The sequence below is a fragment of the Sylvia atricapilla genome, chromosome 7 (assembly GCF_009819655.1).
Source record: "Sylvia atricapilla isolate bSylAtr1 chromosome 7, bSylAtr1.pri, whole genome shotgun sequence".
Classification (NCBI taxonomy): Eukaryota; Metazoa; Chordata; class Aves; order Passeriformes; family Sylviidae; genus Sylvia; species Sylvia atricapilla.
In genome coordinates this window covers 30,079,684-30,222,540 of record NC_089146.1, presented here as the reverse complement: position 1 = coordinate 30,222,540, position 142,857 = coordinate 30,079,684, and the positions used below count along the sequence as shown (strand labels likewise).

Sequence of the window (142,857 nt, the reverse complement as noted above, 5' to 3'; positions counted from 1 at the left end):
CTAAACCCTGAGGTCAGTATTCCTCCCAGCAGCACAAAAGGCAGGTAAGTGCTCCCTGGTGCACTCTGACCACTGTGATCTGTTACATGTAAACCCTGGCTGAGGTATTTTTAAAGCTATTGAAGATCTTCATATCCAACTAAGAATTTTGGCATTACAGATGCCAGCCCAACATTTCAGAAAAGGAAGATAATACATTAATAATACAGCACTGGATAAGAGTATTTTAAAGGGCTTTTTTAATCCCAGAAAGATCAGCTGAACTTGTTCACGCCTTCTAATAAGACCCCCCCTATGTATTCAAAGAATACAAATTGAACTAGAGGAAATATTATACAATTTTAATATAATTTATTAAAATAAATCATAATTAGTATAATATCATCTGTTGATTCTTGTTATCTGTTACAATGAGATGAAAGAACAAATAAAAAAGGTATTTTAATGAGATGTTTCTCCATGATAATATTCTTATCAGTAATCATTTCTTAACAAATGCAAGGCAACAAATGTCATTTTAGGAAGCAAGCCTGGGAAATAATTACATCCTTAAATAAAATTCAAAAACCCCTTATCCTTTTCTTGTTTCTAGAAGGTGAGAAAACACATAAAAAATGCACAAAGGTACAGCTGTTCCAGTGCAGCCCCAAAGACTCCTGCTTTTTGCAGGTCATTTTAATGACACATTTGTGTGTCAAATCTAAAATGTCAAGGCTTTGAAGTGCCAAGAGGGAAAAGTGAAGTAATATTGGAAGTAAAAAACAGGGCACATAGAGACATGAAAATGACTCATAGAGTCAATTTATTATTTACAAAGCAAATTTGGGGATTTCTTCTCTGGTAAGGACTTCAGCTATGAACTTTGGTGAGTCATTTTAAGACACATCTTAGAAAGGCTTTGGTTGCACAGTCCTGCCTTAATTTCCATTTGAGCAATGCAAATCCACGTTATAGTCCTGAGTATCATCATGCAGGGGACACTCCACAGACTCTTCACCTTTCTTTCCCTGTCCTGTGTGCTCTCTTCTCCACCTGTTGAACTCTGCTAGGAAGTGTCATGCCTTTGATGGGGGACAGTAGATGTCTGGTTGAGCTTAGGTCACAATGTCCTGGATGAAGTGATGAGCAGTAACTTTAAAGCCAGTCAACTCAGTGGCAAAGCTAAGCTAAACTCTTGGGCCAGCACTGTTGGGGCCCAGGCTTTATGAACAAAATTCCAGGTTGATGCAAACACAGCCCCATCATTACAGAAGGAAGAGCTCGAAACTGAACTACTACAGGAATGTGATATCTAGAAATTGATGGGCCCTGACAACATCCACTGAGGTTGTTAAGACAGTGATTGCTGTCATTGTGAGGCCATTCTCCATAATCTTTGAGAAGTAATGAATGGGTGAAGAACGAAATTGTTGTTTTATTGCCACACTCCATGCAGTCATTCGTGCAGAGACAAACACTGCCTTATTGACCTCAGAAGCCACAGGACAGCTTAAGACACTGAAGAAAACAGTTTTAGAAAGGCAGAAGCAATGGGTCCACAGGGAAAAAGGGTTGAAATACGATCCTGTTTTTGTTCAGCTACAGCTGCCCTTCCTTTTAGCTGGGCCACAAAGTGTATATGTGAAATATTGACAGACAGAAAGTGAGTGTGTGTGCAGAGGCAGCTAATGTGGAAGATCTTGGCCTATAAGATGGTGTTGATAGATAATTTTCAAGGGTTGGAAAATTTCCCACTAACACAATAGGAGCAGTTAATTAAGAACACAATAAATGGAAATAGCATAGGGAAAGAAGAAAAAAAAATCAGAAGAAAGAATACAGGATATTAATCCATGCCTGTAACAAACAGAAGGAACCCCATCAAAAAAAGTTTAACTTCAGTAGAAAAAACAACTCAAAACGAACCAACTTTAAATAAAAGTTTAAAAAGGAATAAGCAGAAAGAAATGGCAATTTCACCTTCAGATAAAAGCTACTAAGAGAAAAAGAGAGTACAGAATGTAAAAGAGTATTTTGTTTAAAAAAATATTTTACATATTTCAGTTCTTGTGTCCCCCTTGGGGTTTGCATATTTCAGTCACACAGTTATCCAATTAAAATGAAAACTCTGCATTATCCTTTAGGCGAGGACAGCTGCCAGCTGCTAAGTTTTATAAAGTCTTTAATCTTGTCCATAAATATTTAACAAGAATTGGTTGGTACACAAGCCAAAGCAAAGTAAAAAATCAAAGGCAAGAGCTCTGCAATAACCTCTGTATTGTCTGAATGGAGATGCACTACTTGAACAAAATTATGACTTTTCCCTTTTTATGTTTAAAATTATTATTATTATTAAAATGGATTCAGGCAACTTTTCTGATCATTTCCTCATTTTCTCCTCCTTGTGTAACTTAAAAAAGAAATGAAGAACTAAACATTTCAAAACCCAGATAAATGTCTCCTTTCCAAAGAGACTTTACAGCACAGCAAAAAAACAATCTCTGCTATTTTATCCCATATGCTTTAGGTGTTAATTAGTTGCTTCTCAAGCACAGCTTTCAATAAAGGATAGCATCTTCTCCTGATGCAGGTGCAATGTGTCTGCAGGTGTAGCCCACACCGGGTGTTTGCATCATCAGCACCAGCACCCCCTGGCATGCCCAGGTTCCAGTTAGGCTTTGAGCATGTCCACAAATGCAGACTCCACCACCAGTTCTGTCATTCAAAAGTGGCTGTGCTCAGCTTAATTATACAATTCCTGTGAACAAACATATCCATGTTTGAACTGATACATGGACATGTTTATCCTTAAAGACATAGCCTGGTCTCTGACTTCAGGGCTGCACACATAGCAAAGGTCTCTAGACCTCAGTGGAGTTGAAAGGAACCTAAAGGTCATAGGACCCCTTGGAAGCAAGGGAAATGTCATTGTGTTTTACCTGTAACTGTTCAGCAGTACCTACAAAAATACTAGAGGAAGCAACAGTACAAATGTTATTTTTTCCTGCAAAGTAAGCACCTAGAAGGTGAGTGTAAAGAAGATTTCATGAGTTTAAGACAGTGTTGCTGGCAGACCTGAGCTATGCCCTGTGCCTTCCACACACTGCTCATCACTGTGCACCAGTGTGACTTACCTTTGAGGTCCACCAATGCCTTGCATAAGCCAAATGTGCACTTCAGAGACTTTATCTGGATCCAGGTTAAAGACCTCAATACTTCCAAAAATGCTGTAAGAATGGAACATGAAACACTCCTCATTATCTCAGAAAGATGTAGAGAGTATGCTCCCCAAATACTAGTGCTTATTAGTGCTCCTATAATACTCAGAGAGAGAACATTATCCTGCCAATGGATTTTCAAAGACTATTTAATTGCCTTATGGTCAAATGTTGTCTCCCCATTCTTATTTCACTTTCAGAAGAGCTTTAGAAACTGCCTGCAGACAGAAACAAGCTGAAGTTTTGCCATCTTTAGTGGCTCTTCTCCTGTTCAATTTCCTGGCTATTGATTTGGTTTGGTGCCAGGGAAATTACCATGGCTGTTCCTCCAGAAAATATATTCTTCATCTTTTGATATTATTCATGACTGCACTTGCAGCCAGGTAGCCAAGTCTAGTATAGTAAAATCAAAGAAAGTGTAATAATCAAGTTACTTTGAGCAGTAAGAGCACAATGGACACCCCACCCGCTTACCCTCTGAAGGATTTCAGCTACAGGCTCTGCATAGAAGGAGTGAAAAGAATCACAACAGCCAGGGGTGAGTTTAACAAAATCCCTTCTGCACTGGGACTCACAGGCAGACAACCACATGCAGCCCCACAGAAACATGAATGGTTGTGTGTTTAGTGAGTACCTGCTGCTTCTGAAAGCTCCAGCTTCTACTGATCCATTGAGCATCACTTGAACCACACCACATGCTGCTTCTGCAGACTGAACCAAACCAATGCACATTACACTCTGACACTACACGCAGTGCCATGGCAGAGTTGGGCCTGGTAGAATTCATTGATGTCCTCAGAACTGCCTAATACAAGCAGAGTATATGGGCAATATTTTTGCAGAAGATTTCATTAAAAAAAAAATAAAAAAAGCCTCTGAAGGCTATGGCAAAATTGTGATAAAAGCCTCATTAGACAGCTATGAATTGGCAGTCTAAGTTTGCATGGGCTTGGTACAGCAGTTTCAGTTTTTATAGGGATTTCCAGAGTCCCTACAGCTGCAGCTGTCTCTAGTAACTCACAGTAATCCTCAAACTGCTTTAGTTCAGAGAGTAAAGACAAGCCAGAACAGAGGTATCACTAAGTTTAAGGACACACAGACTATCACACCTCTGTTTCCTTGTGACTCATGCTCTGTGTTCTTTTGTGGCTTTGGATTTTTTGTCTCGATGTTTTAGTAAAACTATCACTGAGTGTTGTTTGATCTGATTTTTAATATACTGGATCATGTAATAGCTGCTTTTTTATTCTTTAAAACTCATGTCCAAATATTTAAAGACTAGTCAGGTCTATAAAGTACGTACTCTAGATATATAATCCATTGATTGGTAAGACAAAGAATTTTAAAAATCTTAATGCAGATGACTCTACTTATTAAATCTTTCATGTCCTCTTAAACAATGTGGCTCAAACTCAGATTTTGAGAGCTGCAAAGTTTTGGGAAGTTCCATTATGTGTAACTCATGTAATAAAACATGAGTTATAGTGGATCTTGAATTTATATGGCAAGGAAGTCTGCAGCTGAGCAAACCTGAGTCTGTATGTGGTTTTATCTCTCACAGACTCTGCAACTGAGCCATTTTCACTCCTAGTTTACACACAAAACTTTTTTTTTTTTTTTAATGGTTAGTAGACTTCTTACATACATGAGAGCTGGACCATACAGGAATGTTTGTTTTCCACCTGGGCAGTCATCTACTAATAGTCATACCAAGGGTGAAATCTTGAGAGACGTGTAAAAGTAATACAGGACATCAGGTTTTTCTCTGGCACTTTGTTCTTGTAAAGTGCTGATTCAACAAAGCCAGGCTAATTGCTTAACTGGGACTAGCAGGACCTCATTCCTGTGATGGGAGTTGGCATGTGTCTAAGGGTGGGGACATCACAGGAACCTTGCCAGGTGCTGATGTGGGAGGATGTGCTCTTCAGGTTTGTGCCGAGAAGTGCAAGGGGATTCTCTGCCTCTTGGAAAACATCTGTGCCAATCTGGGTGCTGTTTTCCATATTACCATACTAAAATAGATTTTAGTGTAGCAATTTATGTTCTTTCATTTAATTAAGGTGATTGTTATAATTGTCAGTATTACTTACAGAGCTGCAGCTCTCTGCCAAAGGTTGTTCTAGACACTGACACTCAGCCTCTGACCACAAAAAAATGCCCGAACTACAAGGACATCAAATATTGTACATAAAATACGGGACCTTGGATCCCATATTTTATGTACAACACCCAGGAGGTGAGTGTATCCAAGATGTGACCCCTGAGGCTGTGCAAGAGAAGGTCTCGCAGTGCTGCGGTGCGCAGGGCAGAGCAGTCCTGGTGTGTGTCGTGTCACTTGTCTGCTATACACTCTGTGTCTTTTGGATGTGTCATGTGGTGTGTCTCTTGCCTTAGCCCTTCTGGGGGCCTCTTGGAGATGCTGGGCATTGTTCTTAACATCTCCCTGTTCCTTGGCCCGGCATTGATCCTTTGACTCGGGTGCTCAGACATGCACCAGAATCCATCTCTCTTCACAAGCATCCAGTCTGGTGCCTTTTCAGGCCTTGTTCTGAGCTGTGTCCACAGCTGTGCACTGCCACGATCCATTATGGAGGATTAGGTCTTCTAGAAATGCAGATAGGTAGAGGATTCTGACAGTAGGACTCCCGGGCATCCGTCTTTTTCGTTCTTGGGATAATCATCCCATTGGCATTACCTTCCTGCAGGGTTCTCTGAGCCTGGTCAGCTCACCCTCAGTCTTACCTCGGTCATCTCATCCCGAGTTCTCTCGGTCCTCAGGGTCGTTCTTCTTGCCAAGGGATTTCTGTCCCTGTTGTGTCCCCTCGTTTGTCCTGTCCTGTGTCACGGGTGTCTGTGTGTGTTTGGCCCGGAGCTGTGCTGCCTTGCTGCTTGGTCTGGGGTAAGAGGGCAAGGCCCAGGGACTTGAAATTTGTCACGTAGGGTGTAACTGGCCTGTCGAGGGTATTCCTAGGTTGCCACAAGATGTCTGGAGCTGTCAAGTTACCCTGCAGCACTCTGACTTTTGTCTGAACTTTCTTTCAGATGCAGAGGGATAAAATCCCTGGCAGAGCAGCCCAGGGACCAAACACCTGAGCCTGACACAGCTCCCCACTGAGGGTACTTGGGGAAATTGGTAGTTTTTTCCTGGAGTTTTAAAAAATTTTTAAATTTTTTAAACTTTCTAGTAGGTTTTAATCATTAACTTGGTAAAAATTAATAGTTATGGAAGAAGTCATATTGGTGGCATTTTCTTCATGAAAACATGAAGGGCTGGTAAGTTACAGGCTCCAAAGACAGCAGTTTTTTTAATAGCTCTGAGATTTATATCTTGATTTTGAGACTCCCTTTTGGCTAACTGTGTGGTTAAGTCTTATTTTGAAGTTAGCTGCTTCAATAATGAATTTATACTGCAAATACCCTCTAATGTCAGAAGGTTAAAGCACCAACACCAGCATGCCACCTCCTTAATTCTTAGCAGCAAAACTTATCTTTACTAAACTAAAAACTTCATTTTTAAGACATAACTTCATAGACAACAGGTCTCCCCAGGAGCTGTGTGGGGCGGGGCTGGGGGGAGAAAAACAGGGTCAGGAATGTGTGGGGCAGAGCTGGGGGGAAAAAAGGGGTTAGAAAATCTATGGGACTGGAATGGGGTCAGGATGTGGGACATGATTGTGATCTGTGGGGCTGGGAACATGTGGGAATGATGTTCCCTGCCCACACATTCTGGCCCCATAGATTTCTCTGACCCCATTTTTCTCCCCCCAGCTCTGCCCCACACATTCCTGACCCATAGATTTTCCTGCCCTGTAGATTTCCTGGCTCTGTTTCTCTCCCCCAGCTCTGCCCCACACGTTCCTTCCCCCATTCCTGCCCCACCGATCTCTGCCCCATAGATTTTTCTGACCCCTGATTTTCTCCCTGAGCTCTGCCCCATACATAATCCTGCCCTACACCTATCCTGCCCCACATCCTGACCTCGTTTCTCTGCCCCGCACATTCCTGCCCCACAGAGTTTCAGATGTGAAATACAAGTAAGTCTTGAGTTTCTTTGCATCTACTCCCACAAAATACAGGTGACTCTTGGATAGGAGCAAGTAGACCTGTTGAATTCCCACTTCCCTTTAAAATCAGAGCAGAGGAATCAGATTTTAAATCATCATTCCATGAACTTCCACTGACTTGATGACTGTTCCAGAAGTTTTCAGTGTTAGGAATTTGTGAGCTTCTTTTCCAGGCAAGCTGGGATTTTGGTATTATTCCTTCCTTTTATTTGATGTTTCTCCTCTCCCTGGTTTTAGGAAGGGAATGTTTCTTGCAAATGCTAGTTTTCCATCCTGATTGGGATTTTGGTAGGTCTTAGGGCACGTTTCCAAGGAAATTTACCACGTTAATGTTGGTAAATCAGGCATTGTTCAGCACCGTACCCACAGAATTCTGTGAATTCCCAGGAAAACTTGCCAAGTGTTTAATGGCCATGATTCATCTCTTATTTGTTAATATGTTAAACAGGAATTTTAAAAAAAAGTTAAAAAATAGAAAAATATAATTAACAAAAATAGAAAAATAAATACCAAAAAAATCAATAATAAAAATAAGTACAATCTATACTGCTACATGTTAAATATATTTGTAATGTATTATATGCAGTAGACATAGATATGAATAAAAAAGACGAATGGTAATGAGAAATAAAATATAAAAAAAAATAAATACAAAAAATATTGGAACATAGCTTAAACGAAAGGCTTTTGTGGTTTCAGTTTGGCTGATGGCTGGGTTCTTGCAGTTGTGGTTAGGGGTCTTTTGGGCCGTTTATTCGAGAGGATGTTCGGGAGGGCATTTTTGGCCACGTGCTTTTTTGCCTCCCGCTGTGCGCCGCTGCCCCGGGCCGGGTTGTGCGCAGTGCTGCCGCCGTGTGGGCACAGAGCGGTACTGCAGCCGGAGCCCCTGGCAGCCCCGGGCTGTGCGCAGTGCTGCCGCCGTGTGGGCACAGAGCGGTACTGCAGCCGGAGCCCCTGGCAGCCCCGGGCTGTGCGCAGTGCTGCCACCGTGTGGGCACAGAGCGGTACTGCAGCCGGAGCCCCTGGCAGCCCCGGGCTGTGCGCAGTGCTGCCGCCGTGTGGGCACAGAGCGGTACTGCAGCCGGAGCCCCTGGCAGCCCCGGGCTGTGCGCAGTGCTGCCACCGTGTGGGCACAGAGCGGTACTGCAGCCGGAGCCCCTGGCAGCCCCGGGCTGTGCGCAGTGCTGCCACCGTGTGGGCACAGAGCGGTACTGCAGCTGGAGCCCACGGCAGCCCCGGGCTGTGCGCAGTGCTGCCACCGTGTGGGCACAGAGCGGTACTGCAGCCGGAGCCCACGGCAGCCCCGGGCTGTGCGGCAGTGCTGCCGCCGTGTGGGCACAGAGCGGTACTGCAGCCGGAGCCCACGGCAGCCCCGGGCTGCGCTCAAGGCAGTGCTGCCACCGTGTGGACAGCAAGTGGTACTGCAGCTGGAGCCCGCGGCAGCCCCGGGCTGTGCTCAAGGCAGTGCTGCCACCGTGTGGGCAGAGAGCGGTACTGCAGCTGCTCCGCGTCCCCGTCGGCGAGCGGCATGTCAGCCCCGGGCTGTGAGCTCGAGGGCAGTGCCGCCCCCCACCGTCCAAAGATCAAGGCCAAAATGGCGGGAAAAATGCAGGGACCTCCGGGTGCATGGCAGCCGGCTGCCTGCGCGCGACACGGATCACGGCGCAGCCTGGGAACAGAACGCCGTGGCGTTTGCAGAGTGTGCGGACGTGGGCTGCGGGTTCAACCGCGCCGCGGCAAGGTTCAGGCGGTCGATTTAGTCAGGCGACTGAGTAAAGAGCCAAGGGGGACCTTAGTGGGGTGCCACAACCAAAATGGCACCGCGGCACGCGGCGCTCGACCTTTCCAACATGGCGGCGTAAAAGGCGGGAAAACTGCAAGGACCCCATGTTTGTCTATCCAACTGCCTGTGCCAAAAGCCAGCTACGGCGCCGCCTGGGAGCAATTTTCCGTGGCGTTCCTAGAGTGTGTGGACGAGGGCTGTGGGTTCAACCGCGCCGCGGCTGGGTTCAGTCGGTCGATTTAGTCAGGCGACAGCGTAATCAGCCAGTAGAGGACCTTAGGGGTGTCACAAAAAAGATGGCGACGCGACGGGAAGTGGCTTCACCCACAACCAAGATGGTGGCGAGGAAGGGGGGAAACAACCGAATTTGGCCGAACAGCCGAAAATAGCCGACGTCTGACGAAAATCGACGACTCTAAGCCGGCAGCCGAACCCAGCCGACTTTAGCCGACTTGAACTGCGTGCAGCCGAATGAAGCTGCGGTCAGCCGAGCCGAGCCGAGCCGAGGCGAAGGAGCTGCGCCGAGCCGAGGCGAAGGAGCTGCGCCGAACCGAGCGGAGGGCGGTTCCGGGGCGGCCCCGGGCCGGTGTCGGGCATCACCGCCGCTGCCTCGGCGGGCCATTCAAAGGCCATGTGGGGGGCTGCTGCCCGGGCGGGACACGCTGGCGCTGTGGCCGGAGCTGGAGCCCTCGCTGTCGCTGCTGGAGCCGGGCGACGGCCCGGGAGCGCCTGGAGCCGGGCGTTGGGTGGCGAGGAGAGTGGCTGCATATCCTGCCATGCGGTGAGTGAAGGCCTTGCCACCCCCCCGGGCCCGGAGAGTGCGGGTGGGGAGAGCCGGTCGTGGCTGGACACAGCCCCGGGGCAGTCGGGGCTTCCCGGGGAAGGCGCCGGCAAAGGGCGCGGGGCGCTGGCGTGCCCCCTGGAGCCCCCGGAGCATTGACTCGGGGGCGTCTGTCCAAGCCGCTTACGGCGTGAGGGAAGAGGGATTTCTCACAAGGACACGGAGTGAGCCGGACAAGGGGAACAGCCTCAGGATGAAGGGGGGCAGGTTTAGATTAAATATCAGGAAGAAATTGTTCCCTGTGGGGGCGGTGGGGCCCTGGCACAGGTTACCCAGAGAAGCTGTGGCTGCCCCTGGATCCCTGGCAGTGGCCAGGGCCAGGTTGGACAGGGCTTGGAGCAGCCTGGGCTAGTGGAAGGCGTCCCTGCCCTGGGCCGGGACAGGGGAGGGTGGAATGGGATGAGCTTTGAGGTCCCCTGCACAATTTAGTGGTTCTGATGGTCCTGCTGAGCTCAGTCAGCTGTTGCAAATTCAGGCTGAAAGATGAGTGCTCATAATTTACACTGTGTAAAGCAAGAAGGAATGCTTAAAAATATTCTAATGCATGGGGTATTTTTAGAAAAGGGATGGGGAGAGGTGCTTCCTTTTATTTTCTTTGGAATAAATGTTCTTTCTCACTTACAGCACGGTAGAACCCCTGTTCTGCTCTGGCTGCTAAAGGACACTTGCTAAGAGATTGCTGTCGCTATTGTGTCCCCTCATTTGTCCTGTCCTGCATCACGGGTGTCTGCATTTACAGCTTCAAACGAGTGAGTCCCTTGCTAACTCCCCCTGTGCAGCAGCTGGAGCCTGCTCCGGGCTGGGCTCAGGGAACAAACCCCATGGGGCTGACGCTGCTCCACACTGGGGGTACTTGGCAAAATGACCAGCTTTGTCCAAGATTTTTTTTTTTTTTTTTCACTTTCTACAAGGTTTTAATCATGAACTTGGTAAAAAATAAATGGTAAGGGCGGAAAACATGAGGGGCTGTCAAGTTATACAGACCAAGGACAGCTTTTTTGTTTTAAATAGCTGTGTCTTATATCTTGATTTTATTAGTATTAAAAAATGATTTTTATGTAGTTTGTTTAAGTTTTTTGGGTTTTATGTTTAAGGCTCGTTATTTTAAGTTTAGGCTTTGATAAGTATAACAGGATTAAAGTTTTTAAAGTTTAAGTGATAATAGATTTATAGTTATTTGTAAAGTTTTTGTGTTTTAAGATAAAAAGTAAGTTAAGATAAGTAAGATAAGTAAGTTAAATTAGGTTGGAGATGGTTATTTGAAAGACATGACTTGTTGATTAATTGACTATTTTCTTGTTGCTATTCTTAAGAGCTTTGTTTTAAAAATGTTTTAGGAGATATCACTCTAAGATAAAGCCAGAGTCCTGGCCACACTTTGACTTTAACTAGAGGAGATGTTTTCATCAGCAAATCCAGATGTCTTCTGCACAACAAAAACTAAATACAAGTCGCTTGGACTTGACAATTTGACCTTATAGATATGACAGCTGAACAGACTTTTGAGGTAAACTTGGAGAGGCTTACTCGAGGAGGCTACCTAAGCCCTGCCTGAAAAGGAGGTTTCAGGGAAGTTTTCAGTGTTAGGAATTTGTGAGCTTGTTTTCCAGGCAAGCTGGGATTTGGATATAATTCCTTCTTCTTTTTTTTTTTTTTTTTTTTTTAATGTTTCTCCTCTCCCTGGTTTTAGGAAGGGAACGTTTATTGCAAATGCTAGTTTTCCATCCTGATTGGGATTTTGGTACGTCTTAGGGCACGTTTCCAAGGAAATTTACCACGTTAATGTTGGTAAATCAGGCATTGTTCAGCACCGTACCCACAGAATTCTGTGAATTCCCAGGAAAACTTGCCAAGTGTTTAATGGCCATGATTCATCTCTTTGTAAAGTTCAATTTGCTGCATTTGTAATTCCATGAATCCCATTAAAACTTCAGTCCTGGCCTGGCTGCTGTTCCTAGGACACAGTGGGGTGGTTCTTTCCTGCCTTGGCACACGTGTGGATGTTCATCCAAAGTGAGCTTCCCGCTAAGACAGAATTTGTTTCCAAGCAAAACTGGGCATTGTCTAGAAAACCTTAGTTTGTGGGAGGCACTGGGTTTGTTTTTTTTCCATATTGCAGCATAATCCAGGAAACTCCTGGAGCTGTGTTAGGCAGGGGCATGAGGGCAGAGCTGCATTTATTTAATTTTGTGTTTTATTTTATGTTATGGTTTTATTTTTTATATTTTTTGTATTTTTTATGTGTGTTTTTTGTGGGTTTTGTGTTATTTTCATTAGTGTTGTGTTTTTAAAACGTTTTTTCTTTCTATTTTTTAATTTTAATTTTTTGTTTTCCATTATTCATTTTTTACTTCGTTTTTAATTACTTTTAGATATTTAAGTTTAGGTTTTTATTCAATTTTATTTTTTATTTTTCTTTTATTACTTTTACATTTTTATTTTCTTATTATGTTTAATTTTATTTCTTATTTTATATATTTTTGGTTTTTATTTTTTTCATGTTTTCTTTGTTCCTTTTTTTCCCCAGACTCTTTCTTTCCCCGAGGATGTGGAAGTTTGGCTGTTGGCGAGAAAGAGGTTGAGGAGCTGTTGCAAATTCCAGCTGAAAGATGAGTACTCATAATTTACACTGTGTAAAGCAAGGAGGAATGCTTAAAAAAATTCTAATGCTTTTTTTTTTTTTAAGGAAAGGCATGGGGAGAGGTGTTTCCTTTTATTTTCTTCTGAATAAATGTTCTTTCTTCCTTACAGCACAGTAGAACCCCTGTTCTGCTCTGGCTGCTGAAGGACCCTTGGCAGCATCTCTGGGTGCACCTCAAGGCATCTTGACTCCAAGAGAGATTTGCTCTCTTTCCGTATTGACTCTGTTGAAAGATAAATGCAGAATGCTGATGGGTCGCCCCGCCAACTCCACTTCACTCAGCAGGCATCGCACAGAGGGTGCTCCTGTCCTGTCTCTGGCAAGGCTGGAGGTGGCTTTTTCTGCTGCCCTGTCCCAGAGTGGTTTTCTGTATTGCTGCTGTTGGCATTGTAATGCTGAGCTGTGAGGAACATCACCTGTGTAAGGCAAATCCTAGGGAAAAAGCCCAAACAAAACAACCGTGTCTGCCTTTTGTATGGGAAACTGCACTCCAGCCAAGCAAATAGCACCAGGCGCAGGGCACAGGAGGGTTCCTTCCCGTTAGATGGGAAGAGCACACAAACCAAGCACCGAAGGGGCTCGGCTGGAGCCTGTTAGGGGTCAGCATTAGCAGTGGGAAGGGTGGCCAGAGGGGCTCAGGCAGGACTTGGGCTGGGTCTGACCTGCACTGGCCACATCTGCTCTGTCCTTGCAAAGGTGGGCAAAGGCAAATCTGACAGCTGAGTATGTGCTTGAGACTCTCACTCAGCTGTCTGAGAATCTGTCTAGAAAATGGAAGACTGCTTGGGTTTAGTTTGATGTATAGCACTTTAAAGTGGTCTTCAAATATTCTTCAGTGGCTGTATCCTGAATGAAGGCTCCATGCCAGAGTTGTTTTGTGCAAACATTGTTCTACTAGACAGTGGTTGTTCATCTGGACTGGTTTTAATGTCTCTGTTTTTTTCTGAAGTTCCCATTTATTCTGCTATGTTGCTGTGGATGTTCACCCTCGTACTCTGGACGGTGGTTTGGGGATTTTTTTCTTAATTCCACAGCTATTAGTTTGGGTTTTTTTTTTCCCCCCATGGCAGTAAAATTCTCTAGAGCACTAAGCTGGCTGCAGAATGGCATTTTCTTGGAGAGTAATGCGGCTTCTCCCAGCCAGCGCTGCAGTGTTCTTGGTGTCTTGATGCAATTTTTCAGTGTGTTCTGTAGCCCCAGAATCCATGGCTATCCCTCAGGGTTCTGAAGGAGTGCTGTTACTTGGATTTTTGGCCTCAGAGTGGGAAGTGCAGGATCGGAACTGTGGCATCTCAGCTCTATTCTAGGAACCCTGGAAAAGCATGCTCTTGTTCATGAGGGGACACTAACTCTTGAAAGTCGAGCTGTCTAGCAAGAGGCACTGCAGAGGGTGAGATTTAACCTTATATCATTCTTTGTTGAAATCACCTCTGTGAAACCTCAGTAGACTTCAGCAGTTTCTGCAGAACAGCTGGTTTCACCCAGAGCAATTCAGTGCATTGTTACATGCTTCGTGTGATTGGTATTTTGTGTTACGCAGGATCTTCAGCAGCTTTGCCTTCAGTTTTCGTGGCAATTAGCATTTTGTGCTTCTCGAGCACAGCATTAGGTTCCTATTTATGTCTCAATAATTTGATAAGTTGTTTCCAGTTAGTTCTGATTCAGTTTTCCAGATCTTGACTTAACTTTGAGTCACGTTTCTTCTGCCTTTTGTGCAAATGGACTTAATGCTTTTTCTGCAACTTTGTATTGAAATATCAATCATAAACTAATCCTGATAAATCAAGTTGATGTTTCGCTCTGGTAGAGTCTTGTGACTACCTTGGCAGGTAGGAGGAACTGGGAACAAATAGTATAAGAAAGTTGACTGTAGAAGCAGAAGGTTGTCCAGCAAAAGCTGAGTGTATGTCTCTGACACCTAGCAAGGCTGGAAAGGGTTCCTGTGTGGACAGTGAATGTTAGAGTGGGCTGAGCTTTCAAAGTATGAACAGAGCAAGGAAAGGATCAAGGGAAAAGAATTGGTGACGTGAGATCAGATTAGAGCCCTTTCTGACGTCCACGCATGCTCTTTGTGCTGTCAAATTCTGTGCGTAACCAAGTACAGGAGTTCCCTTGGTTATTTTGCAGGTAGACAGGATGCTCCAAGCTCTGGAGACAAGACTGACCACGCTTGAGTCGCAGGTGGCTGCTCTGCACGGGCAGGTCTGAGAGGAGCACCTGTGGAGCTGCAGGAGAAGGGCGAAGGTGAACCTTGGCCCCAGAACCCCCTGGGTTCTGTGAAAGAGCCGAAAGCCCTGGGTGGCCTGTGCCGCGGGGCAGAGGTGCTGGCTGAGGGTGGGCCCCAGCCGAGGAGCTCCTCTTGTGTCCATTAAGAGGATACCCCCAGGGGGTTTGTTCTCGATAAAGGCTTCTGAGCAGTCCATCTGTAGACTTCTGGTTTAATGAAAGAATTTATTTAAATTTTTGTCTCTGAAAGCAAAGCATATGCCTCCTGACTTCCCTGCTCTTCAGTATCTACTGAACTGGGTGTGCATTTCCCTGAGCTGATGAGAAACCTCCCTGTGATTCTGTAATCTGCAAAGGAACAGCATTAAGTCACTTCTTTTTTTTGTCTCCATAGCTTTAGCTTGACTTGTGCTCAAAGACAGGAACGACTCAACAGCTTTATGTGGTGACTTGTTAGTTTGGGGAGTTTTTGCAAGTTCAGCACTAGAATATGATAGAGGAAAAGGCTTTTTTTGCAGCATTAGATAAATGCTTTTGCACAAGGTGTTGAAGGTCAGTTGTTTTACAACTTCAAAGGTAGGCAAACCAAACCAAGCTGATGGCGACACTCCTTTAAGCAAGGCTTGGTATGTATTTGGGCAATTATTTCAGCAGTTTTTGTGGTGTTAATGCTGCTGTTTTGGTTGTGTTTGGTTTTCTGTGCATTTGACTAATTGTCAGTGTTTCTCATAGTGTTTTTCAATAAAAGCAAGCAGTTGTGGTACAAAGCAAGAAGAATCTCAAAAAGCGGTTTGGGTTTTGTTTGGTTTGTTGTTACCCAACACTACTTAGCTTTACTACTGTGAGTTTTGAAGTTTTCTCCAACAACTCTGCATGAATTTCCCCATTCTGCCTCACTGGTAGACACTGTATCTCTTAGAAAAGCTTCTCCCTTCCATCCTCACTGCCCTGTTTTGAAGCAGTGCTCCAGTTTCGCCTGTAGTGATGGGTCTTAGATGCTTTTCTGGTCAGGTAACTAAACCATTTTCTTATTGACATAGCTGTAAGCCAGAGGAGCTGACATTATTTCTTAAAAGAGTTTCTGAGTTTAGAAAGGTTTTTACATTCTGCAATATTTATATATAACTCAATTTAAAAGAACCTTGCTGTATCAATGTGGTGTTAATTACACTGTTTGAGTTGTTAATTAATTAAAACAAATTATTGGTTAGGGGTTTGAGCATCCCTTGGATGGCCCGCGGAGCAGGCAGCTCTTGTTTAATTTCTGTTAATTTCTTTAATGTCTTTTGATTATTTCTTAAGCAATTACTGCAAATAGGCTATAGAGTCAAGACAACAGCATTTCTTCTGCCTTGTTGGATAGGGAAGTCCAGGCCCAGTTCCTTGGAAAGACTGAGGGGAGGGAAAGCTGAGCCTCAGGCTGGGTTTTGGCAGTGGGAATTTGGTGAGGAAGAAAAGATCCCCCAAGGAGTAATTAAGGCCAGTTCTGCTGGCTTTGGGTGTTTCTACTGGCAAAAAATCATCCTGGTTCAACGGGACTTGAAGAAGCAGGGGCATGTGCCAGGGGGCCTGTGCTGGGACCCCCAAACCCTGGTCAGGAACGCTGAGAAGTGCCAGCTCCAGAGGAACAATAGAGAGAGGCTGTGCTGGGACCCCTCAAATTCCAGTCAGAGATGCTGGATACCTTTGGGACACTACTGAGAGGCTCCAAGGTCTTATGCGCCTCAGTCCAGCCTCGCTCCCCGGCTCGCCTGAGGCGTCGCTCCCGCCGCCGCCCATTTGGGAAGCAGCGGAGCCGCGGCCCCGCGGCCTCTGCGGCAGGCGCTGCTGGGGCCCGGGAAGGACGGCGGGAGCTCCCCGCTGAGGTCCCGGCCGGGAGTTCTCTCTCCCGGGGCACCGGGGAGACGGCGCGGGGCGTGAGGGGACTGCGGGGGGTCGCGGGGGGCGGGAACGGGCGGGCTGGGATTGGCGGGGCCGGCGCTGCCTCAGGTTGTGATTGGCTGGGCTGGGCCGGCCTGGGGCATAAATAGCGTGTCCTGAGGGGGTGCGGGCGTCAGTTCGGCGGCGGAGCGGGGAGCCGTGGCTGCAGGTGCGCGGTCGGAGGAGCGGCGCTGCGGCAGGGCGGGATCCCGGCGGCTGCCGATCCGAGGAGCTGCGGTGAGCACGGACGCGACTCCGGCGTCTGGGAGCCGGCAGTGTCCAGTTCTTTCCGCCGCGCCCTGGCTCGGGCAGCCGGAGGTGGGTGGGGGGCTGGTGCTGTACAGGAGGACCGGAATCGGCTACCAGGGGCGGGCGAGAAGCGCTTCTGTGGTTTCTGGATTTAAAGTACTGTTTAAAATATCAGAACTAAAGCTGTGCTTTTTGTGTTTTTTCTTGTTTTATTTTTATTAAAAGTAACTGTACTTTGCTTCATTTTTGCATCCTTTCATTATTTTGCTTCTTTTAATGTATTAGTTTGGTTTGGTTTTGCTAGATATTTCTTAATTCAGTAGAGGTTGTAGGGCTGGGGCTGAAACAGTGGCTGTGGGGCCAGTGGAGACATGAAGAGCCAGGGTGTGGAATAAGGACCTTGGCCCTAGAGGCAGGCCCAAAAACCATGTGGAGCCATGGAAGTGCTGGGACTGGATCAGTGCCACGGGAGAAGGGGAGGGGGCTGCAGTTCAGGGCCTGCAGGAGATGCCTGGGGGGGTTTACCAGCCCTTGCCCTGTAGCACCAAGCAGAGGCTGAGGCTGTGGGGGCTCGGAGGGCTCCAGGGCCCAAGAACCAACCCAAGGGCACCTTTTGGGATGGGGGAGCAGTGGCTCTTCCCAGGCCCTGGTGCTGCCTGGGGGAAGTGAAAGGGGCCTTGGGCAGGTGCTGAGACCCAGGGGGAGGGGGAAGATAGATGGTGGGCTTCAGGCTTCAAGGGTTCCCAAAGCTGGGAACCCAGGAGGGTGGGTGGTACACCTCCTAAAGACGTTGAAGTGATGACAATAACTGACTTGTGGCCTTACCAACAGCGCCGGGCTGCAGTGAGAAGCAGTAACAGCTTTTAGCAGCAGGCAGGGGAAGCTGAACAGCTGGAGCTGAGAAAGCAGAGCTGGAGGAGACAAAGACATGGTAGGGTTTGGGGTGAAACCTCTGTGGGGCTGGGATGGGAATTGCGTGCCTGGATCCGAAATGACTGTAAGAGCTGGGATAGGAACTGCAGAGTGCTTCCTGCAGTAAGAAGTAGCAAGTTGGGGCTGAAATATGGGTACAAGAGCGGTGCTGAAACAACACAGAGCTACACTTAAAAATCATAACCAAAGGAGAAAAAAAAGCAGTGTTCTATGCCACTACAGGAAAGATGTGGAGAGAGGTGAAACAGAAGCGCTGGCTGTGAAATAAAGCTTGTGGGTCAAGAGCTGAAGTCACTGGGGTCGGGAACGGGTCTCTCCAGGGCTGGAGCTCAACTCTTTTAGCGTGGCATAGAAACTCCAAGGCTGATGTACAGACTGTAGGATTTGTCTGCTGAAATGACTGTAGGCATGCGATACTGATGTTGGGACTGGCTCTTCAGCCTGAAAATGGGAGAGGTGCCATAGAGCTGAAAGGAGATTGCCCTAAGATATCTTGTGAAATGCTGGCGCTGGTGGGATATTGCCTGGGTCTGGGACAGCCACTGTAGGGCTGTGGCTGAAATCGCTTTGGGTCCATACTGCTGAGCCACAGGCTCATGCAGCTTGGCTCTAGTCTTTCTTGCAGCAAGATTTCTTCTGCTGGAGCCATAATCCACCCTGTCACACCCCACTTCAAACCTTTAAATTCCCAACATGAGGCATTTGTATTCAAAGTCACATAATGAGGTGGCTCTGTGGGAGCACTATGCCACAGAGCAGGTGACAAGTACACCTATGAGCCTGCCTAGTCACAGGGGACCAAGAAATCACACCATGTGATGATGAAAGGACTTCACAAAAGGTTTGCAGTGCTGCACTGAGGTTTTCTGAGATGCACTGACCAGGACACTCTGAGTGAGTGTGTCAGCCTGGATTCCTGTGCTGAATCTGTATTCTGTTTCAAGAGTTCTCATGCCTGACCTATATGAAATAGAAAAGCAAGAAATTCAGTCACCATAGGGTTAGCAGATGTCACAAAACCGTTGGGAGGCAGGTAGTGACACCCTTCAGCTACTAGCCCAGAGGCTTGAGTATGTGACAGCAAGTACAACACACTTGGCATTGTCTTGCTTTATTTTCCATCAAAACAGGTCCTCTTTTCAAGATGATGTGATGCTCTCAACCTCTCCTCTGTGCCTCCAAGCCAAGCCCACGGTTCCCACAGTTTCCTTCTTGTCCCACAACATTCTACCTGTTTCCCCAGTCTTCCTCTGCTCCACTATGTCCCCTATTGTCCTCCCGAAAAACACTGATGTCTGACATTCACTCTGTTCTTGTGCCACTCTGAGTACCACTGTAGTTTTTGACACAAATTTTGAATCATATAACATACGGAAAATCCTCCTTTTACTCAAGTGCATTTACAGCCAGAGGCTCCTTTTTTACTTTCCTGGCTCTGGGCTTTTGCCAGTGGGACAATTAACATTTCCACAGGTGTGGCATTGTCCCCTTGAGTCAGAGGGTATGAGGTGGCCTGTGCCCTTCTCCCCTGCCTGGCAGGTGAGCATTCACCTTTCTGCAGCTTAGCTCCTCCCTGAGCACCGTGTTTGAAATGGTTTCCCCAAATCACCAAAGACAATGGTAGAATCACTCTGTACACAGAAATAAATAATAATGCAGCCTGTGAAAAAGCCATTGCCATTTTTCTTTCCACTTCCACCCCCTGTGGGCAGCTAGCAAAGGAAGGACCTCCCAAATGTCCCTCTGCAAGCATTGAGCACTCCTTATCTTGTTACAGATCGTCCTCATATTAGAAGTTCTACAAGCACATTTATCTAAATTATGTGCTCACATTTGAAAAATCTAGGCACTCACAAGTTACATGTCTGTACTGAATTGCAGTGGAAGCATTACCATCACAAGAGGGGTTTTTCATCGTCTTAAAGGAGCTGATGACCTGGGCTAAGAATATATAAATTGATAGTTTCTATGGCAAGATGCTTTTTTATCCAAGATAAAGGTCAAGAACATCTGGAAGATATAATGGATGTGTTCTATAGAGACTACATCAACTATCTTGCTGCCAAAATCTACTATAAACAGGCACAAAGGGCCAATCTGCTGATTTTCCTAGCTGTCACTGGTTTATTTAAGGGGCTAAATCAGTTTTCAATTATTCTGTTAAGAAAAAAATGAAACCTACTGTTTAAGCTCTGTGCCATATTATCATTGCTGCATGCTATGATTCTTGCAGTTTTGAAAAACTCTACTTCTGTTCTACTTATCTGCTTGGACTTGTACATAATTATTAAATGGGACCTAAAATCTTTTGGCCATTTCACACAACAAATTAAACATCTTTATGAAATAATTATAGCAAGAAATTTGCTTAAAGTTGGACAACCATTCGCTGTCCCAATCCAAAACTCTCCAATGCACCATTTAAATGTACCAATATTCATTTTTACTTTATTTTCAAAGTGCTAAACAAACTCAGTTCAATCACATTTCTCAAAACTGGCATAACTATGGGTCAAAAATGCAAGAGCACAAGTATAAGCAGGTGTATGTATTGTGAACAAGAGAGGTGCAGGACCTGGTGAAAGGAGGCACGATGCAGCCAGGTGCATCTAAAGCCCTGCTTCTCTCTGCAGCTAGTAAGTCCAATTCAGGATGGTGATGAACACCCAGGAGAGTGCAGAGTCCACAGCCCCTCTCTGTGGGTAAGGCTGAGCTTTTATAACCATGCTGCCAGCAAGGAGGTGACTAATTCAGAGAAGGCGAGGACAGCAGCGAGCTCCCTTCTCTGCATGACCTGCACTTCCCTGGGATGTTCTCCTCCACTTGCTTCTGACTGGAGCAAGTTGAAACCAGCCCTGGATGCATCTCAAGGTGTCAGAAGCAAAGCTACAGCTCAGCAGTAGATGTTTGGTCTTGGTATGTGGCTCCCAGCTCCTTCTGTGCTCCACAAAGCCCCCAGCACAAAAACTTGTGTGATGTCCTTGGCCAAAGATGAGAAGGAGGAGTGTGAACTGAACAACTGCACCACAGCCACAGTGACCAGGGCCTCTCACCAGGGCCTCTCCAGTTACTGCACCTGACAGTGCTTTCAGTTTATATTCACCACACTGGATACTTTCTGTGTTTAAAAGGAAAATTAGTCTGATACTGGGTTGTCCATTTCATTATTCACCCTAATCACTGCTTGAGAGCTTAAATTGGCAAAGAGGTATTAAATGCAGAGAAGTATTACAATGGCTAGACTTGTAGCAGCTAGTTTGAATGGACAGGCAGGAGGCGAAGCATCAGAGGTTGTTTTTTGTCTTCACTCCTGGAATCAGAGGAAGTGAGAAATTGCCATTGCTGTTGCTCCTTTTGCACAAGCAATCTTATGCTTTAGAGAGCTTAAGGAAAGAAATAGACATAAAGAAGTAGAGAAATGAAGAGTCAAACAAACTTTTACTTGTAATTTACTCCACTAATATGAAGACGCAACATTTGGGGATAAAGCTGCACTACAGAGAATTTGTTAGGGATTTTTGCTAGGGATTCATACCACTTAGCTGTGCACTAGCTGCCTTCAAACTTACTTGCTCATGGTCTCAACTAAGTTTTAGAGTGCTCTCTCCCTAATTTGAGCCTTAATAGACTTTTCTTTATCCTCAAACTTAATTGCTTAATCAGCCTTGTAGATATAAAGAAAGCATGAACACACTGAGAAAAGATAGATAGATAGATAGATAGATAGATAGATAGATAGATAGATAGATAGATAGATAAGGAACAAGTTTTCTACCAATACTGGCCAACATCTCTCTAGTTCTTGGTTACACTTTGCTAAAGCAGGACAAATTGGACATGTACAGAATGTTTATAAAAATGTTTTTCTGCTCTTATCCTTTTTTATTGACTGGGTAAAGTTAAACACTGGTGAAAAGGATGATTCAACTCCTCTATTTACATGGAACTTCTGTAGCTCACCAGAGGTGGAGGACAATTAAATGCTTGTCTTATGAGGTCATTCATGAAGGATGATTTGTTTTCCTGGAAACCCTGTGCTATTAGAAGTGATAAGGCCTGAAGAAACTCCAGGACAAAGGGGGAGACTGCTCCAGCGTATAATGGGAGAGGCTCTGATGAGTCAGCACTTCTGAGACAACAGAAAACCCAGACCACAACCATGATGTTGACAGGGACCTGTTTGAGCAGCAGGTGCACGTTAGTCCGCATCTACCAGGAATATTCACAAATGCAGTCCACAGTGTACTTCTCGGGGCACAACCCCAGATCTTGAAAAACTTGAAAATGCTGATTCTGAGACTGGAAACACACAGGTCTTCCTCAAACACAAGTCAGGCAAGCTGTAAGGAAAACTTGGGCTGAGTCTGCAAGCTGGGCATTGGCCAAAGGGGTGGAGAGAGACCTGTTGGAGAAACAGAAGATTTGATCACAGATTTTTGCTCTGTAGATAGTATCTGTGTGAGAAAATCTGGGATACCATCTGTGATATTTCACCAAGTGATGAGCCAAGCAGCCCCCAACTAGACCTACATTCAGCCGGGGATTAATGTCTGAAACAGCTTCTCCTGGCCTTAGATATCTGTTGAAGGTGAAGCTGAGGTGATCATCTAGAATACCCTTATAATCACTGAACAGAAACAGAGTCTTGCAGTGTACAGTGCATAACAGCTGTTTCTGAGGTATATGGTGGGATGAGATGAACAACGTTTTCTGCAGACAATAAAAAGTTACTTGTTTCCTGACTGCAATATTTGTTAGGGCACATACCTGTAGGTCTATTTCACATCTCCCCAGATCTGCTGCACTTTCACCCAACCAGCTCTGGTGAGATCCAGAAACAAGCCTGTGAGTATCTACACACAGCATCTGCCATTTCCAGCCATCACAAGATGAAGAGAGAAAGAAGAGTACCCTACTGATGGAGTGATGGAGAAAGAAGAGTATCCCAATGATGGAGTAATGGTCTCTCTCCTCCTGAAGCACTGCTCCTGAGAAGTATGACCATGAATAAGAGAGCGAGAAAGAGGACAAGAACCATGACATTTTAGATGAGGTAATTTTTGTATCTCAAGAAATGAAACTTTAGCCAGCCACTAAGATTGCCTGATAACTCAAACAATTAGGAATGAATGTATTGGACAAAAATTACACTTGTACTAAAAGGGATTAATATGCTATTTAAGAAATGCCAAAATTCAGAGAAAAACTACTAACATGACTTATAGGTTTCAATTACTGTCTAGACCTGTCACAATAATGTTATCACTATTATCTTCTGAGTATTTTTTTTGTGACTTTCCACAATAACAGCTTGAAGAAAAACAAATGCTAAAAGAAGAAAGCTCAAAAGCACGTTTTGAAATTTCCAGAGAAGCACATTTGTTTGTCAACTCTAAGTAACATGTTTTACAAGATATTGAGAAGAAGCAATTTTGGAGCTCAAGATAATTTGCCACCTAAAAAAAAGTCTGTAATTTCTGAATTCTTATACAGGACGCCCTGACATCTGTGTACACAGATGCAAGACCACCTTTTTTTCTAGAAAGTTTTCCTTGTGTGCCATGCCAGCTGTAGCAAACAGACACAGGAGGTCAGTAGGATCTGACACAACTTTTCAAGACAGTTTATCAAAGTGGGCCTTGCGCCACACTAAAGAGATTTCACAAAGACTTGCCATGTTGGCTAGAACTCAGCATGGACACTGAGGTGAATTCTTTATAAAGGCTTTTACGTGACCAGTTTCCAGGTCCTAATTCTTGGCAAAGCTGGGGGTGTAATGACCTGGGTGAAAGCAAAAATAGTCATGATCCCACCACTATTGGTTAAGATGGGAATATGAAGACCATGCCATGCCCAGAGGACATAACTTTGTCCTCCCTCAGTGTGTTAGTGTCAGCTCCCTGCTGTCTGGATCTTTATACATTTTATCTGCACAATGACCATATTCCAGAGATGAGCCCTGCCTGGGTTAAATCTGGATCCAAACAGTAAACTAGTCACGTCCATATAAATCAGTACAGACTAGGAAGAGTAAACCCATGCCTACTTAAAAATACATTCTGCAAATGCAATATAAGGAAGCCAGGGAGAAAACACTCACAGAACCTAAATTACTCTGAGCTGCAGTAAGGAACTTTCACCTACCTAAAATTCAGCAAGTAAAACTGAGTTCCTTTGGAGTCTATACCAAAAGCCTTTCTGGCTGAGGATGGATCAGTTTAGTTTCAAATGCAGCTAATGGAAATAGCACTAATCCATTCAACTTATTAAAGCAGTGGCCAGACATATTAACAGTCTGTGAAAGTCCGGACAGGATGGCATAGTTCACAGTCTGAAGCTCTGGCAAGACAAATTTAATTTTCATCCTGATGATGCAAACGACCTGTGCAAGACAGTAATTACAGATGGTGAGAAATTACTTTGGTTACTTAATACAGAATTAGTTCCGCGGTTTTTTTCTGTGTTGCAGCAAGGTATCCAAGGACTGAACCTTACTCAGTTTGTACTCTTGGGTCCCTCCGAAGGCGCTGGTTTCTGGTTCCAGGCGGCAAAGCTGCGGCACATCCCTGAGCTGTCTGTGCCCTCTGCTGTCGGGAAGCAGCCGGTGGGCGCCGCGTGTCAGCCTTTGGGAATCTCGCTTCGGAAGGAGCAGGGAAATGCCCCTTCCCCTCTGTTCGGCACTGGTGATGGCACACCTCGAGTGCGGTGTGCAGTCCTGGGGCTCTCAGTTCACAGGGGCGGAGTGAGTACGGGGTAAGGCAGTGAGGCTGGGGAAGGGGCTGGAGCACCAGTCCGATGAGCAGCGCTGAGGGAGCTCGGGGTGTTGAGCTGGAAAAAAGGAAATTCAGGGGGCCCTTCTACCCTCCACAGCTCCCTGACAGGAGGGGACGTGTCGGGCTCTGCTCCCAGGCTACAGCGACAGGACAAGAGCACATGGCCTCAAGCTGCGCCAGGGGAGGTTTAGGTTGGATATTAGGAGGAATGTCTTCACAAATTGTGATTAAACATTGGAATGAACTGCCCGGGGAGGTGGTGGAGTCACCATCCCTGGAGGTGTATAAGGAAAGCCTGGACATGGCACCCAGCGCCACGGTGTTAATTGACACGGTGGTTTTGGTCGTAGGTTGGACTCGATGATCTCAGAGTTCTTTTCCAACCTAACTGATTCTTGAATTCTGTCTCTTTCTCCCGTTGAACACACGTAACCACGGGGGGAGGCAGCACCACCGGCCAGACGGGTGTTGTGAGGCTGGGGGGGTCTGTGTGGAACACGGCGAGCCCCCTCCTCAGGGAAACCCGGGGCGCGCTCCGCCGGGGCGGCTGAGCCGCGGGGCCGGGATCGGGGCAGGAATCGGGGCAGGAATCGGGGCCCGGATCGGGGTAGGAATCCGGACCGGGATCGGGGCCGGGATCGGGGCAGGAATCGGGGCCCGGATCGGGGCAGGAATCGCGGGAAGGATGCGGACCGGACCGCGGCCGTCCCCGCCCAGCGCTGCCTCCGCCGGGCCCGCAGGGGGCGCTGCCCGGTGCCCGTGAGGCCCCGCGGGCGGCGGTTCCGGCGGCTCGGGTCGCGGCCTCCCCACGTGTGCTGCTGGGAGCGCGGGGTTCGTGCCGCTGCCGCGATGTCGGTGCCGGCTGCTGCCAGCAACCTGCCCATGCGGCTGCTCCGCAGGAAGATCCACAAGCGCAACCTGAAGCTGCGGCAGCGCAACCTGAAGCTGCGGGCGGCCCAGGAGGAAGGTACGGGCGGGCGGCGCCGCGGAGCCTCTCCCCGGCTGAGCGCCGCGGAGCCGTAACTAACTTTGTGTTCCCTCCCCTCTCTCTCCTCCTTGTGGCTCTGTCTCCGCCGTGCAGTGCCCTCGGCGGGCGAGGCGGCTTCTCAGGGACCTCCGGAGGAGGAGGAGGAGGCGGTGGTGCCGGAGGTGGATGCAGCGGCCGAGGAGGGCGCGGAGCCTGCGGATGCAGCCGGACCCGGCAGCGGGGAAAAGAAGAAAAAGAAGAAGAAAAAGAGAAAAGCGGTTGCCAATGGAGGAGATGGTGCGTGTTACGAGTAAAGACAGCTTGTCTCCCAGGGCTTAGTTAATCTGGGAGACCTTACAAGCCCCTCTCAAGGGTTCCCGCCGTGTCGAGAAAAGTGAAGTGCCAGTGTGACGGTCAGGTGTGCGTTTTAAAGTCCCTGAGGTCTAAAACTTTACCCCTTTCATTCCAGCTGCGACATTTGAATTCTTAATTCATACTAGTAGCCAATTAATTTGTTTCATACAATTCTTCAATTCTTCTTTGTAACGTTGGTTGGATGATTTGCTTGTTTATTACTCGAACACATGCCCCGTGTTTCAGGGCTCTGGTAGATGGGTGCTCTCTGTACTTGGCTGTGCAGCCAAAACAGCTTTTCAGCAATATATCTAGCCTTTGGCAACATTTATAGATTATGAAACTGAAGTGTACTGGAAAAAAAACAAAAAACAAAAAACAAAACAAAACAAACCCCACAACAAACAAAAAAGCACCACATGTGCGCCACATACAAATATTGCTGAGTTTGCATATGTTTATATATGTATAGATTTATAGATACATATGTAGACGTACATGAGGAATTGAAGCTTCCAAAATGTATTTCATTTTTGGAACATGCATCATGGTTATGCCAATGAAGAGGTGCTTTCATCTCTGAAGATTCAGGTACCTAAAATGCAACTTTTCACATATCCTGAGCACAAACGGTGTGGGAAATTTGGTGTCTGCATTGCAGATGGGAAGGAATTTTGTAATCAGTTGCAGGACATTTTCACACAAAATGTCATATGACATATGTTAAGCTACATTGTTTCAGAGTGGGCTGTGTGGAAGGAACTGGGGGATTTTTTCACTCCTTGCCTCAGAAAAATTGCATAGAAACCTTGTCTCTCCTCCAGTGCCCTCCCACCCCATGGAAAATCGTGATCTTTGTACATAGTTTACTGACTAAAGGAAAATTCAGTCTGTGGAACAACTTTTCATGATAACCATGACCTCTGTGTTTTGGACTGACTTGTCTTCTGTAAAATAATATTCTAGATACAGAAACCAAAAAAGCGAAAACTGAAGAAGATGAATCTGCAGAGGTAGAAGATGGAGATAAGCAGGACTCGGGAGAGAAAGAAGTGGAAGAGGAGGAGGATGAAGTGCCCAGTTTGCCACTAGGTGTAACAGGTATCTTGTGTTCTCTTTTTCATGCCAGGGCAAAATCCCAGGGTCCAACACTTTCCTTCCAGAGTAAGTTGCAGCTTTGTGAGTCAGGTGTTTGAATACATGATGTGACAGTGGCAGCTGTACAGCTCTCACCCACCTTCTGTTCCTGGAAACATGCATTATATACACACCTGTAGGTCCTGCAATTACTGAAATTAGTAAATTTCAATTAGTGAAAGTTTTTTTAAACCTGTATGCACACATTATTATCTGTAAAGGAAGAACTCCATAAAGAGCAAGCTAGAGGTATAGATCTAGTAAATCTGACAGAAGCAGCAGTGCATTCATCTTCATTTTTATTAACTCTGCATAGTTTTCTCATGAACTCATTAATACAGAGTATTTTGCCAGTGTCTTTGGATTTTGTGGTAGAATGCAATAAGTGCTTTGATATTTTTCACGTAGGTCAGTTTGAACTGGTTAATCTCAGATGGCAGAGGAAATAGAAGAAATAGGTTTAAATCCTTTTCTTTTTTTCCCTCACTTCAGGTGCTTTTGAAGACAATTCCTTTGCTTCCCTGGCTGGTTCTGTCAGTGAGAATACATTGAAGGGCATAAATGACATGGGGTTTACACACATGACTGAAATTCAACATAAAAGTATTAAGCCCCTTCTGGAAGGCAGGTAAGAAATAGGGTTTTTTAGTCACTCTGATGACCCCAGATGTTTTGTAAATTTTGCTGGCAAGCCACATACATGAATCACAAAATCAAATCATGGAAGGTTAAGGTTGGAAAAGACCTCTGTGATCACTGAGTCCAGTCTTTCACTGACAGATTGCTGTGACCTGCCTCAGCCAACTCCTGGTGCCACCTCTACTGTCTTCTTTAACCCATGTTAGGTTTTTACATTGTCTGCATGGATCAGAGTGAGATTATTCTTCTCTCAGTATGGCCAGCTAAATACTTCTTTTTCTGACATTGCTGCTTACAGGGATATTTTAGCAGCTGCAAAAACAGGCAGTGGAAAAACACTTGCGTTTCTCATTCCTGCAGTGGAGCTCATCTACAAGCTGAAATTCATGCCTAGGAATGGTAAGGCTCTTCATTTCACAGCTGAATTTTATTGTAAAGCAGCCATTTAAGTGGTTGGATGAGTTGTCACTGACTCTGTCTGATTGATGTATTTTTTAGGAACGGGTGTTATTATTCTTTCTCCTACTCGAGAGCTGGCCATGCAAACCTATGGAGTTCTTAAAGAGCTCATGAATCATCATGTTCACACCTATGGGCTGATCATGGGGGGCAGTAACAGATCAGCAGAAGCACAGAAGCTTGGAAATGGAATCAACATCATTGTAGCAACACCAGGGAGACTGCTGGATCACATGCAGGTAGATACAATATTGATGTCTGATCTGGTTGTTAAAACACAATAAAACTCCTTTCCCTGTCTGACTGTGAGTTTGTTAATCTTGTAGAACACTCCAGGTTTCATGTACAAGAACTTGCAGTGTTTGGTAATTGATGAGGCAGATCGAATCTTGGAGGTTGGATTTGAAGAAGAAATGAAACAGATCATAAAACTTTTACCAAGTAAGAAAAAAAAATCTCTTTCCTGGAAATCACTAACATTATGTCTTCTTTCTGACTCAATTATTTTAAGAGAAGTCATTAATTTTTATAGTTCTGTAAATGAACTTCATAGTGGTTTTCTTACTCTGTCCTTTTTTCTGCTAGACAGTATATATTACTTGTTCAGCATCATTTATCTGAAGAACAGAGTTTTCAAATGCTCTTCAGAGATATAATTCTGTTCATACAAAATCCTTTTAGTTTAATGTCTCCATTTTCTCATTCATCTTCCTCTGCCTGTTTATTTCCTGCAATTCATTATTTCCTAATAAGGTTTAAATGCAAAGGAAAAGCTCATCTGACTTTTTTGATACCTCCAAGACCAGTATCTTGAAGAGATTTCAGTGTAACTTTACCTTAAATTTTTCTTTCCCTAGTTTTTCATTTAGCTGTTCCTTGTAATTGATGTATTAAGCACAATTTGAATTGTTTTTTTTAAACAAAAATATTGTAGTATTCATGGAAATTAATTTAGCATTAGAAGATTGATCTCTGTTTAAGTTGTTTTGTGTCTAAATTGGATTGCAAATGATTATTAACATTTTTACAGAAAACACCGTGTTGTGATGGTGGTTAGCATTTTGGGGGTGGGGACTGAAATAAACATGATGTACACCGCATAATACAGCTACATCTCTTTGTTTGTCAGTAGCAGTATGTTTGAATCAGAATTTAATTGGAAGATTTGCCCAGAGAAAATTGCAGTTAGAGATTTTACAGACTCTCTGTTTGAATTCTCCTTTAAAAAGTGAGGCTGTCTTTCAAACATTTTCCAGAGCGCAGACAGACGATGCTTTTCTCTGCCACACAAACCAGAAAGGTCGAAGATCTGGCAAAGATCTCTCTGAAGAAAGAGCCACTGTATGTTGGGGTTGATGATAACAAGGAGACAGCAACAGTAGATGGCTTGGAACAGGTAAGACCAGTGTTTATTAGTGGGAGGCCTGAGATCTCTGAACACAACAAGCCTTGTAGTTTTTTCACTTGGGATAATTCAGGTGTATTTCACTGTGTAACTATTTGATGAGGTGTTTTTTTTTCCCCACAGAGTAACCGTTCCCTGATGTAATCATGTTATTAAAACACAAGTTTGCTCCTTACTACTTTTATTTAATAATGATTAAAATTTTTGCAGGGTTATGTGGTGTGTCCATCTGAAAAAAGATTCCTTTTGCTTTTCACTTTCCTCAAGAAGAACCGCAAGAAGAAACTGATGGTATTTTTTTCTTCTTGTATGTCAGTGAAGTACCACTATGAGTTACTCAACTACATTGATCTGCCTGTTTTGGCCATTCATGTAAGTATCTTATTCATTGATTTATTTTGAATTATTTTGATAACACTTGTAAGCTGTTACTGGCTTTACATTTGCCTGGTTTGTTTCAGTCCAGTTTCTAATTACCAGACACTCTGCTTACAAAACTGATGATGGTCTTGATTAGTCTGTAGAGGAAGTAGATAAAGCAGAGATTATGTAATAACACTTCAGTTATCAGACTTGCTATTTTTTGAACCAGCACTGAACACTGATGTTAATTTTACTCTGTGTAGTAACATTCCTGTTTTCTTCCAAGAAGTTACTTTTCACAAGCACTAAAATTCAGTATGTGGAGTGAATTTCTTATCACAGAAATCCAGAGTCTGATGCCTGAAGTGTTTTGATGCTTTTCCTAAGGCCAGGGTGATGGTCGGATTTACTGTGACAATTCTTACCATTTGGATGAATATTGCAAATTTTTTGTCAAAACCACAAAATGCACAGTTTAGAACAAAGAATTGACTAAAGTCTATGAAACAGTTACAACTAACCACAAATGTCCTTTTGCATTTTGTTTTGGGGGGAAATTTCTTGCTATTCTTCGATAGAATTGTGACAAATCCTGGGTTTGTTTGGTTGTTTGCTTTTTTAACCTGTAATTTGTCTAATATATTGGTAGACTTGCAAATGTCCTTTTTCTGAACTTGAAACATGCGTGCTGGGCTCATGAGAAGAATGTTTATGCAATATTTAATGTTTTGGGAGATACATTGTTACCTGTGAGGGATGCCACTTCTTGTAACCCTGTGCTGTTTATTTTTTTCTTCATTTCTTCACTGCAAAATGGTCCTGCTTGGTTTGTACAAGACCACAATTTACAAAGATGTCTCAAATTATTTTAGTTGATGTTTCATCCCCAGTGTGTTTGTTTCCTTTCAGGGCAAGCAGAAACAGACCAAACGTACTACAACGTTTTTCCAGTTCTGTAATGCAGAGTCTGGAATACTGCTGTGCACTGATGTGGCTGCCAGAGGATTGGACATTCCTGAGGTTGACTGGATTGTCCAGTATGACCCTCCAGATGATCCAAAGGTAAGTTAAGGAAATAGACAATTAAGGAATAGTGTCACAACAAGAAAATCAAATTTTGACTACAAACTTAGTAGCGGAGAAGAGCTGAAAGTGCTGCTTAACAGAGGGCAGGATTCAGCCACAGTCATACCCAGCTGCTGGGTTCTCTTACTGCCCTTCACCAGCTCCTTGGAAATGCTGATCCTATCCAAGACCTTTGTTGCCTTCTCAAGAATTGCATTTTAAAATATTGTTTGTGCTGTGAAATGAAAATCTAATCAGCTAAACAACCAAACACTTCTCAAGAGGAGTGTGGGTTTACAATATACATCCCTGAGCTTTTCCAATTGAAATTTGCTTTTTGTTAAAGTTAACATTCTTAACTTGAATAAAAATCTGCAAACAAGGGAAATTCAAAAACCTCCAAAATCAAGGTTTAATTTTCAGTTGCTGCAGACTAAGATTTTTTTTTCTTCAGTAAAAGATAAAAATGCTTTAGTCAAGGGCTGTCTCAGCCTGATGTTCCTTTGCACCTTCAGCCCTTGTTTTCCCTTATCTCTGTGTCAGTGCCAAGAGAAAGTCGTACATTAAGGTTAACTTTGGTGGGTTTTTTGTTGATTATGAAGACTGCCTGACCTCATTGCTTGTTATTCTTTCCAAAAGGAATATATCCATCGTGTTGGTAGGACTGCCAGAGGAATAAATGGTAGAGGACATGCTCTGCTCATTTTACGCCCAGAAGAACTCGGCTTCCTTCGTTACCTGAAACAAGCCAGGGTAAACTTCTGTCTACATGTATTTTTTCTTTGCTGTACATCCAGTTTTTAAAGGCAAAACCTGTTGGTTTGTTTTGATTTTTCAAAGATCAGTTGCGTTTTGTTTAATTCCAAAGGAAGCACAGTCTTCTTCTAAAGGTAATCATTTTAATAGAACTGTACGGAGTTTCTTGGTTGCTCTCCTTATGAACTTGCTTTGTGACTTGCAACTAAAGTGATTTAACTTCTAAAGCAAAACTGCTAAAAAATAGTGTCATACTGAGTGTCTCTATTACTCTGGCTTAAAGGAAGTGATAATACTGTCATATTGATGTAAAGACACTTTACAGATATAGCTGTGGTATTAAAAAATCTGTTATCTAGCAGATTGTTTTCTATTTGTCCTTAGTCTTAAACACATTTACTATATTTACACAGTGTAAATAATTTTGATACTTAATTTCTTCTTTTGTTTTTAAGGTACCACTAAGTGAATTTGAATTTTCTTGGTCAAAAATCTCAGATATCCAGTCTCAGGTATAACATTTTTTTTTATACTTCAACTGCTTTGAATATCTTTATTATAATTTTGCATGGAGGATGTTGCAGTCTATAATGACTGCAACTCACAAATATGTGTGCTTGTTTAGGAATGTTAGTATATAAGCCCATGTGTATTTTTAATCAGCTGGTGTTAATAAAGCCCAGCATCAGCTAAACTTCTTTTGTGCTCCTGTGCTACAAAAATAGCCAAGGAACACTGAGGTGAATGGAATAGCACAGGTAATTCTGAAAATGCGGATTTCTATTGTTGGTTTACTTCTGTGAGTTGTTCTTTTGATAAGAGTCCTGTAAAGTTTCTTTGCAGTAACTTGAATCTAAAATGGCAAGTACAGGAAGCAGTGAAGACAGTCCTTACAGAGAGACGTTCCTAATGAAGCGTAATCAGGAAGAAATTACGCCTAATTTGGCTTATTTTTAAAATGCTGAATTAATGTATGTTGAACATCAAATGAGACACTGGGATCTAATGAGTATTGGAAACTTGGCCCACGTCAAATAAAAGGTCTTAGACTATCCTGTAGACTAAGGTGTAGCTGCATTTTTGGTTTAGAATTAATACTGCTGATTTCACAGTGCATTGGCACCATATCAGATCAGACTGTGCATGGAACCACACAGTTCAGATGTCAGGCTGGCAGTTCTCACACACATGGCTTCATGGTGTGGCTGCAGGTGTGTTGTCCTTGATTAACTTGTTTGAGACAACCCAGTTAATTATTTCTCTAAATTTTCATATTGCTGAGGCTTTGTACTGTAACTCAGCTTCAGGCTTTTTTGATCTTCTGCTTGTTTATTAAAGCATTTTTACTCCTGTATGTGCACTTTGATGTCACAGGGCAGTTTTGCTGAAGCGAGGAGTGAATGTCATTGCCACTCACACAGTAAAAAAGTTTGAATATAATGTATAGACTTTGAGCAGCTATAATAGTTTATGTCTCTTCTGGTTTTCTTTTTCCCTCACCAGCTGGAAAAACTGATAGAGAAGAACTACTTCCTTCACAAGTCAGCCCAGGAGGCTTACAAAGCTTACATCAGAGCTTACGACTCCCATTCTCTGAAGCAGATCTATGATGTCAATAATTTGGATCTTCCCAAAGTCAGCCTTTCGTTTGGTTTTAAAGTTCCTCCATTTGTTGACCTCAGTATCCTTTTACTGCAGTGTTTCAAAGCTGAATTTCTGCCTTATAAATGTTCAGTGCAGCTGGCTGAATTCCTATGGTACCACAAGTTCTGCTGTTTAGTTGTTGGGGTTGGAGTTTTTCTGCTAATAATCATTAAAAAAAATGCATCATTATCCAATAGAACTTTATTAAAGAAAATGTAACTATTGCAAATAATACAACTGCAAAAATGCCTGCAAACATCTCTTTTAGCACATATTCATTCTGTACAGGCTTCAGTTGCTGTGGGGCAGATTCTGGAATGCACCCATATTCCAAAATATTGTTCCCTTCCATGAAAAATTATTTTTATTGAAATATACTTAATTTTCATACTCATGAAATACTGGCATAAAGGGGTAAGAGCAGGAACTAGAAGACACTGTCTAAATTACTGTCAGACCTGAGAGGATGGAATTTGAAGCAGTAGTACATTGGACAGTTTAATTGGACAGCTGGAGGAGTATTTAGAATCACAGGCACAAAGTTCTGGGCTTCTCTGCAATTAGGCAACTCAGCCTTTTGTGTAATTATTTTTTCTCACATTACCCTTATTAAGCCCAAAATGCAGTATTTCAAATTGCTCCTTTTTAATTTCTTTAACCAATAAAATTTCAGATGTGAACAGCAACCATGGCAGAAGACTACAGAAAAGAGGTGGAGGTGGGGGATTTGGCTACCAGAAATCAAAGAACGTCCACAAAGCAAAAATCTTCAAACACATCAGCAAGAAATCCGACAATCGGCAGTTTTCTCGTTAATTAGGGTCATTAAAATGCCTCAGGGCCTTGGAGTAGCCCACCTTGATCAAAACTATCTGGCAGTTACTTCCAACAGCTCCTTTCCCATTTTAGGTCTCTTTAAGGATTTTTTCTTTTCTGAAAACATCTTTTATTTTTTCACTTCAGGAAGACTCTTCAGAACTGAGGCTAAAGGAAAATGTGGCCAGTGAATTTTGCCATTCTGGTTGTAAGGAAGAAAATCATTTAAATTGCCTGAAGTCAATACTACAGAGATTTTTATTAAAGAAAGGAAGAATACTTTTAGGTTTTATAGAAGAATTTGTTTAACGTTTATGCTTCTTTCTATGCATACTTCTGAAAATTGTGAGAGTGGACAACATAAGGACATTGTGAGATGAAAAGGTTTTGCTCACATGAATCATTGCAAGGGATTTTACAGAACTCTGCTTTGGCCATCAACTGTGCTGAAGAATATAGGAGGATTCCTTTAGAACTGAACCATGGATGAGTAATTAAAGCTGTATGAGCTTGTGAATAATTTCAGACATGGTATCTGTATAACAAGTACAGTCTCCAAAATAAAACAAATCTCTTACGTCAATTCTGGGACATGATTAGTTCTGGTTTAATGTGATACAGTGGTAACACTACAGTGAAATACTTAGTTTTCCTTCATGTTCAGTTTAAATCTGAATTTGTTAATCTGGTGACGTCCAGTGTACTCTGCAAAGAATGAAAGCAGATTACATAAATTAAAGCACTCAACCCAGGTAGTGTTTTTTAAGATGCTTCAAAACCTCGATGCAGTGAGAAGTTCTGCAGTTGTAAATTACAAAAGTGAATTGCTTTCAAGGCTTAGTACATCAGATCAGTGATGAGCAAAGTCAAAGATACTGCCACAGGATTAGGTGGGGGGAGAGACTCAAGTGAAAAAGTGAAATGGGATATAAATATACTAGAAAGGTATTTTGAAGGAAGAATATAAAAATCTGAAATGGAAGAGGGTGGAATACACATCACAGACAGGAAAAATGTGGAGACTTTAGTACAAGAAGAATACAGAGCTTGGGTAAAAGAGTAATTGTGTTACATATATTATTTCCATCTCTCTGCCCTTGTAGCAGTAGATAGCTGCTCTTAAAAGGCTGCAGAGGTGGTGGGAAGTGTTTAAAAAGTGTTCATGTGTCAAGGAAAGACTAAAATATCAAATATCACAAAAGCCAGAGATGTGGGCCGTGCACAATTACAGTAAAACAGCTTTTCATTTCCATTTAAAATGTAACCCAGGAGTAGTTACAAATACAAAGGCAGGAGTTATTCCAACATAAATTGGAATTTGGGCTGTTATTTCTTAGGTCTTTTCTTAGCCCATAAATTGGGCTGTTATTTCTTAGGTCTTTTGAGGTAACATGTCAGCCTTGAAACATACATGCATTGAAATATTTTTTAAAAAATCGGTGGACTTCCTTTTCATTCTTTGGGAAAGTAGATGGGGAGAAATAATACGACCGGTCTGTTTCTAGTGCTTCCACCTTTCAGAACTGAGCATTGTCTGGTTTTCCTTCTTATGAAATGATTAACTTTGGACCCTAAGGAGCTTTTAAGATTTTTAATGTTAAAATAATTTTGTTACTAGAATTTGAATGTCTTTTGCTTCTAAGCTTACAATGAAATAGCAAAATCTCTGAAGCATAAGCAGTGCTAAATGAGATGCCTGTCTCATTGAGTTCTAGTCTTTGATTCTGGGTTTTCTTATAAATTTATAAATAATAGCTGTCAAAGTAATTTTCATGTCTTTATTAATAGCACATCTTAGGAGTTCTCTCTGAGATCTGCATCATCATACAGTTTAAGGCTTCTGTTCATACCTGCCAGCTACGCAGTTACTGTATGGGAATTAACTTCCATTAAAGCAAAAGAAATGCTGAGGGACTCATTAGATGAGCTGCAAAATTAATTACTGGGAAGGAGATGTAAGCAAAGCTGCAGTAAGCAACTGTGAAGATCAGAGTGTGGTTTTGTGGCACAAGCAGTGGCTGCAGTAGTGTGGAGTATTGGTTGGGACAAGGACAAGAGTTGGGATATGGAGTCGGTGACCAGTTGTCCGACCACGTGCTCATGGCCTGAACTGGTTGGGCTTAAAAGTGCATCAAAATTCCTGCCACTTCTAAAGTCAGATCCATGGAAAAGTCACAGAGAGCCTGCACAACTCCTCCCTGTGATACTTGGATTGTATTTTCCTAATTTTCTAATAGAAAGAAACCTTTGAAACAAACTTCTGTAGGAGATGGAAGGACTCAATGGTATTGCTCTAGAGTAATAGTAGCTTACACTGAAGGAAAAAAAAAAACCCTAATATTCTTATTAAACATAGATGTGTAATGGCTCCACCCTGCCAGTAGTAGCTACAAAGTCAGCTCCAATTTCCTGATTAAAAAGAAGAGAAACTCATGAGCTGAGTGGTTATTAAAAGCTTCCTGTCTTGTGCAGGTGCAAATACCTTTTGCTTTCTTTATGAATCGTAAATGACAAATAGTTTCTGATGAAGTATCTGTGTACTGGGCAGCATCTATTGCACCATGGTATTGCAAGAAATGCAAAAGATTGTCAAACTGGAGATCTGAGGTTTCCTTTGCAGCTTGCCCTGTTATCAATCCTGTGAGCAGTTAATAGACCTCAGCCATCAGGCTCTCAAGGCTTGTCTCATAACAGTGACCAATCGCTTGGGGACTAATACTGTGTGCCTTGAGAAATTGCTTTCCTCCTCTGAGAACCTTGACAAGGAAATTGGACTCTTTAAACCACTTAAGGGGGTGATCAAAACTGTCCTGCTTGAACTGGAAGATGTTTTTGACAGTTCTTGGAACAAGCCCATAAAGGAGCACTCTGCCACCGAGTCACTGCTCATAATTGTGAAAAATCTTGTCATGATCCAAGTTTCCTGTGCCATAAAGCTGCCGAGTTACAGACAAGCACAACGCTGGGCAGAAAATGTTCCAAACACATTTTTCAGGGTGAATGTCACAGGTAGAAGGCACTTTTATTGACACTGTAGAGCAAGAATAGTTGAGAACTGGGTAAGATATTATCTACTGAGGCCTGCTGTAAGTAAGAAATAAGTTTATATTTTGGCAGTAATCAGCCTTTCTGTTTGATGGATGACTTGACGAGTCAATTTAAGTAAGCTGCTGAAAGCTCTGATGATTTGCTTTCAAACCAGTGATTTGAGGCTCAGGGAAAGCAACTCAAGAAGGGCGAAAAGGGCAATGTGATTTTAAAAAATGATATTTTAGTAGAGGTCCCACTGTGAAAGAAGATATGGTGACTTTTGATTTTAGTTCTACCACTGCCCTGCTTAGGAGATCATTGTCCAGTCACTTCAGGTGCCCAAAACTTAGAAGGGATTTTACAGAGCCCTGAAAACAGCCAGAAAAGAGCCAGCTATTAGCCCTTGAAAGGTGGGTTGGTTGTTGGGTTTGGGTTTTTTCCAAATTAATGCTGAAAGAAGCCTATAATCAAAGGGCTAAGCATACAGAACAAAATCTATCACTGCTCCTGACTTCTGTTCTATTAGCTTGATTTTCTCTGGATTTTGGCTGACAGGAGAATTCATGCAACACTTACTGAGGCTTTTGTTTGACTGATGCTTTTAGATTTATAGAAGATGTTGAGCCCTGACAATAAGAATCCAGCCTCTTGAACTGGAATGCTCTTAGCTGCTAAAAAATCTGCTGGCTTGCATCAAAGTCATAAATACAGTGCTGTTGCTTCTGTCAAATCTCTTTATTGCACAGCCACATGGGGAAGGGATTTTTTTTTTTCTCCTCTTAGCTACCACAATAAACTTTTGATATGGAATTGTGAGGAGAGGTGGAGGAAAGATGCCATTAGAAGAAGGGAAGACAAATGGAAAATCAGGGTCCTGTCTAGTCAAAACATTCACTTTGCTATATCAGTGTCATCCAGCTTAAGAACAGCATTCACTTTTCAAAAAAGCCCCAAAACCTTAGTGTACTCTTCAACAGCAGTCCATCTTCCCAGACACTTTTGTAAGCTGCAACACTGAAAAATCTACTATTTTTTCCCAGTTGGTCAGAACTTAAAAAAAAATTGTTGGCTCTGCAAAATCTCTTATAACAGTTACAAAACTTCCAAACTTCTCTCTATTCTGACTGTCAGCTAAAGATGTTGAGACACTCAACACTTTCTGGGCTCCTCTATTAATAGTTGCAATCACCTGTGAATGTTTTTATTATTAATAAAATCAATACTAGCTGGCATCTATGTGACATCTAGATTCTCCATCACATTTTCAATCATAAAACTATGGAACCAGCTGTCAAGGACTTTGGAAGGTTTGTTTTTTGTCATAAGCTGAAATTTTCTATGTATTTCTCAAATTAATTGCAGGTTTATGTAACTGGCTTTTCTAAAAAATGCTTTAGAAACGAGAATGATTTTCTGTTAAAGCAGATGGAATAAAACTGCATCTGCTAGAACCTTCTAATCTAAAACAAAAAAATGGAAAATAAGTAATGAGTCAAGTTCAGTGTAGTCCCTTTATAATGGTCTAAAAATAATCTGCCTCTAGCGGATAAAAACAAACTTCTGGAAAATGTAACATTAAATTTTATATATTTGCTATAAAAATACGCCATCACTTCACCAAATGGGTTGGAATTCTGTTATCTCTGGATGAATCATCACCCTCCAGAGCTGTTTCTAAGCTGTGTGCTGTCCTTGGAAGTGCTTGGAAATGGTGCTGTAACAAAGCTGGTCTGGACAGCTGCTCCCTGGGGAGGACAGGCACCTCCTCTGCACAGCTGAGCAAAGGGGAGCTTGGACACCAATTACAAGGATGCAGGGAGGGTTAAGGCAAGTTAAGGACTTTCAGACTGACAGAAATATCGTGACAAGACTGAGTCTGAAAAGATTCAGTTAAAGAGAGTCCTGAAGTGATGTTTGCTAAAGTGATGAGGACTAGGAAGTGTATTTTGCAATTCCTCGCCTCTGTCAGAAGTCCTTTTCTCATCAATTCTCAGGTCAACAGGGAAAAGTGAGAACAGATGCAAAGTTTTTAGATTTACATGAGATTGCTGTTTTCCACTCTTTTGTGTTTTGCACCCCTCAGAGTTCTCAAAAGCGCCACAAAGCACCAAACATCCAGATGGAAAGATGGCATTCCTGCTGTTAATTCTACTGTCCAAGCCCTTGGTCACGTATTTGCTCATGTTGAGAGCAATGGAATGGTTGGTGGGAGCATTGAGGGAACATGGCAGGAAGGGGCTCTGGATGAAGAGGGTGTCCCATAGTCTCATGGGGTCCAAGGGGAGAAGGGGGAGTCTTGTCACCACCTGGGTCTGTGGGGACACAGACTATTGCTGTCTGCTCAGCCCAGGTGAGGCCACTGCACTGTGTCCAAATCTGGGCTCCTCCGTACAAGAAAGGCAAGGAGCTACTGGAGAGGGTCCAGCAGAGGCCACAAAGGTGACGAGGGGTCTGGAGCATCTCTCTAATGAGGAGACACTGCGGGAGCTGGGCCTGTTCGGTCTGGAGAAGGCCGAGAGGGGATCTCGTTAATGCACATTAAGATCTCAAAGGCAGATGCCAAAAGGATGGTGCCAGACTATTTTCAGCGGTGCACAGTGACGGGACGAGGAGTAATGGTCATAAACTAAAACATAAGAAGTTTAACCTCAACATGAGGAAGAACTTCTTTACACCGAGGGTGGCAGCGCACTGAAAGCTGCCCAAGGCGGACGTGGAGTCTCCCTCTCCGGAGACATTCCAACCCCACCTGGCCGTGTTCCCGTGACACCTGCCCGAGGTGACCCTGCCTGGGCAGGGCTGTGGCACGGGATGATCTCCGGAGGCGCCTTCCAGCCCCGGCAGTTCAGAATTCCGTGAGCAGCGGCCGTGTCTCCGCTCCCGGGGCCGGGCACAGCCGGGGAGGCGCCGCCCCACACGGACCGGCCGCGCCGCCGCCCCCGAGGCGGCCGCTGGGGCGGGGCGGCAGCGGCGGTGCCTCTCGCCCGCTCTCTCCGCCCGTGCCGGAGCCTCGCCGCGGTCCCGCCGTGATTCCCGCCCTTCTCCAGCCTCCCTCCGTTCTCCAGCCGCCCGGGATGGGCGTGCGGAGCGGCGGGCGGGAGCCGCGGGCAGCGCTGGCGCGGAGGCACATGGCGGGCGGCCGCTGAGCGGAGCAGCGTCCCGGTGTGGGGCTCCCGCTCGCCGCCAGCGGGGCTGGGGACGCTGCCGGCGGCCTGGGAAGGGGCGGCGGTGAGGAGTCCTCTGCGCGGGCATGGCGGAGACCCTGAGCCCCTGCACCCCACGGGGCCAGTGCCAGCCCAGCATGGGCGCCAACACCTCGGCCGCCAACACCTCGGCCGCCAGCGTGGACACCAACGCCTCCTCCTCGGTGGTGGGCGGCAGCGCTTGGAGGGGCCGGGAGCCCTTCTCCGTCTTCACCCTCCTCATCCTGACCCTGCTGGTGCTTCTGACCGTGGCCACCTTCCTCTGGAACCTGCTGGTGCTGGCGACCATCCTGCGAGTGAAGGCCTTCCACCGGGTGCCCCACAACCTGGTGGCCTCCACGGCGGTGTCGGACGTGCTGGTGGCGGCGCTGGTGATGCCGCTGAGCCTGGTGAAGGAGCTGTCGGCCGGGCGGCGGTGGCGGCTGGGCCGGGAGCTGTGCCTCGTGTGGGTGTGCTTCGACGTGCTGTGCTGCACGGCCAGCATCTGGAACGTGACGGCCATCGCCCTGGACCGCTACTGGTCCGTCACCCGGCAGCTGCAGTACACGCTGCTCGCCCGCCGCCGCATCTCCAATGTCATGATCGCTCTCACGTGGCTGCTGTCCGCCGCCATCTCGCTCGCCCCGCTCCTGGGCTGGGCCGAGACCTACAGCCCCGAGCAGGAGCGCTGCCAGCTCAGCCAGGACCCGTCCTACACCATCGTCTCCACGGGCGGGGCCTTCTACCTGCCCCTCTGCGTGGTGCTCTTCGTCTACTGGAAGATCTACAAGGCGTCCAAGTTCCACATGTGGGGCCGCAGGAGGAACGCCGTGGTGCCCCTGCCCGAGGCTGCCCAGGTAAGGGGAGGGAGCCGCTGCTGCTCCCCGGCCGCTGCCGTCCTGCTGCTGGTCAGCTCCTCACCCTGCCGTGGTGGGCTCGGCTCAGCCGGATGGCTGCGAGGTGCCCTGGGGCTCCCGTGTGAGTTTCACTTTGTCACAGGCTGGACGTGAGCAGGAATTAGCCAGTCACAAAGTGCAGCTCCTGGAGAAGGGCTTCATTCGCATTTTCTCTTAGTGTGTTATGAGAGTAAGGGACAGGTGCATTCACTGCCAGTCCAGAGAGACTTTTGAAAATTGTCTCTTTGTTGGGGTTTTCTTCCTCTTTATGTTTTTATAGCACTCGTGGGGTAAAAAAAGGACATAAACAGATCCCAGGTCCTGTTCCAAGATAAATGCACATTTGTCTACCACTACAGACTTTGTGTGTCTGAATAGATTCTGGTAAGCAAATTATGCACTATACACAATATACATATATCTGTATATGTACATTTTGATGTGCTTGGACTATTTTACCTTGAATACGGCATAGTGTTGAAACAATGAGCAATCGTTTCTGGTTTAAAATTACCTGCTGGTTTCAAAACCGTGTTCTCCTTATCCCAGAGACTTCAATCCTGCACTAGTCATTTGGAAGATCTCATTCATTTTGGGGATGCACCTTGCTGACAGGAAAGCTGTGTCCCTTCAGAAGAGTTTGCGTTGGCTCCTTGTGCTCCATAAGTCAGGCTCTCTGCATGATGCTGCTGTCACCCATTTCATGCCTTCACCGTGCTTGGCTGTGCTTTTTATAAACTTTGCCTGCTTTCTGTCACATAACCTTGCTCTCACTCCTACCAGTCTTTATGTTTTTGTGATTGCATGTTGCACTTCCTAAGCCCTGTCCTTTTCCAGTAGCCAAAGATGTGCTGTGTGCATGTTAGAAGAATCTGCAGAGAACATTTCTGTTCCATTGGGGCTAATCCTGCAGAGACTCACTCCCCTGCAAAATCCTATCTTTGATTTGGAGTCAGGGAAGCTCATTATTATGGTCACAAGTAAGAGTCTGTAGGTTTGTCCCCAGATTCTTGCAAGAGATAACAGCACTGGCAATTATGTGTGATTAGACTCCTAGATCTGGATCATGTCTTGAAGATACTTTTAATATATATTGATTTGTGAACACATCTTCTGTGAAAAAGCAAAAAAATTGCTGGAAAAGTTGAGAATGTCTCCTCTAGTGGCATTTGTTTTCCTACGATCTTCAGTCCCTAGTTTGCACCAAATTTCTTTGAAATTGTTTTAAGTATTGCTTGGAGTTAATGTATGTTCTCTTCAAGCACAAAAGCCAGCTGATTATTTGTAGTGGTTTTGCATGCTCCATCTTCTACATACACACATACTCAAACAGGACTAGTTGTTTGGAATCTAAAATTCCTGGAAGTGAAATGAGCTGAGACACTTCCAATGACAGTTTTAGCAGGACAGAGTCTGGCTGCAAATTGTCCTAGTTCTGTCTGCAAGAGGCCCTGCGTGGGCCCAGCACGGCTGCCAGGTAAGTGCTTTTTGCTGATGCAACCTCTGGGGGCTGCTTTAGGCTGCACTGACAAAAAAGGGCTCAGCCAGAGTGAGCTAAACACCCGTTCTGGAGGGGTTACTGCCATACCGGCAAATGCTCAAGCCTTTGCTTCAGTAGGTCTTCTTTCTCATATTGGTGTGATTGACATTAGTTTCTCCCAACAGGGATTCTTGAATCTGCAGTTGGTGTGTGGTGGAACTTCCTCCATTGTCCCAGCAGCTCCTTTTGCTGACTTAAATTAAAAGACTTCTGTGATTCAGATGCAAACTTTGCTCCTCTCCTGAAGGAAGAGCTGATGCTGCACACATGTACATTAAATGAATTCATGGATCAAGGGAGCTGGCATTCACGATGCATTTCTTGTTTTCTTTCTAAATTAAGATGCTGAGATTTACTCACCGAGTGTTATCCTGATCCTTTTTAAGCTTGTGATAGTAGGATGCATCACATCCACAGGAAGAGTAGCAGTTCCCCAGTGAATTCTGGAGGGGAATCTTCACACACATCACTACTGTTTTTTGGCAAAACCCTGTTGTCTTTTTTTTTAACATGCAAACACAAAGGTGACATTGCCAAGCTTTGCTTCTCCACATGCAGGGCTGCTCAAGGCTGTCAGCATCAGCTCTGTGCTCTCTGATGGGGCAAATTCTGTTCTGCTTCTCGTAGTTTGCCCATCAGCTCATTCTAATTTTCCCTTTCTTTCTCCCTTAATATCTCTCCTCCCTCTTTCTTCCATCTCTTCCTTCTCAGAGAATGCTCAAGTGTCATGTTTGCCCTGGCAACATTTTCCTTCTGTCACTGTGACTCTGGGTGTGAATTCCCCTCTGCATCTCTGTCAGTTCTCACTCCAGGCGCCCTGCACCAGCTGATCTGAGGAATATTAGCAGGGCTTTTTTGGCAGACTATGCCAAAGGCTTGCAGTGCTTCCCAGCCTGGAGGTGAGCAATAACAGCAGTGATCCCTGCTGGGAGAGATGTCTGTGTTGCTCTCAGGAATGAGCTGTCAGGTAATGCTGGGTTGGAACTGCACGGCAGGGCTGCAGCTCCCGGCCTGGGGTACAACCAGCTGGTGGATTCTGGCAAGTGTAAGGACAGAAAAGATCTGAGTCCATAGCACTCAGATGCCAGTAGGGATGCCTTGGAAAAAACAGTGCACAAAGTGGAGCGGTGAGGGTGGTACCTTGATGTTTGTCAGCCAACAGAGTCAGACACCAAAGTGCTTTGCAGGTTGCCCCTGTGTGTAGCTTTAGTTCATGATTAATATGTTTTAAATTTTTTTAGAATTCTTTTTTCAATAAATTTTCTGTAAACAAAATCATGGTTTTGTAACTGTAAATTTTGTTTACATTCTTTTCCCTATAAAGGACTTCTTCTTGATGTCCCTCTAGTCTGACCAATGTGATTGAAGAAGTTTGTCTTCTTCACACCAAATTTATCTGTATAAAATAGTATATAAAGAAAACACATCCCAGAAATAAATAAAAAGTAATTTTCAACCTTCTAAAGTCAAAGTCTTGTGTCATTGTAGTGTACAACAGCATCGCCTATGTATATATATATGTGTGTGTATATATTTGGGTTTTTTTCACAGAGAACAGACATTTTCTTTGGAACTGGGCTTTGGGCATCCATGCCTTATGTTCCTACACTCTTACAGACCTGCAGAATAGAATAGCTACAGAATAACTATTTTAAGTCATTCTTTAGTTAAAATTTTACTTGTGTTTTTGAAAAATACTTTTTAAAGCCTTTGAAAAAATTCAGGTGAGGGAGATGGACACGAAACATCTGAGATGCTTCAGGTTTTAAAGAGAGCTTGGTTTTTCGCTTTCCTTTGAAATAAAATAATTGCCGAATTGGGGTCCTAAATTAAGCTGGTGCCTTTATAATTGTTTTTTTGCCACTTATGAAACTCCCTAAAAAAAGTGAATGCTGCAGGCAACACTGACGTGGGTGATCCTCATTAAAAATCTAGTGACATACCATCACTGACAGAGAGCTATGCTCTGTCACACCTTGTTGACAGCAGGCAATAATTCTCTCTCTAAACAGTCCAATTGAAATAAATGAGACTGCTTGAAAAACAGCAGATACTGCTGGGTAGTGCCCTTTTAAATCAATGAAACCCCTTGTAGCATAGGGATAGCCCAGCAAAACCAAGGATGATGGGATCTGAATGGCTGCATTACTTACATGTAGCAATTGCAAAATCAGGTTTACATTTTCATATGAGGAGTTAAAAAGAAGTTTCTGTCGATGATTGGTGGAGGTTTTGTTGGGTTTCTTTTTGATTTTTTCTTTTCCCCCTCTCAAAGTACTTATATAGTGTATAAAAACATTAGACATGATCCAAACCTTTGAGTTTTATGGGAGTCCTTCCCACTTTGGATAACATCAGGCCCCAGACCTCCAGAGGTGCTCTGTTCTGCACCTTGGCCTGTTCAGCTTCTCCTACTCACTTAACCAGTCAGAATAGTGTGGGAGAAAAAACAAGATTCTTCTTTTCTGAAGGTGTCACAGTCTTTTTATTTCTTATTTTTGCTTCTGTACAAGTAGAAGAGATGGGTCAGGAAACAAAGTTCAGCTATCCAGAAGAGTTGCCAAAAATGTCCGTAAAGGAGTGAGCAGGAAGCAAAATGGAGTGGGTAGTGATTTCTTGGGAGAAATACAGTTAGTACTGCTTGCAGCAGAAGAAAATCCTGTGAGAGAAAGTGGATGTTCTTCTCCCTGCCAAATGAACTGTTTGTTATGTTGGTGGAGCATCTTAGAGAGTGTAGACATTTCAGTGTTTTGATCTTTTGTTGTGCATTTAGTTTCTTGTGTTCTTGTTCAAAGAGCAAGAAGTGTGCTAGGGCTGCACTGAGGCAGTAAAGACCTTTGCTGAACTACACTGGGATAGGCAAAGCTCTGAATTTGTGGTACTAAGCCAAATTTGATTAATGTTTGTCATCTTTACTGTTGTTTTGTGATTTCAGACCCTGCAGGTGCAGGACAAACACACAGACAGCGTTTGCCACAAAGGACCAGTAATAACAATCATTAAAGCTATAAGCAACATTTTACATCAAAGGATTTTGTCAGAAGCTCCTTGGTGGCATGTTTTCTATGACATTCTAGGAACACAGGAATTGGGAACATACAGCTCTGGGAACATGTAGCCATTTAGGAGTGGTAATTACTGGGGACAAATCAAATGAACAATAGAAGGGGCATTGAACTGTAATTGCTGATCAGTGTACAGAAGAATAAATTCTGGAACTAAACCCAAACTATTTTGTGACTGTAGAAGGATTTGTACTTGAGCTCATTTCCTTCATTTACTCTATTATTCTCACAGAACAGGAGTCATCTCTGCACTTCTCACATCCCTTGTCCTGGAAATAGCTGATTTCATGAGTTCAGAACCAAATTCCAGCCTCAGAGTAACAGTCCTGTCATATTTCAGTCCTTTCCAGCTATTTCCCCAGTGCTCCTGACTCACAGCTCCTGGAGCAGTGCCTGTGCAGATGGGAGGAAATCTGTGCCCGAGGCAGAGTGTGCTGCTAGACACCGAGTGAGAACAGTGTGTAACACTGCAGAGATGGCTCCAGCAAACCCCAGGCATCTCCATGGACTGCTCTAATTTACAGTCTGTGACCACCTCTTCTGCTGTCACAGCCTGCTTGCTAGTGCTCATCAGTAAGCCCAAAATGGGGGTAAAGGTTCCGTACTTGGCCTTCGTTCTGTGTGGTACAGGGATAAAGGTCAGGTGTTGTGACTTACATTGGAAACTGGAGTCATGCAAAGCCTCTGGGACTGGCACTGGAACTGCAAATTTGGTACAGTTAGAGCTGCATTTAGTTCTAGCAAGTAATTTACAAAAAGTGCCATGATCTACTTTCACTTGCTGTTTTGTATTCAGAGGCCCGACCTAACAACCAGTGAAATTTGTAAAAACTCCTGTGACTTCAGCAGGAGCTTGACCAGGCTTCATTGTGCAAAACACTTGAGGACTGAGGTATCTTCTAGCAAAGGAAATGAAATAACTTTTTCTTACAACATGTAATTAAGTGATAAAAGGGTCACTGCTAGAAAATTCTGCAGTCAGAAGTAATGAGAAGGCTGTGATTTGATGATGGCACACAGCAAGCTCCATCTTTGGAGTGAGAGCCGAAGGTTAAATACAGTACCAAACTGTGCCTCATGCTCCTGACAATGTTCTTTGTGTGGCTTTTCCCAAGAGGCACTTATGTAACTATTCCTCAGGGCTAAGACATAATCTTTCATGGTTGCTTGTCACAGATTTGTCCTCGTGTCATGCATTCATCCCTTTTTGCAGAGTGTGATTAAGGACGTGCAGAGCAAGTCCTTCTCCTGACAAATGGTGTGATCCTTGCTACATGAGGGGTGTCCCATTTTAATTGTCAGAACAGATGTGGTTTTCATTTTCCTCCATTATTTGCCTGCACCCATAATCTGCTGCTCTTGCGTCCTGCAGCCCCGTGTCGTGTCTGAGGGCACAGACAGGGATATCCATCCTGAAGAGTGATTGTTCAGCCACTGCCACTGCTTCCTTGTCTGAATGGCTGTGCTCATCCTGACTAGAGGCACTCCATCTATTACAAAGGTAGCACATGCATGTGGAATATGTAGCTAATTTAACAATGACTCGTATTTGAAGTGCTGTCAAAGTCTTGCAGTCCCTGTGAATTACCCACTCAGGCAAATTTTACAGCCTTAAACTGTTGCTTTTATTGCACTCTCTTCATAACTGCAGTACCTAGAAGAACTTTAATATCACAGTCTCTTCAATCTTCAGATGAAAATCACTAGGGAGTGTCTTCATCTGGTCAGACTCAAAGCACACGAATAACTTCTGCCCTAGAGCACTGTGCTGTACTCACTGCAGAGATGAATGTCTTGCCCTTAGTGAGAGGAGACAAGAAGCACTGAAGTAGCTGAAATTTTTTCCTGTCTTGTATAACTTCTGCTGAAGCCAGAGTTTGAACTGAAGGCCAGTTGAAATGGTGTTTTTCTGGCAATGGTTACTTTCTGAGAAAGTACAGAATCACAGAATGGTTGGACTTGGAAGGAACCTCTGCAGATCATCCAGTCCAAGGTCCCTGCTGAAGCAGTTCACCTAGAGCTGGTCTGAAGGCCATGTAGCAGCTAAGTCTGGGATAGGCAGCAGACACAAGCCTTTGTTAGCCTGCCATAACACCCTGATTTCCCCCTAGGTATGAAGATTTCCAATAAAATAAACTGGAAGAGAGTCTCACAATACACATGGCACCAGGTACTCTTTAGCTCTGTTTGTCAGTTACACTTGGCAGGTTTTCCAGGGTAATGAGAAGCCTGGTAACTCTGGCACTCTGGGGCATTTGCTTTCTTTCAGCAAGAAGGAATGGAGTTCAGGCCTTTTGTGGTAGGTGCACAGATGTCGTGCTGTCATTTAAAAGTAATACTTCACTCAAACAAACTGTCTTGGTAAGAAACTGTGTTTGCTTTTGTTTGAGGTGAAGGAAGCTTCGCAGGAGCCACAGATGGTGTTTACAGCTCGTCGTGCAGCTATCACTTTCCAGACAGATGGAGAAACGTGGAGAGAGCAGAAAGAGAAAAAGGCAGCTCTGATGGTTGGCATCTTAATAGGAGTTTTTGTACTGTGCTGGATCCCTTTCTTCATCACAGAATTAATAAGTCCCCTCTGTTCCTGCAACATCCCGCCCGTCTGGAAAAGCATCTTTCTTTGGCTTGGCTACTCAAATTCTTTCTTTAATCCTCTCATTTATACAGCATTTAACAAAAATTACAACAATGCCTTCAAGAACCTTTTTGTAAAGCAAAGATAAAAGGGGACACAGAGGAGAAAATTATTATTGCATAAGAGAGAGATTTCTTGAGGGAAACATGCCTGTGATATGTACAGTTCTCATACACAAGAGCTACTTGAGGGGATTTAGGAGCAGTGAAAAAGAAGATGGAAGATGTCTGGATATAAACCTAATGAGAGTTTACAGTTCCCCCTTAGAAACGTATGTGCTGCGCCAGGGTTTGGCAAAGAAGGTGGAAGCAGGGAATGCCTCCCGTCTGCTCTTCAGTCACCACAGGCTGAGGTCTGTGTGTGTGTGCGGTGCCGCGGCTGTCACCAACAGGCTGATCCCGCCCCACCGGCCCCGGGGCCGTGCTGGAGCTCTCCTCCTTAGCGGAGGCACCGGAGGGAGCTGCTAACGGAGCAGTACTGACGTGTTTGTGATCCGGGCAGCACCCTGGCTTCGGTTTTGAGATTAATCTGGAAGGGAATAAACATGCTGCAGTCAATCAGTCCTTGAGTTGATGTGAAATTAAAGTGGATGACCAAGCAGCTCAGAAACACACCCTGCCAGGACTGAGGGGCTGTGTGCTCTGCAAGCAGCAGGGCTTGATGAGCAGCCCCGGTCAAACGGGTCAGCTGTGTCACCTGGGCTTAAGTGAAACTTAGGAGGCAAGTACAGAATTATTCAGAACCCCTGAGCATGTGTTCTCACTGCTTCCACAGGAGGATCCTAGTGAGGGTTTTTCACTTGTGTTGTCCTCTCTCATGCTGCCAGGCTCAGACTCCCCGTTTTATAAAACCCAGGTGAGCTCAAGATAGACACCAACACCTCCAAGCGAATGGGGACAGTATGCATGGTTATTTCATGCTACCATAAAACTGAGCAGGCAGCTGTGTTACAAACACCAAACAGGATGGTCAGTCACACCAGGTGTGCTGGCAGCAACATGTGGCTGCCTGGCAGTGGTAGGTGAGTGCCTGCGCCGTGTCTGGGGCCCTTGCACCAAAAATGTGCTCATCACCCAACCTGGCTGAAGTCCATTATTTGTCAGCTGGCATCAACTTGCTCCTACTGTAACAAAGGTGTTGATGCCATCAACAGCTCTAAGTGACTCCCCAAAACCCAAAGGGATTCAAACCCAAGCCTTAAATCGTTTTCCCAAGATCTGAAAAACACCCCTGACCTGAATATATATATATTGTATATATACATAAATAATTTATTTCCTTGCATACTGCCAAGTGCATCTTGCTCTGTATTTGTTTCTCTGGTGGGTTTTACTTCCTCCCCTGCTCTGAGTGGGAGAGCTGACGGCATCTCTGAGTATTTCTAGCATGGCAGCTTTTTACTGGCAGAGTCCCAGGAGGCTTAAGGGATCTTGGCTGCATCTCAGGAGCACAGTGTATGGTGAGGTCAGGCAGTGCTGTACCTCACACCTGCACTGCTGTGACAGTGCAGTGTGACCTGCTGTGCCTGCAGCCATAGCCTCCTGTGAGTCTTGCATTCCTGCAGAGGATGCTTCTCTCAATTTCAGTGGGAATTGAGAAATTTTAATAACCTAGAATTTCAAGGAGTTGTTAGTGACTCAGACTTAAATGACAATTTAAATAACTTTCCCTTGTGACTCTCAACTTGTCTGCATATGGAATAGCTACCATTCAAACCAGTGTTTGGAGGCTTAATTAAACCAGAAGGAAGGCACATATGTAAGAGACTGAATGTTACTAAAACCTGCAGCCTCATTCAGAACTACTGACAATTTTTCAAGTCAGTTGCATTTTTTCACGTGAGAGAGTCACTGTTCTAAAACTCGAGCTGGTGTTGAAAAGCATATAAATCTGCATGTGGGACTCCTGAAGTTTCTAATAATCATGTTTTGGACAAATTTTAGTGCCTGTGCTCCCTCAGCCTGGTCAGGGCAAGTCATTACTGTCACACAAATCCAATGCCAGCCCTGGTGCCCTGGCCCATCCCAGTCTGGCTACAGGAAGCTGCAGTGATGTCCAGCTGCACATTCCAGCTGGAACAGCACCCGGCTCCAGTTCCACTTCCAGAACCCTTCCCTGAAGCAACACAGGCCCTGAAGGCACCTCCTGCCATGGCTTGGCCTCAGGAACTTGGGAGAACAGCACAGAGCTGCAAGGCCCCTGTGCAGTTCCTGCAGCTGCACACATGCAGGGTATTGCTGCAGACACTGACCTGCAGCAGAGCGCCTTCAGCAAGCGGGAGAGGTGCAGCAGGGCACTAATACAGCTCTCCTCCTCAAGGATGAATTTAGCTCCCTTAGGAGGAGAGGCTGGGCCTCTGGAATTCTGCTGTGAGAGGTTCTGAAGATAAGCAGCCAGTGCTGTGCCCACCCAAGCATCTGTGGCAGCAGCAGTGGCAGTGACAGGCTCACACAGCCAGCCTCCCTATGCACCCAGAGGCAGGCAGAGCTTTCATTTCATTACAGTGGCATTAGAAAGCACTTAACAAAATCAGCTTCCCACACTGGCTCTAAATGCAGACTGCATTTAGAAGAGCAGCAGCACATATTCAAGATTTAAAATTCTGGAGCTTAGTCACAACTTTAATTACAACTTCTGTTATCAGTGACTGTTGCCTAATGTGCTGGATGCTCCCATAGGAACTACATAAATGACACTGTATCCTGACTACCCAACAGAAAAAAAAAAAACAGGTATTCTAAAGGGACATCACTTGGCACAGCTTAGATATTAGGGTGGTTATTTCCCCAACAGAAGCTGCCAATTTGGAGTACACCAATCAACTCTGCTAGTAAGCAGTGGTTTTAAGCTTTATTTCCTGACACTGAATTTGCTCCCAGAAAAACTTACTGGAGCTTATTGCTCAGCAGAATGGCATTGTTGCATCCTGAAGCAAGGCTCTGAGAATCCTGCAGCAGCTGTGCTGTGGGAGCCCGGAACGTGCAGAAGTGAAAGGGCTTTGGAAGATGAGTGTGAGCAGACAGTGCTAATAACCCTAATAAAGAAATTAAGTTTTGCTGCAAGTACTGTAATTGTTACTTTACAAGCCTGGTAACACCAAATGAAGTCAGGGCAAGACCTTTCTCTTACCTAGAAAATTTTGCTCAATGCTAAAAAGCAATTTGGATTAAGATGATAAATCCCAAATTGAAATGCCCATTCAAGTTATTTTTTTAGAATTGCATACAATAGAGTTACACAAACAAGTTACAGACAAGTTACAAGCACAGCTTGAAGTCCCAAGCAGGTCTCCTTAGTGGCAAAGTTGAATTACTCAGTTTACAAACTAGAAAGAACCTTCCAGTTTCTATAGACGGCAAAGTTTGTAGACAGGAATAATGCCTCCTAATATCAAAACTGACTACACCAAGTCTGCAAGCAGCGCTCAGAGCAGGTCTCCATCTTTGAAGGAATGCTGAACGTAAATATTTCCTTCTTTGAAGGGACTTGAATTCCGATTTTGCCTTCATTATTTTGCTAGCCCTGGGCAGACTGACTTTTTGAACAGATGCAAGAGGAGCAGCCCAGATCTATTCCCTCACTAACCAGTGTGGGGGGCAAGGTTCCAGCTGGCTTAGTGGGAAGGTTTTCTTTCTGTTTATGCTGAAGGAGCAGGATATCACAAAAACAGTGACTCATTTGACTATGGACATGACTCATCTTTTAATGCACTTGTAAATCAAGAGCCTGGGAAAGCTTCTAAGGCAAAGTCCACCTTAAAAACACAAGAGCAGAATGTCACTGGGTTCCAAAGATTCTTTATTTCATATTGTTGCCATAGAAAGTAATCGAATAGCACTGTCATCAGTGGCAGTGGGAAAGGAACATGGGTCTTCTCCTGAAGTTGTCATGTACATTAAGAAGTCAGTCCAAAATCCTGGTGTTAAGTACAAAAAGCAACTGTCTGAATTATAAAATACTGTATATACAGATATAAAAATGTCTCAGAAAGTGTCCCACAAAGTTTCTGAACTTTCAAGAGCAAAATCTTCAGCAGGGTTAAGTAGGTTGTTGTCTTCAAAGGTGAACATCAGTTCATTAGAGCAGAATGTTTCAGTCTTTATCTTCCTATATTACAGGTGACAGACTTGGCTTTTCATCCCAGCCAGGGATAACGTAGTGATCCTAGTATTAAAGTGTTTTTTCCTGGAGCTATTAATTTAACAAGCACACTCTCGCTATATATAAAAATGAAATTTCAAAGAAATTTATACAACAGCTAGACTTTATAAAAATATAGATCTATAATTTTACACCAGGAATTATCCAAGGTAAGTTTTCATTTTCTTAGCCATTAGACATTAATTGTTATCCTTTGGAATCCTACCTATGGCTAGAGTGTAAACTAAAATAATGTGAACTTATTAGCTGGCAAAGCAAGTTTGAAGAATCTCATTCTGTGGGGTTTGTTTGGGCCAAAAATAACAAACTACTGCTTTCTGCAGTGCTCATCCTCTGTCGTGGTGGACATACTACACAGTACATGTAAACTTATTCCAGAATTTTCACTTCATTCCTTGTTAAAACCCAAATAAAAAACACTCCCACTGTCCTTACTGTAGAAAAAAAAACCCCAAACCCAAATAAATAAAATTAGACAATATTTCTATTTTGCTGTACTGTGTTAACTCTTTACTGTGTAGTGGAGGCAATAATGAATAATACAGCCATGTGATGAGGGAATGTAAACTGAACACATACTGGAAAAACCAGGCTTTTACAGCTGTGTGTATATATATATTTTATATATATCTATATATATACATCTACATTGCAGTTATAACTGTCACCTTACAAAAGAGATTCAACGGACTGAACAATCTTCTATAAATCTCCCCAGCTGGAGTTCTTCAGGAAGAACTGGCTTTCAGCTTGGACAGCAGCATTTCATTCTTACGGCATTCCTGTTAACAGAGCAAACACAGAGGGAGGAATTGCTCTTAGCTCTGCTGCCTATATCTCTACACCAACAGAACCAAACCCTTTCTTTCATTGTGAAACAGCTCCAAAATCCAGAGCAGTCTGGAATGAGTGATGAGTTGAAGATAATTTTGATTTGTCCATAATGTTATTCCAATGGCAATATTCATTAAACTTTATGACATGCAAGCCAAAAGGAACCACTGCTTGACCACCCATTGTTCTGTGTAGCTAAAGCAAATTCAGCTTTTTACTTATAAATAGAATAAATCTGAAATGGAGTTTACTTGTAGGTGATCTGGAACTTTGGAGGATAATTTGCAAAAGAGTCGGTGCTCGGGGAACAACTCCTGGTCAGGAAATATATTTGTATAAGTACTTTTGTGCTCAGTACAACAACCATGAATTCTTTTATTTTTAAGGGTAGGAAAGTTGAGCAGAAATTCCCTCATATGGCAATGGAAGAAAAACAGGTAAAAACCCTAAAAATAAATCTATCTAATTTCTGCAAGTAGGATGTAAAATTCTGTATGTCAGACAAGGAGCTGAACAGCCTCTGTCATTCTGCCTCAGTACACTGAAACAAGGAACTGTCTCATAACAAAGCAGGAATAATTGCACAAAGATGTTTTTCCTCGAACATATGAAGCCAAATGACAATTCTGCCTGCAGCATTCCTTTTCATTCATTCATTCTCATGGAGACAGCAAGTAACAAAAGCCCACATCAACAAAAGATGATTAAAAGCTTGGGAAAGGCTAAATCAATGAAGTGTTAGACAGTGCTTTCACAGTCATTAGACAACAAGGCTGGTTCCTTAAGATTAACAACCAAGACTCTGCATTTCCTCCTTATTCACACACATTTCCACACCCCTCTTTGCTCCAGTACCTAACTGCTCACAGATCTTCAAGAGATTCCCCTTGCAAATGAAAATACACCATTTGCTTGATAACCTCTCCCTGTAACATGGAGAAGTGCCAAGTGAAAGAACTCCCAGAATCAAATTCAGAGTTCACATTGAGAAAATGACCAAGATACATCATGGACATGGTGTGATAAGCATCATATCAGGACACCTTGTGCATACATGAATGCACAAGTCACTGAACACATGACAGCTGAACACAGCAGAAGTGTTCTTACCTCTTTAAATTCTTTAACTGTTTTGAAATAAAGCCTCTGTTTCTCTAGAAGCTCTAAGTATTCATCGTTCAACTGGTCTCTTCTCATTTTGTTTTCTTGCTTCTTCTTTTCCATCTGTTGGTATGCAGGAAGGGTGAGAGATAGTATGTATGGGATACACATGGACATACTGTGTAAGGAACAACTATAACATGCAAGGGGAGACATAGTCCATAAATGATACCCCTGGCTCATGATTGAAATGCAATGAACATTTAGGAAACTCTTAAAAATTAAAAGCCTAATGCTGAATTCTCAGTAGCAGTGGCACTGTAGGTGCAACTGGGACAAGGGCATGTGATGGTTGAGACTCTGAGATGCTGCTGACCCTCTTCAGCAGCAGAAAGCAGCTTCAGTCAGCTCCCACAGTCTGAGAAACTGTGCCTAAGGTGCAGGTCTGACTGCACCCACAGTCCAAATTGGAAGAGTTCTCACTGATTTCAGTGGCATTCAGTTGTCTCAGGCATTTAAATCGCTACACTGCCAGTAATGAAGTTGAGGGTATAAGATTCCTGTCAGGACAGAGGTGTTATAACACCTCTGTCATACTCTATTTATTGACATTTAGTGGTGAGAAGTTTCTGAGGATGTGAAAAGAAATAATACTTGTTAGTTGCTTGCCTAATTTGCACCTCTTACAGCAGATCTTTCTATGCACAATTATTATCCAAGAGGCTTTGCTGAGATAATTCCCAGGTTCCAGCAAAGAAAGCAAGAGGAGTCAGACCTTCATTCGATTCTGTTTGATGCCTTCTACAATCTGCTCCATCTGCCGCAGAAACTGCTCCCGAGATCCGGACGATGCCATGGCTCTGGAAAGAAGAGAACAGAACACCTGACAGGGATGTGGGACACTGTCTCAGCTGCAGCTCTCTTGCACATCTACCCACGTCCAAAGTTCTCATTGCTTAGTGCTCTGTGTAAAAAGCCATCCTTTCAATCACTGATGCAGTGCAGCTCTTCAGCTGGTGTGAGCTCCCAAAGGGATGGGCACAGAGCGAGCTCAGAGCCCATCCCAGGTGTTCTCCCTGTGACCTCAAGTCCTTGAAATCAACTGCTAATAACTAAATAACATCATTTAAGAAAAGCCTCTGTTGTAAATAGTAAGAAGGTGAACAGAGGCCATGGGGAACAGCAAACGTACAAAATAATTTCACACTGTAATAGGGAAAGCCTAGAAGTCATTTTAGACCTTAAAATCATTATAGAGAAATAAACACTGGCTGATTCACAGACTGATATTTGACCATGAACTTCTAAGGCAACTACAGATTTACGTAGACTCCACACTACATCAAAATCTTCAAATACAGAGGTAGTTTATAATAAACATGTCTGAAATATGTCCCAGTCTAATGTTTTGTACATAATGTAATAACCGCAACTCCACAAAAAGGAGGAAAAGACTTAAATTAATTCCAGGAAAATTATGACTGAACTTCCACATCTAAAGAGTCAGATATTAAAAACATATGTTGGCTATAAAAGTTACGTAATTCCAAGTCTGTGACTCCCCAAACTGGCTTAAACAGAGTTAATAAACTATTCTATAAATCAGTTTATGACTATAAAATCTTCTGAGAAATTTTTAGTCTCTATAAACTGATGCCCACTCCCATTTGTCCAACCAACTGTATCACTCTTTGCAACTGTTAAGAGATAAAGAACCATAACTTACTGGTGGAAGTTGTCATGGATAGAATTTAGTAAGTTAACCTGTGAGTTGGAAAAAAAATGAAGAAAATACACATTTATCTTTTCCGGTATGAGCTTTCACAGCCACTAAGATGAATTTTAGTTTAAAGAAAGTTACTATATGGATAATGCCCTCAAAAAGCAGACAGATGTACAAAAATCACCATGAGTTTTCTTTCAGAAGATAAACCACAATCCTTTTGATTTAGTAAAATATATCTCACTGGTGGAATGACAGAAGCAGAAGTGTTGGACCATAACTGAGATTTTTCATTTTACTGGCACTCAGTTATTCCCCTGAGAGTTTTCCAGCACGATGCCTTCCCAAACTAAAGCAATAAAGTAAAATGGCTTGTACATGTGTTCATCATGTGTTTGCTTGACATAAAAGCACCTTGCAGGTGCTGGTCCAGTGTTCAACAGTGACTGTAGATAAGCACATGACAAACAGGAAGAAAACACTTGGCCTTTGAAATGGGAACCACTCAAGAGACTCTGAAGAACTATTTCCACACAAAGCTCTGAAGACTCTCCAAGCAGTGCAGGAGCAGCAGCTGAATTCCTGTTCTGCTTTCATGGTGCAGATCAGGTTTACAGGTTTCCTACCAGCCATGCATCATTACTCACTTTGCTCATGTGTATTTTAATGGATGCTAAAAGGTGAACTTGTAAAAAGTACAGAATGGCATTTCAGAGGTGAGGCTGCTCTTACAAGACAGTAGCATTGCACTGAATGAAGACAAAAATAGACATTTATAACAGCATCCCAGGAATATTTTGCTGCTTGTATAAATTCCCCCAACTAATAAAACTATATGGAATGCATCCTAACTGCCTTTGATTTTTTTCCCCTGTTTTTTACATACTGCTGAGAGCATTAAAATTCAACTGGCAATTTATGTGATCCTTTCTCTCAGCTTTGAATACATCTTTCAAGTCTCCTGTGGTTAAGCCTTCCAAGCAGTTTCTCCTTTTGATGAGTATTTGTAGAGTTCTGCACTAAGCAAACCCAAGGGCTGCAAATAATCACCTGCCCCACTGCTACAGAAAGCTGAACTCATCTCTCCTGAATCTAAAATCTTCCACCTGAACGAAACAGCAATAAAAAGGCATGGCAGAATCTGCAGGTGTTCTGACCTTCCCTTGGAAAATTCAAACAAATTCTGAACAGACTCCCAAGCAGCCAAGGTGCTTAAGAATTCCTGTTGTTTACAGCAGTGAAATTATTGCATTACTCATCAATATTTGCCATGTTCACATCCCTGCCTCAACATAATTCCACTAAGCCTGTGCTTGAGAACATAATTACAGTTTAAACCACAACAGATTCAAGTCAGGAAGAGTACCCCTGCACAGCAGTGCTGCACAGCCACTGCCCAGGAAGAGTGTGGATGTGGTACACTACAGTGAAATCAGCAGACACACCCCAAAATTGAAAGACTTTTTGAGAAAAATTACTTTGAAAGCCTTTTAAAAAATGCATCTTTCTCAAAACAGGGTTAAATATGAGCCATGATCATAGAGACCTTTCATGTCAGAACTAAAACCCTCATAGCCAAAATTCAACTGTACAACAATTTTTACTAGTGCTGTTTTAAAGCAATGATGCTCAGTGTGTTTTACAAAAGGGCTGGTTTGGGGAGGAAAAAGGGGAAAAAATCTCCCCAAAACCCAGGTACAAGACAAAGTGCAAGTATATTCCAGAAATCTCTGTGAGGCACAGATGCCAAGACATTTTTAATACACTCTTAGACAATATCTACTTGCTGAAACCTTGGTTCTAATATTAAATATATCTGAAGGAAATGTCATTGATATAATCCATTTAACTAAGGTAAGAAGGCATCAGAAGACATTCAGAATTCCCTCTGTGAACCGCCAAAAGGCATTGAATTGTTTTGGCAAGAGTACTCCCAGTTTATACAACAGTGAAATAAATCTCCTCTAAATTCTGTTTCTAGGTCCTCTATAATCTACTTTTTACATCTCCATTTCAAAAATCAGTCTCTCTGTAATTTTTAAACTTCCGGGTTTGCCCTAAAAAAAAAAAAAAAAAACCAAACAAAAAACCCTAAACCAAAAATAAAACAAAACCCCTAAACAAAATGCTAATGTAGGGGAGAAGTTAAAAGTAATGTTAAATAATACAGCTTTTATGTCATTCATTTTTTTTAGAATTTGATATATGACTTTTCTGAATGGAAAGAATGAAAACTACCTAACGTGGACAGAATCAGCTGCTTAAGGGAAGGAAATGGTGGCTCATCATCTCCAAAACAGGATGTGAAAGGACACTGAGAAGTGTCTTTACATAGTCAGAAATCTGACCCCTGCTTGTCCCACAAACTAAAGAAATATATCTAAATAATGCAAAACTCACTAGCCTGTTCTTATTTTATTAGAATAAACAGAGAAATCTGAGGTAACAAAACATTTTGTATTTTAAAAGTCAATTTTTTTCTCCTCTTGTTTCCTCCTATTTCTCCATCTTTACCCAAATCAGACACTTGTCATTGCAAACAAAGAAGACTGAAATCACTCAGTTCTGCCCAAGAAAGAAATGAACTCTACACAGATGGGAAAGAGGAGGGGGGGAAAAACATTCTTTCATGAAAACTACTCTTCTGACCCAGTAAGATCACCAGCAAATTAAGTGTAGGCAGCTCAGACCCTGAGAACTAAATCTGATGTTGCTGACAGCAGCTTAAATTTGCTCTCTAAAGTTACTGACTGTGGTCTGGGTTCATAATAAAATACATTTACTAAAAAGAGAAAAAAGGGTCATTTGGTGCTATGATAGCAAGACAGAGATATTTGCTGATCAAATGTTACTGATGTTTAGAGAGCACAGCGAGTGGTTTAAACACACTGTACCAACAGCAATTCTTTTACAGCACAGACCATTTTCCCTCCAAGATTACAAATATTCTTATAAATCAGTTGTTCCATTTTTGTTTACCAAGACCAGTAACTCTGCTCTGACAGGACTGAATATGGTGAAAGCCAAGCAAAAACTTTTTATTTCCTTTCCCAAAGATTAAATACTTAGAAAATAGCAATAACATTTTCTTACCTCCTTTTCCAAATATACTTTCTTATCATCCAGTGTATTATAAAGAGTAAAAAACTGCTTTGTTTCTTTGTGAGTTGCTGAGACTGCAAACAAAAAAAAAAAAAAAAAGGAGGGGTAGAATAATAAAAGAATGTGAGCTAAAATGGAATCTGTAAAAATACTCCCTAGGTTTTATATAACATATTTTCCACTATCAATAAAGGAACACACTGGCTAATGGACATGCAGAGGGAACATCCCTCCCAGAGTTTTTCTCAGCAGGGTTTCCAGCTATCATCTTTTGTAAGAACAACACAGCTCAGTGTCTAAATTAAGCCCCAACTGCTGACAGCCCTTTCTGCCAACACATGTTGGCACCATCAGCTGCCTGTTGTGCTTCCTTCCCAAACTTTACCCTGACACCACCCAGGCAGCTGCTCACAGTGGCTTTGCCTGTGCTGTTGGAGGGGCAAAGGCTCAGCAGGGACAGGGAAGAGCAGATAATCTTGGTAGTATTGTGTGGAAAAATAGTACATTAGACTATAAAAGTCAAGCTACACATGTGTAAGATGCCCAACAAAGCTTTTGCTGTTTTAAAGTCTTTTTATCTTCTTATCATCTATGTGTGGTGATAGTATTATTTAATTCTTTCTGGTTTAGGTGGTTTCAGCAGATGTTGGTCAGAGCTCAGCTGGGAAGACAAGGCTCAGACATGCCTTCCCTTGGGCCTACAAGATGATACTCAAATCTGCTGAGTGTTCCTCTAGTCTTGAGTTCTTCAATGCCTAAGGAAATCCAATATATTTGTGACTCCCAAGAAAAGAGTTCAACAGGCAGCAAAAGTCCTTCTGGCTAGAAACCAGAACCTGGAAAAGATGGGTTAAAAATGATAAACCTCAGTGAAATCACACACATTAGTCAGGGATATGCAGTGCTGCTGCCAAATGAGAGAGGCCTTTTCCAAACCCTTTCCTTCATGTCACTCCTGTTCTTCCAGCAGCTCTGGTAGTCACAACTCTTTCATGAGTGGACTCCACATTACAACTTAGAAAACCTTTCAAGATTTCACCTGTGTTGGAAAGTTGTGCCAACTTATGGAGCCTTATGGGCACACAGCAGAACCCACGTAGTGTAAAACAAAGGGAGAAGAGGAAGAAGGAATCAACTGGCTCATTGATACTCATTTTCCATGGAAGAGGTTCAGTTAGGTCAAAACTAAAGCACTAAATATTGTAACCAAAAAGGACTCCGGTGAAAAAAAAAAAAAATAAATCACAAAGTCACCAAGATTTGAAGTTAGTGCTGAAGGTTGTCTTGTCTAACACCCTCTGAATCAAAGTTCAAAAGAACTATGTTTTGGCAACTGAAGGTTCACCTGAATCTAGCTAAATGAAAAGCTTTTAAGTACCTCTGAAAATACCACAATTCACAGAAAAACTGGCAAGAGATTTCCAGCTCATTTCTCTTGAAGCTTGGCCTGTACCACACAGGTTCCCAATCATGACTGAGCAATGTGTCATCCTGAGATACTACTCACACTTTGTACTTTAGAAAACAAAGTCCAAAAAAATTCAAAGCATCTTAAATCCACACCCAAAGCTGCACAATTCTCTTTGATCCTAGTCTCTCTGTACTTCAGATAGAAAGGAAGCTCCATTTTTTGAGCAGGTAGCTCTGACTAGAGACTTTGAATTAGATATGACAGACAATGTGCAGAAAATATAAGGAAAAACACCAAAGTTCTTTATAGTTGGGCTTGATTAAATAAACTGCATGGCACAGCAAACAAGGGTAGAAGTACTGGATTTGTACTCACATTTATTCCCTGTATTGAGTTAGACAACACACGTGGAGGACAGCACAGGACTGTGCCACTGGAGATGCCTCACCAGGGCGAGGGATCTGGATCACACTCAGATCATCAGTTTGAAACTGCTCACCCTTCCAGAGCTTGGTTCACACATATATTTAATAAATGCAGAAGACCTCTGAATCATTAGTTAGGTCTTTTTATGCTAACACACAAGCTAGTTAAATATACACCAGTATGCATACTGGTCTGTTATCAGTTTAATGGAACAACTTTGAAATTTTATTCCATTTGTACCTTTTCCAATTTTATAATTTCTGACCATAAAAGCTAAAGACGATTTGTATTCTGCTGCTACCAAGATATTGCAGGATTGTGTTAATTAAAAATTGAAAGAAACCAATCCCCTCAAGAGACTGTTTTTACTCTGTAGTTCTTGACACAGTTTGGTTCAGAACCAGTTATTTCATGTCAGTGGAAACAATAAAAGCAATCTAATGGTAAGGCAAATTAATTAAACACAATTCAAACTTACAGCAACCTCATTTGTAAATGGTGAATTAAAGACTTTCAGAACATACTGATCATTAACCTGAAGGACAGAACCTGCTGCAGACAAAATTTAGTCCAGAGAGCTTGTGCATTGAGTTTCACCCTCAGGAAAATCCTTAAAGCCCAGCTTATAAAACCTCAAAAATACAATGTGTAACATGAATACCAAAAACCTTTTAAATACCACACCAAACTAGTAGGTGCTGTTGTTACGTTCCATATGCTTAAAATGCAAGTGCCCTCCTTTCAGGGCTTTAGCCCTCAGCAGGATGGTCCTGTTTGATATACATACCCTGACTGTAAAGTTCAATAAATCTCTTCTGATACTGTGTGAGCTCAGCTCGGCTGGGTACTTCATCAATCTTGCGTTGTAAAATGGCTATTTCTCTGTTTCTTCGTGCCTGAATAGAAAGTTAGGAGGGGAGAAAACAAAAGCCTCTTCTTGTTCTCTTCTTAAAATGGATGAAGCCCACCCCAGCAATACTTTGCTATTAAATAACTGATTTTAAAAACAAAAGGCATTGGCAGAGGATCAATTTTTTTTTTTTTGCAACTGATTTGTGACAGAAACACTTGTCAAAATTAGAACAACAAAACGAAGTATTAGAAGTTACAAGACAAGACAAACATCATCAGTTCTATACAAGTAAGAACACAAAGAGCAACTCACCAGTAGCAGGCGGAGCTTCTGAAGTTTCTCTTTCTCAGCGTTGTACTGCTGTTCTATAATCTTATTTGGCTCCTGCAAGTTGAGAACCCCCCAAAAATTTGTGTATTACAGTAGCATATGAGAGCTGCAGTGCAAAAATGGCAGATTTGGCTTGTTTTCCTGTTCTGCCTATCATTGGCTCCCACAATAACACTACCATTCATTTTTTTGCCTTTTTTTTTTTTTAATAATTATTATCTGTATTAAAAGCCTGACATCATTCACTGTAAACAAGGCCATTTGGATAGCTTTTAACTTTTGATATTTTAGTTTTTAAGAGTTATCAATAGTTTTTGCATTGCTTTAAAAGAGTCACACTTTAAATGAAGATACAAATCCAAAGATTGTCTGTGCCCTTTGTCTGAGTGTTTATACTTCGATTCAGTAGTGGGGTTAAGAATAAACAAGGCATCTAGACAGAACATAAACCCTCTGACATTTGTTCTAGACTTCCTGCAGTGTGGACTTCAAGGTAACTTCTTACTAACAAATTCAAGATTTTGGTTTGTACTTTAATTTTTCATGCTGTGTTGAGCATCATGGAAGTTGTAATCTGCCTTGTTCCAGAGGCATGAGGGCATCAAATGTTTACCCACTGAAAATAAAGTCATTGAAGCTTTCCCTTTTCTGTTCATTCATTATTCATTGCCATCAGTCTGGATGCACTTGTGTTAATGCCTAGCTTGTGACAGCTGCTCACTGCATGCAGTGCACCAAGCCACTGAATGCTCGTGCTTTCATCCTTCAGATAACCCCACTTGTAAAAAAAACTTCTAAAAACCCAAGCAAAGAGATATTCTTTCTGAGGAAGACCTTTCTGTCATTCTTTCTGTCAGAGATATCCACAGCTCTCAGCACAACACCCAGAGATTCTTCTCTGGTACTACAAAGAAAGAAGTAAAAGGCACAAAAGCATCTGTGAGCAGAGGCCCATGGACTCTGTGAAAATAACAGATAATGCTGTTCCTGTTTTCAGACTCCTGTATTTCTAGGATTATAACCTGAACTGTGGCTTTACAGAGCTTTTTAGATATTCCAGTAGACACTTCAGTGCTTACAAAAATGTCTCGAAAGTCAGACTTGAATAAACATTTCAAAACACAGATTGAAAATAAAAACTTAAACTTTGCTATTACCTGTTCCTCCCCACTTTCCACTGTTTCAGCTTTCAAGCTCTCAATATTTTGTTGTAGTCTCTCCATTTCTTCCTTCAAAACAAACAAAAGTTGATTTTTTTTTAACTGAGACTTCTGCCCTTAAAGAGGGAAGACAAGGATTTTGACAACACACACTTCTAACAAAATTTCAGAGGTGACCACAGACATAATACTTAAATTTGGAAGATTAAACAGCTTACCTGCTTAAGGGTAAGGCATACATAATAATCATTACATTAAAGTGCAATGTAACAAACACTGGAACAGATTCATTTCTTACTTGCAAATATACCAGATCCAGCTAAGACAACTAATGAGTGACATGGAAAATGAAACTGAAGAAGCAAAGCAACGTTACAACAGTGTGACATGGGAAAGCAATGTATGGCATCTGGAGAAATGAACGAACCTTAAGTTCCTTGCAAGAAGTTTCCAGAACAATCCCTCTGAGCTTTCCAAAGGAGGGCATACAAGAAAACAGGGTTCTATACCCAGTCTAGCCCTTAGAACACTATTTACTTCTTTTCATTCTATAAAAATTCCATCCACTGTTGTTTGAACAGGAGATGAAACCTCTTCTCTCTGATCCAACCTCTGGGCAGTCCATGCACCCAGCAGTAGCAGGACACCAAACACAGCACTGCAGCAGGAAAACTCAAACATGCTCTGGAAACTGCAACAGCCCCACCTTGTTCTTGTCTCTTAGGTCCCTGCTGGCTGCATTACCCAGGGAGAGATGATCCCTGTCAGGCTGTGACAGCACAGAAGGTGCCCAGCACAGCCCAACCCCACACTCACATTTGAGCAGAGGGGGACTGGGAGGGAGAGGAGCCATGAGAAGCACAGCTCTGACCAGCACACGGCAGGTGTGGTTCTAGGATCTGCCCTGGACTGAGGAAAGCCACACCAACTCAGATCCTTCCTCACTCCTCCCTGCTCCAGGGGTGTTAATATTCAATATAAACCTGGAGTCAGCAGTTCTGGAGGCTGGCGGTGTGGGACAGATGACAGACAGGGGCACACAGGACAACAACACACCAGTAAAGTGCTTATTTACCAAATTTTAAATGAATCCTTCTAGGAGACACTGGAACTTACCCTACAATGTGCTTTGAACTCTTGCTCCTGGCTTTTGAGGTTTTCATTCATGGCCACCAGCGCTCGCAGACTCTGTAATATGCTAGATTTGAAGATCCAGTAAACTATGTTAGATTTGTAGTTTCTCATTTAAACAGATGGAGAAGTTACATATATTAAAATAAGCTTAGTTCTAAATAAATTTACAATAAAACCTGGGTAAATTAAACCCCCAAGTATCAGCACTGATACATTTTGATATATCAAAATAAAGATTGAGTGTTACATTGCATATTCTAACGGCTTTGCTATGTTTTAACCTCATTACTGTGTAAATTTTCAGAGAGTTCTTTTTAATTTATGTGAGATGAAGGTTTCAAATATGAATAAAATAAATCAAGGCCTCATGTACTTGTCAGACATGCCTAGGGTTCTTCTGCTTTAAACATCTACAATTATTTTGAACTACAGACTGACACTTCTCATTTTGACTGAATTCTATTGTAATATTTCCCTGTCTGTGGAAAGCATGCAAGAGAATTATTTAATTCTTAAATTTTAGTTGTTTAGGTTGACAAAGCAAGAAACATTGAATGAATAATTTTAAAACCATTATTTTTTAGAATTTCAAAGGTAACAAAGGAAGAAACTTACCTAGAATCAGCTTGGGATTCTATTGTTTCTAAGGCTGCCAACTCCTTGTCCAGCTTTTCACTGTAACTCTTAACCTAAGGGTTACAATTAATAATAAATTGATAAAGAGTAAATTGACTTTCCCACATCATAAGATCAGTGAGTTATGGTGGCAAAAACCTTCACACATGGAATTTCTCAAAGTTTCAGCTACAAACAGCACAGAAAAAAACCAAACATTACCTCTGTTAATGTCTTTTTTGCTTCAGTACATTTTGCCTGCAGATCAGCACATTTAGCTTGCAACTGTTACAAAAGAGAAAAAAAAGAGTTGGATTTTATAATCACACTAATTACACCTGTAATGGAGAACAGAGAATATTTGAGCTGTTCATAATGGTTGTCTGTCAAACAGCAGGCCAAGCATAACAAACACTGGCTTTTCTTGTCAGCTCCTCCTGCATCTGACTGCAAGAATTTGGATTGAATATTTAATTACTAACAGCAAACATTTACTACCTGACCTTTTAGGTGTGTAAAGTCCCAGAATAAACAATAGCTTTTACAAAATAGAGGCCAACAGAACGGTGACTTACTGGACAGAATCTCTGCTACATTACTCAAACTTTTCTAGCCTGGTTGTACTGGCCTAGTTTCACACCAGGCTAAGAATGAGTCCCGTTTTATACTTCTCCAAATAAGTCAGGGCAATTCAAGACTTGCACAAGAGTACCCTGGCACCAAAGCACAGACATTTCCACACCAAATAACCAAGCTGCTTTATGGTTTTCTTCTGTGTAACTATGGAAAGTCTAATAAGGCAGTTAGCAACATATGTATTATAATCAAATATTAGCTATTTCCCTTGTCAATTAACTTACAGAGGCTAATTTTAGAAGAACATCCTTCTTTAAAAACTCCTTATGATTTAGGATAACATTGCAAATAGTAAAAAAAATAAGATGTGGTTTACAAAAGGGGAGCAAAAGTGAGCAAACAAAAAATGCACACGTAGCTCAATTCCACTTCCTTTCATGCTGCTTTAATTTGCTGTTCACAACACAGAGCTGTGACTTAATGCTCCACTCTTCCCTTTCCACAGGCAAAGTTATAAAAAGAACACTTTTTTATTGTTTTTCATATTTTTTCACCAGTATTTCACCAATATACTCTATTCTAACTAACTGAAAAAATTTAAGTCTGCAGTCCACATTTCATGAAAACTGACCTGAATTGTTAGTTTTGAGGAATCTTGCCAAAACTTACTGCAGTACTGAAGCCAGAACTCCAAAAATATTTTTTAAAAGGCAGGGTTCTTGACTGTCATTGATTTCAAAAGCTGCTTTTGGCAAGTGGTAAATGAAATTCAGCCAGGAAATTTTTATTTTAGTAAAGTGATAAAGGGATTATATTTGGCTTACAGCTGTCAGTACATTTTTTTCCCCATATAAAAACAGCACTGAGATTGTTATGTACTGAAAACAAGCTGCACAGAATTAAAGGGCCCTCAAACTGTAAAATATGGCAAAAGCATGGTCCTCCCCAAAATTAAGCCTGAACTAACTGCCCCCAAGAACACAACCTGTTCTCACAATCCAAGGGCAATGCAACAAGAGATGCAATGGAGAGAAATCAGCATTCAAAATTGCTGGTGCAGAAGATAGCTTGCAGGTATTTTCTGGATGGCAAAAACTTCGTGATCAACCACTTTAACCAATGTTTTCCTCTTTCCTACACACACACAATACTCACCTCTTCGAGGAGTTTGGTTTTTTGCAAAATCTGCTTGTTGAGAGATGCCACCTTCCTTCTGTGTTGCTGGGCAGCTCCAAGCCTTTCTGGCCGCTCCTCAGCAGAAAGCTCAGATTGCTGAAAGAACAGTAACAGCCTTTTGGAGCTCACAGCATTGTTTTCTGCTTCTTCAGAGACTCAGGAAATACCAAAGTGGGACATACCTATCAAGAACTGTGTCCCACTATCCAAAAGAATGACTTACTGCTTTACCTCACACCAAAATAAGGAAGCAACTGAATTATATTCCAAAATTTACAAGAAAAGTATACTAAAACAGTCAATGCCCTGGGACAGGTGGAAAATACAGTGTACAAGAAGACAGACGATTGTTTTTATGCGTCAGCATTCTGGTTAAACCTGGTAGAGCTCTTCAATGGAAAAAAAAAACAAGAGCATTCACTGAACTTGTTGAATCAGAGATGTTCCACACCCCAGTAAGTAGCTCCACAATTTTCAGAAGCCTTGAACAATCGTGCATTCTGAAATAGAGGCTTGGATGCATCTTCATGCTGAATGACAATGACATGCTCAGTGTGGCAGATGCATTTACCACTCTGGGTTTTTTTTTTTTTTGTGTATTGCTGACACCAGCCTTTGAGAACTACTCAATCCAGCATGCATTGCCAAGAGTGTCTCATAAATGCATAATAGAGACAGAAATCTGGATCCAGTCTCCTCTTCTCTCTGAATTGTGAAAGCAAAGCTGACAGAAACATTCTTTATCAAAAACAACACTTATAATAGAAGTTGTATATTTGCAGTAGACAAACGAATCATTAAAAAACAGTGATATCTTGATGTCTAAGGGATTATTTGCCTAAAAATTATTTGTACCTTTTGAAAGTATTAATTTTAATACTTAAATCCGTCTGTTTTGGTAATTTGCTTCATGCACTCAGATTTCTGTTCTTCACTTAATCCATTTTCCAGTATTTCACTAGAAAACCAGTTAATTTTCAAGTACCTCAAGTGCTAATTTATAGCCTGTCAAAGACTTCAATAGTAAGTGCTTTCTGAATAATTACCAAATGTCGACAACTGCTACAATGCATAATCAGCTAAAATGCTACAAGAAGTGTGATATACTCTTCACTCATATTTGCTCTTGGTTCCTCTAGACAGATGGGTAAGCAGCTTAATTTTAAATGAAAATAAGAGGCAAAACCTGTCTTCCTCCTCTCCACTTTCCATGTTATTTATATTGAAGAACAGCTTAATGATCTGCTTTGTTTTTACATCCACAGCAAGAAAAGACCAATTCTGATGGCTTAACCCAACAACTCACAGGCTTTGCTTTTGCTGTTAGGAAAGGAAGAAGTGCCTCTAGCAACACCTGTGACCCTGAACTACTTAACAAATGCACACTCAGTGCTACTTACTCCTCTCATTAGTCAAATCACACTCCTTCAGCATGTTATGCATTCCAAAACCTCTTAATTCTCTCCACACATTTAGCCTCTTACATGCATAAGACACAAATGGAGAAAAATGAAAATGCAAAAGAAACATGAGCTAAACTAGTCTGAGACTGATGCTTGCAGAAATAGTAAAAAATTCACATAGTGCAGCTTTGGCACTAAAAAAAAAAGTAGATATTTCAGGAAGTGAACTTTACAGCTTGCTTTTTGAAAATGGGAAAGAACCATCACTACTGTCTCTGACTGCTTGAAGATGATCAATTTGCTACTCATTAATAATTTCCTGCTAGTGTTTTCAGAAGGTGAGTAAGGACACTACAATCCTTCCTGCACTTCACTCAGCAGGTTAACATGGCAGCAGAATGGAGAAATGCAAATGCAGAAAATCATAAGCACTGATCTGCAAAAATGCCTCTTGTAAGAGAAGTCCTGGTCCATGGCAACATCAGACCTGGAATTTGGCTTCCCAGGTCTCTTCACTGGGCTTGTGGATTCTATTTAGACTCTGGTAAACAAATAAGCACTGCTGTGTCTCTCAGGCTATGGACAGTTACCAGGGGCTAAGACTATCAGAATCACATCCAAATGTTGCTGATGCCTCGATAAACTCTTTGGTAACATGCTTAATTCTTTTCTTGGTGCATGTATACGTGCACAGAAATTCTATTTTTTAATCACATCCCATAGATTTGAGAAGTGATCTATTTTTGGTTTGACTTGAATCAGTTCTTACTTTTCAGAGTATTAATCATCACTCTACTATAATAGTCAAGGTCCTGCTCCCTTCTCTCAGAACAGAAGAAATGTAACATTGAAATATGACCCTTGGGCTTCTGTTCTTCTAATCTTTTATAATAAAGAAAGGCCAAGAATTTGCTGTTGAGCTATAGGGTTTATCTCCAAAATGGGAAAGCTCCATACCTCAAATGTGTCAACGAAAGGGAAGAAATATGAGAAGACTATTGGACAAGTAAGAGCGACCTATAACTCATATCTGGCAGTGATGTATTGTATGCATTAATTGCTTGAAGAGTCAGATTTTCTTTTCACATTACTGCAAAAAACAATCACAGCTGAACACGGCAACAGCAGCAAACACATATTTAATTGCTTTGACTTCTCAAAGCAACAAAGGTTTGGGTTTGATGGGATGAGATTCAAAACTTGAGATCCAGGCCATGACTGAGAACTGGAGTCCAGTGCAAACACCTGGAAATCTGAGGGGAAGAGACCTAGACTTTTCTCTGAGCAGGCCCACAGAACTGTATTTCTGTGCTTAACACTGAACATTTTAAAGCACATTAAGAATTTAGGCCTCTAGTTTGAATAGATACAACTTCTTCATCCATGAAGGCATTTAGCCAGGTGCTTAAGCCCAAATTATGGAATGCAAATCATAAAGGTGTGATATGTACTATCACATCAAAAGCCTGGGTATGTTTAAGTCTCTTTAAAGTACTTTCCTGAACTCTGGCTGTGCTGCTGCCCACAGCATGTATTAAAAAGCGTGTTTCAAGAGACTCATGGCAATGAAGTTGGCAGCTTAAAGCCTAAATTAACAAACTATCAAACATCACGTGGTTAAACCCACTCAGGTAACACACTCACCTTCTCAGCATATTCAGACACAATTTGCTTGATCTCATCTGACTGGAGTCCAACAATCTGGCCAACTGTGCTTGCTGTCAATTTGCCCTGCAATTGTATCAAGAAAATGCTTGGAGTTTTGGAACTGCCTGTACTTTTACATGACAATTTTCAGTAAGTTCTAATTTTAAACAGAAATCTGCATAGAGTAAAAATCTCTAACCATAAGAAAAGTCCAGGAAACATTCCACCCCCCCAAACCTAATTTTGCCGATATTTCTCACTTAAATCCTTTTAGCAAATTTTTATTCAGCTTTCAGAAAGTTAATTTTTATTCTTTATACTGAATTTTGCATTTGCTTAATAAATCTCTAAGCATGCAGGCATGTACAAGAATTCATCTTTAAACTGCATGCATGTATAAAGCCAGTTTTCAAACAGAACTGAATTCTACAATGGATTTCAGTAAAATGCATGTCAATCAACTCTGAGACTTGATTAATTATTCTCTTTTCTTTCATGACTCCAGGATAAACAGAAATAATATTTAACAACTGAATTAATTCCGAGTCCTTTCACCCAGAAATCGAGAACAGACTACAAGTTCCATTATATCATTAAATACAACAAATTAAGAAAAGAATATATATATATCCAGTATTTTCTGTCTTAGACTAATGTTGCTGTTTATTTATAAAGTGCTTTGAAAAGAACCTTAAAATGCACACAGTTTTCCAGCACTCTCCTCAGTAATCCTCTGAATAACTTCACAAGATGAATGAAGTAAGATAGTGCATCTTGGGTAGCTGCAGAGTGATGTCTTTCCCCTGAAATTCTTGTAGAAACCATTCAAAAGAGGCATTTATTTATATTGCCATTATCATTTCAGGGCAAATAATGAATAATTAGCCTTGTAAAATTTACTGTCTTTCTAATTCAACCATTTTTATGTACTCTCCTCATGAAAATTTAAACACAGTCATTCCAAGACTTCAGACCTGAGTCAGCAGTCTGATGTTAAGAACAATTACCACAATCAACCGTAATTTAAACAAATCTCTATCAGCTTTTAATGCTACTGACCTCTTCTTTTGCCATCGCAGCCATTCCAGTCATCAGAGTTTTAATGCGAAGCTAGAGCAAAATATGAACAATTATACATAACAATTTAACTTCTATTCTTTAGCTTTTTTCTGCCAGGGACACAAACATATAATTAGTATCATATAATGTGTATTTTAAAGCATGTAATAGGGCATTTAGTCTGTAAAAAGGTGGCTAAAATTACAAATTTAAGGAAAACTTATTGTAACAGTGAACATTCACTCAGATTATTCAGCTCCCACTGTCAACCAAAAATCAACCTTTTAAAAAAATGATCAGATCAGATTCAAGGGAAAAAAGAGGTTTTGGGTATTAAACTTAAACAAGCATTAATTTTGGGCATCAATTTCAGGCTCTGTATTCTTTTGTGGGAAGCAATTCTTACTTCAACTAACCATAGAAATTTTCCTTCCTTTGGAGAACAACTGGGCAGTGAAAATTGTTGCTCTCCTCCCCAGGTTAGTACCTCCCATGCCTACTGTGTCTGGGGCTCACCTCTTCAGCAGCCTGAAGGTCATCTTCATCACAAGGCTCAGCCTTCCCTGCTGCTGCAAGCCCTGGAGGTAGCACTGCTTTTTTATCTTCAGCCTTTTAAAGAAAAAAATAAGACTTTAATATGCCTAGTTCCAATATTCTTAAGTGTTAAGAAAGACATCAAGGAGAAAACTCGAATGTAGCTGTTCTGTTTATATGAATACATTTCAGCTCCTGGAACATTCTCACCCTCCAAATCATGCCAACTGAAATGTAAGCCTTCCTGATTTCTGACAAGTGTTCCAACTGTGTCTCTGGCTTCCTCTGGACTTATCTGGTCCAAAGATTCCTTATTCCACAGCTGTCTGAGAGCTGGCAGCCTCAGGAGACCCAGAATATGATGCCTACTACACAGGGCAAGACTGAATTTTTTTTTTTTTTCATTTTTATATAAAAACCATAAATCGTTTTTGCAACTTCATACTGGTATAACAAACATGCAACATAAAAAGTGCAAACATGCCTGGTTCAGTTAGGAGAATTTGTACCACCAAAGTAAAGAGAACTGGAGACAGCCAGACTCAATTTCTACGTCACTCTGCTGCACCACTGACCTATTTCTGTGTCCACTTCTGCCTGTCTGGGACTCAGCTTCCACAACAATCATGATGAACATCTAGTGTACAATCTCCCAAAGGCAACAGAATTTTTGAAGAAACAAACTGAACTCTATAAACATGAGTAGTGATTACTCTGAGGGGAAAACAACCATGCCTAGATTGGAAAATATCTCCATTTATAAAAAATTAAATGGGACATTTTTATGTGGAATACTGAGATAATGAAGAAGAGTTAGCTTTATTCTACTCAATGTATTGCTGGGTCCATGACGTGTTTAATGCATTATCTTTGTTATCTCTGTCTGTAATAAAAACTTGTAGCCAAATTAGTATCTCCACTGAAATAACAAAACTGCTGGTACTCTGTATTTTATGGGCATTTTAAGATTCCATAATCATCAAAGGACAGCAAGGATGCTAATCTTCCAGAGTGACAATGATTTATTTATAGCATGGTATCAGCTTTCTCTATCACATTAAACAAAGTGTTTTGTAATAAATGTCTGTAATATTCTTAGCAAGTTGAATGGTTCTTCAAAAAGAAAAAACCCTTAATGATCATACTATGGAACACTCAGTTAAAAGACACTAAACAGACAAGATATGTCATTACCTAACAAACCAAAACAAACAATGCCTAAACCCTCTTTCTTCTAAACCAAAAGAAGTTTACAAAATGTGATCTGTGAGCAGAGATAACAGAAATCATTTAAAACAGGTAATCAATTCCACCTTTCATGACATGCAGATTTTTAATTCCAGTTACTAATTTTAAGATCTGTTAATAATAGACATTATAGTTGTTTATTCTGCTGTGTTCCTTTATGATTTAACAGTAACCAACACTTCAACAATGCAGTTCTTCCCACAACTTGAGTATTTTAAATTAGTACATTTTTTACCTGTTCTGTTTTTCCTGCTTGTCTGCTAAATCCGTATCTCCTAAAAGAACAATAGTAACATGAAGGAAAAATACTGTTGTTTATGACTTTCACAAATACCTAAAGTTTTTATCAATTTTCAATGCAAGATACGCACCAAGACCCAGGATCAAATTAGTTTTGAAATGTTTCAAGCAAACTAAATAAGGAGGTACTGGAGCATATTTACACAATGGTTTCAGATCCATCTATTCCTTCTATCAAGATTTACAAATCCTGACTTTCCATAAAGTACTGTCGTGTAAAGCTCATGAAAGGAAAAAGCAATGCCCTCTTCCCATTTGAAAGAACTATTACACTACAGCCCATATTACTGCTAAAAGGAAACTACTCAAAACAGTGAGTTTTGAGAAATCAAATAATCTATGGCTTTGGGGGAAGAGAAACCCCAGAAGATACAAAATGGAATTCAGATGTCGTCTGCACTTGTTAAGTATTAAGAGCTCAGACAGCAGACAAGATGTCCTTACCTCTAAACTGTGAAAAGAAAATTGGAAATAGAAACTTGAAATAGAAGCTTTGTAACTTCATTTTTCTGTGTTTGGAGAGCTCTCAGTAAACCAGAGGGAATTTCATAGATAATGGAAAAGTGAAAGCCTTGCTAACTTTGTCTCTGAATGAAAGTCTGCACGAAAGTGAGAAGACAAAACATTCAACCATGATTCAGCCTCCTGATGCAGGAACCACATAAGAACTAGGAAAAGAAGGAACAGCAACTGCAGGTCCTTTTTTACCAAATTTTCAGTGGATTGCTTGCAAAAAACCAAGTGTTTTTGCAAACCAGTGTTGATTGACACACTATCTGGAAGGATGATGTATTTCAGCCATTTTTTATAAAAAACAAGTATGTTAAAAAAAACTATCCTAGAAAGAGTATAAAAGTCTCCTACTGTACAAAATATGGTTCACAAATATGAGGATTGTCCAGTCGCCAGAGAATTTATAGGTTAAGGAAAGAAATTCTGAAACCAAACAGGAGTAAATCTGAAACAGTTAAATTCTGAACAGGAAAAACCCTACCACAATCCAAATTTTATCTGTACTGCTTGTATTACACAGCACAAAACCCAGAGAGAGCCAAATGAAGCCTTTCACCTGCCATATTCCAGAAGTGTAGCATGAACCTTTGATTCCTCATCCAGCAGTTTCTCAGCTCCTGTCTGACGTTTGTATTTTCTCTGGGGTTTATAAACCTCCTGCAAGACAGTGAACGAGTTCAGAGACTGTAAAAGGGTTTTCTAAAATAAATGAGGAATTGTTATCTAAAGTGATATCCACACTGTTTGCTTTCCAACTCAATATACTTACCCAAATAAACATCCTTCACGTTCTCTTTTTGGAATTAAATTATAAAACCTTATTGAATCATTTTCTAAGCAATTTTCTATAGAAATTGTCTAAGTTTAAAAAATATATAAATGAGTATTTAACATGAAACAATGTCTCAACCATCTCCTCTGTCATGTCTGAAAGAAGAGTAAAAAGTAACACACTGAACATCTATTAAAATGACATAGCTAATGCCTTATCTAGAATGTTACCTCCTTTTTGAGTTAGTTCTACTTTTAAACTCTGATTAGATAATTAAATGCAATTATTATTTATTCAATGATCACAGGTTACAGTGGAATTAAAGCAGATTTCATTGCAATTTAAAGAACAAAAATGTGTCAAGAAGTTTGGTAGCAAAATAACTTTAATCTATTGCTATCCCAGTGTAATCCAACACCTGGGCAACAGTCCATCAAATAAAACAAGGATTCCAAAGTACTATTTTGTACTAATAGAGCTGCTTCCAATTTAAAAACAAAACGGAGAACATTTCTTTTTTAATCTGGCTTCCTGTACCATATAAACTATCATTTTCAACAAAGAATTCCTGCACCATAACACTGCTGAAATGGCTTTCCATCTTTTTCAATAATGTAATCCCAAAGTGGAGATTTCAAACAAGTGAAAATTGACAATATTCCTCGGCAAGCTTCTCCTGAATTTTTCTGTTGCTCTTTACAACTTTTACTTCATTTCTAAACTTAATTTCTGTCACCTTTGCTTGCAGCTATTCAATCTTGCTATATTTTTGCTTGTCACATGAAAAAAGCTTTTTATGACCAAGGATCTCCCACTAAATGTACTTTCACATCTACAATAAAGCAATGTAAGTCATAAAAATATTATCAGCTTTTATGGTGACATTCTATTTTATATCTGTGCTATAAGAAGTGTAGGCATCATACCATAAACATTAGTTTTGGCATCAGGCAATTGGGTAGTTGAACAAACCCACTGCAAGATAACCTCAGTTCACCATCTAGTCACCTTTCAGTAGCAGCAGTCCTTATTCCAATGACCATCACTGATATTGAACATTCCCTTTTCCAGCCTTTAGATCAGGACCATGAATCTCAGTGTACTGTCCCCCTTGAGGAAAAAGGGTAGGCCCTTAGATCAATTACAATAATGAATCCACACAACCAACTAGTCTTTCACACTTGCTGATCCTCTTTTAGGACAGTGGATTTCTCTTCCAATTCCAATGCACAATGATTTAAAGGTCACCTGCAAAAGAACCTTCATCTAAAGGCCACCTTCTCCTCCTTCTAGTTCCTATAGGTAGACAGGAAAGCTTGTGCACATTGTGCCTTGAAAATTCACTGTGTGTGCTCTGGACTGCACTCATGCCTAAATGCCTTAACAGATCTCATGAACTAATATTTCCTTAAGAAGATCAGGTGCCAGATGTGGAAGACATGATCCTGACAGAGCTCATCTGTTTGAAGAAAAGGTGTTTGGCTAATGACACTCTACACAATGACGAACAAATGTAAAAATTTTATGTACCATGAAGATGCATCTACAAACTAAAGATCTGTGAGACACAACAGAAGACAGAGTACAAATTAATAGAATATAAACACTAAGCCCTACAAATACTTCTCGTTCTGAGTAACCAAAGGCAACCCTTCATCACTGTTAATCGAATATCCTCTTAATTTTTTTAAATTACACTGAAAATTTTAGGTAGTGGTGTCCCATAACAGTATTACAATTATTTTGTTTCTGCCCTTTTCAATAACAAGGTCAAGGTCAGCCACTTGGATACAGAATCTTTAGTGCTAAAGACAGTGCAGGTAAAGGGCACACTTGAAAAATCAGGACAATTATTCTGAAAATTTGAAATAAGCAAAAGCCCAATGAGTTTCAAGTGCTACTTGATAGAACATACACCTGGAATTTGCTTTCTCACACGGGTTTACATGGTCTCTCAGTGTAAAGAGCTATACAGGAGCATAAATTATGTAATGATACCTATGCAGAGGGTGAGCTAACCTGTAAAACAGAATACATGTCTCACTGGAAAGTGTTTCTAGCCAGAGTAACTCATTGCAAGTCTGCTAATAATTAAAAAAACCCAATCAAATCATGGGGAACAACACTTTGGAGACTGTAATTGAAATTTCCAGAGCAAGGTCAATTATTCAAATAGATTAACAAAGGAATTACATTGGTCATCACCTGGAGACTTTCACTGCAATGTTATTCTACAAACACATGCTGTAATTCAACCATGTATATTAGGCTCAGCAGCACTCAGGTCATTTGAATAGAAAAACAACTACCTCCCTCCAAAACCTGGCAAAAGAGTAGGGTGACTTGTCTGGCCCATTACACAACCTCTCATAAGCTCCTTACAGCAGCACTGAACACCTCCAGCTATGGATGAAGAGCTCAGGGTGCCTGGCTAGAGCAGTCTGAAAAACAGTGATTTTCTCAGGAGAGCAGGGTGTCATTCTGTTGAAGAGCCTTGGAAATGTCCCATTCAAAGCAAACCCAGATTTCTCCTCTCTTGTCAAATGCTGTCCTGGAATTTATCATGATGGTCCACAAAAACCCCAAACCAGTGGTGAACTACTGCAAGTCAAAAATGGGGAACTGATGGTCCCAAGCAAAGAGGGAAATTAGAAAGCAAGGACATAAGCTCCAGTTGCCAGCTAGACAGCTGAATTCAGGTGTGAGAGTGAGAGAGCCTAGGTGTTTTATGTGCCACTCTCTGTAGCATTCATGAACAAGCTTTCAAAAAATACATACAGTATATCAAAGACTTAGAGGACTTGCATGTGAACAGGGAGAACACAGGTGAAACCACCTTTCCCAACCAACATCTGCTACTTGAAGAAAAAACGTTTCTGAAGTAGGGTGTGTGCTTTCACTGCTAATGACAAGAAGTAAAAACGACAAGTTCTGAAATGCAGAAAATTGAGATCACCACCATATTAACTAATTTCAAGACAAACAGCACAACTGCTGATAGTTTCAAACACACATTTAAGTCTACTGGTGGTTTGTTTAACAGTCTGTAAGCTACCCTGTGACTTTTGCTGGATAGTGTGGGATTCACACACCCTGTGCAGGCAGTGGATATGGTTCATCTCCTCATACAATGCACATCTATCAATCTGATAGACTGCCATTCCAGACCTGCCTCAAGAACGAAGATCAACATGTAACTTAATTGAGATCTTCTCACGAGAAAACCCAGGACTGACTGCATAAAACAGAATAAACCACCTCCAATTTCATTACTAAAATCACTCACCTGGCCATAAAAAAAAAGAAATCCAACATACTTACAAAGATATCAGTAACTGTTTTGAGTGCCTTCTCTTTTCTTTGCATGAACTCATCATCCTGAAAGACATTAGTGGAGGTAATTAAAAATACCAGGAATGGAGACTAAATCTCAAACATTCTAATGATTCTGTGAAACAAAGCAGTCAAACAGCTTCTGAGTTGCCCAATGATTTGGTGAAATGTTAGTGATTTCCTGTAACACAGAAAAGTGCTTGTTTCTGCCTTCAGATGGGAGATAGGTCATCAAAACTGTGTCCAGATCGGCAGCCTGGCTGCTCCCTGTTTAGACAGTACCTGACACAAAACCAATCCCAGCCCACTACTGACATCTCCAATCTTTACTACACTATTAAGAAATGAAGCTGGGATAGACTTGATGTGGAAAAAAAAAGTTTCCTCTACTGTAATTTTAGTTTCTAAGCATTAAAGATAATAATTTTTAAAAAAATCAAAACCACCCCAAGTTAGTCAAATCTGTCTATCCCAATACTAGGGACATCTACCTTTAATCCTGTTACTAAGAGACAAAACTTGGGTTCTAGATGTTAGAAATGGAATTGCCTTGTGACATGTATGCACAGAACTGACAGCATTACAATGTAGGCCCTTATCCAAGCTCATTCAAACCCTCCTCCTCTACCAAGGAAACTTCGTATCATTGCTGAAGAACAGTTCAGTTTCTGAATGCAGCTTTTTACAAATCTAGTTTTCAAGAACAAATTTTGGGGTTTGGATACAGGAAGACAAGAGCTGCCTTTCAGGACTCCAAAATAAACTGGCTGTTTCTAAATAGCTAGAATGACACAAAAATACCAAATACTGCAGAAAAACTAAGGCAAGCATAAGGCAAAAATTAACCAGAATCTACAAAATTTCTGTCACACACACAATAATGCTTCCATTTTTTCCCAGATAAAATTGTAGGGGATTCCTTTAGGACTCATTTATAAAATGACTGCAAAAGCAACTCTGGTGAAGTGTGTGGATTTCAGAGCTGTGAGGTTGGTACAGCAGCTGAACATCTGACTTATCATAACAGAAAGAACTGCCTTAGCCTTACCTCTGGCAGTCTGTGAGTTTTTTGAAACTGTGATATAGAGTAAGAACGGACATAATCTCCCATTTCTTCCCTTGTTTCTATTGCACGTTTCACCAGCCACTGAAAAAAAAAAAATTGTATCAGCTGAAAACAAAAGAACAACAGCAGCAAGCACCAAAAACTACTGCCTAGTTTTTAAATACATGATAAAAGCTAAAAGTACATTTTTAAGCATGGAAACAAGAAAATGTGATTTATTTGTAAACACGGCAACTCTTTGGCCTAATCCTAACAAAATGCACCAGTATTTCCTACTTTATAAACTTATAAAAACATCTGTTACTTCATAAACATTTCTTCTTCCTCTGTGCATATGTTTCTTCTATGAAATTCTCCTGCTACAGATCACTCACTGGTTTAAAAGACTACAGCTCCACCATAAAAAGATGTATCTTCAAGCCTATGAAGTGCTCATGAAGAACCACATGCCTGTGCAGAAAAAAGACTTCTTCTGACATTTATAAGACCACACAAAAAGCCACAAAATATTGAAGTACATTTTAAACAATGTTGGAGAAGATAAATCTTGCAGGCTGTTGACAGCCTGTGCAGGAGGTCACAGAAGAGATGAGATCAACTGTGGAATCCAAGTTTGAACCAGCAACTGTTTCCTGTGCAGTAACCATGAACCCCTGGAAAGCGAGGGGAACATGATGACAACAAGAGAGGGAAATGAAGACTATTAATTACCAAGCACATCTCAGCACAAGACTGTGTACATACTTTTGCCTGTGATCATAAGAAGAATTTATTAGGAAGAACAATGACATTTCTGCCCAATGGAATATATGTTAGACTTTTTTTAAAGTTTTTTTTTTTTTAAGTTGTGCTGCAGTCTATGGCAGTGAGCCAACTCAGCCCAATTTCCTCTGGTAGGGAAGGATTCATCTAAATTCTTGCACAGTGCAAGAGCTAATGGGACACAACAGCAGCCTTAAGAGCAAGCTTTTCGTATCATTTGGAAACTGATTTGAGATTTACAGGTAGCAAGTAGAATCCTGAGTTTAACACGGCATTGAATAAAGTGCCATTATCAAATACATAATTCATGCATGGTGCAGTCAGCATTTTTAATTTTGCATGGTATTTTTCAGAACACAGCATTCCGGTGACACCAACAAGTTTTCTTGAAAGTCTGTCTTGGCTGGGATGAAATGAGGAACCTGCCTCATCTGGAGCAGGCAGAACTTCACAGGGACCTGACAGAAAGCCACAGTTTTTAAACAAAGATCCCCTACATATGAAAAAACTAAAAAAAACCCCTAAAGCCATCAAAAAAGACTATCACCAAGTATGGGTCAGCTCCACCACCTACTGGCAAGCTACAAATACTGAGAGTCACTGCTCTCACAGAAACCCAGAAGTAGATTTCCTCCCTGTTTAAAGTTATTATTTCTCCTTTCCAGAAGTAATATCCCAAACCAGGATTTGGGATAAAGCAGGTGAGAGAAAAGAACCCCTAGTGCTATTGTTTTTACTGGAGGATTATATTTCCTGTAAAAGAAGCCTAGTGTTTGATAAATGTAACCATTCAGTGCCATCGAGTGACCAGGGCAAGAAACTCACCTGGGTTGACTTTTTTTCCCCCCCTGGGTAGGAAATAAGAGTTCAGAAGTAAAAACTCACATTAGCAAGATAAAAACTTTCCACCTTAAGCAGCAGCATCATAGCCTGAAAGCTGTGCAGGAGTAGAACATACCACAGAATGTTTTGTGGGGAGTGCACTTAAGTGTGGTTTTCCTCAGGAGCCTCCAACTAGAAGGTAACAGGAAAGAGCACCAGGAAGTTTTCCCCACTTCTTATAGACTGAAATTTAGATTAAACTCTTACTTGCTAAATTCCTTCACAGGCATGAGGTAAGGTGATATTTAATGGAAAAGAAGTTTACTTAACTTCGACCTATCTGTCAAAGATACCTTTCTGTGCGTAGATGAAAGAGAAATCAAAAACTGATAACAGCATGCCAAGGATTCTCAAAATACCACATGTAACTGGAACGCCTCAAGTGTTAGCTTAAATCTTAATAAACTCTAGAGCAATGCACGTGATGAGTTAGTGGTGCTCAACAAACACAGAGTGAGAGAATCACTTGTCAGAGAACAGTTTTTAAGTGACAGGAATTAAAGATGAATTATGCTTAAAGAAATGACCCCAGTGGCTTCTGCCTTATTCACATCCTTCTGATTCAAGGCCTCTCTCCATAACTTACTCCATAAGCCTAAATACAGACTGTGAAGTATTTGTTCTAGTTTCTAGTCTGCCACAGCAGACTATCAGATTCCACAACAAGATTAAACTTTGGTTCCTTTAAGCAGGCATTTCACAACAGGCACAATCTGACTCCATTGCAAAGAATTCAGAGTTTGCTTTGTTTACTTTCTAAATGTGGATCAAACAATACTTAAAAATTCTATCATCCATAACGTCACTTCATTCTTTGAAAATATTAATTTAAACTACTTCTCTGTGCTTATTTATTCTGAAGTTAAATAAAGAGCCAAACAATAATTCAAAGCTTTGCTCCATTTTTATGCAAGTTTTATGGTCTTTTTCAGCAAAGTATCAATACGCCATGAAATGTTACCTGTACAACAGGAAATATGTGAATGAAATCCAGTCCCTGGATCTGATGTGGTTCCAAACGATGTGGACACTTCATTTTTGGTAATACTGACACGATTTTTTCAGTTAAGGCACTATTATAAAAACAAAAAGACAGATGAATACATGCTACAATTTTTTTTTTTTTTTTCAAATTACAGATTATTTTTGCTAACACAGTACTTCAAAGAATCCCTATAGTGACTTCCACAATATATAATGAAAAGCAATCAAACTCATTTACAAAACAGCTTTTACAGGCACTATTTATATCATCAGTCTGTGAAGAAGTGATTAATCCAGTGATGAAGCTCCTATATTGGAAATTCATTTAACTACTACAGGAAATTTCAAAATCTGCATGCCTGGACAGACAAAATACCCATATAAGATACACCTACAAACACCTTTGCATGTTATAATGTACATCCAACGTGGAGAGAGTAGCCTTAAGAACAATTACACTAAGTAAGAGATGTGCCCTCCAAGGAAGTCCAGAATCAAATGTAAGGACTTAAAACTTTTATTCAGCAGAACTCTCAAAACACATCTTGATGTTACTCCTGAAGCTTTATGAATTTAAATACATACTGCACTCAAATACACAGTACACTTCACATACTTTTCAAGTGACTAAAACTGAATTTGCTGGCAGCAATCTCATTCTAGAGCTCAGTAAGAGCTGGTTAAGAGGAAGGATTACCCTGCCACAAGGGATCCATCTCCAAGAAATTCATCCTGTTTCCACTGAATACCTAATTTTAGGGCAAGAATTTTTTTTGCTGTCAGTGTTGGCAAGAACATTTTTAAAGCAGGTGTCACCACTGAGGATGAAAACTTTACTTGGAAAACCAAAGCTATTTCTCCATGAAGGAAAACAATTAACTGGTCCACTACTGACTTCAATGATATTTAGCACTGTCCAAATGGACAACTAAGATCCTGGAAGAACAAAAGGGGATCAAGAGATACAAGACACTGACCAAAATCTGGAAATAGAAACCTTTTACTTCCTACAGGGAAGTAAAGCACAATCAAAGCAAATGCGATTAAAACAAAAGCTATTTATCCAACAGATGGAAGATCTTCTCCTAATGTCTGTTTCCATGTTTATTTCAGCAGTTAAATAACAGGACACCATCACAATGGTGTAACACCAACACTTTGGAATAATACTGAGAAAAACACAGTTTAACTTTTCTTTATCTTGAAAACATCACAGAAGCCCTGAGCCTCTACCAACACAAACATTACATGGACATCAAAACAGCCTATGCTCCTGTGATTCTGAACATTTTAGATTTACAAATAAATCATTGTTGCTGTTTTGGGAGAGGAGTCTGGTTTTTGTTTGGCCAGTTTTGCATCCAGTCAGCTGGAAAAATAACAGAACATTTTGAGAACAACTTAACTATTTCCTACCCTGTTGTTCTTAAGGATAACAAAGATAAAAAACTACCACCACCATTGTCATTCCTAGTCTCTACTTAATTCTTTGCACTCAGCAATGATTTATGTAGTTAGTTATAGATGATGATTTGAGTGTCACCAAATGCAATACCCACAAATATTTATTTTGGAAAGCATTGCCAGTGCTTTGTGACTTTCAAGAAAACACAGAAAAATGTTCTTTCTAACTACACTGAGTAAATAAGCCTCTTCATACCACTGTACCTTGTCAGGCTAATCTTATTTCCTGCAAATTTTAATTATGGCTCTTTTATCACAGATACACATAAAGAAATGATGGAGTTTAGAATGTGTTCCCTTTCCCAGCATAAACAACATCTATATCTTCTCTGGTACAGAAATGAGCTGGTTTATGAACAAATTCCATGCATAAGAAATAAATCAAAACAAACTGTTCTCACTGGGTCACCCTGAGGAAGGAAATCCTCCTCCTCAGTATGGGGCAGGTAACTATTTTGGCAACAATGACATGCTTTAAATTCTGTTTGCTGATGCCTACAATTCCAACCCAGAACCATAAAAGGGAGTCAGAGGTTATTTACACAGCAGAACTGCAGACACAGGGAACTCGGGGAAGCTCTTCTAATGTTGCACTCCAGCTTCCAGCAGCGTGGTCTCCCTCTGCCCTTTGCTTTGGCCTCTGCATCATCCCCTTGTGCCAGCACAAGCATCTGTGCAGCTGCACAGAGAACTGGATCCAGGAATTCATTCATGTTAAAACTATTTTCTTTTTTTTTCCTTTCTTTTGGGTTGGTTTTTTTTTTTGTTTGTTTGTTTTTGGTTTTTGGGGTGTTTTTGGTTTTTTTGTGTGTTTTGGTTTTTTTTGGTTGGTTGGTTGGTTTTTTTTTTTTTGTGTGTGGGGGGTTTTTTTTGGGTTTTTTTTTTTGGTTTTTTTTTTTTTTTTGTTTAGGGTTTTTTGAGGGTTTTTTTGGTAGGTTTTAATTTGGATCAGTTCCCATTTTGGTTCAGTGTGGAGCCACATAAATGTTTTCAGTGCCTAGCAGGGATGTAAGAACATGGCAGCCCAAAGGGAATAGCACTGCCTTTTTAAAAATAAGCTTCTTTCTGGATTTAGAATTTGTGGAACTACAGTCTGAGAAACCCAGACACCTGCGCAATGTTTTGTAAACAGGCAGTCCTTAAAAGCAGGAAATTGGAAATAAAACTCTTTCTTAGAAACACAGCAGGTAACTTTCCCCTTCCTATTCACTTTTCATTTTCTAGAAGAAGAAAAAACTCCACTTGCCATTTAATCAACTTACATTTTCTGACCAATGGTAGAGTTCTCCTGAAATAATAAATCCACGTCGATATCAAAGCTGCAGGTAGTGATACACCACGTCATGCCTCCCACCACCTGGCAAAGGAGCAACACCATGGTCAGGGCCATTCTGAACTGAAGAGTTAAACCAAATACATCTTCAAGGATTTATTTATTTTAGAAACTACATCTCAGTAATCTCACTATCCTCTCTGCTCCAAGACAGACTCAGACAATAAAACCATACCAACTTCATACAATACTGCACACAAAACACATGAACAAGAAGACAGAAACCAATCCAGCACTTACTGACAATCTAAAGTCCTCTCTTAGCTTAATATTTTAGTTTTGAAATAGCTCTCAGATTCAAAAAAAGGAAAGCAAACAAAAAAAATGGATAAAACACAACAGTATCTTAAATGTCATGACCTCTAAAAAGTGACACTATCAAAATTTTACCAAGGATTATAATTACTGCAGTCTTACATTTACCTTTTTATATACATATTTGCTACTATTATTTCTTGCTTGCTGACACATGCAACACAAAATGTTAGACACAGTATCAGCACAGCAATGAAATCCCCAGTTCTGCAGAAATGTCTATTTCAGACCGTATTCTGACATAGACATATTTAAACTCCCGAACCATTTCATCAACTTTACATAAATATTTAAAGACAACCTTGCATAAACATGTGCAAGATAACCTAAATGTATGCAAAGGCAAAGAAGAGAAAAGGGGATTAAAAAGTGGAGTAACTTGCCAACATCATGCAGCAAATTAGGAACCTTGGTTTCTATTTAACAAGGTTTCTGACACATTACTCCTCTCACACTCCCCTCTGATAACCCACAATTCCCTTTTGCATTAGCAGTGTGATCATTTTCAGTAGCAAGGCTCATTTTGGTGAGGTTGGGCACTGTCATGAAATGGTAACTCTGCAATTGTATTTAAGTAACTAGAAGTGATTTCTACACATAAATACAACAATGTCACACCCTAAGGCAGTCTCCTTGAAACCACTCTGTGAGCACAGATTCCTGAGCAGTGACTGCTAGCAATACCAAAGAGTTTAAATAAAATAAAATTGCATTGCAAAGTGAGGCTGTGCTATGATCAAAGATAGAGCAGGAAACAGAAGAATTCATTTCAAGGCTGCTGTAGTTCTATGTTTTCAAACTTTGGTTCAGGAATTTCTCACAGAGTCAGCATTAAAGCAATTCAAAAATCTCTCTTCAACCTGAACTTTGCTCATTGTTAGTATCACACACTTCCTGCCCAGGACAATGAAAAGTTAACTAATATGACATTTTAAAGATACGTAAAAACAGCCCCCAAATAATCTCACCAGGCTAACTGTTCCATTGTTACTCAGACACTTCCTCATTTCTCATCAATGGCTGTTTTTAAAACTACCATGCTATCTCCAAGGATCCAAAGACTAGCTATTCTAACTGCTTTTGGGAGAGGGAGGAAAATTCCCTAACTCTAGCACAGGCCACAGCGCACACAAGAAAGCAGACAGCAGCTACTTTGCATCCAACTGTCTCCTCTAAAACAGGCCTTGCTGCACAAAATCGTCTTTCAAGACTGAGGAGGTCCTGTCTGTCTGAAACTAGGTCATTTGCAGAATTATTCACACAGGGAAACCTCATAGGTTGTAACTGTCTTTTTTATAAAGTCACCCAAAATCACTAGGCATAACTAGCAAAATGTATAAGCCTCTAATACTTAACAGAGGGGTTTAAAAATATTGTACTGGCCTCACCTTGTCAAAGGGTGATAACCCCTTGATTCTTGCTCGAAAATACCCAGCAGCCACCAAGAGTTCCAAGATTTCAGTCAACTTGATGTTTTGTTCCTCATCTTCTCTTGTTTCAACCTGACAAACAAAGAACAGAACACTAATTCAGCTTTTCTCATTCATTTGAGGAACGAGCGTTTTCCGAGCCTAACCTTGGCACAGACCATGTATCAAGGAAAACCTGCCTTCCATGAGTCCCTTGGTTGTTAATTTGAAAGACATTAAAGAAACAGGTTTTAAAGAAACGTTTCTACATGGATTTAACATCACATTTTTTCACCCAGTTAAACACTTTAATCTGCTTTTGCTGTTCAAACCCCTGGTCCACTGCTTGCCTCCAGCTACTGAGACTATCCCATTGCCATAAGTCGGTTAATTCATTCTCCATTTCACACATTTCTTTCAATTTCAGGGTTCATAAAATCACACACCACAATTTAACCTCTATCCCAGTTAAAACCAAGACACACTTTTCTGATTCTTCTACAAAAGCAGGAGGAGACACTCACATGGAATTCCACTTTTTGGGCAACGCAATTTCAAAGCACAGCAGTAACAAAATTAACCCGTGACGGGCAGCCCGGACAGCCCCAGTGCTCCGAAGCCTCAGAAGCACAGCCAGCCTGTCCCACGGCTTTTGTGCCACCTTACAGCACGAAACCCCCCAGCTCCGGGGATACACGTGATTTCCTAGAGCCACAGAGCTCCCAAACACCTCGGCCCTAGGCCGGAGGGACGGCAACAAGGCTCCAGGTCTGCCCCTGGGGCTGCAGGGACCCGCCTGCACACCCTGCCCACCTCCAGCCCTTCGGGCACCCTCCTGCTCTCCGCTCCCTCCCCTGGGAAGCCGGCGAGCCGGGCTGGCAGAGGGGACACGGGCTGCTGCAGGGAAGGTGACCCGCACAGCGCTGCGGGCAGCCCTCAGGCCTCCCCGCGCCCAGCCCGCGGCGCGGCACCGACCCCGCGCTCCCGGCGAGGGCCGGCAGCGAGGGGAAGGAGCGGGCGGGGAGCCCGGGGACGCCGGTGCAGCGGGGCCGGAGGAACAGCGGCCGCGCCTCGGCGGCGCCCGGGGGACGGGGGGCTGGGAGAAACGCGGCTCCGGTACCTCCTGCGGGGCCTGGCGCTCCTGTCCCCGCGGGACCCCCATCGCCCTCCGCCGCCGGCCGCGCCGCTGTCACGTCCGCTCCCCGCCGCCGCAGCGCCCCGGCGAAGGGGTGTTCCCGGCCGGCGGCTGCCGGGTTCCCCCGCCCCCGCTCAATGGTTCGCCCGCACCCTCCTTGCGTACGAGCGCATCCGGGCCGTGCCATTCGCGGCCGAGGGGTGCCGGGGAAGGAGGGCGGCGGCTCATGTGACTGACGGGCTGCGCGGAGCGCAACGGCCGCGGCCCCGCCCGCGGGCTGCGCCCTTGGGGGCGTCCCCGGGTGTCCCCGTGCCCGCGGCCGCTCGGAGCGCGGCGGGTCTCCGCGGGCGCTTCCCCTGCGTGCCGCCGCCCTTCGCCCGCCGCTGCCCTTCGCCCGCCGCTGTTTTCTGCTTTTTTCTCTTCTTGCGAGGGGTCTTGAGGCCTCCCGCCAGCATGGAGGACAAGTCACTGAGCGCTCGGATTGCGAGGCGCCTCACGGCCGCCCGTGTACGCTGGGCGCTGACACTTCTCATTGCCAGCCGTGTTTCCTTTGGTGACTTAACAGCTGAAGTGGGGTTTAATTCTACTTTTTCTCCCCTGCACCCAGGTCACAGAAGCGCTGGGTCAATTAGGCTGGAAAAGACCTTTGAGATGAGCAGATCCAACATCGAACACCACCGTGTCAACTGGACCATGGCACCAGGGGCCATTTCCAGGATTTCCTTAGAGATTTCCAGGGTGGCTCTACCACTTTCCGAAGCAGTTCATTCCAATATCTAATCACGCTTTCTGTGAAGAAATTTTTGCTAATACCCAACCTAAACCACCACTGGCACAGCTGAAGATTGTGTCCTCCCGTCCTGTCGCTGGTTGCCTGGGAGAAGAGCCCGACCTCTGTCAGGGAGCTGTAGAGAGAGAAGCCACCCCAGAGCCTCCCAGGCTAAACACCCTCAGCTGCTGCTCAGAGCCATCAGATCAGTGCTGCAGTCCCACGACAAGAACCCCCGCTGTCTGTGCTGGCTCTGGCTCATGGCACATCCCGGGGCCATGTCCTGGTGGGAAGGTGGATGTGCTGGAGCCTCCCGTGCCGGGTTTGGCAGCCCCGGGCAGACCCTGCAGAGTGATGGGTGTGCTGGGCTCTGCCTGCTGTGCCCAGGCTGGCTGCCAGCACACGTTGAGTTAGTGTATAAAATCGCACCGATGCACAGGGATTTGATGGGTTGAACGGCCAGACAGCAAACCATGGCAGCATTTCATGGGTAGCATCCTTGTTGGTGATGGCTTCAGAAATACCTGACAGGGGTGTCTTTTCGAATCTATCGCAGGTGTTCTGATTCCAGACTCTGCCACACATAGACTATTAAAAATAAATAAATAAAATAACCTTGCGCTCAGCTGTGGCTGGAAACATCTCAATATGGTGAAGGAACAGGAGTGCAGCTTTCCCACCCTTTGGAAGGCAGCAGAGCATACAGGAGCCAGTCCATTCTGACTGCTGCCCTGACAGACCAATCTAAGCAATAATAATCATAATCATAATCACAATAATAATAGCAAAAATAGGCCAAACCAGTTCATGCCATGTACTGGTGTAAACACAGGCCACATCTTAATTAGAGCTGCAGAACAGTGTTTCACAGCCCCAGAGGCTAATGTGGTCACCACAGCAATATGGGCTTTCTGTGTTTTGTCTGCCTTCTCCTCACAGACAATTGTATGGCTCTAATTTGATTTCCATGCAGAGGAAGACTGAAGCCCACAAAAAGCAGGGGGACAAAGAAAAGGGTTGAAAACAGGAGAGGGTTAGGAAAGGATGTAGATGACCTTCATATGTAACAGCAAGTGCAGATTGTAAGGTAACTGCTGAGAAGAAACATCAACTTAAAAAAAAAAAAGTCTTTCTGTGCCATGATAGGATCATAAAATTCCTTTTCAAAGAAACAGAATAAAGAAAAATGATAAATAAAAAGCCAAAGATAGTATGAACTAGGGGCTTAAGTAGTAACTGAATAGCAGACAAGGGAGGGAACTAACCTACCCTGGGAAATGGAACGGTTTCTCTGGCTTCTTGAAGCACAGTAAGGCAAAGGAGGGAGACAGGGCTAATTGACTCCTATGAACTTTAAAACTCATGCAGCTGGCCCCCAAAATCACAGAGCTGGTTTGAAATTATGTACTTAGAGAAATGTATTAAGTTCTTTTAATTTGCTCTATGTCTATGAGACCACAAGGACTGGAAACATTTTTTTTCCTTTATAGGCTGGAATTTTCCTTCATCTGCTGTGCCTTTAGGAAAGAAAAGGGAAAGGCATGAAAATACAAAAATCTATGGTAATTATAAATCATCTTGGATCACTTGGACCTCAATAAAATTCTTTGCAAAAGCATTGCTTCCCAACACCTAATTGTGATGTAAATTCAGTTACCCAGACAGAGCTGTTGTCCCCTGTGACAGTTGGATAATCAATCTTCTAAATACCAATTAGTTTTAAAAACAGTCCCAAGAGGGATACCATCTAAAAAAGAAAAACCTCCTTTCCTTCAGATTTTTAGATTTTTGTAGAGGCAAATGTCTTGCAGATTCAACTTAGGTTTAATTTTCCCATTCTCTACGTAATTTTGATCTGTGAAGGTAAGTGAGCTCTGGTTCTTGGAGCAGCTGCTTTCAACAGTACTATCTTGATTTTTCTCTTTCATTGATTTTGATCTCACGAAGCTGAGCCAAAAAGGTTCCTCATTTTTTATATAGCCATGTGGTTAATTTTTCTGCTCAGCCTGGACTTGTGACAACATTAAACTCAGTCACCACTGAAAATGTAGCAGTAGGTCTCACTATATCCTTTAGCACATATTTGTTTCTTCTTGTAATAAGAATAAAAAATGTGAGATGGAATTGTAACAGCAACAGTAAGGGCTCCACTGTTTTTAGAACAGACACAGTTAAATAAACCAAGTAACTTAAGTAACTTTCCAATACTCTCTATTCTGAGAAGAGATTTCCATTTTGCATGATAGATAAAATAAAGTACGTGTAACTTTCTGTGCAATGGTCCTTTGTACAGCATCTTCTTGCTAGGGTGCAACGTTCTTTTAAGGACACCATAAAACAAAGTATCATGGACAGATCTTGAAGTAAATGGAAAGGATCTCAGTGGTTACATCAGGCCATGGACCTTGGTACTGCCATGACTGCATCTTCCCAGCTGGATTCCTACTCACAGGAGAAACTGAAGCCATTTTAGGGAACTAAACCCAAGCCTTCCAAACTCAGTATCAGATTTTGCATTGTTTTCTGTGGCTCATATCTTGGGTGGGCTCCTTTTTCAACCCATTTTGTTGCCTGGCAGCCCCAGCACAGAGATCACTTCCATCCTGATCCCTAATGAAATGATTCTTGTGATGAAGGTTTTCATCCAGGTTTCTGGAATCAGCTGTACTGTTGGCTATAGCACAAGCATCTTCCTCTTCATGCATTTACTCTTTTAATTTGGTGTCTTGGTTGTATCCCATCTCCTTATAGTTACTTAGTTCGCCTTCATCTCTTTCCTGAGATGTAGTAGGCATAGAGAACCATTCAGTGGGCAACTGCAAACTCCCAATTATCGTCAGTGGAAGTGAGACTGTGCACTGTGAAATGAAAAAGTCACAGACCTGTTACAGTAGCCACTGTGTTAGGGGCTGCAGCAGACCATTGCATCCCATCAAACCGGCCAATATTCTTTGCAAGGTACTGTGCCTTTTCAGCACTCACATATAACAGGAAATAGTGGCATTTTAAACATGCTCACTGTTGTACCCATGGGTGATAGTTAAAAGGTCCAGTCCAGCCAAGGTCTTTTTAAGTCTCTCCTCTGAACAATTCCTGTTTTCAGCACTTAATAGTTTAAAACATACAGGCAGACAAGAAGACTTTCTTTTTCTTGAGAATTATGTCTGTATGATTTTTAATACTCTTTTGTAAGATTGGCAATATGAACATGAACATTTTTAGCTCACTTACTTGGAAGAGGAAAGACTTTATGGCCTGTAGAGTTTGTAGAGAAAAAGGTAATTTGATAGTGGGTGGAATCACTGAGATTCTAGTAAGAAAAAAAATCACAACTCCTTCATGGTCTACATGACAGAAGTTGACAGAATTGGTGGCTGGTCCTCTCTACAATTTCATCTGTGCCGGGTCTAGAAGGCTGCTTGAAGAGTAATGAGAATATTACAACCAAGTATGTGATGAATATAAAGGTTTTACCAGACTTCTCTTTCTGCAATGTCATGATTTTGATCACATGACTCAAAGACGGTAGTCATGATTTGCAAGTGGCAAATCATTTTGGTAATTTCACTTTTTTGAGAGGCTGGATTTTCAGAGAGTGATACTGCGCCTTCTCTGAAAATCAGGCTGCTGAGGGGTTTCTCAGTTTCTACACATTGCAAGGTCCAGGCAAGGACAAGCACAGCATGCCTTGACTCAGAGTAGTCACCCACAGAGAGGTTTGCTGGGGACACTGCCTTTGCACATCGTCACTTCTGAAAGTCTCAGGTCATCTGTAGCTGTTGTGCTCAAAAGAAATTAATCTCCAAGAGAATGAATTGGGTCTTTCTAGCTCACTTATCATCCATGGAACAACTAATTAAATCTGATTCACTGAGCCTTCACCTGAGAAGGAACAAACAAAATGAGAACCTTTGCACTCTAAGTGCATCGCAGACTCCTTGTTTTGGGCCAGGATATTAAATTTCAGATCACAGCTCTGTGAGGCTCACACAGTGAAGAAACGTTATCCTTCATTTTTATATTTAGACTGAGCAAATCTAATATGGAATTGTTGGAAAACTAAATGCCCAGGAACTTACAATATTTGTGAAAGGTAAAACTTCTCCAAACAGAATCACTAGTAAGATTTACTTGATGTTCAAAGAGTAAGAGACTACAGGTCGTTGGATTACTGATTTACAAAGCTTTACAAAAGAGACAGAGAGATGTCTATTTTCACTGTGGCATTCTTAGGCAAAATATATGGATTTAGATTTTACCTTCTACATGCCATAATACTATGACACATCTTTCACTTAAAATAGTTGTAAGAATGAACAGTCAATTTCCCAATGGAGTGAGAGAGTCTGAAACAGTAAAAGACTTCTCACAGGTACATCTCACTCCCAAGAGAATGATGATCTAAGATGAAGGAGTTTTTTTGGCTTTTCTTCTTCCATGTTGATTTTTTGAAAGAGAATTGAAAAGACAGACAAGTGGTAAGAGAAGTAAGATAAAATATCAGTGATGTAGAGATAAAAAAAGACAACTGTAGAGATTTGAGATGATCATTGGAAGTGTAACCTTGGACAGAGCTAAACAAAAAGGAAAATAGCCTGCAGAAAAAAAAAAAAAAAAAAAAAAAGGCTGTGTACAGTCTGGATAGACATCCAGTTTAACGTCAGTAATTTATACGTGTGCAATTTGAAATTAAACAGTCCCACCAAGCAATGGTTTTTAGGAATTTTAGCCTGACTGCAACTTAACCCTAACTGAAAAGCAAACTTTGCTGCCATTCACTACTCCCTCCATGTTCAGACTGCCTCTAGCCAGGGGATTCTAGTGTAAGCCAAAACCGCCAGTAGAAGTCTTTTTAACAATCAAACCTTGCTTACACCCAGGCAGACACTTTGACAAATGGTGGAAGAGCACCCTCTGGTGACACCAGGCACACCGCTGTGTTCTGCTGCCAGCGGGAAACGCATTCCCGGAGCACGGGCTGTGCTCTGGAAAGTGCCTCGATGGGGTTTAGAATGTTTTAATTCATTATTCAGTTATACGTAAGGAGTACAAGAGCGAGCGTTCTGAAAACACATTAGAGATGACAGTGACCTTCCTTCTGTCCTTTAAATCACTGAGTTCATGTAATTCGAATCAAATATTTTCTGAATTGTTCTGAGACATTTTTTAGGAGGCTTTGGAGCAGGTTTTATGGGCACCATGAAATGCAGTCCCAAGTTTTATTGCACTGGACAGTTCAAGGCTTTTCAGAGCGCAATCCAAGTGTTTTTTTACAGTGTTCAAGAAACTTGGCTGAGCTGTCTTTTCAAAGATTTTCTTTTTCCACAGAAGCAATTATTAAGAAAAATGAATTACCTTTTGCTGTTCTAGCTATTCAGAGGTAAGCAAAAAGGATGGACCTTAACTATTGTTTGTAAATAATATCTCATTTCAGCACAAATAGAACCCAAATATGCTAAGAAATATAATACGTTATTTTTCTGAATGGCTTCTTTTTCCAAATGCTGATAGCACCCATTTAGTGTGAGCTTTGTTAGGAGTTAATAAAAGCAGTTAGTGTTTTTAATAACTAGAAAATAATTTCTGGAATTTTAGTCTGCAGCAAAGAACTGGCTTTCTAAGTCTGGGATTTGTGCAGACTGATTCTCTCACACTTCAAAAGCTGTGCAAAGCCCCTAAACATCAGGGAACCTTGCCAAAAACTAGGTAAAGGTCAAAAATGTTGAAACCATGGCAGTTCTTAACTGTAATTAACTCAAGTATGTCATTTATGAAAAAATGGTCATGTAATTGCCAAATAATTTTTAAATTTATCATATGAATCTGGTCCACATAATACTGATTTAATCTTTTATGTAGTAAGATATTAGAGCATTACATCACCAAAGTGTAAAGATAATCAACAGAACGTCCCCTAGGATAAAACTGAGTAGCATGTCTGGATAAGTCAGCACAGAGCATCTCAGGATTACCGTGGAAGTGATATGTTGTGCTTCCTCCCAGCATCTCACAACAGTGGCTTGAAAAATCTTCTGAAGAAAACTATTGTTTCTTTAATTAAAACAGAGACTTTCACCTAATCCCTTGATTCTGGGAGCTGGGCTATAACAAACATCAAATATTGCAAGGCTCATAATAAAAATAAGAATTGTGAATGCCTTATTATGCAACTTCACATCCTTTTTGCAGGCCCACTCAGGAGAAAGATTCACCTCTAAGCATTTTTCTTATCAGTCACCTCAAAAGCAGCAGCATGGCTGACTCCAGTGACTGTGTTGGATTTTTTTTACAGTTCAAGGCTAATGAAGTCTTTTGTTGTAGAATTCTCCCAGCAATTTCTCCACAGTCTCCAGTAGTTCATATCCTTGTGATTTTGAAGGGCTGGAAGTAATGTTTGGAGTTACAATGCTTATCTCCTCTGATCAGGAACTATGCCTTCTGGAAACAAGGTGGGAAAGGATGCCTTGTAACTTCCATGACTTTTGAAATGAAGAAGAAGGTTCCTACAGGTGCACAAACACCTGGGATATGCCATATGCTGTCCAGTGTAGTTTGTTTGGAATGGCTGTTAACGCCACAGCTCCTCCACAAAGCAAGTGTGAATAAACCCTGCAGGCTCTGCTGCCCATTGCTGCTGCCTTCTTTCTTGGGATCCCTGTTAGTTTACTCACTGTAAGAAATAAACGTGCAGCTACATCGTGTTTCCTCAATCTGTCTCTGTGAGGGAATATAACCTCTCCCAGCTTCCCACTTCTTGGCCATGCTCTGGTAACTTACCCCAGGCTGTGATGCTGTGTGGTTGTAGGGATGTGTTGCTTCTCTTATTCAGACTTTTTGTAAATGAAAAAGCCATGCCAGACTCTTCATTTCCTACAGATGGACTCAGCAGAAATTACTTCCTTCCACTTTGGGAAGCCTGGGACTGGTGGGAAGCTGAGCAGTGAGCACAGAGCAGTGCCATGACTGGAGCCATGGGGAGCAGAAACGACTGAATCCAGGAACTGCTTCTAGCAGGGAGATGAAGTTGCTCCCATTAATTCAGGGACTATAACTTCCACCAAAGGAATTATTAACCTTTTACCTTGCCTACTGTTCTACTGAGCTTAAAGCCATTTCTCTGTCTTCATCTCTTCTCTGAAACTGTCTCCCAGTTCCCTTTTTACTGCAGATTTAAAGAAAAATCTGACAGTGCATTTTCTTTTTTGTCAGCCTTTGCTTCCCTAACTGGCTGTCGTCTAGTCAATCCATTGACTATACTCTTCCCTTTGTATAGCCAAAAAAAAAAATCCTGACATTTTTTGATATAGAAAGTGGGATGAATTGAGTGCATATGCTCTATCAGAACATCATATCAGGATTCACCTGCCTTTATTTCTGGAAGTGTGTATGAAGTGAAGCAGCATGTTTCACACTGGCTCAGAGAAAACAGCTCTGTGCTGGTTTGTGAGAGACAGAACAGCCCAGCCTGCTTTTCAGGAAGACAAAGTGAACTGGGACTTCCAAAGTGAGAAGGACAGCAGTGGCTCTTGTGCTATGCAGTAAGTCAGAACTACCAAGTACCAGGAATTTTCTATGAACTTGCCAACCTGCAGAATTTCAAATGTTGAGCCAGTTCTGAAGAGATTTTAGTTCATGGAGTCTGCCTCCACATATGCTGGGTGGTTGTGCAGAAGAGTGGGTCCATTTGTTTCATAGGAGAAACTGCTGAAACAAAGAAATGCATGGGAAAGGGTTAGAGTCAGAACAAGGGTTTAAAGTGTTTTATGGGGAAATAAAGCATAAAGGAAAAACAGAAAGGCAACATCTCTTGGCCTTAGACCATGGTCAGCCCGAGCCCAACTATTTTGCAAAGTGTTTTATGTAACTCTTTCATTTTCAGAGTCTTTTATTTCCATGTCTCATGTTGAGTTTTTTTAGGAGATCTGGACATGAGTTTGACTGTCATTACATTCTGCCCGCCAGAACACATTCCTGTGCTAACAGGTTACCAAATGCTGGACAAGACTTTTTCCCATATATCTTGTTGCCCTGAGGGATGTTGTTCTACTAAGAACTGGCATGTTGGTGTTCCTTTCTGATGCTTATTCACTGAACTCCATATCAAATTCATCCCATTTATAAGGCAGAATAAAGTTTTTTAAACTGCTAGGTTTGCACTTAATACAGTATCTGAAAATTAAGCTACATTTTTTCAGCCATACAGTTCACAACTTAGCTTTGATAGTGACAGATATTCTGAGATCAGGACCAAAATGCAATGTTATTGTTTGGACTTAAGAGGACATAGAATATACCTTGTCTTTTCTACACCTGCACTGATTATCAGCCCTTTTAGTAATAAAAAAAAGACAAAAAAACAAAAACAAAATAGTGAACCAGAAAGGCAAGGAGATTGAAAGCATTGCCATGAGGAAAGGTTTAATCACAGAGTAGTAAACTGCCACTGACAAGAGCCTATTCTTGACATTGCAGAGTAAAAACACACTGTTTATAATCATTGTATATAACTGTAATATCAGTTACCTTTCAAGGCCATTAGAACACAACATTTATGTTAATCTTCAAATATCACTTTATCTTCTACTGTAATTTTGGTGGCAGTGTCAGCCAAAGCCTGCTGTGGTCAAAGGAAAGTTATGTTTTGCATTGGCTCAGGCCAAAGAATTAAGTCATTGAGTCAAAGCTGGAAACATGTACATAGGAAGTAATAGAAAATGTCATGCTTTCACAGGCTTCCTATCTCTAACTGCACCCAGCAGTAGCAGAATATATTCCACTTTTGACATCTTTTTCCATAAGCAAACTATTTTTTCAATTCATAGCTTAAATATACATATATATTTCTGGGTTTTTTGGGTTTTTTGAGTGGGTACTGTTCAAGTGATTAAGTGTCTTTCCGTTTTATTTTTTTTCCTGGATGCAACCCATTATCCACACTGAGTGTTATTTGTTAGATGCAGGGAAAATGCCATCATCAAGTAACTAGACTGGAAGGAACTTCCTGACATATGAATTACAAGAGCTGATGATCCCTCTGCTCTAGTGCTCTCTGCCTGATAAACTGATGGTGCTTCCATTGCACAAAATGAGGGATGCTATAATTACTGATTACTTTTCAAGGCCTTATTCTATGTACTTTTAAGCTGGGTGGAAAAGATGTGGTTTTTTCAGGATCTGTTTGAAGGAACAGAAGGCAATAGTGCTGTCGAAAAGAACATGAGCAAAAGTGGGAGGAAGATGCAGAAGAAAAACATGCCCAAAGAATGGTGGCATTACTTAGGTTAGTGTTGCTGGAGACTTCAAAAGGTGTCAAAGGGATAAAACACTCCCTTGGATAAGGTAAAGATGCACAGGACACAAACCTTATGAACAGCTATTTCCTTCCTGTTCTTTACAACACAGTAAAATTGTGTAAGAGTTGGAAGTGCTTTGGCCACACCTGGGCACATCACAGCTATTTCCCAGGCCTGCAAGCCAGGTTCTCTTCCTCAACAGCAGATGGCAGTGAAGTTAAACAAATGAGTGGAAATAAATCGAGAAAATACGTTTTGCCTGGTGGCTGCTGTTGCTGCAGTTAGCTCAGAGAGCTCCGGGCATATTCAGACAGTGCAAGGTTCATTCCCAATGCAGAGATCTCCTGTAGCACATTCAGGAGGCAAAAAATATTAATTCATCCATAACTGTTTGTAGTCTAAGACATGTTAATTTTGTTTTTGATGTCTTTGGTGACAGAAACAGTAGAACAGATAGAATCTCTTGTAATTTCTTTCTTACATCCCTTTTTCATACATTTAAAATCTCTTCATAGCTGAACAGATGAGGATGAAGCTCAGTTTCAAGTGAGTAAACTTTTACTCTTTACTTTGTGTCTTGTGCTTCCTCTGAAACAATGAAGATACAGCACCATGGGTTGCTTTAAAACTTTTAGATCGTCAATTATTTTTTTTGCTGCCGGAAAACTGTGCGAAAGGGTTATCAAGGCCACAAGAATAGAGATTGAGAGTAAACTTTTACAGTCTTGCCTTACACTTTAAATTAATCTCACTTCTGGTGGCAGGATGGGAGAGAGAGCTGTTTGTTTTCCAATTTCCATCAGGCAAATGATGGAGCTGTCAGTACAGATATTTGATTGCAACTTCTAAGAAGTTCCTTGCCTAAAGTGAAAAGGGGATGACAAGATATTAGGGATGTCTGTGTAATGTCATTAATAGCTTGGCTCCATGGCAGTGTCATGAAAAAAATGCGCTTGTGTGGCCTGTGATTTCCAGCCAGGTGCTAGACCATCAAATAAAGCATCTATTTCCCTTATTCACTGCTCAGTGCTTGATCCACCTGAGGAAACCCAGAACTCTCCCTCCCTCACATACCGAGGTAATCACTCAATGCTGTTGGACTGAGCAAAACACTGAGGAGGGCCTTGAATGTGCACCTTGAAGGGCAGAACTTCAGTTCAAAACCTGCTCAAGACAAAGCAAGCTCTGGGTGAAGCCTCAGCTGTTCTCAGTGCTGACCTGAGTGTCACTATTTGGACAGCAGGAGGAGAGGAACCGGAGGAACCTTTCTTGTCCTGCTCTTTTGGATCATTAATGCTCTGCAATTAAGACTTGAACTCTGCAGTCCTGTTCTTAAGAGAGGTGCCAGGCCAGTGGGACTGCTCAGAGAACAGAGGGTTCCTCCCTGAAGTTTGATGGTTTGATGCCTTACTGTGGGATCCATAACATATATTCCCTTCTCAAGCTCATATTCATACATCCTATAGTCTCAATATGCTTTTAATCTTCCTGTTGTATTAAAACTTTTAGTTAAAAAATTCACATGACACCCCAGCAGACATATTTATAACAAGCAAGGGCACAGGTCTCAATCACTTGAGAAGAAGCAGCCCTTCATAATCTGTCAGTCAATCCATGCACAAAATGCACGGAGCATCAATTTCTTTTTAGGTTATTCACTGTGACTTATGTATCTGCCAATAAATCTCAAATGCAGGTCAAAGAATATGTAGCTCAAGTAAATCCATAAATGTAGCTGAAAAGCTTCACTAACTACCTCAGATTGCCAAAGCTGAGGTCATTTCCTTGTTGTGAAAAATACTGAGTCCATAAATTATTTTTATCACCTCTGGGGCAATGCAAACAGTTTCCCACAGATGCTGAGAGTATGATATGTTTTTTATTTGATATCAGAACACCACTTTTACATGGCTCTTAAAATACAAGGTCCAAGATTCTGCTTGTGCTTTAAGGCCCCAACTCAGCAACATATTAAAACAGATGCTCCAGGTCCTGACATTAAACACGTGCCAAAGTGCTTTGTTGCATAGTCACAAACTGCTTGAATTGAAGCCTAAAGACCAAATCTTTTTCTCATGGAATTCTGGATTTACCTTCTAGTTTCCTTCAATGAAAACAAGGTATTTGTTCAAAGATAAAATACAGAAACATTCAAAAACATTCAAAAATGCTTGTTTTTCAGATCTTACTGTGTGAGCCATAGCTCTGGAAGTAAACCTTGGACAAAAATTGATGTAGCATTTTTTACAACAGTTTACCTGGGGTTTACTTAATGTTTATTCCCACAAAGAAAATAAAAATACTTTGAACATGTGAAGACATAAGCATGAGGGGTGAACGTCCTACAGAGAACTTTGGAGAGAACACCACTGAATTAACTTACAGTACATTTGTTAAACATGAGCAGCTCTAATAATGACATTTCATTTAACAATGCCCTTTGTCTTTTCAGTTCATCAGTTACCTATTTCAGTAATGAACTGCAGTCATACCATTCTGATTTTCTCCTAATGTAAAGGCTGAGATCACTTCACTTGCAGTGAAGCGTGATGCTATTATTCTGTTTGTGGCTTAGGAAAAAAGCTATAGAATATATCACAATTGCAATTGGCTAACAAATATTAGTGTCTGTGATCAGTAAGGATACCAATAACTTTGTTCAGCTATTAATGGAAAGAAGTAAAATTAAAAAAAAAAAATAGACAGAAATGGTTGAAACTACTCAGGATATCTATTTCATGAGCAGAGGAGCAAGTATTCATCTGGGAAAAAATATGAGCTGTGCATTAAATGTTATTATAATTTTTTATTAAGAATCCATGCATAGAACTTAACAGCAACATTTCCAGATAGGATGGATATTCGCAATTGCAAAAATAAAGTGGAGTTGCCTGCCCTATTTAAGAAGGATTTTCTAAAGAACTAGAAGTCAGATTAAATGGATAATATCCCACTTTGCACTATGTAAACACAAGAGAGATAAAAAATATCATAGGTCTTCTTGATATGATCCATAAGTCTTACAAGGGGTAATGGAGCTTACTTTTACTCATTTGCCTACCTCTTTTTTGGAATTCTTAGATTTCAAAAGCTTATCCATTGCTTTCTAGCTGCAAGAGAGATATTTTACCCAGGCTGCTGTTTTCACTTTTCTATTCATCGTGATCCATTCAAAATATTTTCAGAGCTCACCAAAAACATTTAATTAGCAGCCAGTAGTGTCCAGCATTTCATAATCTTTTCCCAACCGAACCAAATCTGCACAATTTACAATAGATCTTTGGAAAACTGCTTTTTACCGTGCGCTGCATCTATAGATCTCTCTCAATTACCCACAGTAAATTTAGGCATTGTACAAGAGCAAATTTTACAGTCCATGAAGAGATGAAGTGAAATCTAGATGAAATTCATTGTGACAGATTCTCAGTTAGTGCCCTGATGTGTCTGTATTACAGAAGATAGACATTCTATTAGCATGGAAGCTCCCATAATGGACTGTGAATCATTTCAGGTAATAGAGATGCCAACTGGAATGACTGAAAAGCACTATTGAATTCCATTAGAGCTCTTTGTTTTTAAATCAGTCATTTCTTTGTGAATATCCAACTATATACTTCTTGACCTTAGCTGAGAGTAATAATTGTGAACTAATATTACAAAACATTAATCTGAGTTACTGTTCAATTAATGTTACTGTTTGAGGGTTATTTTTATGCTGCAAATGTGAAGGAGACTGTGGCTTGTATTACAAATATGTATTTGGACTTGTGCTAGTGCAGAATGCAATTTTCACTTCTATTTCTCTCTCCACTGTATTCAGTCTCATCTCATTAGCTGTAAAAAGACTCAGGTATTGGCTTTTCTTTTTCCATGTCATCCTACCAGAATAAAATAACTATAATCAACAAATCTATAAAGATAAACATTTTTATAAGAGATGCCACAAATAGTCTTCTTTCATTTCGGTGCTTGGTTAATTATCAGCAAAATAACTAACACCATATCCTGTTACCCAAACAGCCCCACCTTATCTATCAATCATGTATGATTTATCAGACTTGATAATTGCCTGGATAATTAACATAGAATTTAGGTTTATTCAGTCTGCTGAAACCTCAGAAATGCCTGCATAATTGCCATTTGTGTAGTAGATGAAGTTATGAATAATTCTTTTTCACATAAATATGAAGGCTGGGTTGCAGGCAGCACAATTTCCTCACCCGTAGCTATTAATGCAGATATTATGTCATACAAGGGCTATTGCATTGTCACATGGTAACTATATGTATATAGTTAAAGTAATTAAAATGAAAATAAAGGGGGAAATCTTTTCCTTTGTTTGTAGGCACTGCATGCTTCTCTCGTGAAGAAGTACAGAAGGAGAATGAAGGAAAATTAGTCTGCTCGGTGCAGAAGCAACCAGATTTGAATCCCTGTAATATTCACACATAAATCCTTTGGGAAGCCTTTAAGGAGAGTAGGTTCTGTATCTTCTGTCTACGATCATCTATTTTCACATCAGAATGAGCAACATTATCCTTATATACCAGAGTTTCTGTGTCTACAGCTTGAAAATGAACCTCTCCTTACTGTTGTAATGACAGGTGTAAGATTAACTTTGTTAGGTGTCTAGCCACTCATGCAAACTAAATTAAATTAATGGAACAAATTTCTCTCATAATTAAGATAAAAATTCATGTCAGCTGTAACCTTGCTGTACACTAATTATATACAAATGATTTATCATCTGCTTCGCCCAGAATATTAATCCTCAACTCATTGATAACTGCAGCCAGTGTTAAGAGATGAGAGTTGATTAACTATGACAGATTGGGCAACCACAGTACCAAGTGCCTGAACAACCAGTGAAACCAATAATATTCAAATAGCACTTCTTGTTTTAAAATGCATTCCCATGGAAACAGGTGCATGTTTAATGAGGGATATGGAGATTATTTCAATAATGACTGATATTGGAGAGTGGGCAGAACTAATCAATAATAATTAAGTCCTTAGCCTGGATAAGATATGGTTTTACAAAGCAGGTTATGTACACATTAGTGAGATACTAGTTCAGGCCATGTTACCTATAATGTCTTCATGTATTACTGTTGGTTATTTATTTTCCTACTGTAGCAGATATTGCAGAGTCTACAGAAGTTAAAAGGTCTACAGTCTAGTCTTGGGTCCCACTGGCTCCAAAAGAAAGAAGGAGCAGATGCCACCAACTGTCCTTTGCAAGTCAACTCCTGCTGTAATTCTGCTTTGGGAAGTTTCTTTATAAAAATGTCATTCTACAAAAAAAATCTGAGCAACCCTTGAAGCATCATCTGTTCGGCAGGACACTCATTCATCTCTTGGAATATGATGTTGTGTTTTTACTTAAAATTAAAATGGTTAAAATTAACTTGTAAACCTTAAAAAAATTGTATTATTTTTTAATTGGGGATATGTATTTGGGGAAGATTGTTAGTTAATAATGTATCCTTTGATGAATAAAAAGAATAACAAAATTGCAGACGTCTCAAAGATTTTCAAGTTAGGTCTTGGGCCTTTTTAGTACTAATTCTGTCTCCCCAGGACAGCTTTTTTAAACTAATTGCTCATTGAGGCTCCAAGAATCCCTGTCAGAAAGAAGAAAAAACCCAGTCTTGTTCCTGAGCACTAATAAGGCACAACCAGCCAGCTGGAAGAACTAAGTAATATTGCTGTAAATTAATTACTTTCATGAAACACTAGTGTGTCTGAAGACAAGTTATGTATGAGAAGGAAACTTAAATACTTATACAAAACTGAAGACAATTGCAGAATCAGCACAGAGCATGAACCTGTTATTCCCAGTGGCCAGGTGGGACAAGCCTTGTGAAGCCCTGCAGAGATGGGCAGCCTGGTCTGCAGGGAATGCAGTGATGGCAGAGAGCCGGGGACAGGTCCCCAGAGCTGTCCCCTACCCAGGCACTGCAGCCACAGCTCAGGCTTTCCTGTTTACCAGACTGGCTCCATTCTGACACAAAGGAAAAATCCAAGAAATTGGCTCCTATCCTATGGGTTCATGAGAGCCCAGCTTCCTCTGTCTGCTCATTCTTAGTATGGGGACACCAATTCCTTGGGAACTGGAGTGGCCTATTTCACATAGGCTACACCAGGATTATGTCCTAAATGAGAGTTTGAGCCTTTTCTTCTGCTCCCACATTCCTTAAGACCCTCAGCTTCTGACTGAACACAGGTATTCCTGCACAGGCTTGGATAACATTTTGGGCTCCTGCTGGGGACTGGAGAGGCAGCTGAATGCCAGCCCACGGCAGGGATGGGCTGGGCACAGCAGATGGTGTGTGTGATGCTGCAGGTCTGGCTGTGCTCTGTGGTGACTTTGTAGGCTGGTACTGAGCACACAAACCAGGCTGGCCTCTAGAAACACCCAGCATTGCTCCCAGCCCAACTTCGGCTGCCAGGAGAACCAAAACACCAGAGCCCAGCCATCCCAGTGCCAGAACTCTCAACATCTGGATACAGACTCAGCCTCTCAAAGAGTATTTGAATCACCAACCTAGGAAGCAAATATTCTATTTCATAAAAATGGTCCTTTTCAGTCTCCCATCCCACAAGGGCCTTTTTGTCTTTTTCTTTTTTTTTTTTTTTCCTTTTTTTTTTTTTTTTTACACTTGTCTTACATGCTTCAAAAGAAATTAAAGTTCCACTTAAATGGAAAAGAAAATGTGAACTTTATGGGAAATAAAAATTTAAATATTTCTTTCTCTACATTTCTAGCTATTTCAGGGCTAATTGCCTTTGAATTTGTAAATGCAGATAATGAGAAGAATCCTATGTATATGGAATTGAAGAGAATATATGCAGAGCAAGTCAAGTACTTGATATCCAATTTAACTTGGAGTTGGATATCAACTTTAAATAAGCAAAAAGGCCCCAAGTTTTTTCATCATCTTATCCCTAGGGGACACATATCTTCTATGAACCTAATTAGCTGCAGAACACCACGGATCCTCTAATGAACATTCCTGTGGTGGAATAGAGATGGATCATCAGCACTGCAGGTCCAGTGGGGTGACCAGACACTGCTGCCCACACTTCTACAAAGATTCAGTTGATGCAAAATTTTTGTGTGTAAACTGCTTTTCAGGCTTTGGGATCACCACACAGAAGCCAATCACCAGTAGAAATACTTTACAATGAAAACATAGAAGAAATTTGTCGTGTCAAATTACTTTTCTGAGCAATTTTAGTGACACACAAACTGTCACCTACCAATGCTAACAGCATCTAGCAAGATGGTGAGCTAGACTTTGTCCACACCAAAGCCATGGCAGAAAAGGCTGTACTGCAGCTTCCACAACCACCCTTTGCAGCAAAGCAAGCAGCAGTTCCCATCAATACAATGGTCCCATCCTGCACTGTGGTCCTACTGCAAGTCCTACTGCTCTGGTGGCTGGATAAACAGCTTCCTGGCTTTCCAGAGCATTTAACAGTTAATGGATCAGCTTCAGGGGAAATGCCAGTGTGGAAGTTAGTGGCACTCTTTGCTTAGGAAAAGAAGCTAGAAAGAAAGCACTAACTAGAGAGAAGGCATGTGGTCATTTAGCACATCTTTGCTAGCAGAAGCACAGCACAGACATTTGCCAGTGAGTGTCTAAGTGCAGCCTTCTAGGAATGGCTAAAATGGTTCAATATTGATTAGTACTACTTGAGCACCTTCTACCCCTTCCACTCAGAGTAAGAAGTGGGATTATGCTGCCTTGCCCACCAGTATCACTTCATTCCATTGATCAAGCTCTGCAAACAATGCAATTATCTCAGAAGGGAATCCAGCGAGCCCTGGTTTTGCTACTTCCACTTATTACTGAGGAGCATCAAACTACCCAGCCATTTTCCTGCAGCCATCTTTAAAAAAGGCAATGATCTCAATGTGCTGCTAAACTAATGAGGGCTGTGTGTGACAGAGCCATAGATACATTTTCTCACTAGCCTAATGAGCAAAGTGACAGACAGTGAAACAGTTCACACTTGAGTAATTTTCTAGTCATCAGCAACTGCAGTGTTCATGGGAGCAGAAGCCAGAGAGGGGACAGAGAGCTGTGTAATAAATACACACTGGCTCCATTGGCCAGAATAAGTTATCACTAGGATAGAGGTCTTGGGGCAAACTCCCTTAGGAAATTCAAACAAAAAGAGTCAATTTAAGGCATCTCTAACAGTGCATTCAATTAAAATTAAATTTAAAATGTAGGATCAGCTGTTGGGCTGTTAGGCCACCTGCCCAAAGGAAGAAAAAAATTAGAGATGTAACGAACCTTTACTCCTGATGTCTGCAAGCTGCTCGTGAATCACTGAACAGTACCAGCTTCTCACAGGCATCCATTCAGCACAAAGTCCAGTTCCCCTTTGTCTCCCATCCCAAGAAGGAAACCAGCAGCACATAGCTCATTATCCATATTGACAGCAAGTGTTTGTGTGAAAAATGCTGTCCTTCTTACATTTTTAATGTACTGGCAACTTCTCCCAGTGAAACCATTATTTCTCAAAGGAATGTTACTACGAGCCAAGCCTTGGAACATCCACTGGCACAGGCTCCAGGATAGATCCCCACAAGGAAACAGCAAAAGCCATTCAGAGTTGAGCAGTTCTCCAGGCACTGTTAGTGCACCCAGCACCTCCCACTGGCCTGATGATCAAGTATAGAAGTGGAGAAGAGACAAAGCCCAGGTGCAACCATTCCCAAAGATGGGAAAACCAACTGGTCCAAGGAGAAGCATTTCACCTGCCAGTGGTGTGATCCAGGTCTTGAAGAGGCACACCATTTCTTCTTACACTTCCTTGATCCCTCTCCTTGGATATTGCCATTTTTACCACTGATAAAATATGCCTACCTCTCTTCCTTCATCTCTCAGATGAAGAGAGGAGATATTTGATGCTGCTGGGACAAATCAGGCAGCAGCTGCAGAGTCCACCTCTTTAATCCCAAAGCTGTCCTCCTGCAAACTGGCCTGACTCTCTAAGCAGAAGGGATGTCAGGAAATAGTCTTGTGGTTTCTCACCTGGATCCTTCTGCTGTGACCATTCCTGCCACATATGGGAACCAACACGTGGGCAGAGGGACAAGTCCTGTAAACATTGTAACTGTGCTGGAATCTCTTCATAGAAAGCTATGGACATGCTCTAGAGGTGCAACAATCAGATGTGACAGTGTTCATGCTGCCCTTCAGATCTGGTGCTACTCCACCAGAGCAACAGTGATCACCGCAACTCTTTCTCTGAGCTGCTCTGTGGGAATTGGTTGATGCTCAAAACACCTAAACTGCACCAGTCTCAGTCAGCTTCTGTCCATGAGGCTGCCTGGGCAAGTCCAGGGACTAAAGGGTGCATCAAAATACCTCCCAACGACCTCAGCAGCCACAGATGAGCCCTGGTGCAATTCAGTCTGACTCTGCAAGAGGCTGGAGACAACACACGTCTCAGGCTCTCCACTGAGGGCAGAAGAGCTCCCTGGCAGAGCTCGTGAATAGTGTTGCTTAGCTAATTCTCACAACTCAGTAAGTCACTTCTGCCCAGATTTTCAGGCTGAAGGACTTGCCAGGAGCCACCAGAGGAACAGGTGCAGTTAGCCAGGAATCAAACTCAAAGGTCTGGGCTCTGCTCCTCAGCATGGGCTGCTTGGCCAAAACCTATTTATCCAAACCCACTATGAGCTTGGCTGAACCATTGTTTTGTCTGACATTTCTCCTTGCACATGTGAAAGAATCCCCTTGGCCTGTGAGAGAAGGACTGTGGTTCAGGAGGTGAATGGGCTCCGAGTCAGGTGCCTCTGTTCTGCTGTATCTGCTTCTGCTTCCCTGGCTCACCCAAGGGAGGACAGTTAAACTCACTGCACCACACTTGTCATGTTAGAAGAACCCAAAATGTATCCTAAAATGTTGTTGTCACAGCTAGGTGTAAGCCAATAAAGACTGGGATCTTTTAAAATTAGGGAATTCAGAACTTGTCTCTCCCTGACTTTCACTGGGATTCAGCATTCAATACCTTTAGGATATTTTAAAGATCCTTGTCTAGAAAAAGAAACTGGCATTTATGGGCACAGCACAAATATTAAACTACTTTGAATAACTCTCCATGTGGAATTGCTCATGTGCAATAAAAATGGCAGTGTTTTCCAGTATAAATAATCACTCATTTCTTGAAATCATATATCACATATCACTCGCCTTTTGAATTATTTGGGTGTCAAGGGATAAACTGTTAAATCTATATTTAGTATCTACCTCAAAGTCCTGCCTGGACATCAGAAGAACTACACACTCTCCAGCTGGGAGAATTTGTACATCAGATCCTTTGCACAAAAGTGCTTAAATTTCAACTTTTATGCCTACATTTAAAAACTCCCCCCAACATTAAAACAGTACTGCAAATTGGTTAAAAGCTGTTTTGACCATTTTCAAAAATTACACAGTGGAAGGTGTTCCTGGTGAAAATGCTGATACAGAAATCCTGGAACACAAAATCCTGTCTCTGGCCACAGCATCTCTGCTCTGGATCACTCAACAGAGGCAGAGACTGAAAAAAGACAGCCTTAGGGTTGAAACCAGCCAGTTGATCCAGGGAAATGGGACATCAGGATGGCACAGAGCCTGTGATGCAGCACTGCAAAGAACTGCACCACCCTGGTGGTGGGAGATGCCAGCCCACGGTGTAACCCTCACCATCAACATGCTGGATTTGACAGGTTGTGCACCAGTAAAAAAACTGCAGCCCAGGTGATTTCCATACCCTGAGCCATCTGAGTGTCTGCATAAAAGTCTGTCCCAGACTAGATATGGTGCAACATTTTTAGAGGGACCTATATGAAATTGTTCCAGTCCCTGAGTAGAGATGGACACACAGAATCTGCCAAAAAAAATATTCATCCAACCAGAAAGTGTCAAGAAGATTTTATACAGGAAAAAAGATTTGAAGAAACTCAGTGGTTGAGGGAATGCTCATTTTACTTTGTAATTCACCTTAACTGATCCTGTATGTGAACCAAAACCCCTGAGACAAGAAATGTGTGCAAAAGATATAAACCTGTGAAATGGTGGGACAAATAGTTTCTCCTCCTCTAGTAAAATGAAAGATCAGCTACTTGGGAAAAGAATCCAGGTGCCAAATCTGTAAATATGCTCTATCTCTTTTTATGCTGCTGCTATAATTAATGTAAGAACCTTTAAAATTCCTATCTGATACTTACACTTGTTATAGCAACATATTTAATTCCAGAGCTACATCCTTTAGCAGATTCTTTTACTTCATTCAAATTACTAATCGTTTAGATTCTCTCTGAAAGTCTTTCCTCCCTCACTCCCCATGCATGCTTAACCTAATTAACTATAAATGAGAAAAAATGCTATTCACATAAAAAGAAAATGTTAACCTATAAATTATCCAGTGCTCCCTCCCGAGGCTGGCAACGCCTCTCGCAGAAAAGCTCAAATGTTGGTGCAGTATTCTTGGTTTCCTATCCAGTTTCTGCCACCCAAAATCATTTTATACAACACATTACTCTGCCATTTTGTACATCTGGCAACATTTACTGATTCTAAGTCCTCTCCCGTGTTTTCAAGATTACACGAAGGAGGATTTCTAGGATGATTAATTGGAGAGAGAAAATCATTCCTTTATACTTCGAGGAACATTTGCAGAAGACTAATGGTCACTTATGGAAATATGGCCTCTTTATACCCATTAATGTCATCCAGCGCTCCCTGTGGGTCACACAATTAACCACCCCTTTGTGTTTCTTTGCTGCCATCATCCAAAATCCTCTCAGTTGTTGTCATCCGTTAAAAATCTTCTGCTTTGCCATGGCCAGATCAAAAGCACACTCAGGTTCGTGGGACTGAGCCATCTAAGAGACTTACTTTATACATTTCTCCTCAAAATACATTTTTTTTCCAGGGGATCTCAACTGCTTTTTGCCAAATTTGACTCTGCCAACCATTTCCAAATGGTATTTGTAAATCCAAATAAAAAGTAGAGTGCAACAGTCCTTTATTTTCTAATTCTATTCCCATGCTTTTGTGATTTTATTCATCCCACTCTCCAGTGGTGATGGAAAGGGCTTTGCTGTGCCTAGCACAATATAATTCTGATCCAGAGCTAGAGCTCCAGAGTACTGTTGTACCTTATTGCTACCGTCCCTAGTGGTGCCATTATTTGGAATTATAACAGTCCCAATGAAACCTGACATGACAGATCCCTGTCCAGTAACCTGTGCCCAGGTACCAGGTCACATCATGGGCACCACCAGGGATGCTGGGGCACAGTGCTTTGTTACAGTTCCCTTTGCTACCCCTGTAACCTGTTCCAGGTATTTCATGAGTGAAAAAATACCAACACTGAGTTTTTTTGCCCTTGATATTAAAAAACACAAACCCAAGCACAGAAGAAAACGAGAGAGAAAAATGAGAAATGAGGGTGACACTGATAAAACCAGGGAGAAATGCTAGATCAAAACACTCTAAGTTAAAAAAAAGACAAATTGCTTGTCTGTTCATTCCCAAGTCCCTGAATTTGTCTCCATTTCTGATGAAGCTTGATCACAAGCTGAGAAGAGATGGGCCTTCCAGCTGTGAGGAGACAGCCTCATACCAAAACAGGAAAGAGAATCATAACCTACTTGCCATTCCTGAATACACTACAAAAATATTTCAAGAACAAACAGCTGGCATTTTGCTTTAGCATCCTGCATAGCAAAATCAGGACAGATTTACTGAGCTTGTGTGCATTATATGGAGCAGGAAACACTGTCACCATTACATAAATTAATTGAAATTTTTTTTACATACACAATTCTGCCTAAATATTTTGATTAAAAGTATGTGTAAAATTCAGGAGAAGATAAAGCTATCTAATCTCTTTTTACTTTACCATTGCTTCAGGATGATTTACAGCACTTTAGCAGAGAATTACAAAAGCCATCCATGTGCATTCACTCACATTTTTACTAATTTTATTCTAATTTTCCCACAGGAAGCCCTATGCTCTTTTCTGTGGTCACTCCAAAGACTGAATCAGCACCACAGCACCTTGCAGGCAGACCCCCCATCACACCCATCCACCCTGCTCTCTCCTCACAATCTTAATACCTGCATTTTGTGTTCCCTGCCTGACTCCTGTTTCCAATCAGAGGCTGAGCCCATTCCTCCAACCCTCCAGCCAAGGGAACAACATCCACTCCTGCCTTTTCCACAAACCCCTCATTCCAGTGCCTGCACAGACCCCAGTGCTTCCTTTCCTCTTCACTGCCAAGAATCCCTTTCATCAATGAGTTTGCAGCACTACAGTTGCTAAGACTTTTAGTTAATTGGTACTAATTATAGTTAAGAGTAACTAGAGGCTCATTCACGGCGGGGAGGGAAGGGCTGAAGGGGGAGAAATATAACTCAGCATGCTTTCAACTCTGTACACACACTTAGCTGAGCAGGGTTAATAAGAGCATCAGCCTGGTTTCCGAGCACACAAGAGGTAAATAGAAGCCATTTTTCATGTTTTATTCTGCAGGCATAGTTTTACCATGGCCCGTTTTACAAGTGAGGTAAATGAGTCATAGAAAAAGCAAGTAGCTTGACCAAGGCTTTGCAGTAAGACATCGGCAACACGGAGAGAGCACTGCAGGAGCTACTTTCCAGCCCACTTGGTCCTCATGGGAATGAAATCTTGCCTTATTTTTATTATCATTATTCCTGTGTCATAGTATCCTCATCTGCAGGATCAGAAATTTTAGGCTAAGCTGTGGCACAGCTGCACAATTGAATTCGAATTAACCAGTCTTTAATCCCTGATTTAGCTAAACACAGCAAGAAGAAAATATCTGAGGGAAAGAAAACTTCTATCAGAAATGAAATTATTACTTCAGAGGCTAACATCCTGCATCAGTTTACAACTGATAAGATTCAATACGCAGTTGTGGAAAAATATTAGAAAGTCTATTAGGAGACATTTAGGTGAACATTGTGTTCCAACCTTTAAAATCCAAGCTGTGCCTTAAGATTGTAACTATCTTTTTGCTCCAGAAAAAAAAAATAATAAAAAAAAAATAATTTGAAAGGCACAACTATTAAGCAAGGATAAAGGTTGAGTCATAAGCAAATGTCATGTTATAGATTTACCTACCAACAAGAAGGCAGCGGGGTTCAGGTCAGAGGTTAATGAAAGACATCCAAAGGTCATTTGGTGATTATGTGAGAGCATGAGTTTAATAGGGCACGGGGACGACAGACACTGACAGAAGATTTATACCAGAGGTGATGACACTGCTCCGAGTAGTGCTGATAAAAAGAGCCCCAATATGGGCCTGAACAGAATGATGAATGGTGCACAGGGCTGCTCACACTTCTCATTATAAGCTCCTTCACTCATGGTGGCACTTAGCAGCGTTTATTTACTGGGGTTTGATGGTACTGAGCAGAGGCACAGTATATCTAATACTTTAAATGCAGACTTGCCATATAAAAATGAAACAAGAGATAAGATTAGACCATTGAATAATTGCCCAGCTTTCCTGCAGAGATTATATTCACCAGTGCTAACATTATTTTTTTCCTAATGTTCTAGTGTACGAACAGCTCAAGTGAATTAATTTTCTAAGGCAGAAGGTCAAAGGAAAGTAACTGATAAGCGTTGTGCCTGCTATAGAATATCACTTTACAATATTCTCGCCTCCTCATTTATCAGATAGAGAGGAAAAGATTATATAATAAAGGTATATAAACATATTTTTTGTCACGACGAATTTAGTTTTAGTTGTCCCAAGTGCTATTTTTCCTTGTGGCTCTTAGTAGGAAGAGGATCAGTGAAGTCAGGCAAAAATGTCAAAATAAAATTTAAAAAAAAACCACCACAGAAAACCAACGACAAACCTTAGGACCAAACCCAAGGAAAACTGAGACCTGATAAATAACATGCATTGCACCAAGAAACTCCTTTTCAGACTGTTATATATTTATCAAACCACCGGAGTGTGAATTTATGAATAAGTCTTATCATCTTTCAGGCAGCAGGCACAATAAAAATTAGAACTACAGAAAATTGCAGGTATTAGGAAAGGTTATTTCTATCAGTTCATGTGTGTCTGTAGATGGGAATGTCACAGAAGGAAGTTGTGCACATCTTTCCACTCACACCTTCACCCAGAGACAGAGCAGCACTGCCTGACGTCATAGTGAACATTTAGCTGCAAATGCACCAACACAAATAAATTCTTACCCAACCAGGAGGTGTTGTAAATAGTGCAATAATTTTAAGAGGTGGAGAGCTGTAACATTCTGAGCATCCAGTATCACCCTGTTCCAAGATAGTTCATTTAATTACCTTGCCTGTGCTGCCACCATTGCTACTTCCTAATGCATCTGTATTTTACACTTGCAGTGCCTGAATGTGTGATAAAAAGGAAAAAAAAAAAAAACAAACAACCCAACCTGCATTTCAGAAAGAAAGAAATATCTCTTGAGTTACCTTGAAAATCACACAGTGGGTATCTAATACCTGAAGGGCATCTGAAGGTCCTGTAGATCCCTCAGGATAAGGGGCTCCAGAAAACCAGATGTATGTCAGGCAAAAGTTGCTGAAGTGTCACATCTAGTTAATGGAGAGAGGAATTACAGTCACTTACACCTCTACTTGACTAGGAAGAGTGAAAAAAGAAAAACAAATGCGAAAAACACCTTATCCCTGTGCAGCACATGAGACCTGTGCAGTGTGAGCCAAAAGGGATCACAAGAGTGCTGGCTTTGTACCAGGCTCTGCAACATGGCAAACTCCAACCTGAGAGGAAGAAATGTCTTTTGTTACCAATCCGGGTATTCCGCCAACTCACACCCCTGATAACAAGCCACAGGCTGGAATTTCTCACTCATCTCTTTCATCTATGCCCAGAGCAGATGGAAATATATATATTCTTTTGTCATTTTCAAGGGCTTCCCTCAGTTTTTATATGTTTTTCCAAGGACTACAGAATAATGTAACAAAAATACATGTAACCAACATTTCTCAATTTCAGGTTGTTTCAACATCTGGGTACATATTTTCACTATTTTTTTCATCACTAAAAATTAACAGAACTATATCAAGAAGGCCATTAAAATACAGTGTGTGTGTGTGTGCAGGGTACATTCAGATACATAAAAACAGGAGGCAGAATGGTTTTCCTTTAAAGCTCTCTAGTCATCAGTGACATTCTGTCATTCACATGTTTTATTGTCCACTTGAATCAAATGAATAGAACAATCTAAGGGAAGCCACACTGTTTCTGGGTAGACAGTGTATTTGTTAGTGAGGCAGACAATAAAATGTTAGTAAAACATTTGAAGTGGCTCTACACCAAATGAAGATGAGATTTCTTATTTATGAATAAGAAAAAAAAAAACAAACAACCAAAAAACCCCCCAAAAAAACACAAAACAAAACAAAACCACCAAAAACCCCATCCCTGAATGATACTCCTTATTTATTATGCAGAAAAAGAGAAAGCCAGGATGACTGAAATTCTGCCTATAGAGCAAACAGAAAATGTATCAGTTTTCTAGCACAGCCACAAGAGACCAAGTTTCATCTGAATATATAAGATGTAACATCACTCCTGGTTCTGAAGTTAAGATCACTTTTTCTGAAGCAGAAGAAATGGCAAAACATTACTCATTTTGGCCCAGGTTCTGCTTACAAGCATGTAAAACTACTTTTAAAGTCTCTAATAATATATAGCTAAAATCTCATGACTGGAATAAAACATGATCTTTATTCTGCTGCACCACAAATGCTGGAAAATGATCTCAAAGTCCAGAACTTGTATAAGCAAATTGCTCTCAAAAAGACTGATGCATGAAATTTCCCTTTTTAAAATAATATATTTGGCTACTGACCCATGGCTTTGAATTTATTTGCAATGGATCTTCATAACACTCTAAGGATGCACATTTGAGAAGCTGGTGGCCTTTCCCAAAGTAATTATGTTACCTGGAGTCCAGCATCTGCCCTGCAGATTCAAACTCAAAACAAACTAATTATCAGATGATCTAATCTGCCAGATCTGTATCAAATCTCCAGAAGAACTGGTTTCTAATTGTAGGTATATGTATGTATACGTGCATATCAGCATGGACAGTATTTTTAGTTTAACACTCTGTGAATTTAATTAATTTAGTTCTTGAAAAAGCTTTCTTCCAAGAAAGGCCAGAAAAGAAAGTACTGTGACAACAGCCATAAATCCACAGCAGAAGATCAGGAGGGTAAATAGCACGGGGCACAAGTTGTATTTAAAGTGTTTGTGTTCACTTTGAGTATGTGTGTTTATCTTTATGCGAGTCCTGGCCTGCTCAGAGTACTTCAATTCCTGGGTAATGGAAAGACCATCAGAAACCTGAAACTCATCATCTAGTTTCATAAATGAATCACTCGAGCAAAAAGAAGAAAACAACTTACCAAAAAAAACCCACTAAGAACAATCCAAACACAAACACAATACTGAGATTTTGTCTCTGCAACATGAAGGCCAAATCCTTCACTGGGGTAAATTTACAATGCCAGCAGAAATTCACATTCAAAATGTGTAGCATAGGAGTAAAGGACTAAGACAAAATCCAGGAGGCAGTTTAAGCTGGTCATAGTTCAATATTCCACACCAGCAACACAGCTGGCACATATTTTTCACTACCTCTGAAGTCCTGTGTACTACAGTTCAACTTGTGTGTGATAATTCTGCTAATAGAGATAAGAATAAAAAATATATCTTTCTCATAAAACCTTCTTAAGCCTTCCTCATTAAACCTTAAAAAAATGTGAAGAGAATACAACTGATTCTGTTAACAGATCCATTTGCCATCACATTAGGATATAAGTTCAGAAGGTTCATACACCGTGTTCTGGTAGTTATATCAAATCTTACACAACAGGGCTAAGCCCCAGCTTTCATCAGAAAAGGTCAAGTTTAAGCTGCAGCTCAGAAATCTAGGGCAGCCTAACAATTCTTTGCTGACACCAACTAGCAAGTCACTACAGAATAAATTCCTTATCTTCTCACAGCGACTATAGCCCAAACAGTAATATAATTATGAAACAGGCCTGAGAGATCTACAATACCAATTCCAATTTTATTATATTCCCATAGAATCCTAGAATGGTTTGGGCTGGAAAGGACCTTGAAGATCATCCCCTTCCAATCCCCTTGCCATGGGCAGGAACACCTTCCACTGGACCAGGTTGCTCAGAGCTGCAGTCGACATGGACCAGGTATGTTCTTGTCTTCGTTCTCTCTCCAGTGTTGCCTCGGTGACCCTGAGACTTAAAATATATATATAATAACACTGACTCAGAGCATTATTAATCCTCCTTGTCTTTCTATAGCTCCAGGGAGACTCACACAGAGCTAATTATCAGGCACTGCTCCGTTTATCCCGGTGTTCCTTGCACAATCCGGTTGCCCAACGCCAGACTGGGCTTTTTTCTTGCCGAGCTTGCCGTGGCTGTGTGCCATGTGCTCGGAGTGTTCCCAGGACAGCACGGGCTCCTGCTGGGAGTGCCCAGGGATCTGCAATGAGTGCAGGGAGTGCAATGGGAGCATTGCATCCCTGCCTCCTGCTCTGGGCCCTGCCATGGAGGCAATGGGTGAACCGGCTCCTGGGGCTCAGCACTTGCTGAAAGTCACAGCACAGAGCTGCCAGAGCAGGAATTTTTGGCTGTTCTGGTGCAGCAAAATAACCAGAAAGGGCCAAAAGAATGTCATGAATTTAGGATGAGATTCAAGGGCACTGTGCCATTGCCTCCTCTCCTTTATCAGGCTCTGACAGCCCATTAGTAATGGCATCAGATGGGATGTTTTATTGTCTGAAACTGCAGAGATTCTGAGACTAGTTGAGCAGCCACAGGGTGTGCAGTGCTATTCCAGATGCCCTGGAGTGTCCCTGCCCAGCCCAGCCTCAGCAAGTTAAGGGTCTTGCAGGTGGCTGTCACATCCCCAGCTCCATGCAGGTCTTCTGGATGCCTTAAAGTATTTCCAAGACAGACCATGAATCCTGTGTTTAGGCACCCGAATCACTTACTGTCAAAAGCAACTCCAGCTGGTGGAATATATTTCATTAAAATGGAAAATTTTAATGGGAAATTGCTTTTAATGGGAAATTGTGTTTGTAAGTGAGTTCTTGGATCCTTTGTTTTTTGCATTTGCATCTTGTGCTTTCTGAGGGAAAGGTCAAATTTGTGAGGAAGCTGAGTCCTGAAGGATGGAAATATTTGTTGGAAATGAGAACTTGTGATACTTGAATTGTCACTGTAAATTTGCAGATTTCTGTTGGCTAAGAGAAACAGACATTTTTCAAACTGCTCTGTTATGTGTCCTTCCCAGCACTGTCAATGCCAGCAGTGATTGCTGTCTGACAGAAGTGACTGAGACTGCTGCAACACAAACATTCCTCAACACTGACCCAGATAACCTGTGCTATTGAACAAATTACACAGGATAACATCATTATCTCCTGATTTTGAGGCCTAAAAGTTAGATGTCTATGAAGTTTGGCACCTTTTGTATCTGCAACAGGTGAAGGAAAGAAACAGGCCTCTCCAGAAGATAATTTTTTAACCTAAAATAGATGCATAAAATGAGCACAAGGATCACACACTGTGTGTGCTATTTCTTTCTACCACCTGCAGAGGTGTTTGCTGCTCTCTCTGGACTGTAAACTCTGCAGGAGCAGCCTTGTTCATAGATTCATAGGATATCCTGAGCTGGAAGTGACCCACAGAGATCAAGTCAACCTGCAGAGCCTGCACAGCACCACCCCAAGATGTGTGCCTGAGAGGTTCATACTCTGCCTTTGTACACTGAAGGGCAAAACAGGGTGGGTTGTCATCCTATCACACAATAATTTAAAGTGAGTTGTTGATATTTTTGTAGGCCTAAGTATAAAGTCTGTATTTCTATAAATATAGTGTCAGTTGAAATAAATTCAGTCAACAGTATTGCCAAATGCAATTGCCACTGAGATCGCCTGCTAATGACTACACAGAAAACCTTGGGATCCTGGGCAGAAGCTTTCAAGTGCAGTTCCTAGAATCTTCTCTTTCCTTGTGGACCTGAGATGCCACAAAAGATAAGGAGAGGGAAAAGGAAGGAGGGAGGGAGGCAGGAAGGGAGAGAATCTCAGTTTCATGGAGAGAGAAACTGTGAACCTCCAACTTAAATACATTAATTTTCATTCTAACTTCAATGAGACTTTATATTTAAAATATTTTCAATCAAGCTCAGAAGAAAATTTAACTTCTTGTGAAAGGCTGCTTTCCTTCTAAGACTGCAGTTTTTCTGTTTGCACTTCTTATGCCATTTTCCTCATCCACTCAGCATCTACTTTTAGCTTGATTTGACATGAATTTCCTCCCTGCCCTTTTCTACAAATACTTATTCATCTGCACTGACCTTATTTTGACTCTTAGCAAGTGACACACTTATTACAGATGCACGCACTCATAGGACTAGAATGCATTCATGTACATTCCCTGGGTACCTTCAGGCTCCACACTGTCCTTGCTTCTCACCAGAAACTACCATTGAAAAAAAATGACCACTGAAAAAAATATGCCCCACTGAAGATCAGCGTCTCAGTTATTTAGTCTGTCCCTTGAACCTAGATGTTGCCTGGTGCATATATAAAAAATATGGTAGGAAGTCTTTAATTTCTAAATTCCACATTTGGATGCATTCTAACATGATGATTACCTTGCATTTTCAGTATCTTGTTTAAATGTCACAGTGCCTCAGTGCTTCAGCTGTTTGTGGTTCTTTGGCACGTGATGCAATGAGGTTATCTTGGCAAACTTCTGATATGGGCTGGACTCCATATCTCCAAAACCACGGCCGTGGCTGGCAGTGTTTACTCCCTAGGTGACTATTTCAGCAAGTACTGAATGAGTGTGGAAACCAGATCAGGGCTGAGCCACGCTGGCAGTGTGACACGGGGAAACCCAGGCTGCCTTCGTCCATGCAGCACCTTTCAGTACATAAATAAAGGACTTCAGCTCCTGGAGCTGACAACCCAGCATCTTTTGCAAGTGGCTAAAGAAATAAACAAAAGTGCCTTTGATGGCAGCCCTAAAACTGCATATCCTATTGCTAACCTGAGATAAGCACAAGCCCTTTTCATATGTGAGAACGCGTGTGATCCAGTGGCTTCGCACTGCTGCCGTCTCTTTTCCCTTTCCTCTCTAAAATGCCAACACTATTGGAAAATCAATTTTGTAGAAGTTGTCCACTGCTCACTGCGCTGTTGCCAAGACCCCAGAGTAGTTCCCAGCACGCTGCTCTTTTGTGCCTAACAGGCTCCTGTGCTGCAGGACTTGTCAGCAGTGCTGCTCTCCGCCTGTGACCCAGCTGTGTGCTAACCCAGGTGCCTACTGCACCTCCTCTCGCAGATAAAACATAAAACAGCATCCTCATCTGGTAAGATAAAAAGCATTTCCAAAAAACGTGCCCAGTTCTATTATTCTTTATTTATGAAGGCTTTCCAGAAGGCTTCTGTATGTATGGAGAACTTCCAAAGACGCTTTGGAAGAGATTTCTATTCCTGAAGAACATTTAGAATTTACAGTGCCTTTTTTTTTTTTTTTTTTTTTACAATCCTAGCTAAAGGCCCCAGATAACAGCAGTACTTGATATAGTTGTCTGCAATGTGGAATGAAGGAGGGACAGGCATTCTTTGTTGCAAAACTGCTGCTGGTCATTGGCCATGCTTCAGCACAGCTCACAAACAGGCTTCTGCAGAAGGGCTGTCATAGATATTTAGGATCTGCAGGCTGTGCATGAAGAGCTCTATGGACATTCATTCATGCACCTGACAGAAAGGAAACCCAGCCTAATCCCTGGGAACAAGTTTCCCACACAGATGGTTTTCTTACACTGAGTGCACTCTGTGGTTGCCCCACTATTGGACACAGTGAAGGCCTCAGGAAAGAACAAAAAACTTTGACCTGATGTCGCCCTTTATTTAAATTCTGGCAGCCCTACCAGGAATCAGCAGACTTCTACAGAAGGCTTTTTCTTGCCATACACATAGGCTTTTCCTAAGTTACACCTGACCTGTTCAGAAAGACCTGGTATTTAACCATCACCACACACTAAGACTTGGGTTAGGTTTTTCTACCTACTCTCTTATTTTCTTTTTCACCCTCTCACCCATCCATCTGTGTATCCATGTATCCATTGTCTTCTTACTATTCCTTTATAGTCCTGCTGTGGACAGACCTCCAGTCAAGCCAACTGACCTTGGCTCACTCAGCCAGTGTCTCAGGCAGCTCTGGAGGCCTTAACACAGCACAGCTTTTAAAAAACCACTGTTAGGGACAGCAGAGCAATTCCACCTTTTCCATAGGTATGTGGCTGCTTTAGGCTCCTCTGCTTTGTATGAACTTCCCCGAGTTTTTCACTGTCAGATTTATTATATCCAGAGGAATACTGACGTCCCAAAACTAAATTCAGAACATTCTGTATTATCTTGTTCTGCAGCCAGCACAATGAAACAACTCTGTGCTGCCTTCCAAGAGATGATTCTCCAATGATGTTTCATAGCAATTCCAGTCAACTCAGAGCATGTGCCATTTCTCTGCAGGTCATATCTCTGCCTCCATTCTCTGTAAAGCTCTTTGACAATGCACTTGTTTTGGCAATTTCCAATTCAGATACATTCTTGTATGCTTCTCCTGGTTTTGTGCAACAGGATATTTTGCCCTCTGAGATAATCAGATGGGTCTAAGGACTGAGACTTCAGCTGCTGTGAGTTGGCAATGCCATAAAGTCCTTGGAATTGCAGTGATTTACACCAACACTGGTTATTTATTTTCTCACATATTAGTTTTAATATGCCTCTATTAGTATGGCTAATATTTGTCTTATGGTCACTTTTTTTGATAGGAATTAAGATCTTATGATTTTATAGCAAACACAGCAGTAGACCTGACTGGAACAAATCCAAATTTATTGATATACAAGTCACTACCTGACTATATTTACACATGTCTGGAGAAGGAAAGATCCAGCAATCACTGGCAGTCTCCACCTACTTATGCCATACATTCCTCTCTACAGCACACACTTGATGTTTCCAAAGTTTCTGATTTCAGGCTTTCTGATGGTCTTTAAGGCACAAACAGATAAGGCACTTTTTTCTGCTTCAGGCATGTGGCTGGCCAAAGGCATTTATCTGACGTTAAGGAAAGATATTTTATTTGATTAAAAACACCTTTTGTCTTTCTCAATCCAGAATCTGGCTTTCAAGTACAGCAAAATAAACCACAGACAGGGCAGGCAGCTCAGCAGAATTACTGAGAATAAAAAGACTTTTTTTCTGTGTTACAAAAGCCAAAATTGAACGATTTGAAAATTCATTTATTGCTCATATAAACCACAATGGGTGTCTGCTGCCGCAAATGTCTCTCTTTTCCATTTTTAATATGTCTGTTATAGACCTATATCCTCCCCTCTGAGTTTGTACATGTTTGGTGACGCTGGTGGTCACAACATACCAGCACAAAGAAACCACAGGTATCACTAAAGATGCCACTACAGTAAACAGCTACAAATTCCATCCTAGTCAGTCATTATTCTGGGAACTGTAAGGGGATAGGCACTGAATCTCTGCAGACCTCGTAATATCGACAGCTCTGTCAAAGTGTTTGCAGTGAAATACCAAGCTTGGGGGAATGTGCAAATCTTTTTAATAAATAGTATTCATTATCAGTGTGAGAAAAGGAAGAGTTCATTAATACAATAATAATGAATATGTTATAATGAATATATATGATGTACAAATGACTGTCACACCATTGTTCTCACATACTCCATCTCACGTATATAAATGGTGCTTTTTATTGTGATGCCTTTACCGTCCCTAAGACAGGCTAAAGCAAATTGTTTTCTGCTTCATGTTGTACATTTTCTCCAAAAGGCCCAAAGTGGGGGTGAAAAAGTGGCTTCTGGAATACGGAGGTGTGCAATTTTGTCCTCAGTCAATGAAGTGAAGTGCACGGGAAAGTCCTTGTGGGACCAGGCGTTCAGGAGGGCGGGAGCTGGGCTGGGGACAAGGATTTCATTCCCACCGTGTCTGTGCCTGAAGGTGTAAGAGGCTGTGGAACTGCCCCCAGCCCAGCTGGCAGCGTGGTCATGGGGCAAACAGCCCAACACATCCAGTTCTTAATTACTGGATCACGGAATGTTAAGGGTTGGAATGTACCTCAAATATCATCCAGTCCCAACGCCCCCTGCTATGGGCAAGGACACTCCCAATGGACTGGGCTGGCCAAGGCCTTGAACACTGCCAGGGTTGGGGCATCCACAGCCCTCCTGGGCAACTGCTCCAGTGTCTCACCACCCTCACAGTGAAGAATTTCTTCCTGACACCTACCTCAAATTTCCTGTCTTAATTTGTGCCCACTACTACTGCACGCGGGACTCAAAGTAAAGTGCTTATAAACTTCGTGGCACTCCTGTGGACCTGCTCCAGAGCCGCAGCCGCGGTACCCTCGGGCTGCCCCAGGCCGGTCCCGGCGCAGATCCCCGCGGTACCCGGGGCTGCCCCAGGCCGGTCCCGGCGCAGATCCCCGCGGTACCCGGGGCTGTCCCAGGCGGCTCCCGGCGCAGATCCCCGCGGTACCCGGGGCTGTCCCAGGCGGGTCCCGGCGCAGATCCCCGCGCTCCGCCCGCGCTGCCCGTGCCCGGCCCGGCCGAGGCCCGGCGGGCGCTGCGGAGGCTGCGCGGGGCGGGGACTGCGGAAGATGGCGGAGGCCGAGTGAGTCCCTGCGCTGCGGAGGGGCCGGGCCGGGTTGGGCCGGGGCTGCGGAGCTGCGGGCCGGGGGGACGGGATGAGCCGGGCTAAGCCGGGATGAGCCGGGCCGGGCGGGTAGCGGCGCCCCTCAGCCCCGTGCTGCCCGCGGGCCGGGGCGGTGCTTCGGGGCCGGGCCGGGGGCGACGGAGGGAGAGGCCGGCGGGGCCGCTCCCCGGCAGCCCGGACAGCCCGTGCCCGGCGGGGCTGCCCGTGCCCGCGGCCCCTCCACCGGGCCGGGCCGGCGCTGCCCGGGCGGGCTGGGCTCCCCAGGCCCGGGGGCCGGGGCAGAGGTGCCGCGCCCGATGCCGGACAGGCGATGGTTTGCTTTGCTTTTGCCGTTCCCTCGCTGCAGGCGAGTGGTTTCTTGCCATCTCCTGCGTGGTGTTGCCCAAATAAATCTTGTTCTCGGCCTCGCCGCGCCGTGCCCGGTGTGTCCGTGTGGTGTCAGAAGTTGTGAATCGCTCCCGGTGCCCAGGGAGAGCACGGGGCGAGCAGGACGGATCTTTTCCTTAGGAGACAGTTAAGTGACTAAGTGTTTTAAAAATGTCTAGGGTGATAATTTACTTGTTAACTTTTTGCGCAATGCCAGACACCGTGTGGCTGCCTTGCGAGTCGTGTATGGAGCGCGGTGTGTTGAAAAGCTCGAGTCCCCGTTTGCCAGCGAGGAAGGAAGTGCAGCTGAGACTCGGGCAGTGCCAAGCCTGCAGCTTCCAGTGCGGTGTTACAGCTGTGAATGTGCGTTCCCAAGAAATGACAGCTCGGAAGTCTTGTTGGTTCAATATGTGGTGATCTGTTCCTATCTGAGAGGAAACGTGCAGTAAAACATAAGGCTTAAAAGGAGACGGTCTCCACTGCCTGCAGGAACAGAGGCCTCCTAGTCAGAAGGAACTGGAGTCTTTAGGGATAGTAATTTAATTTTTGTGAAAGGTGGTGGTAGTGTGTATCTGTGCTGTGCCAGGGCATTGTGAGCCTAGGCTGCCTGAGAAACTGAAGAATCTTTCCTGAGCACTGATCACTTCCAGTTGCTCTGTGGCGTGCCAGAAAGTCTTAGGGTCAGTGGAAAATCTGGAAACTGATAAAACAGCTAAGAATTATACGTGTAGGGTGAGAAACCACCAGGTGCAAATGGCTGCATCATGCCAGTTGCAGACCTTGAATTACTTTTATAAACATCTGTCCATATGTGCCTACCCAGGTGTCCTTGCTGTGGTCAGGCTGTTTACCTGCTACCAGAAATATGTTGCTCGTGTCTTGAATAACTTGCACCTGCAGTGGTTGTGTAGAAACAGTAAGTGATTTCCTTCATTTCCTTCCTCTTGCATTTAGATAAGCCTTTACAATTAAATATGTATTTGCTGAATGGCATATTAAAAAAGTGGGAATTATACAAATGCAGGGTTTAAGATTTGAAAGTGATTTATTCCGGAATAAAAATGGACTTTTATTTGATCATCAGCATTTCTAGGAGAAAAATGAGTAAGAGCTGATCAGTGTTTACATCAGTATTGCCATGTGGGACAGTTGATGATTCTTAATTAGGCTGAAGATTGCTGTAGTTGAAGAATTACAAGAAGTGGAGTCTTGTTAAAGGGAGATACCAAGAGAGAGTATAAAATGGGGAAATAATCAATGCAGGGAGATTATTAATAGATTTCATCAAAGACAGGGACTTGGGCTGATCTCTCTCAGTATTTGGGGCGTGGAACTAGGTCATCTCTAAGGTCTCTTCCAACCCAAAACATCCTGTGATTCTATTTTAGTTGATAACCTTGGTGCACAAAATAGGATGCAGTAAAATGCTTGCTGATCACCCAAAGCTGGCAACATTTGCAGGGCCATAGAGGACTGAGAGATCCTGCAGGAAAAATGGGCTAAAGTTGGTGTCAGAATTAAATAACACCTATGAGCTGAAATGCAGTGTGTGAGGTCTGGAGCTGGTACCAGGGAAGAAGGACTTCTGTAACAGGAAAGAAGAGAGAATTGAATCCAATGAAGGATCACTGGACATGAGCAAACCACTTTATGACTGAAAAAAGAAACAGTTACACTGTGTTTTGCTCCTTAAAGAAAGACCTAAAAGTGTGAACTTTCTTACATATCAGCTGGGGTGATGCATTTAAAAAAAGGGATATGCAGACTTCAGGAAGTGCCAAAAGCTGTTGGGATGGTGAAGCAAGTGGAGAGTTAAGAACTTAGCTTATTTCCCTAGGCAAGCTAAAGCTGAGAAGGGATGTAACAGTTTAAAAACCCATGTTAGGCACAGTATTCCTGCAGGGTTTGTAATTGTGAGCTGCAGCCTCCAATGCCACGTGCTGAAAAGACTCCTGTAAATTTTGAAAATTCCAGTGATCACCTGGTGGACAAAGCCCCAAGGGACATGAGGGAGACTCTCAGCTGAAATGATGTTTTTGTGACTCCATGGTTTCTTTGCTGGAGGCCAAACTCCAGCGCTGTGCCATCCAGAGCAGGGAAAAAAAGGGAGCATTGCAATACCAGCCTTGATATATACACCAAGGTTGGCAGTCTGACTCAGGAAGCAGACTAAGAAGCCTAACACCTTAGTGGTTCTCTTTCCCCCCAAGATGTGTTCATGATTACAAGGAACGTGGGGAGTTGGCTGTGTAGAAGAGAGCCTCTGTTCTTACGAAGACACTGTTGTCTCCCCCAGCTGCCAGTGGGAAGTTTTGTTCAAAGAGAACATTTTCCTTCTTTTTTCTTTTTTCTGTCTGTCGGAACTCTCTTCATGTGATGGAGTATGCCATGGCGTGGCATCACATCTGTGCAGTTGACTGGAATATCTTAACTAACCTCAATGTATTTAACTTCCCTTTGGCTTTCAGTCAGCAGAAGTGAATGAATGCTCAGTCCTCTGCTCTGCTACTGTGTCTCCAGAGAGCTTCCTCGGGATCAGCTGGAGCTGAGAGGAAAGGGGATGGATGTTCTGGTTTGGCTCCCCATGTGCCATAAATAAGAGTTAACAGAAGCTGCTACTAGCTGGCAGTTTCAGATTTAAAAACAATGTCAGGGCTTTTTTTCCCAAGTTCCAGGTGGCTAAGCTGTCGATCACAATCGTTGTTGTACACGAATGGGGCACTGAATCCGTGTATAACAAGACTCATGATGGACAGGTTTTGCTTTTTTTATAAGGAAGGGATTGGGATGGGAACGCTGCCATTTCTGTAGTGCTGGCAGTTACTCATGTCAGAGGCTTCCTAGTGCAAGGGCAGGTGGAGCTCCTTTTCCTTTGCCCTCAGGTGCTTCTGTGCCTGATTACAGTTAGGGTTTATAGTAATGTAAAACTGGGCAGTTTTCACCAGACCTGGATGTTACTTTAGTAAGTGTTTCTCTGTGTTGAACCGTGCTCTGGTTTGCTGAGCTGTTTGCTCCTACTGGAGGTTACAAAACATTTGCTGGAGGATTGGTGAAATTCTGACTCCAGCCTGAAATTTGCTTCCCGGATTTCACTTTCCAGTTGGGAAATGCTTTTTGGTGTCTCTTCAAGAAAAAAGATTGCTGAACCTCTGTGGCTGACTTAGAATTGAGGGCTGTGTGCTGCTGAATTATATAATCTCCAGTTGTTGTTTAAAGGAGGGGAAAAAACAATTTATTCTTACTGAAAAGCAAGCCTTTCTTCCATCTGAGACCTGTGTCATTTCTTCACTTCCTGGAATGTACTTTCACATTCCTAGAGCTGTCCCATCCCATGTGTTTCATTCTCTGTCTCCTAATAGAAAAAGCTGAGAAACTCGTTCTCTTTGTAAGGCGTTTTTGCAGCTGTGGTTGATTTTGCTATCAAAGGACTAACTGCCTGTTCAGAAAATTCAGAAAAAAAATAGTAGCCATTTTTTTAACCTAATCACCAAATAAGTTAAGAGAAAAATACATGTAATGTTTCTTATATCTGAATTTTCATTCTTTTCTATTATTTTTCAGGGTCTGGATGTCTCCTAATTGAAGAGAGTCGAAATACTGATTGCAAGTGAATCCTCTTGGATTGCAGTCAGCCTCTTGGATGCCTCTGATAACTTAAGAAGTCATGGCAGAAAATGATGCAATGCCAACCTTACCAAAAAAGTGTGGCCCATACATTTCATCTGTAACCAGTCGTGGCATGAATTTGGTAATTCGTGGTATAGTGCTGTTTTTTATTGGTGTATTTCTTGCATTAGTATTAAACTTGCTTCAGATCCAGAGAAACGTTACTCTCTTCCCTCCTGACGTGATCACAAGCATCTTCTCCTCAGCTTGGTGGGTACCACCTTGCTGTGGCACAGCATCAGGTAAGTTCAGTCATATGTGTGTGCCTGATGTGCTGAGGTAGTTAGGTAGTTGCAAAAAACTTGTGTGAGATGTGGAGAAGGTAAAAAATTCCCTTTCAGCATCGCTGTCCTTGTTGAGGTGTTTGTATCCTTCTGATCTGCCCACGTGCACACAGATATGTATCTGCTCAGGAATTAGTTTTTTGCTAACTTGTCTTACTGTGATATTGTTAGCAGAGTATAACCTTTGTTTTTTCTGCTGGGTTAGAGCTTAACAGATGTGAGGAGGTGGTGCTGCTGCTGACCTGGAGTTGAGTTATAGGAGTGTGCTCCCAGACAGCTCTTAAAAATACCCTGGTGGTGTCAGACTGTGCAGCACACAGTGCCTCATTTGAATACAGCAAACCACCCTGAGAAACACTCCCTTTTGTGGTCCAGCTTTCTGTTTGTTTCTCCTTCCAGTCCAAGGTGCAGCTTTATCCCCGTGGAGCTGGGAGCCCTGCCTGTGTGTGGGAGCTGAGGGCAGGTGTGCAGCTGTAGGGGCACAGTGCAGAGCAGAGACCTCCATGCAGTCGTGAGAACACAATCTGTTTCTCCCATGGCCAGGCAGGGAGCTGAGCATTCTCTGTACTTAGCCAGTTAAAGTGAGTGGACTGCTGTAGGTCGTAAGAAACACCCTCTTTCTCCTCTCGAGTATCAAGGCATATTCCGTGTTACAGGCGTGATGGAATTTGACTTTCTGCATGGCTCTGAAGGTCACTGGTCCTTAGGGTCAGTTTCATGCTTTACTAAGGGAGTGTTCTTAGCAGCCAGTACTGGAGGACTCTGCTTTGGTGTGTCTTCCTAGAGACAAGTTTTAATCAGATTGAGAAGCTCATAATTCTGAGTATTAGTGTGGGTCAAACTTGATTTTCAGATGGCATCACTGTTTAACTAATGGTAATGTTTAAGCCTGTTTTTTCTTGGTAGACTGGGGTTGTTTGGTTTTTTTTGATACTTTCTTGAAATAGTGCACTTCAGATGTTGTAGAAAAAGGAAAGGAAAGCCTCCAAACAGGTCCCTGAATGTTCTCTTCTCCAGTGGAAATGCATTTGGCATGTTATGGTGGCAGTTGCATACCTGCTTTATCTGTAGTTATCTTAGACCTCTTCTTGTCTTGCCAAGATTGTTGATTAGCTTTTGGTTCATATCCTGCATTTCCTGCCTTTTTCTTTTATGCTTTAAACTTATGAAACTGATTGTCTTGACAAACAAGCCTCTTATATATGAATCAGTGGGGGTTGAAATGAGCCCCAACTTGCTGCAGCAGCAGTGCATGAGGTTTGCACTGTTCACTGCAACATTTGCACCATCTCCTGTTTGCATCAGGCTGTACCTTGTGCTCTCTTGGGTCACCTGAGAACGTTGCAGCTGCCAGTGGGAACCTGGGAAGGCTTCATCTTGCCATCATCTCACAAGAAGCTTGTGGGCCTTTCTGGGTCTGAGGGGTTGGTGGTTTTGATAGAAAGACTGGATATGGCTTGTAAAGTGTACTGTTTGATTTTAGTACTTGATTTTAAGCCACCTGTTTTAAAGATACTAAAGCCTTAATTGGCTTTTCCCAGCAGGAGTCACCCCTGTTGAGGTGTTCTGGGGTTTTTCTTTCATTATCAGTCTCTTCTTCATTTTCTTTCTTTATCTTCTGTGCTAGCATACGTACAGGGAACCTTTGTGGTAAATGCTGATAATTCACCCATTTTCTTACCATTTGTACTTGCACAGCCTTCCTGGAATTGATGTGAACATTTCTCTGCAGTATGGTTTACTATTGTGAACAGAATAAAGGTATTTTGCATATTTATAATCAGTGATGATCGAGGCTGCATTCAGAGAAGTCCTTTCATCCATCACCGTTATTAGTCATGAGTTTGGCCCAAGGCCTTTGGCAAGAAAATTGCTCAGGGAGGTTTTTTTTCCACTCCAGCTTTACTGGTGATTTATTTTCCTGAATCCTGGAGATCAGTTTCCTCTGTGGCAGAATAAAGAGCATTTGCAGTGTTACCCCCAGCAGTGTGCTGGACTGAAGGCACTGGAGTCTGTACTGATGGCTCAGGCTCTGCTGTGCTCACACCACTGCAGTCTAACGTTAAGCCTTTTTGTTTTATTGTTCCTCAGTGGGGTTGGTAAAAGTCCTATTAGCTGCAGTTGCAGTAGAGAGCAATTTGTGAAGAAATATTGAAAGAACATCACAATTCCCTGTGGCTGGAATTCCTGTTTGCCTTCTGTATTCAACAGCTACCATAGGCTCTTCTTGGCTTTCTCTCTTCTGGGTGAGCTTGAGAGCAGCACTGAAGAAAAAAAAGGTTCTCCGAAGCCTGCTTGTAACAAGAACAAAAGAAAACTCAAAACATTGATGTTATAAACCACACCAGTACTGTGGTGTGTTGGTTTTGCAGTTATTTTAAACATATTTGATAGGTGGGATTTTTAGAAGTGCCAGCCTGTAAGCTATTAATGCTCTTTCTGGACTACAGTGCAGATTTTGGTGTGGAGGAGAGCTCTGTCATCCTCTGCTCTTGGTTCAAATTGTCTCTGTATTGCTACTTTTGCTGCAGTGGCTGAAGATGCTGCTTAACTTCATGGGCCTTTTTTAAATAATGAAATTCTTTGAAATTCCTCTTCTCTTACAATGTGTGTTTTTGTGCTGTTTATCCTTAAAAGATGTGTCTTAATAGCAGCTATAATTGTCACAGTCTAGATAGCCTTTATTCTAGTTAAATGTTACCAGTGCTTTAACTTCAGGGCCTTTTTTCTTTCCTGTCTCCACAGCTGTGATTGGATTACTGTACCCTTGCATGGACAGACATCTGGGAGAGCCACATAAGTTCAAGAGAGAATGGTCCAGTGTAATGAGATGTGTAGCAGTCTTTGTGGGAATAAATCATGCCAGTGCTGTATCCTATGATCCAATGACATTGGTGGTAACAAATGCCATTCCTCTTAAAAAAAGCTTACAGTCAGTCGTGGTGAATTGGTGCTAAGGGTGTAACGTGCAGCATTTTTGCAAAGGAAATGCAGAATGTGTGTTAGTGTCAGACTTGTAGCAGTTTTGGAGCTGATGAGTCTTACGTCTTTTTGTTCTGAAAAATATTTTCATTGGGAATGTCTCAATATGGGCCTTTGTCTTACTTAGAGTCTTTGTTTTCTTTGAATAGTTAAAGTTAGTGTGGGAATATATTCATGCATAGGTATTACAGAAAAGTGCTTTAGGATGTTGCAAGCTGATGTCCTTTTAATACCATACTAAGAGCTTGAGTCCCTGTCTTGAGGTCATGAGTGAAGCACATGCACTTTGCAGAGAGTGGGGAAAACTCAGGACCAGGAATACCCAGGACTACACAATGCCAGGAAATGTTGCTACCCCCTTCTGCAAGGGATGCCTTCCTTGATGCCAAGAGAGTACCCTGGGTGACAGGATGCTTTTCCCATGGACTGATGCACCTTACTGGCAGTGCTGTGTGTCTGAGAAGTTTTCTGCAGTTATGCCTAGTGCCTCGTCTGTCAGCTAAAGCCAGGGTCTGCTGGTGAAAAGTGGGGTCTTGTAGAGAAAGCTGATCATCTCCATCCCTGTCAGCTCCAACACAGTTCACAAAAACGCTGCTAAAAGTTCTGTTCTTGTGCTACTGAATCTCCTCATTCCCAGGAAGAGAGGGCACGTTAAGTGAAAGCTGGGAGAGCTGGCTGAATTCTCACTGAGGTTGTTTGGCCTCTGATAGGTTTTGTTGTTGTGTGGTTTTTTCCCCACCCTCTGCTGTCCAGTATGGCCAGATGAGCTGGAGCTGCCACGGTTCCCAGTCACTCCCACTGTCCTCACAAACCTCACTCTCCTTGCCAGGGATGCACTGGTCTGGTGCTGTGGTGCTCACTGACCTGGCCTGTACCTGCTGGGTGAGCCTGTGGCAACTTGGCTGCTTTGAAGAAATCAGAGTTGACAGCTCCTTTTTACACGAGTCTGATTATTTGCAGCAAATTTTCTGCAGTTCTCTAACAGCTGTTGCCCATATCCCAGGACATCAGTAATGTACTGTCTGTATTTCCTGCTTGACAGTTCTCCAGGCTGCTTTCTCTTCAGCTGTTGCCAGTTCTGCACATTGCCAGATTTGGTGAGGGTTCTACCTTCTTTGATGCTTTTTCTGAAGCTATTGATTTTTATCCTGTAATTATTGACTTCAGTTAGTCAAGCTTATTTCTCATTTCCATTATGTCTCTCTCCAGATTTTTGTGAGGAAATAGGACAGTGGTTTTTATACTGTCATCCCATAAATTTGTTTTCAGGCCTATGAAACATGACAAGCCCCTTTTTAATTATCTGTTTTGGACAGGAGTAATGAGGATGAGTTTCCAAAACATTTTGAAGGATGTGAAACACACAAAGATAACTGAAGTGACTTCACAGTTCTTTCATAAGCTGACTTTCAATGTTGATTTATATGAACACTTTCCAGTAATATTTTCATTTTGATTTATAGAACACATTAACATTTTAATGTTGGGCTGAATGTAAAGCATCATGTAATTTAATCAAAATTGCAATTAAGAGTGATACATGCCTTTTTGTGGTAAATCCCTGTCAGTGAAGAAATTTAATGCTAGAATTAGGATTTCACATTGAGTGTAATAAAGGGCCAGGTGAGGGTGAGAAGTAACATGTGCATTGTGTGTCTGTATAAGATGCTTGATTTCTTGGTAGGTGAAGAGGCTCTTCAGTCTTGTACAGTGCAAAGACCCTAAAATTTGAAGAAGTGTAATAAGTTCTTCGTTTCCTGAACCTTAATTACACACCTTAATTCCTTATATCTGATAGCTCTGTGAGAGATGATACAGGCAATTCTGTACTTGTCTTAATCATCTTTTTTTCTGTTGTGGCAAAATAGGCAGAATGACAAAAATTGCTTTGTACTTGTAGATGGTATTTCCAAGCTTTTCCTTAACAGCCAACTCAGAAGGTGGATTTTGCCAACAATATCCAGCTGTCTCTCACGTTGGCAGCCCTGTCCATTGGGCTGTGGTGGACCTTTGACAGGTCACGAAGTGGCTTTGGTCTTGGAGTAGGGATTGCTTTCCTGGCCACCTTAGTGTCACAGCTTCTGGTGTACAATGGAGTTTATCAGTAAGTATTTGCTCCCCATAGGAGATGTCTCCTCTAATAGTGTTCTGAAGCTATAACATTAAGTCAGAATAACTGAAGGGGTACAATTTGACATGATTTTTAATGCTGTCAGTACCTAATTTTGAGCACAGCATAAATTGGACTGTTTATGAAAGCTCTTATATGCGTGTAAGTGAGAAATCTAGTTGGAAATGCTAATTGAAATAAAAATTGCTACCTTGCCAACCATGTAACATGCTTTGTTTGGTTGAATAAATGCTGCTATAATCAATAAGAAGCTTCCTTTGTTGTTTGCTGCAAGAAATTAAATTTCTATAGTAGGTATCTTTTTGAGATAAAGCATTGTGAATTTGCTTTGTGATTAGAGGACTCTGTATTGCACAACACTGAGCTGAAAATTGTGCCTTCTTTTGCAGATACACATCCCCAGACTTCCTCTATGTCCGTTCCTGGTTGCCATGTATATTTTTTGCTGGTGGAATAACAATGGGCAATATTGGCAGGCAGCTGGCAATGGTGAGTCTGGAGGAGAGGGGATGATTGCCTTTCAGTGAAAGCTTAAATGTACATATAATTTCTTCCTCCATGTGTACCAGCCAGCTGTTTGGCTCAAGGGTGTGCAGTGAGGTAGAAATCAGCAATCATTTCTTGTTGATGTACTTAGTGAGCTGATTGTACTGTAAATCAGAGCACACCCATGCTCTGCTCTGTACACTCTGTTACATACTTTCAGGACAATGACCTAAGAGCTCCTGTTTTTGGGGAGAAATCAGGCTGTTCCCAAAATCCCACCTGCTTAGGGGACAGAAATTGCAGCCACCAGTATGTGCACGGAACTTAAGGAGATCAAACTTAGCTGGATGGAGTTTACAAGAGCTATTTTATTACCCATTTTGCAGAAAAATCACTTATCTTAAGTCTTCTTCACTAGTTATGTAAAATAATATTGTTTTTTCACCTTCTGTTTTTCAGTATGAATGCAAAGTCATTGCAGAGAAGTCTCATGAGGACTGAGAGGAAACAATATGCACCTTCTAAACAGGAAAATGTCTGACAAATGACTGTTGGAGGAGCATAAGGAACACTTGACTATGAAATTGCCAAAATGCAATTTTTTTCCCTTGAGTGGTATTCTTTACTGCAATCTGTGATTGCTGCTTCTATAGAAACCTTGATGTCTGATTTTGATTACTGTGAAGTTACACTAGTATGCAATACATTTGACAATATTGCTTCAATTATAGGATTCTTTTTTCCAAATCTAAACAGTTTACCATAAATTCCTGTCTGTCTGTAATGTTGCAGTGCCAAACTGAACCTTTGCACTACATTTCTGTAGCTGAAACTTCTTGATTCACTTTATCTTGAAAGTTTTGAGGAATTTGATCTTAACAGCTAGTGAAAGACAGAGGGGGTTCATGTTTAGCAATGAAGATCTCTTTCCATGATGATAGCCCATAATACCTGTATGAAAGTTATGGATTACAGGTGACCTTTGATGCAATAAGTTACTGATTTATACCTATTAACACAGTATATAATTCTTCTGACTCACATTACAGGTGAGGAAACTCAGTGCAGGTTTCATGGGTTATTGCCACAGCATTTCGTTTCCGTGTGGTGTGTGCCCAGTATCACAGAAATGGAAACTGAGTCTGGAAACTATTTGCTGTTTTTCCCCTGGTATATCCAGCATCTGTGTTTGTTTCTGAATTTATGTGAACTGTGGGCAGATTCTGAAACTACTCATGTGCAAAACAGGATACAGTTCAGGTCATTCTTGTACAATCCTTCAAGCTGATTTGTGTTGATAGGAAAAACACGTTAAGAAGTTTTTATTGCAAAATTTAATTCTGCTGAACTAAATCAGCCACTACCATATAGTGTCATAAACCCCTCCATTACCCATGTTACTCTTGGTGGTCCTTGCTTACCCCCTGCTCTGTTGGCAGGGATCAGCAGGGCTGTCTTTTACCTACTGATGGAGCCCTCGTTTCTGTTACTGTATCCAGGCAACCATAAATGCATTTGTTCTTGTAGCAGTTTTCTGAAGTAGAGAGTGTTGTTTGACAGGTGCCTGTGCACAGACAGCGAGCTGAAATAGGCTGTGTGCTGAATTCCCTTCTTATGAAGGATTTTAGTGTGTGACCCATATTTGGGGGCATACATGGAGTTTTCTCTTGGCTTTACAGCTCCCTTTTAAGACCATGAGCTGGAAGAAGTGCAGGAAAGCAGATTCCAAGAGCACACTGCTAACCTGTGTCTGCAGTGAGTTTGGCATGGGATGTCTCCACTTCGTTTTCCCCTTCTGTCTTTGTTGATGATGTTTAAATGTATTTGTTTTCCTTTTTTGTCTTTGAGTACTATTTTTTAAGTCTTCCATGAAAGATTTATAAGACATGTGACAGTCACCTAGGGAGGCTGGAGTTGGTCCAAAGAACAAATAGATGTTTAGACAAGTTTTTATTAATACATGTGTGAATGCCTTGTACACAAAGCTTGAACTAGGCAACTTTTTCAGTCTTACCTGCTTACCTCCAAGTTTGAAAAGTGTGGAATGAGCACTTCCAAAGGCATTGAAACAGAAGGGCTGGTCGCAAAAGAAAAATTTCTTGAATGGGAAATAGTAAAAATAATAAACAAGCAAATGATGTATGAAGAGCTTGGTTCTGCAGCTCCACAGTGTCATCACCTGCAGCACGCTGTCCTGGGATGATGTTTCAGGAAAGCACCTTCAGAGGCACTTTGCTTTCAGCAGAGGCAGAACATGTCTAAGTAAATCCCTGACCAGAGATTTTCTCTTAATCAAACCATATGGCAGTAAGAAACATTTTATTAATAAAACCAAGAAGCTGGGCAGGAATGAAGGGTGAGTTTCTTTAGGCAGGTTCTGGCAATTTGCTGAAGAAGCTGTTGGGTCTCTCTCTTACAGTATTTCACCTCATCCACCTTCTTCGCTTCGACGAATGGCTTCAGCTTGGTGGACAGTGTGAGAAGTCCCTATTGAGTTATCAGGGCATGAGTGGCATAAAAATTCAGATGTTTGTTATCCTAACTGTAGGGAATAACAGGGTACCTCAGTAGCCAGTGTGCTGACTTGGTAAACAAATGTAGTTTCATCATGACCAACGAGTGTGTACAACTGAAGATGAGTTGTTTTTGTTATTCCCTTGGTGGTAGAACTGCTGTTACCAGTCTCAATGCTTACACAGAAGCAGCCTTTTGTGTGTTGAAATGTGCAGTATGTGAGAAGTGGTTGTTGTGCATCTGTGGCACCCACTTTGCAGCACTTTGCACTCAGATTCAGCTAAACCTGGCTAGACTGTGCTGTCTGCTGACTTTTAAATTTCATTTTGGAAATTTTGAGCATGTTGTGCAAAGGCAGCAATCATCCAAAATAAATTTGGGTGGAGTCCTTTATTATATGTGTCTTACTGTTTTTATTCTTACTCGACTAACATCAATACAGGATCACATTGTGGGTGTCCTGTTGTTTCAAACTGCTGTGATTTTATGGCTGATGTGTTCAAACCCTGAGAAAAGTTCACAAGAAGTATGCTGACACAGCCTCAACTTCAGTGGTGTGGACATGCTGCTACTGTATAGCATGTAGTTATAACATTAGACTGTCTTAAAAAATGTTGTTCAATAAAGAATGAATGAGGTCTAATTTAGATACAACTTTAAAAGCACTCTAACATCTTCACCAATTAACCCTTGTAAGGTCTATGCTGTTTAAACTGCTGTTAAATTGCTGTTAAAAGCAAAATATGCATTAAACACAATTCCAACCTTGATTGATAGGTTTCTTCTTTCTTTAAGAAATTATATTGTTATTTAAAATACACTGAGTTGCCTTCTATCAGAAATCTCGTAATAATTCTGACCATTTAGCTGGCATATTAGTTGCACATCTGTAGAAAAATAGTGAAAAAGAAGCAGGGAAGATCAAATCAGCTGTAATTCTGTCTTAATTATCATGCTGAGCGACCTTGGAAAGTCTACTCTTTTGAATCTGCAGTTGGAATAAGATAACTTCACTCACAATGCAGAAAATAGAGTTTTAGGTATAAATAGCTACTAAGGATATGAAAAAAACCCCAACACACAAATGGTGGGGAAATTCATAATATATTTCTATTTATGAATGTTCTGGTCTGGATATAAACTGATAGTTACTCTGGTATTTACAGACTCCATTCATCATGCCCATCACTGTCTCAAAAAAAGATGTGATAAAGAGAGGTTTGAAAATGTAATGGAAAAGCAGCCAGGCAGAGGTGAGGAAAGGGTGGGAAGAAAGGTACATGGGGCTTTGGGATGCAGTCCCCCAGCAGGACAGCACCACAACTGAAAGCTGGAAGGAGTGCAGGGGGTGACTGGAAAAATCCTCTGTTTTGGCAAACTGTGGCCCAAAATTCCTAACTTTGCTGTCAACATGCAGCATCCTGAGCATGCCATGTGTCTGACCAGGCAGGTTACAGCCAGGGGTAGAAATAACCATCATTTTGGATAGGAAGCACTAAGATTAGCCAAAAGCATATGAGTGAAGGTGTTTTGCTGCAAACTCAACCTCTCCCTTCCATCTGTAACCTCAGAGAATGGAAATTCCAGGTCCTTCCAGCCTGAGGGTGTCGAATGGAAAGTTACTTGCGTTTTGAGGGAATATTCCAACTGCTGAGCTGTCAGGCTCTTGAAGAATGCATCCTGTGCCTCTCATTACAACAGGGCTGCTGTGAGCAGCTAGAGGAGAGTAAACAAAGAAACTTCTCTACAGCTCCTGTACTTCCCTGCTGCCATCTGGCTGGGAGCTGCCACGGGGACCTGTGGGCTCACACCAGTCCTCCCTTTTTTCTTTTCTGCTACGTAAGGAAGAAACATAATTCCATCAGCACCACCCTGGACATTTTGCATATGCTTTTTATATTTTGGAGCAATGTTACTGATGATTCCTGATGGCAGTGGGTGAACAGAACCTGTGGAAATTATGTTGGATACCAGATCAGTGCTTGTGAAAGTGCGTGCACAGCTGGGCAGAGGGAACGAGTGCCTCAGCGTGGGAATAGCTCTCTGGTGCTGTTAGTTCTGATGCCAGTACTAAATGCAAAGCATGAGTAATTTTGCTGCTTAATGTTCAGCACTAAACAGTAAATGAAAGGTCAGTCCAACATGTTAACTGTCATGGAATAGTAAACACTCCTTTAATTGCTTCAGGCAGCCAGATTGCATTTTTGGTGTGTCTGTTTGTCATGTTTTGAGCAGCATGGTCCAGAGCCTTGTCCTGATTTCCTCCTCCCTGGTCAAATGACAAAGCCTCAAATTAAAGGATAAACTTTATGCGTGGACATTTCAGCACAACTGAGAGTTTGTGCTTTGAATGTTTAAAAGCTTTGCTGGGGAAGAAGTAGGGGTTTCTTGATCTGATCAGAGCTGAAATTCAGGTTGAAGTGTAGTTTGGCTGTTTTTGAGGTTTTCCTTTCTTGTTCTTTGGTTTTGAGGCACAGAAGTTCAGTAGTTCCTGTTACACATCCACATTTTATTCGCCTGCCCAGCAGATAGGAGGCAATATATAGAGACAAAAAGGAATGTGAAGTGAATGGGCACCTACTCATTTTCCTCAGGCCAAGCTAGTTGAGTGCTCAGTGTCCAGTGTGCCCTGTACATCTGTGTCAGATGCACAGCCCACAGCAATTCCAGACTGAGGCTCACAGGATTCACTTTCTGTGCAGGCAGTAGTTCTGCCTTGTCTTTGGCAAACATCCCTGCAGGAGGTGACCTGTTGAACTGTAGTTTTGCAGGGATATGTGCACACACTGCAGAGCATTTGCATTGGCAAGGTGCACAGGTGTACCCACAAGATCTGCCTTTTATTACTTTGTTGATAAAAATCCTGAAAATGTGCCTTTGAAACAAATATGGCAAAGTATTTATTGAAGGAGAAATCTGTATTTATTAATAAGTCGCTGTCTGAATTCTTGATGCAGTTTGGCTGTTTCTGTTCTCTGATTAGTTCAGTGTACACCTTGTAACCAACATTTAGATATTTAATAGTTTTTGGTAATCAAACCTCAAAGCAAGATTAGTTTCATGCAATTATTGGAGACAAATGTTTGCGCTAAAAGCAAAGCTGTGAGGAACAGGGTTGCACCTAAATTCACCATATAGAAATTACTCAAAGACAGCCTCCAGCATTTTCCATGCTGTTGGAAGAAGGAAAAGGACAGTAAGTGATCGTTCTGATTATACCTTGGGTTTCAAAACAAGGGTAAGGGGGGACTAGAAGAAGCCAATACAAATGCATTTGTATTGACTTGTTCTGGTCTCAGCTGCTCTCCAAAGACATCACCTCATTGGCAGTGATCACCAGAACATGTTTTGGCTCGTCTGTTTTTCTCTATCCCAGCTGTGCCAGTTGTTCCCTCAGTGACTAGGGATGCCTGGGGTAAGCCTAGCTCTGCCACCAGGGAATTTTCATGGGAATATGACTGTAGCAGCTTCTTGCTTGGATTGACACGTTCCATTTGAACTCTGTGAGAAACTGCTGGCCTGGCCTGGGGCAGTGGTTGGTAATGTTGAGGTAAAATGAGGGATGTGACCCCACGGTGTTCAGGTGGGGTGAAGGGATGCCCAGTGCCTTTAAGGGCATCGAGTGCGTGTGTTAATTACAGGTCCCAACAATGAGCAAAGTTGCCTTGCTCTGCAGAGCCCCACTTCTTGTCTCGAGTGGTGAGACATGCCATCAGTGTGCCAAAGAGAGAAGAATGTGCTTTCTTCCTCCTCCTCCTTACTCTTCCTTTGCACAAATACATAGGAGCTAAGGACAGTTAATCCTGCACTTGGAGCCAGGACTATGTATAGGCTGGGATAGAATTGAAAGACTCCACTGTTTCTTTTTAAAAACAAATGCTTGTTCTGAGCTGCACGTCAAGTGCAATCACTGCTGAATGAACTGACATGCAAAGCCAAGTTCTCAGCTGGACTGGCATAACTCCATCCATTTCAGTGGATATGCAGCATTTCATGCTAGTTGAGAATTTGGCCCATTGTGCTTGAAAGGGATGAAATTGTTTAGACCTTACTTCTTTTCTCATCTGATACAGGTCAAAAAAATTCCTGTGTTGTGCAACATGTAAGAGCAGCACACTGCAGATTCTGCCTTTCCCTCCTCTCTTTCAGCACTGATGAAAACTGTCATCATCCTCTGTGATTTGCAGTGTGTGCTTTTTATATGGGATATCAGCTCTTCAGGAGAATCAGATCTGGCAGAGCAGATTAATAATGATGCAAATACAAAATGTTGGCTGCTGATGAGCTTGTTGTCATAGATGCTTGCCACAATCCTGCTGTTTTTTGGTCCAGTATTTTGCTTGTAAGAAATTCAGCCGAGGCTTTGTGTTGGACCTGTGCCTGCTCTGATTAGACTGGTGAGAGAGAAATAATATTGCTTTGTGTGGTTTCAGAGTCCTCTTACCAGCCAGTTTCCTCAAATCAGTCCATCAAGCAAAAATGGTGCTGGTGTAGTGGCTTGAAGATGAATTGAAAGATCCTGAAGATCAATGTTTTAATGACATGAATTGATGAGATGATGTGTCCACTGTGGGGATAGGTGATATAAGAAGGATTTGACATGTATGTAGGTAATAAGTGTAGAGGTTATATAAGGTAATAAGTGTAATAAGAGTGTTAAGAAATAATGAAGCTGGCAGAAAGGAAAGTATGTTCCTGGAAATGTGGGGTTTTTTCCAGGTTTGCAGACTTTGGTCATTGCGTTGGTCAAGGGGATGAACTTTGGGACAGTGAACAGCACCAAGATGGGGGGGGGGTCACTTGATAAGCTGGCTGGATACAAAAGGGAATTCAGTTTAGATGTCAGGTCAAAATGCCCAGCTCAAAGACAAATACCAGTGGTATTTGTATAGTACACACATGGGCTTTTTGATTTTTTTTTTAAATATAAATTTACAGAGGAAAATCACCTGTAAGCACTAAAGGACAAAGACAGGTTGCTTTTGAATTCCACCCTTAGCCTCGGTGGGAGTAAACTTGAAGGTGTGAGAGTTGTTTTTTCAGACCCACCCATTCAGGATGCCTTTTTGCACCCCAGGTCCCTGGATTTGTAGTGCATTTTGGGATGTGAAAGCCACTGGTTTTCACCACTCTCGATCAGCTCACAGGTAAATGAGGATGGCTGTGTTGCTCTCACAGCCTGTAGCTTGACAAATGTGGTCCCTGAATCTGTTCCCAGGCAATAAAATAAGTTTCCTGAAGCTGGAGTTGTTCCCCCACCAATGCAAGGTCGGTGCAAAGGGTCAGCCTCTTCTTGCCTGTGGTGTTTCCTCCTCCTGCCTTCCAAGCAGGACACCGGAGGTGCTCTGCAAGGGAAGGGGACCCACTTGCTACCAGAATGCCCCAAACTTTCAGGGAAGTTTCAAAGCTGTGGGGACAGTATGTGCTTTTTGCCATCACCTGAATCAGCTTTCCATGGAATACTTTCACTTTGGTGAACTGTCAGACCCTGATAGTTTGTGATTTCTGAGGTCACAGTAAGTAATGAAACCCAGAGGGATGTGGTGAGGTTGGTCATGGAGCTGCTACAGGGCAGATTAAGGGATGGGACCTAGGAAGGGGTCTGTGCAAACACTCCTGATTTCTCTTTTGCACAGCTGCTCTGAGGTGCACGATGGGATTTCACTGAGGGAGGACAGAAACAGACAACTGACACTTGTAATGACAAATCTTTATGGGATTTGATACCCTCCCTAATGCTGACTGATGTTATAAGGACTTCATGGGTGGGAAATCTTGCTAGAAAAATTGTTCTATGTGAGTCCAGATAAATGGTGGGCAGTATCTGCTATGTGCAATAAAGATGAACATATGATCATCACTTTGGCATCTCTTAAATTATTAAGCTTATTAACTTCATTCTGGTATCTAAAGCTCTTGAAGGCAGTATCTTATCACCATGTCATTGTTTCCCTGAGATGGTTCACAATGTTGTTTACCATAAGCACTGTGGCATCTTGTCGTTGATTAAAACAGTAGCTTCCAACTTTATCTTGCTGTGAGAACAAAGTGGTTTAGATATTAATTTTCCTGCACTTCTTTGGTATTAAGCTTCTCTTCAACACAATACTATTTTTAATTACTTCAGCTGACCCTTTGTTATGATTTCTAATGTAAAAAAAAGCTGGTTAATGTCCAGACACAACACCTACTTAAAAAAAAAAAAAAAAAGTCTGAATTTATTCTGGCAGACAGTTAATACCTAAAACATATACCTTGGAGCACTTACATATATCCTTAGCTTTTGAGATGTCTTCATCATGTTGGTGTGCCTGAGGTCTGATGTGAGTTGCTGGATGATGCCACCTCCATTCCTGGGAGCAGAACATGGGTTTTTGAGGTTTGGAGGGTCTGGGCCGTGGTGGGACCTTAAAGGTGGCTGCAAGCAGAAGTTGGAGACCTGTCTGTTCTCCTTCTCCCCACTGCTTCAAAGAAACCCACCAAAGCAGCACTCTGAGGCAAGTGGTAATTGTACAGTTTTGATTTACAGTTATCTGAGTGTTGAGGAAAAAAAGAATAGTTTCTTTTCAGCGCCGTCTTGTCAAAATGCCAAATGCCGCTTGTTTTTGACATTTTCAGCTACTGTTAAATAATAGTCTTGCTTCTGTCACAGCTAATGTTGACTTGAAGGCAGTTGTGCATTTCTCAACTCAAATGCTAAGCAGACAGGCTTGGGTCTTGACAAATATTTTTCTGGGCTTGCCCAAGGCAACTAAGAATGAGTTTCTAGTTAATCGTTTGTTTTAAAATTCAAATCGGTGAAATAGGCAATTAAAAAAATGACAATTTTCATCAAAATTTGCAAATTAAACGTCTCTTTGCAGTCAGAGCGGGTTCAAGAAGCTGCAATAGATAATTGCTATTTGAAATCAGTGAAGTATCCAGCATTTTAGGGCCATGAGGATTGTGGCTGTTCTGCCTTAGTAAACCTTGATTGATTTGGTAAATAAGCATTTCAACTTCTCTCTTAAAAATAAATAAGCAATTTTATTGCTTTATTGCTTACCCCTGTATGGGAGGTAAACAAGCTCTGGAGCAGCAGCCCTGTAATATCACGAGCCCAAGTGCCATCTGTCACCGAGAATTCTGTCCCTTTATGCACAATAGCTTCTTATGGCATTAGGTCCATTGTAGGTTAATTGATTAGCAGAGATCCTCCTTTCAGTTGTTCCTGCTTTTCTTCGCTAAAGGACCGTATCTCTCATCTCCATTTCCTTTTCTCTCTCCCGTATTAGCATACTAATCACACTGAACTCCCACTGCTAAAAAACTCTATCCATTCCATGCTGGGGGAGGGGAGGAGGGATAAGCCAGCTTTTCCTGGGAGATTTGCGGATGCTGTTTTTTTATGACGGGAGGAAGGGAGGAAGAGAAAAGAAGAGGTGGTGGCAGAGGTGAATAATGCACCACGCAGACTCTCGTGTGCCAGTGAAAGCTGAGCCTGTGGCTGCATAAATATTGAACACGTTTGAGAAGCACCATTAAAATAAATATCAAAGGCAGCGTTGCTCACACATCTGTTTCTCCTCAAATTTTGCCACAGTGCTCTACATTTGTTTTCTCTCCAGCTGTTAACACCTGTCTTTCTGTCAGTGGTAATAATGCAATGTTAGGTGGGCTACGGAGCTGACAGCGACATGAGAGAATTCTCTATTTTTGATGTAAGAAATTCCTTTTTCGAGATTAAAAAGGGCTCAGTGAACAAAGATATATCCTTGTGCTAATCCTTCAGAGCAGTGTACAGGGGGCTTGTTGTTTTTTAGGGTGGCTTTTTATCAAACTACACAGAGTTGGGCCTGTGTTGCACAGCTGAACTTGAACTAGATGAGACATCCTACAGTGGGTGGCTACTGCTTGCCTTTGTAGTTATCATTTTATTGCTGACATATATTCAGAAGGCTGTGTGTGCATGGTACTTCTCTCTCCATGTGATGCTTGTTATCTAACCTCATCAAAAGTGTATGCTGTGCATTGATTGCTAGCAGAGAACGCACATCCAGCCATGATGTCTTCTTTATTACCCCTCAAATGAGCACACTGTGCACAGGGCTGCCTGAGAAAGTGCTTTATACCTTTGCTGTAGCCATCAGCAGAAGGGTCATAAGAAACGCTCAGCTCTCTTGGCATTGAAGATAATA

The 142,857-nt window shown here is 41.9% G+C and overlaps 4 protein-coding genes and 2 long non-coding RNA genes across 8 annotated transcripts; 4 read left to right on the top strand and 2 right to left on the bottom strand.

The window, feature by feature from the left end:
• The first annotated feature begins 16,833 nt into the window (after positions 1 to 16,833).
• LOC136363699 (uncharacterized) lies at positions 16,834 to 18,042 on the top strand. Its single transcript, XR_010744029.1, has 2 exons — positions 16,834 to 16,909; positions 17,753 to 18,042. It is a non-coding gene; the product is annotated as an uncharacterized lncRNA (long non-coding RNA).
• A 7,379-nt stretch (positions 18,043 to 25,421) lies between these two features.
• On the top strand, positions 25,422 to 34,815 carry DDX18 (DEAD-box helicase 18). Its single transcript, XM_066323133.1, has 14 exons — positions 25,422 to 25,594; positions 25,709 to 25,891; positions 26,915 to 27,049; positions 27,578 to 27,713; positions 28,023 to 28,123; positions 28,223 to 28,422; positions 28,510 to 28,624; positions 29,440 to 29,579; positions 29,799 to 29,960; positions 30,861 to 31,013; positions 31,656 to 31,769; positions 32,228 to 32,284; positions 33,276 to 33,453; positions 34,090 to 34,815. Exons 1-14 carry the CDS (start codon positions 25,477 to 25,479, stop codon positions 34,230 to 34,232), a joined length of 1,935 nt encoding a protein of 644 aa, XP_066179230.1. The 5' UTR covers positions 25,422 to 25,476; the 3' UTR covers positions 34,233 to 34,815.
• A 5,655-nt stretch (positions 34,816 to 40,470) lies between these two features.
• On the top strand, positions 40,471 to 48,926 carry LOC136363695 (5-hydroxytryptamine receptor 5B-like). Of its 2 annotated transcripts, none has more exons than XM_066323132.1 (2): positions 40,471 to 41,301; positions 48,342 to 48,926. In XM_066323132.1, the coding sequence occupies exons 1-2, from the start codon at positions 40,513 to 40,515 to the stop codon at positions 48,666 to 48,668; spliced, it is 1,116 nt and encodes a 371-aa protein (XP_066179229.1). In that variant the 5' UTR covers positions 40,471 to 40,512; the 3' UTR covers positions 48,669 to 48,926. The 2 variants fall into 2 exon arrangements, with proteins under 2 accessions (XP_066179229.1, XP_066179228.1); XM_066323131.1 differs by having other exon boundaries at positions 48,336 to 48,926.
• A 3,435-nt stretch (positions 48,927 to 52,361) lies between these two features.
• On the bottom strand, positions 52,362 to 87,480 carry CCDC93 (coiled-coil domain containing 93). The gene is made up of 23 exons (XM_066323134.1): positions 87,327 to 87,480; positions 86,186 to 86,299; positions 84,412 to 84,506; positions 81,663 to 81,774; positions 79,040 to 79,138; positions 77,980 to 78,036; positions 74,443 to 74,543; positions 73,309 to 73,348; positions 71,808 to 71,900; positions 71,292 to 71,342; positions 70,230 to 70,316; positions 67,162 to 67,278; positions 65,653 to 65,715; positions 65,431 to 65,504; positions 64,798 to 64,879; positions 63,679 to 63,750; positions 62,504 to 62,575; positions 62,126 to 62,234; positions 59,493 to 59,575; positions 56,403 to 56,440; positions 55,452 to 55,536; positions 54,686 to 54,799; positions 52,362 to 53,523 (listed from the first exon to the last, which is right to left on the bottom strand). Exons 1-23 carry the CDS (start codon positions 87,366 to 87,368, stop codon positions 53,470 to 53,472), a joined length of 1,854 nt encoding a protein of 617 aa, XP_066179231.1. The 5' UTR covers positions 87,369 to 87,480; the 3' UTR covers positions 52,362 to 53,469.
• A 7,981-nt stretch (positions 87,481 to 95,461) lies between these two features.
• On the bottom strand, positions 95,462 to 118,209 carry LOC136363864 (uncharacterized). Its single transcript, XR_010744071.1, has 4 exons — positions 118,150 to 118,209; positions 112,902 to 113,024; positions 97,550 to 97,747; positions 95,462 to 95,814 (listed from the first exon to the last, which is right to left on the bottom strand). It is a non-coding gene; the product is annotated as an uncharacterized lncRNA (long non-coding RNA).
• Positions 118,210 to 122,065: 3,856 nt separating this feature from the next.
• INSIG2 (insulin induced gene 2) lies at positions 122,066 to 135,073 on the top strand. Of its 2 annotated transcripts, none has more exons than XM_066323129.1 (6): positions 122,066 to 122,209; positions 126,179 to 126,525; positions 129,313 to 129,437; positions 131,487 to 131,653; positions 132,070 to 132,169; positions 132,626 to 135,073. In XM_066323129.1, exons 2-6 carry the CDS (start codon positions 126,282 to 126,284, stop codon positions 132,665 to 132,667), a joined length of 678 nt encoding a protein of 225 aa, XP_066179226.1. In that variant the 5' UTR covers positions 122,066 to 122,209; positions 126,179 to 126,281; the 3' UTR covers positions 132,668 to 135,073. The 2 variants fall into 2 exon arrangements, with proteins under 2 accessions (XP_066179226.1, XP_066179227.1); XM_066323130.1 differs by lacking the exon at positions 122,066 to 122,209 and adding an exon at positions 122,226 to 122,764.
• Positions 135,074 to 142,857: the final 7,784 nt, after the last annotated feature.

What these genes read in the sequence shown, in the direction of transcription:
- INSIG2 (XM_066323129.1), top strand. Translation starts at nt 126,282, where the DNA reads ATGGCAGAAAATGATGCAATGCCAACCTTACCAAAAAAGTGTGGCCCA. An exon ending in GAATAAATCATGCCAGTGCT is followed by an intron (nt 129,438 to 131,486) that starts GTATCCTATGAT and finishes CAGCCAACTCAG; the next exon opens with AAGGTGGATTTTGCCAACAA. An exon ending in TTGGCAGGCAGCTGGCAATG is followed by an intron (nt 132,170 to 132,625) that starts GTGAGTCTGGAG and finishes TCTGTTTTTCAG; the next exon opens with TATGAATGCAAAGTCATTGC.
- LOC136363695 (XM_066323131.1), top strand. Translation starts at nt 40,513, where the DNA reads ATGGCGGAGACCCTGAGCCCCTGCACCCCACGGGGCCAGTGCCAGCCC. An exon ending in CCCTGCCCGAGGCTGCCCAG is followed by an intron (nt 41,302 to 48,335) that starts GTAAGGGGAGGG and finishes CTTTTGTTTGAG; the next exon opens with GTGAAGGAAGCTTCGCAGGA.
- DDX18 (XM_066323133.1), top strand. Translation starts at nt 25,477, where the DNA reads ATGTCGGTGCCGGCTGCTGCCAGCAACCTGCCCATGCGGCTGCTCCGC. An exon ending in GTTACCTGAAACAAGCCAGG is followed by an intron (nt 31,770 to 32,227) that starts GTAAACTTCTGT and finishes TTTGTTTTTAAG; the next exon opens with GTACCACTAAGTGAATTTGA. An exon ending in TCCTCCATTTGTTGACCTCA is followed by an intron (nt 33,454 to 34,089) that starts GTATCCTTTTAC and finishes ATAAAATTTCAG; the next exon opens with ATGTGAACAGCAACCATGGC.
- CCDC93 (XM_066323134.1), bottom strand. Translation starts at nt 87,368, where the DNA reads ATGGGGGTCCCGCGGGGACAGGAGCGCCAGGCCCCGCAGGAG. An exon ending in ACACTTCTGGAATATGGCAG is followed by an intron (nt 73,349 to 74,442) that starts GTGAAAGGCTTC and finishes TTGTTCTTTTAG; the next exon opens with GAGATACGGATTTAGCAGAC. An exon ending in AGTTCAAAGCACATTGTAGG is followed by an intron (nt 63,751 to 64,797) that starts GTAAGTTCCAGT and finishes TTTGTTTTGAAG; the next exon opens with GAAGAAATGGAGAGACTACA.